The following is a 144,179-nucleotide window of genomic DNA, read 5'->3' as shown; positions in this document are numbered from 1 at the left end:
TGTCACGGTGGGAGGATGATTAGTGGGACCCAGTTCTCTGCTTCCACCGTGTGGCTTCTGGGAATCAAACACAGGTCATAAGGCTTAGCATCAGGCATACTTTCCCTTTGGGCAGTAAATTTTATCTTTTGCATCTTAGTAGTAGATGTCTATAGTCCGAGGGCATCGCTGAGTGTGTTTCTTATAAAGATCTTTTTTTACTTTCCTTTCATTGTATCTTTGTTTACATTTGTGTGTGCACGCACATGCATGCCACAGAACATGTGTGATGTCAGGACAGTGCAGGAGCTGGCTTTCTTCTACCAAGTGGGTTCCAGGGTTCAAACTCAGGCTGTCAGGCTTAGCAGCAGGTACCCCTGCCTACTGAGGCAACCCACCAGCACCTTTTCACTTTCCTTTTAAAGAAATCTATTAGGAATACTGAAAATTATAGCTACCAGGCCAATTTCCTTTTTATCTTTGTGATCTCTACCCCCCAACAACGCTTCTGTCTAGCAAGAGCTAAAGGCAATGGAAAAAGATCTCCAGAAAAAGAAAGTGAGAAAGAAAAAAGCATTAGAACAGGAAAACTCTAAGGAGCAGAGTAGTACATCCTGTTATATAAGCTCTTACTGCATAAAATCTAAATTTGCCATAATAATTAAGATTCTTGCTCAATGAATTATAGTTACCTAGGGAAACAAACCCAATAGGTCACATAGAAACAGAAGAGAGGAGGCTGGAGAGATGGCTCAGGAGTTAAGATTGGCTGCTCTTCCAGAGGTTCTGAGTACAATTCCCAGCAACCACATGATGGCTCAAAACCATATGTAATGGGATCCCATGCCCTCTTCTGGTGTGTCTGAAAACAGCTACAGTGTACTCATATACATGAAATAAATGAGAACTTTCAGACACAAAAAAGAAAGGAAGGGAGGGAGGGAGGGAGGAAGGAAGGAAGGAAGAAAGGAAGGGAAGAAGGAAGAGAAAGATAGAGGAAGTTAGTTTACAAGGGGCTACAGCATGGCTCAGTGGCTGATGGCACATACTTCTCTTGCCAATGACATGAAGTTTGTTCCCAGTACCAGTGTTGGGTAGCCCAAAACTGCCTATAAACAAACAGCTCTAAGGGTCAGATATCTCTGGCTTTCGCATGCACCTGTACTCATGCACACATACATAATTAAAAAATAAAAGGTTAAAATAACAATTTGCCATATGGATTGAGTCACACTATTACAAGGACTGGGAAAACAGCATGCTGTCTTCAACCTGGAGACTCAGGACAGCAGTGCAATCCAATCCAGATTTAAAGGCTTATTAGACAGTGGTGCACACTCAGTTCAAGGCGTTCAGAACCCACACACTAGACAGGGACTCCTGTGTAAGTCCCAGAGTCTGGGAACCATAAACTATGATGTTCCAAGATGAATCAGCTCAAGAAAAGAACAAATCGGTCTTTCCCACATTTTTGATGTGGTCTCTCAATGGATTGTTTATTACTTGCCCTCATTGACAAGGCTAAGTCTTCATTTACTGACTCAGTTTCCAATCTTTTCTAGAAATACCCTCAGACAGCCCCCAAGAAGGTAAAATTAAAAAAGAATAGGTTCTACTAGCTATCTGTTACACCTGTTCACCCTGAAGAAGAAAGAGCAAAGACTGCATACAACCTAGTGTGTTTTTATATCCCTTCCCATTATCATTTACACGCCCAGCATTTTTTTTTTCTTGAGACAGGGTCTCTGCATAACCCTGACAGTACTGGTCTACTGTGTAGACCAGGTTAGCTTTGAACTGATAGAGATCCTCCTGCCTCTGCCTTCTTAATGGTGTGTACCACCATGCTGGCCCAAGAATTTATTTTGATATAAATGGAGAATTGGAAATACAAACAACTGACAACTATGGTCGACTTCAAAAGGAAAATTTTACTGTTATTTCCTATTAGCTTTATACAGAATGGAAATGTAAAAATATTTCAGATGATGTTGTTATAGCCATCTGGCAGCTTGGTGCTCTGTAACTGTGCCTCCTGGTGAACCCCACCTCAAACCACCTTGTCCAACTAGACCCTCTCCACAGTAGTAAGTTCATCTTCATAGGTTTATCTTTTTTGTCCATGAGAAACAGTTATCAGAGTATCACCAGAAAATGTGCTAGAGACTTCTAATAAAATGTGATTCCCCACCATGATTCTCTCCTCCCCCTCAAAAAACATCTCTTTCCCATGCACACCACAAGTGTGGTTATCACAAAACAACTCCAGCACTATTGGGTTATCGATGACTATTGGGCAGTGGGCTAAATGTCTTTAGATGGGAGTGTATGTTAGCATCCATCACTTGCATAAATTATATAAAGGAAACTATTTATTGTTACCTTTATACCATTTTGAAGGTTATGTCCATGATTGGTTGGTCCATGTGCTTTTCTACCTACCTCAGGGCAGTGCATCCAGGCAGGACTAAACTGCTTACTCCATGGTGGACAGCCAGCAGGAAGAAAAGTTGAGGGATGGGGTGCCATTCCTCTCCATGGACACCCCCCTAATGACCACAGTGTGTCCCACTAGGCCCCAACTCACTGTTTCTGCTACCCACCCCCAGCAGTGCCATGCTGTGCAGATACCAGGCCTTTATCACATGCACCTGGGGTGAGCACTGAAGATCCAACATACAGCACAGAATTTTCCCGGGGAAGATCCCCAGACCAGGTCAATAAGCACCATTCAGGAGACCATTTGGATGACAATGTTCTGCCCAACCTCAAAGCTACTGAATCCAAACACTGGCTGATGAACTCAGCAACCTGCATTTCTGCATCTTTCCAGGTGACTCAGATACACACTGGTACTGAGAACCATGCTTTATATACATTCTCTCACTTAATCCGTATAAGCAATAGAATAGACAATACTGTGTTGTCAACTTCATATGAAGGTGAGCTAGCTTTCAGAGACTGAGAAATGTAACCAATGTAGTTTAGCTCCTAATAATGGTAGACAGGATTGCAACCCAGCTTCTAAGAGATAAAATCAGAATCTGGAGTCTCACTAAGCCACAGGGTCCCCTTGCACAATGTGTTCTGGTATACATGACTACTGTATGTCCTGAATACAACCCTGTCAGATATTTTCATGTAAGTATAAATTCATTAAAATTAAATTTAAAAATTTCTTCCTTGTCTCTGTTTTCTCATACACGTGGCTGGTGGGTATGGTGCCGCTAGAGGACTGGCCCACAATGGACCTGCTCACTGGACAGTGCTGCTGTGAGGTATGGGGCTTACTTGTGCTTGGCATAGATCAAGAACACAGCCTAGGACTTCCTGAAGGGGTCCTCATGGAGACAGTATAGTTTCTCCACATAGTTTTCCAAACCACACTTACATAATGAGTTATGATACATTATGTATTGCCATCCACTGGGAGTTAAGTATATTTTGATTCAATATTGCATTTGATGTTTATATCAACTCTATAAGATAGGAGTTCTCAATTGCATTCTTTAAAGTGAAAAACTACTAGCAGTGTGTCCAAAGCCTCATGCTTATCTTAACTTCAAGTTTCTTCCCATTGGGGGCCTGAGGTACACCTTGACCAGCAAGCCTCAGGCAGTGGGGAGACCCTGCCACTCCACCATCTTCTCTTCTGTGCTCCATTTTATTCCCAATCCTTACATTCCCTCTCTGCCCCATTCTGCTCCTCCTGTTCTTCCTACTTATCTCAGCATTCCTATCATCAGTCATTCCCTAGAACTCCATTTGTGCACACACGCAGTCCTTAGCTTTTGTTTCCAGTCAAGTGGCCCATGTCTGTTGTGAGTTAGCGGGAATGATTGCGCCATGTGGCAGTTCTCGGCCTCTTCTCTTTAACATGAGGACTCTGTGTCGTCATTAACTATGTGTTATTCCCCTGTGATCATTCTTTTCTCATTCTGTCAACTAGGTGGCTCTTTTGAAATTTTTTTGCACGGGAAGAGTCAGTTCCTCCCTGAGATGGATCTGAAAACAGATTGCCTATCATTAGCAATTAGGATTTTCCAGCACCCGGGGGGCACAACACCCAGAAGGCTTCACCATTAATCATTTTAAGCGCTTCTATGTTAACTCTCAGCAATTCTGTTCTGTTGGCTATGTGGGCATTGCTTCTTTCTCTAGGAAGTAGACCAGGGAGTCAGTGCATTACGAATGTATCCTCAGATATGCAGCAATTCAACACTGTGATCATGTTTATGATGGCTCTATCTTGTGAGAGCAAATGCACTACACTTATTATTTAGCAAAAGCTATATAGAGATGCAAGCTAGCAAATGCTGGATAAGCGGGGTGAGAAATTAACATGTATATTCAGGGGATAGATACCACAGATCAGCGATAGCAAAAAGGACATTTTAAAAATATATATATTCATTTTATTTTATGTGTGAGTGTTTTGCATCCATATATGTATGTGTACACCATATGCATGGCTAATTATTACAGGGGTGAGAATAGGGCATCAGATGCCTAGAATTGGCATTATAGATGGCCATGAACCACCCTGTAGGTGCTGAGAATCCAGCCCAGATGTCCTACAAGAACAAGTACTCTCAACTGCTAAGCCGTCTTTTCAGCAGGTTTCTATATTCTCAATACCTCGCAACTGGGATTACAGTCCACCAAAAGTTTAAGAACTAAAACATACTCAAACCATGTAAGATGTCACACTCAGTAGTACTCACATAAATGAAAATATTTAATATCTAATATAACTGTGTTGGCTCTGTAGAATACACTCTTTCCTGTAACCTTTCCACCCTGACCCACATATAAATCAGGTCTACAGTAATCATTTTCAAAAGCTTATTTCTGAATGGCAGATGATGTAGTTTATGAATCTATTTTGAACTCCAATTTGACATATTTCCCTGTTTGAGTAATATTTAAAGATAGAGGCTCTTCCTTGGAAGAAAGCCATGTTCTGTTTTGTGTACATGGGCACTGTGATGAAGAAGTGTGTGCTGGCTCTTACTTCTTAGTCTCACCACACTAGCGTGTTCCATAGGGAAAGCCTTGTGTGACCATTCTCAATTCAAATAAATGGATTGTCCTGAGATTTCCTTGGATTTTCAAAAACTGCCCCCAATAAGAAGAGGGAGTTACGTGATGATTTTTTTTTTTTAAGTTAAACATTGTTATGGGACCTAACCATGGGGAAAGACATGTTCCCATTATGGGCAGTCAATGGGCAAGTCCTATGCTCCTCCTAAGAAGAAAATGTCCTAGAAGAGGAGCTAAGCACTCGTGAGCATATAAGACAACTGAGTTGTCTTAGGGTAGTTTCCTCTCAGGGTCCTCACAGAGAAAAAAAAACAGTAATGAATAATGGGTTTCTGAAAGTTGCTGGCTCTTGGGCAGATCCCTTGTTGCTAGGCCTGCCCTGTTTGATTGCTAGTCTTTGTCCCTCTTCAGTCCTCTTCAGCTGCAAGCTCAGTTCCAAGTCAATTTCCTGAGAAGTGTGCCTCAACGTGTGTGCAGAGCGGTCATGAACATCTGCCCTGACTTTCTTCTCTTCCCCACATCTAAGACGATGCCAGACCTGGCTACTGCCCCTGCTTCTCTTACCCACTGCTTTCTTTAATCATTAAACTAAACAAATATAGCCCCAAGGCTGAGCAACCCTTCTGGCTGAGTACTTTCTAACTCACACTAACACAAGTTCTTTCCTTGACACCTAACACCTGAAGTCAAAATGGCCTCTGTGTAGCCATGGTATATCTAAACTCCTGTGTCCACCCACCATTCTAGAGTAATTAGCCCCAGTGTGGCTCACCCACTCTCAGCCCTGAGTATTTCTGTACTAGCTGCAATCATGGCTTCCATGCCATGTCTGACACAGTCTACAGCTGGATATTCATCAAACCATCTGTTGTTCCATATCCATCTATTGAGGAAAGAACTCTCAGACTGACTATGATATGCTGCATGCACTGAGGTCAACAGAAAGGGTCGTATTGTTTGACTTATATCCACACCAAATAAATACCCTCAGTATTGATCAGTACTAAACATGATTTTTGTCTCTTTTTTAAAAAAAATTTATTTTATGTATACATTTATTTTATGTATATGAGTGCACTGTAGCTGTATTCAGACATACCAGAAGAGGTCATCAGATCCCATTACAGATGGTTGTGAGCTACTATGTGGTTGCTAGGAATTGAACTTGGGACCTCTGGAAGAGCAGTCAGTGCTCTCAACCCCTGAGCCATCTCTCCAAGGCTCCCTTGTCTCCTTTTAGAAAGCAATACATACATGTACGCACATACACACACACACACACATTATTGAATTTGCTGCTCTGGTTTTCACTGCTTTATTCATAGATTTCATCATAGATTTTGAATAAATGCTTTCTTCCAGCATTGAATTTTCCTTCCTTGTTAGTAATAGAACCATCACTCTGAATTTCAGCAGAGCTCTTGGCCTCAGGTAGACCCTACATTTCAATAGGGTAAGTAAGTTGGCTATTCTTCGTTCTCAACTTGACTACATCTGGAATTAACTAAAACCCAAATAGAGGGGCACACCTGTGAGGGATTTGCACTTAATTTGAAGTGGGATGATCTATTTCTAACCCGGATCTTTGAGGTGGGAAGACGTGTTTAAATCCAGAGCCTTAGAGGTGGAAAGACCCATCTCTGATCTGGGCCACGCCTTATGCTGGAATCCTGTAAAAGGACATAGAAGAAGAAAGTGTTTGATGCGTAATGGCTTATAGGACCCAGGACCTCCAGCCCAGGGATGGCACCACCCACCACAGGCTAGGCCCTCCCCCATCAATCACTTACGAAAATATCCTACAGATTTACCTACAGCCCAATCTTATAGAAGCATTTAAACAAACAAACAAAAAAATCATCTCTAGTTCAAAACATACTAGCTGCAGTTTCCTCTCTGTCCACTCCTCCCAGTTTCCCTCTCCTTCACTCTCCCCCAGATCCACTCCTTCTCCATTTCCCTTCAGAAAAGAGCAGTTCTCCCTGGGATATCAACTGAACACAGCATAACAGGTTTCAAGAAGACTACACACAAATACTCATATCAGGACTGGACAAGGCAATTTATTAGGAAGAAAATGGTCCTAAGGGCAGGTAAAAGAGTCAGAAGCATCCCAACCCCCACTCTTAGGAGTCCCATAAGAATATCAAGATACACAACTATAACATATATACAAAGAAACTGGCGCAGTCCCATGTAGGGTCTGTGATTGCCTCTTCAGTCTCTGTGAGGCCCTATGAGCCCTGCTTAGTTGATTCTCTGTGCCATGTTCTCCTGCTGTCAGCCCCTCTGACTTTAATAATTCTTTCTCCTTCTCTTCTGCAAGTTACCCCAAGCTCCAAGGGGAAGGACCCAACAAAGATCTACAATTTAGGATCTATCTATCTATCTATCTATCTATCTATCTATCTATCTATCTATCACCTATCTATCTATCTATCATCTATCTATTATCTATCTATCTATCTATCTATCTATCTATCTATCTATCTGCTCCGATCAGCTGCCAGGGAAAACCTCTCTGATGAAGATGGGGTTAGGCACTGATCTGTGAGTAAAGCAGAGGATCTTTAAGAATCACTTTATTGGTTATTTTTCTATCCTAGGACTCTGGGCTGTCCAGGTTCTGGTTCCAGGTCATCCACGCAGTGACAGGCTTGGACTCCCTTTTGTGACGTGGGCCTCAAATTAGAGCAGTCATTGGTTGGCCACTCCCACAAGTTCTGCAGGAGACATTTTCTTAACTGAAGTTCCTGCACGTGACTTTAGCTTGTGTCAAGTTGACACAAAACTATCCAGCACAACGAATTTGTTCTAGCCAGTAGCCAAGAGAATTAAAAGTAGTGCTCAAACTTCACAAGCCTCTTTTAAAGGAAAGTGCACTTTTTCTCCTTCCCTCCTGGAGCAGCACGTTTGACTCACTCAGAAGGCAGAGATGGAAAGAGTCAATCCTGAAGCCTGGGTACCCAGATTCAGTAAGCCCTGCTGCCTGCCTGCTGCCTGCTTGCTGCCTGCCTGCCTGCCTGCTGCCTGCCTGCTGCCTGCCTGCCTGCTGTCTGCCTGCTGCCTGCCTGCCTGCTGCCTGCTTGCTGCCTGCCTGCCTGCCTGCTGTCTGCCTGCTGCCTGCCTGCCTGCTGCCTGTCTGCTGCCTGTCTGCTGCCTGCCTGCTGCCTGCCTGCCTGCTGCCCACCTGCCTGCCTGCCTGCCTGCTGCCTGCTGTCTGCCTGCCTGCCTGCCTGCTGTCTGCCTGCTGCCTGCTGCCTGCCTGCCTGCTGCCTGTCTGCTGCCTGTCTGCTGCCTGCCTGCCTGCTGCCTGCCTGCTGCCCACCTGCCTGCCTGCCTGCCTGCTGCCTGCTGTCTGCCTGCTGCCTGCCTGCCTGCCTGCTGTCTGCCTGCTGCCTGCCTGCCTGCTGCCTGTCTGCTGCCTGTCTGCTGCCTGCCTGCTACCTGCCTGCCTGCCTGCTGCCTGCCTGCCTGGCTTACCCACCACGCTTGCCCTGCTGTATGATTAATAACCTTTGTCCCATTTAAGACACTGCCTCTTGGGCTGGGTTACAGTATGCTAGGCACTAACCATCTAGTTTCTTGCCTAATAGCTCCTCTCCAGCTTGCTTTATTTAACCTTGCATAAGTTACACTCTGAAAATGAAGCATAGTTAAGAGTTTTTAACTTGAGGTGAAATGGATATATAGACATTTAAGAGCCACTGTGCTAGAGATGAAGCCTTTAAAAAATTAATAAAAAACAGTCCCTGTCTTCAACATGCTTGCACTGGTGAGAGTTAATCAGTCATAAAAATACTTGTTATCTTGGATCTCTGTTATTTCCTGTCTCTTCCTTTTTAAATAATCAGATTCACTCAGAAAAATATATATTGAATTGCTTTTGTTTGTAGAAGTGATTACAGAAATCTTAAAACCTAAGGTCATTTGGGAGTATTCAGATCATAAAATTGGAAATAATTAGTTACAGTTGTAGATAACGTGAACAGACTCTCGATCCCCAATGCTGAAATTAATGAAGAGTTCCTGAAGCCAAGAGAGACAAATAAGAAGAGGTAGTTATTTACACAGTGGGTAATAAAATTACAGTACTTATTAGCCTGTAAAGGGTTATATGGTCTAGAAATAAAAACAGTGGAGCATGGATTAAATTTATGAGTGAGAAAGTCATAAAACTGTATTAAGCACAAGTTAGGAATGTGCGCATGATTTCTGAAAGTGACTGGCGTGAACCCCACAGAAGGGATGTTCCACTTCATCCAGTGCTCAGAACTCTAGAGCAGACTAGATCGATGCGGGGCACGTGATGTGCTGGTAAGCCGACGAGGTAAGGTAAAGACTCCTGTGCTTAGTATATTTTATAGAAAAAACCCTTCACATTTTAGATATGATGGAGGATTTAATAGACAGTATATAGTAGATGCAATTCATAAAAGAGTTAAGTTTTTAGAATAAAGTTAATGTGTCATTATTCTTATTAACAAGAGACAACTAGGTAATTGAAATCATTATATAATTCTGCTTTCCTTTGGATATCTCTACCCCCAAAAGCTTAGATTAGTCCCAGCCCATGGTACTTTTGGAATAAATATGTGAAAGGTACAACCTGAATAGAGGTCTTTTAGTCATTGAGTTCGTGTTCTTGAAGGGGACATAGCAAGCCCACTCCCTTCTTCTTTCTCGGCTTTTGTGTCCTAGTCATGAGGTGAGCATGTTTTCTCCGTATGCCTACCATGATGGACTGGCTATAGACCTAACCCTGATGTGTCCAATTGACCATGGCATGAAATTTGCAAAGCTGTGAGCCAAAATAAACCTTCTTTTTTCATTCATTGATGATATCACACATTTTCTTACAGCAACAGAAAAACTGAAAAACTCAACAAGCATTGCTATTACTATACAAAGCAAAATTATTTTCTGTCTTCAGCACAGGAGCTTTATACTGTGAATAGAGTAACATGTAGTAACATGTTCAGTGAAGAGTAGCTGGAGAGATGGCTCAGTGCAGAAGGACCGTTTCCTGCGTCAAAAACTAGCTAAGTGTGGGACATTCTGTGAATCTAGCTGTGGTGATGATGAGGTGGCAGACAACATTGCCCAGTGTCCTACTGAACTATACATATGTTAGATTCTACCACCCATGATTAGGAACTCCAAACTTACTCTGTATGTGTGCCATTTAGTGCTGTGAATCACCTTATCCCATGACTTGTATGCACTGAAAATTCTTCAGTGTCATTAAGCTACTACTATCCATCCTGTAAAATGGTGCTGCTCTCCCTCTTTCTCTACTTCTTTTTCTTTTCAAGAGCCTCCTCTAAGTTGTTTGACAAAACATTGTTAATTACAATCTCTATTCCAAATAATTTGGAATGAAAAGTATTCCACAGTCTGGAGGCAAGTGAGATTTTTTTATTGCATTTTTATGGAGAGTAAATTGAATGTGGTGGGCAGACTGGGGGGGGGCTCCTCTATAAGGCTTCAGCATGCCCTCTCATTCCGCCCCAGCAGGCACTCATGTTACAAGAATTACATCCCTCATCTGCTTCCATTTGCTGGCTAGGACCAACTGGCCCTGGTACTACCAGGCAAATTAACTCCTTCCTGATCCTCAAAAGTCATCCACAAGAGGCCTCATGTGCTCCCAGAGATCTCTGTCTTTCTTCTCATAACTTTCAAATATGTTCCTGTTATTTGGTTTTCTCATTTATACATCAGAAGCACTATCCCCTTATTATAGATAATCACGCCAATGGCAATGTTGCCAACTAGCCTATTTGTTGCAGCTAAAGACTGTACTACATGTTACTATTCTGTTTGCCCCCTTTATACGTACTTGTTTGTAAGTACACTTGTGCAAAAATGTCAGTTTCTTTTTGTTGTTGTTTTTGTTTGTTAGATCATTCTGGTATGAGGCACACTAGTGCACACAGGATAGATGCAAAAGTGAGGCTTATTGATTGGAAATAACCCTGACTAGAGAGAGGTTAGAGGTTGTCAACTCAAATGGTTTCAAGGGGCAGACAAGTATGCAAATGCATTACATCATTTTACAGATGTTTATTCAGTGCCTGCTATATATGCTGGCTACTAGACTAGGCACTGGCTGTACAACAATGAACAAAAAGAGAAGGAAACCTTACTCATTTCTTGAGCCTATCTGGAGGAGAGTAACCCTCTGAAGAGATAATTACATTTAAAATGAGTCTGCTGCGTTGGGGCCGGAGAGATGGGTCAGCGATCAAGAGCACCAGTTGCTCTGTTAGGGGACCTGGATTTGATTCCGAGAACCCACATGGCAGCTAACAACTCCGTTTATAACTCCAGTGTCAGAAAATCCAATACACTCTTCTGGCCTTCAAGGGCACCAGGCACACACCTGGTGTACAGACATAAATAAATGCAAGCAAAATACTCATACACATAAAATTATATATAATTTTTAAAGCCGAAAAACTGAGTCTGTTAGAGTGCACTGCAGCAAATCCAACTGGTATCTTTCTTTATAAGAAGAGTTTTTAAAAAGATGCCCAGAAAGTCACCAGGAATGTGCACATGGAAAACGGAAACATGAGAACACTGGCAGAAGGCATCCTTAGAGAAAGCCAGACCTGCCTGTACCTTAACCTGAAACGTCTAGCCTCCACAACCATAAGACAATGTCAGCCAAATCACCCAGCCTATAGTGTTTTGTTATGGCAGCCCTGGCAAACTGAAAGAGAGTGCTTTCTAAAATAAAATAAAATAAAATAAAATAAAATAAAATAAAATAAAATAAAATAAAATAAAATAAAATAAAATAAAATAAAATAAAATAATAAAATAGAGCTGCAAATAAAGTGACTCAGACTATATTCTGCTACACTCATAGATCAGCGACTTTCTTGGCCATCACCAACTTCCTCCTGCTGTAGATGGAAACAAATACAAAGACCCACACCTGGGCAATGTGCAGAGAATGAGAGACCTTGGAACATTCGGTCTTAAATGGAATGTCTCTAAATCTTTCGCTCAGGCTGTAGGGAACTCTACAGAAGAGGAGGGAGACAATTTTTAAGAGCCAGAGGGGATGGAAGACACCAAGTACATGAGGTCTTCTAGACATAACAAGATTGTCACACATACAACTCACAGAGCCTGCTCCAGTCTAGGCAAGGTGGGGTCCTAGCATTGAGAGTGGACATCAGCACAAGGCCCCATCCCTAACCGTACAGCTGCCTCGGACAGATAGGCACTCACAAAGGAAAAATTAGTTTTTTTCCCCCAGATTCTCACTGGGTATAACAAATCCCACCCAGCAGTAGATGGCCAACACAAAATGAACTCAATAGTCTTTTTACGGTGTTTGTAGGATCATCTGGTTTCTGTTTTTGTTTCATTTGACTCATGATGCTTTTTTTTTAACCTTACAGGTATTTGCTTATCTATCTATCTATCTATCTATCTATCTATCTATCTATCTATATATTATGGCTTGCACTTCTGTGTTTATTGGATTTCTGTGTGTGCAAATCTATGTCTCCTGTGCTTTTTCTTTGGCTTCTTTCTCTCTGTTTTCATTTTTAGATGACTGTTTTCTAGTGGGAAAGGAAGAAGCGATGTGGGTTTGAGTAGGTGGAAAGTTGGGGAAGGATCTGGGAGAAAAAGATAGACTTGCAAATAATGTTTTTAAAGAGAAGATAAACATTTTAAATGCTGGTTTTTTGTTTGCTTGTTTGTTTGTTTTAATGTGGAAGACTAACTGGTGTGAAGAAGACTGCAGTGTGCTATCTGGGAGAAAACCCAGCCAGCCAGAGGAACAGCAAATTCAAAGGCCTTAAAACAGAGACAGGCATAGCGGACTCAGGGCAGGAAGGAATGCCTGTGCCCAGAAGAGTGCAGAAGAGCACGATGAGAGATGTGGTCAGAGGAGAAGCAGCGGCCATTGGAGGGACTCGGAGGTCCCCCTTGCTTCAGCTCACCTACCCTAATGTGGCACGGTGGGAAGGAAAGTGTGATGGCTCTGAAGGGGTAGGAAAAGCTGTAATTAAACTGAAGAAGCCTGAACTGAAACTTCCTTAGCCCTGGACCACTATTACCCATCTCCCAAGAGAATGTCTGCATGGTAAATTTCATTTAATATGCTCCCTCCTTGCCCCCACCCCTGAGACAGGGTTTCCCTGTGTAACCCTGACTATCCAGGAGCTTGCTCTGTAAACCAGGTTGGCGGTGAACTCAGAGATCTGCCTGCCTCTGCCTCCTGAGTGCTGAGATTAAAGGTGTGGGCCACTGCCACCCAACAATATGTCGCATTTTAAGCTGAGTCTTATCTTTATGATTTTCCAGTATGACCAATTGTCCAATAATATGTAAATGTTGTTTATAACGAGAGTGTGACCACTGAGTCTCTGGTCTCTATATTACAGTTTAGTGGGGGAAGAAAAACTTGACTTCATTAAAGGAACTCAGTTTCCCTCTATCCAACATACTCAGTCTTGCTTTTAAGTAGTATAACTTAACACAGTATGCTGGACAGATGCTGTGTGAAGCATCCTAAACAAAAGCGTTTTAAAAATTGTTAACTTTCCTTTCCCCTTCATGAGGCATCTTTTCAATCCTATTATAAAAGTACTGAAGGTGCCCTGGTGGGGGCAGGTACAAATGCCTTGAGCTTGGAGTCTAAAGAAATGAGTGAGACCTCCACTCCGTGGTGACTCTGCTCCTGGAGCAGAGAATTCTCCCAGCTTCAGGCTTCCAGTGAGTGCCTCAGAAGCCCTCAGCTGGTCTTTAGCAGACGTGATGACGTAAAGGAAAATGAATTCGGTTCCTTCATCTTTCTCCTCTTTCTACAGCATGAAGCTAGGGGCCCCGTGGAGGATCTAATATCAAAAGGAAGCGGGCAATGCCACTACTTGGAGAGAGAAAAAAATAATTACCAAATTTCCTGAATAGTAAACAGCTTTAAAAAAAAAAAAAGGCAGAAGAAAAAGCTCAGGCCTTTGATAACTTGGCCCTGGGTCGGCTTGTGAATACCTTGAGGGTTATATCATCAGGCCGACTCCAGCAGCCCGTGCTATTGTAGAAAAGAGGAAACCAGGAAGAAGGTGAAGGAGAGAAAGCAGTTGGGTGGAGAACCCTCATTTCTTGGGGAGGAGTTTGATGTTGAAAGCGCAGTTTAAAAGGCTAACAGTCGTAAGTCCGTAAGGAAAGACAAATTGGACGAATTATCCGAGTCTTCCAGCAGCGAGATTCTTGGAGCCGTTTCTCCTTCCTTGTGGAATTAATGAAAACGTGTGGGTTCAATGATCAGCTAAGAGGCCTTTACAAAGATAAGCCCCAAGTAGGCCGCCTATGTCATTCTGAAAACAATCACTTGGGGGCAGTCTTGTGACTGCTAAATTTCCTGTGTTGCTTCGGTAGATTTTGCTACTTTTTCTTCTCCTTATAATCGGTTTCTTTACCTGAGAATGAGGGGGCTGGGAAGGTGGACGGGGGAGGGCAAAGGAGAAGGAAACTTAGGAAGTAAACTTTACACGCTAGCATGTCAGCCAAGTGGATGTCACGAGAACGCTCACAGCGCTGAACAGTCACTACAGTTTTCCTTGGGGTCTTGGAAACGGAAATTCTCCAGAGCTGAGGAGGCCGGCTCTGTGGGGACAACAGAGTACAGACACCACTGTTATACTTGCATCACGGTGCACTCGTGGGGTGGTCTCCCTGCCCCGAGACACAGAGTCAAGTCTGTGACCCTTGTGAACTAAGAGAACCTGGTTAGTGAAGAGGGGAACAGAGTGTGGACCCTAGGGGGCTGCTTACTAACTCCTCAAAGTTTAGCTGCGGCTACAGAGGTGGTTTCCCAGGCTGAATCTGGGCATCCTGGCCTCTCAGGCATTCCTGACCTGTCACAGGTTGAACAGCAAGCCCAGAGCCAGGCTCGCCTCCTTGCAGGACCAGGAGGCAGCCAGTGTGAGGAATATTGTGGCAAGGCTGAGCCTAGCCTTAGACCAAACACCTCGTATCAGTCCAAATCACACGACAGTATCTGTACCTTTGGTCCTGATTTTGTTTCACATTCAAAGGGGTTAATATCTTGGATCTTTGTGAACCAGGAGGTTGAAAACCATGGAAAAGGAGCAAGATGTGGCCTCTCCAATACCCATGAATTGGGAGCCCTGGCCCAGAACCCCAAGACCAAAGAGAATTTGCTTGTTTGTGGACTTGGACGTTGGGGGTATCTCAGAATAGTTAAGAATGCAAAGTAAAACTTGATTGCCCTAAGAGCAAACAGCTAGATCCTCACTTTCCAAAACGGCTGTGGAGACTGTCTCAGCGCTGGTGTCTGAGGAAGAAGCATCCTGCATCTTCTCCCTCAGACCTTCCAGGCAAAATAAGATACACCCTCAAAAGTCCGGAAAATGAGAAAGGTCGGCGGCCTGAGAACTCAGCCCAGTCGTTGGTCTAGTCTCAGACTTCAGCACTTAGGTGTCACGGAGGCCACCTCCAGCCTGCCATACAGATGAGGCCCACGCAGCGACAACTGAGATCACAGCTCCGAGCTCCTAGGAAATCGCAGGAGCTCAGACTCTTCTCTAAGGGTTAGGGCCTTCTAGAAAGAAAACGGCAATTGTCTTGCAAATTCCGAGGGAAATGTAATAAAAAGAAATAGTTAACGTTCAATGTGACATTTTTTCCCCTACAGAAAACTGAGAAGCCTGCAAGACACTCAGCCCCTCTTCACCTGTAAACAGCTAAACAAGACAATGGCTGGGGCTCTGGGCAGGCTTTCTTGGAGAAGCAGAGAGCAAGTCCACAGGGCGGAACAGTCTCAAGCGCCCTGCCCTCCTTGAACCTTTAGGAATCGCCGGTGGCCGGGTGCCTCGGACTGAAGGAGCGTGAGAACTCAGCCGTCAGCACGGGAAGCTTCACCAGGCTTCAGCAGGGCCGGACTAGAAACTCAGCCCGCAACACTTTTTTTTTTTTTCTTTTTTAATTCCCCTTCACTCCCCACTGGAGCTCCGAGCAGCTGCTGCTCGCCCGGAACAAAGGTAGTTCCTTTCTAAGTCCCAATCTCAAGGACTCTCCAGAGTTGCTGGGCTTTAGGATTTCGTTGTGTGCGAACCGAATGCTATGCTCTCCTGCGAGACCAGCGGTGAGAACAGAGCTGCGGGCTGTGCACAAAGTATCCTGGATTCTGATGCGGAGGCACCAGGGCATTCCTGATTCCCACCTCGAAGCTATAGGAGTCTAGACTCTGCTTCCCACCTGGGTCTAGCGTTCTGGGACAACCCACCTACCGGCGTCTTTCACTGGCCAGTATCTTGGCTCATGTACTCAGGTGAAGAAAGAAAACCCCCAGTTAGATCTCTCCTTAAGTGGTAGATGTCTGGTTAAGTAACTTTAATGACCGGACACCGCAAAGGGTATGAGCCTGTCCCACCTCCGCGGGTAGAAATGGTCCTAAATTAAGTGGGAAAGTAAGAGAAAAGGCGAGCCAGCTTGATTCACCAAAAAGATGAAAGAGATTGCTTTCGGCTTGAGGGTGCAGAATGTTTTTCTCCAAAATGTATTTTCCTAAGCGTATCTTGGTTGAATGAACCATGAGGGGGTTTGTGTATGATTTAGAAGGTCCGCTGAATCTGGCAGCAAAGTCTCTAGTTAGTGTGGCGTAGTCCCCACTGCTTTCGCCACTGGAGAACTGTATCTAGCACTAGGCTGGCACTTGCTGTGTTTGAACCAAACAGGTATTTGGGCAAGATCCAGTGGCATAGCCATCACTTTTGCCTGCCCCACCCTTACCCACATCCCACTCCTTCGGTGGCGATGTTTATATTGTAGCTCCACCTTTTTGCTAGGCCAGGAGAGTAGAATTCAATGCCACAGTCTAGGAATATGCTTGAACCAGCAGACACTTACACCAAAGCCTTTCGGGCTTTCCATGAATCCATAAGACAATGGTCTCATTTGCTTTCCCAGGCTGGTGCCTGAGTATACAGTGATATAATAGATAGATTCATAAAACGTGCAAAAATTAGTTTAGGTCCCCCCCCCCTGCGCCAGCATTCTGGAGGCTGAAGCAGGAGGTTGAAGAGTTCAAGTAAGATCCTGTCTCAAAAATAAATAAGAAGAAAATAAAAAATTAAAAAGCAGGAAGGAAGACCTAAAAGGAAAGAAAACCTAGTGTTTGTCAAGTAATACAAAACTTTTGAGGATGAGAAGTAGAAGGAGTAAGTTCAGAAGATCTATAATACAGTGAGCAACTGTAGTTTCCATCCTGAAAATTGTTAGGAAATTTTCACCACAAAATAAGTATATAAGGCAAAGCTACATAAATTAAGCCATTTTGTGACACATAAGTACTTCAAATTATGCACATAAAACCCACAAAATAACAAAAGTTAGTTTTCCAATAACTTTTTGTAAGCCAAGTGGCATTGTGTGTGTACTTGTGGAGTTTCTGAATTTGGGAAATGCTTGTTTAGCCCCTTTTAAACTATGATTACACCCTGCGAGTAGATTTTCAGAGTTGTGTGTGTGTGTGTGTGTGTGTTCACATTCCTGTCTGCATACATGCTGATGAAATGCTCAATTGTGGGAATAGCCCTAAGTCAATCCTTCCTTCTCTCTGGTATATATTGAAACCCCCATTGATTTCTAGGTTTCTTATTCCCAAGCTCCTTTGTCCACTCCTGGAAGATCGGCCTTTAGGAATGGAAGGCATTCCTTTATTTAAATGGCTTCTCAACATTAAGCTCAATGTTGGGACCTGAATTTGGAACACAAAGCTGCTTCTTTTCTATTTCCATAACACGGGAGGGAGATCGTGAAGTCCTAGGGTATCAACAGTCTTTTTACTATTTTTCACACTGATCTGAGATGTGAATATCCTAAAACTCTGAGTCCTACAATTCTGATAGGTTAGAGCTGTGAGTCTTAAAATCCCACAAGAGGCCCCTTGCAATGTGGTCACTCTGCTCCACACACTAAGAATATGTAAGGGAGAATGTAGCTCAGGGCCCTTTGAGTGATAGGGATTTAATAATTATTGAACAGAAGTTATGTGCACATCTATTCTGGCTAAAACACTTTTATAGACTAAGCTTTTGTGGTGGTGGGTGTGTGTCTGTGTGTCTGTGTGTGTGTGTGTGTGTGTGTGTGTGTGTGTGTGTATGAGTGAGAGAGAGAGAGAGAGAGAGAGAGAGAGAGAGAGAGAGAGAGAGAGAGGGGCGGGGAGAGGTGTGCAGGATTTGTTGTTTTTAAACTATTTTTCTCTTCATTCTTTTATTCTTCTGTGTGCCATGAAGAAGCTACGGTCTCTGCAACCAGTTTGGAGTCACTAAACCCCTAGCAAAGCCTCCAACTGGTGTTGGGGTGGGGTGGAGACCAAAGGACTTACTTAGGTGATATTCCCAGGTCTCCCTCCCTCCCTCACTCATGTTTCTACAAAGGCTCTGCAGCTGACTTAATCCTGTACACACCCACCCAAATTCTAATATACATATAGCTCTGTAGGAGATACACTGTGTGGGCCTCACCAGCCTCCAGATGGGCAGGCTGATTCTCTGTGTCTCTGATCTCCAGACTCCAGGCAGCTTAATGCCAGCATTAAGTTAAAGTTAATGCTAGCATTAAGTTGAAGTTCTCAGAAAAGCCCCAGGAGTCTTATTCCTGCCACCCACCACCACCCTCCAGGAAGGTGAAAGATCATCCTCTGACAGGCCTGCTGCAGACCTGGGGGAAACAGAGAAGGTCTTCCCATCTCTCCTAGATTATTTCTGGAAGGTGCAAGGGAAAGAAGAAACACACCAGTCAAGGTCTGCTCCTTGGAGCAGAATCATCTACTGTAGCCGGGAAGACAGAAAAACAACTATGCCTGCCTCCCTTCTCTCCTCTGTCCTTCCTAGCATTTGGGAAATCCAATGATTCTGGAAGGAAGCCTTCTTTAAGGGGCCAGGGCCCAGAAAAAGTATTCTTGAAGCCAGAAGTGCCAAGGGAAAGGTTGTAGCCAGTGGATCAGTCTAGAGTGCTCCAGACTCCATAACCCTGGAGCTTACAAAGGACTTTTAGTCTTCACCCAATGAGAGAAGGGGCAGTGGTCAGGACCCAGTTGGGTGGAAGGCAGGGAGAAGGGTGAGGAGGCCTCTCCCTTCCCAACCCAAAGGATTACCAGAATGCCAAGCTGTGATAGTCCCTGGCCAAGCCTTGATGTGAACATCAGCTCCCTTCTACCTCATTGCAGTTAACCCTCAGGAAAATGTACTCAAGAAGCCCCCCCTGGAAATGTGCTTGATCCATAGACACTCTCCTAATGAGTCCAGGAGCTGGAAATCTCTGCCTCTGGGCTTCCCCCTGCACCTGCCCCGCCCACATCAGAGGCTAAGGCCCAGAGGAGCATCAGGACCTGTTCCTGTTTTGCTATTTATAATGAAGAGAGCGGTGACAACCCAAAGCTCTAGCACAGGGGCAGGAACCTCCACAGGCTGTAGCCCGCCGCCTCCTTCCTCATGCACTCCCGGGGCTACTTTTCACAACAGCCCTTTAAAAAAAAAAGAAACTAAATCCCAACTCAACACTGTTGAATCAGCTGCTCGCTCTACCTGGCCCGCCCCTATGATCTACAGCTCCCCCCACCCTGGTTGCTAATGGTTACCTGGGGACAAATTAAGAAATTGAAAATGCTGAGCTTGAGAAGTCAAATTCCTTACACTATCTGGGGTCGTTAATCACAGACCAGAACCAGCCAACAGGAAAGGGTCTGTGTCTGCGGGGTGTGCAGGTGGCAGGGCTCAAAGGAAGATATGCACACAGGCCATACAGTCTCGGAATGACACTTAGGCCTATAGTCCTCAGGTTCTGGGAACCAATGGGCTGCCCTACCTCTCCCAATTTATAAGTAAGGAATGTGCGCTCTGTCATCAGGAGACTTGTGTGGGGTTAGCCCTCACTTGGTGGCCCCAGAGAATCCGGGCTGCTCTCAGTCCCTACAGAAGGAAGGTTTCAGATTCAGCGAGTCCCGAAGCACCTCTGAGAGTGGGTTGAGGATAAGGACTTGTAGGAAGTCCTGTCCTGAGAAGAATGAGATGCAGAAGATTTACAGTGTGTGTGTGTGTGTGTATGTGTGTGTGTGCGTGTGTGTGTGCTGCCGACCAAGAAGTGGTGGTAGCCGGCTTAGGGGTATGCATCTGTGACAGTTGAAACCTGGCTGGGAAACGTGAGGCTTGGGATCAGTCGCCTGGCCAAGGAGCTCCCTTGCCAGACATCTTAGCCTAGGGCGCCTACCTGCAGACTACCATCTTTTGCACCTTTTGGTCTCCCAGTCCAGACATCCTCTTCCTTCCTCCTGAGTCTTTGACCTGGGATCCTTGACAGGGACCCACCTTCCTGACCTCGTGTCAGTCGGAACACTGCACGCTTCTGCCGCTTTCTGTGTGCCAGGACATCGGAGGGCCTCCAGTCATAATCCTCACAGTACTGAGCAAAAAAAAAAAAAAAGGCTTGCTTCTGCCACCTCTTCTCAGCAGCCCTCTATCTGTGGGGACAGTTTGTTTAGTGACGCTCCAAAGACAATGGAAAGTTCCTGAATTTTCCTGGACATAGTGTTCAGGAGGCGGGGCCGGGACCCGCTGACGGCGGTTTCTCCGGCCCCGTCCCCCCCTCCCCCCTCAGCCACCGGGCAGCAGAAGAAGGCAGGCACCCAGCCTCCTCCTGCCCCTTGGCCTGCCTGAGGACCTGCGGCTGCCTGGCCCACCACCTCTGCACCTGCCTGGCTGAGGTGAGACGCCCGGCACGGCGAGGGTGGTGTTGACCCGCCAGCACCCTGCTGCTGGGCTGCCGGAGGTCGCTGACCTCCAGTGACGGGCGGGAGAAGGGATCACAGCTGCGGGTGGATACACCACTGGAGTGGGAAGGCAAGAATAGTTAGATGACCCGGATGAAAGACCTAAATTTGCAGATCAGAAACTTAGGACCAGACGACAAAGTTGTAGAGACTTTGCTTTCCTTATTGAGAAAGAAACGAGAATAATAATATTGTTCCCTCCCACCCAAAAGGATGACAAATCTCTCCGGTCTGAGGAAAGATCTAGTGGGCGGTTGAGGGGTTGTGGGATCCTGGGCAGGAAGATACGGAGCACTTTCGATTGTTTTAATCTACCCTATTTTAGTAGGAGGTGGAATAAAACCCAACAAAACAAAACTCTGAAATGCAAAACATCAGAAGCGGCCCAGAGCCATTCAGGTCAAGCCCACTGGGGCTGAGATCGCTCCCCGAGTCTTTCTGGGAACGGATGCAGCGCTCTAGCCGATGCAAGGTCTAGTTGTGCGGTTTGGTTCCAAAAGTTGCTAGAAGCTGGGGACGTAGCATTCCTAGAGCGCACTTTGCTCGGAGGCAGGTCTGAGAGAGAAAGAGCCCTCCTCTGTGTCTTTTGTCCCCCATCCCCAGATAATTTCCCATAGCAAAATCAAGATGTGAGCAACTTCTCCCGGGTCCTCAGCTCAATTTGCGGCTAGCCTATTCGGGCGCCCAAATTTGATTGTCTTGAAAAGCGGCTGAACTCCCCGCACAGCGCGGGTAACCCTGCCACCTTGCCCAGGGAGTGCGGATTGGGGATGGAAGAAAGTGTCCCCGGGGGTCCCAGCAAGTCTGGCCTCGCCTTCACTCCCGCGTCGTCAGTCGCTCCATCTGAGGGCTCACACGAAAACAAAACAAACAGCGAGACTCCAGTTAACCTCAGCCGGGAACTGACCCGGGTGGTCCGAATAGCGGGAATCCAAACCTGTTTCTCCCCAGTCCCTTGGGTGAAGCAACTGGCAGTGCCTCGCGAAGCTAACGGGAATCTCCGACAGCTAAATCTGCCCGGGCGTGACGACTTCGGGGTGGTGGTGGGGGGTCGACTATTTATTAGAGTATTTGGTTAATTCCACAGTCTGAGATCAGCCACCCCTCTTCCTCGCCCTCACCACGCCCCCTGCGCCCTCGGCTTCCTGGGGAAGTGCTGGGGGCCCCCAAGGCTCTTAGCCTAGAGGCGAATGCGCAAGGAGCTGGGGAGACTTTTCTTCCAGTGCCCAGAAGGAGCACGCACGGCGAATAGCTCAGCCCAGGAAGTTGGAAAGAAAGAGAATTTAAATACCATGGCTCAAACTCGCTGTACAGAATACTTCTAAGTTGGGCAATCTTGACCACCTCCCTCCGTCCCCCCACCCCACCTCCCCCTCCAATCTTAGGTACCAGAAACAAACACTTGGTTCCCTCAAAGCCGTAATTTTTATTTCTTTAAAAAAATTTTCTGTTAAAAACATTGATTGGACTAGGGAAAAATAATCCCGTGGCTGCAGGACTGAGGACAGCTTTCAGGCCCAGGCGGGGTAGTGAGGGTTCCAGACACCAGGCTCCTGTGTTCACCGGGGCTGCCTGGCGCTCATTTCTCCTCGCCAGTGGTTTTTGATTCTCTTCTTTAGGAGGACCAGTTGGTGTGATTCACCCCCCAGGCTTTATTCATATTTGTCTATGAAATTCTGAGAAGATGTGGAGGGGTCGGGCGGGGAACTTGAGGAAGGGCTAAAGTTGGGGCTCCAGTTCCCCGAGATCAATTGGGAACTGAGGAGACGCCCAGAAATAAAAGCACTTTTTCTCGGCGAGGAGGGCTAGGGAATATGGAGGGGCCACTGTCAGCCAGTTCTCATCCAGTTCCATCTCCGCCAAAAGTTAGAGCGATGTGAAAGCTTTCTCTACACTTTGCTTAACAACCCCAAATTGGATTAAAGATAGGGAGGGGCGGACGTATCGAACAGCCAACACCACTGGCTTCCCTCCAGCCCTAGCCAGGAGCGGCTCAGGGTCTCTCCTTTTTCTACTAGGCCAAAATGGCAAAACTCACCCGCTCCCAGGGTCGGCTTCCTGCCTCCCATTTCCCAAGGACCCGCAGCCCTTCGGTCTTTCTCTGCTCCCTGGCTCCCCACCTTAGCTGTCTCTTTCTTTCCCCGGATCAGCACATCAGTGTTTGAGGGAGAAGAGCGAGAGGTCCACCCGACTGGTCCTTCGGTTGGCTGACAGGCGCGCAGCCTTCCAGGGCTAGGACCCCTCGGAGGAACACTTCACTCAGGCTTGGGGCAGCTTTGCCCTGGTTGACATTCTGACATACGGTGCTTCTCTCCAAGTCTCCTGAGGATTCCTATTCTCTCTGGACAGATTCACCGCAAATTTGTGTTGTGCGAAGTTTCTTGGGGGAAAAAAAATGGGTGGAGGTTGAAACAATGTACTTTATGTTGAGCTGGGGTTGCGGCCCTAACTCGTTTCTTTTACTTTGTTACCTTTTCTTTCTTCTTCCTTTCCTTTTATTCCCCTATTAAGTTCCCTTTAACTTTCTCTCCAGCTTTTAGTTTTTCTCTAGCCTTCCTCAGTCCTAAAAGCCTGAAGCTTACCTTCTTCAGGGTGCCTTTGAGGAGGCTATTAATGATTCGGCTTACTCACACCCTTATACCCAGACAGATCTCACAGGGGACACTGGGGACAGTTAACAAAGCAAAGTTGGGCATTTTAGTGTCCTCCAGAGCTCAGAGGCATCCTCCCAGGGCACTTTTTTTTTCTTGTACCAGGAGTGTGTAGGAGTTGAGCTTGGCATGATTCAGTGACACATTAAATTGAAGGCAAATTTGATGAAAGGGAGCAAATAGACGTTCCAGGCAGCAAGGTGTAGAGGTGGGGAGCCTGAAACAACACATCTGTAGAGGTGAGGAGACGTCCCATAGAGAACAGATAAGGATGTGACAGGGTCAATGGTCAGCACCAAGCTCAACTCTGGGGCAGCATCACTTTTCCTTGACAAAAGGTGATGTTTTAATCAAGCTGAACAAAACTGGTTCTCCAGTGAAACACGATTTGCAAACCAAGAGGAGGAAAAAAATATATGGTCCAACAAGTAAGGTTGCCAACATTCTACCAAGAAGCCTAAAATGGGAGAAGGGTGCTCTTCTTCCATTCTGCCCTCTTTCCTCTTTTCTGGACCCCTTTGACAGAGCTGGTTGTGACAGAGCCCAGGCTGTCCCAGGGACTAGCTTCATTTTACTCATTGTTCCCCCCCCCCACCCTTACTGGAGGCTAGAGGTGGAGGGAGGAATAGGTTCTGGAACAGATAAAGGCCAAAAGTACTTGCATGCAGGATTGTAGCCAAATAATCAACTATTGAAGTATCGCAGCCCAGAGACCCAGAGCATTCTTGGGGGGTGGGTGCTCCTGCCCAAACGTTTAACCAGGATGAGCTGACCTGACCCCCTTGGGGAATCAAACCTCTGTGCTCCCTCCCACCCCACCCCTCTTCTTCCTCTGTCCTTTGCTTCTCTCCCTCTCATTCTCACTTTCCACCTCCCTCTTCTTGGTCTCTTTCTGTCTGTCTTTCTCTGTCTCTGTCTCTGTCTGTCTCTCTGTCTCTGTCTCTCTCTGTCTCTGTCTCTCTCTGTCTCTGTCTCTCTCTGTCTCTCTCTCTCTCTCTCTCTCTCTCTCTCTCTCTCTCTCTCTCTCTCTCTCTCTCCTCTCTCTTCCCTCTAATACCAAATCTGATTTCTGAGGCTTTGGATACTCAAATATAAGTGATTGATACTTAGAAGAGACAAAAGACTTGTTCTTCATTTTAAGTGGATCTAGTTTGTAAGGATGGTTTTTCATGGCATTGGGACTATGGTTTTCCAATTCAACTCTATATGCATGTATCAGGGCCAGAATCAGGGAACAAGGGGTCACGCTGGTAGCACTGAAGGTCCATCCAAGGTCAGCAGCAGCTCTCTGGTGACCATAAAGTTTCAAATATAGCTTCTCTCCCAAGCTAGATGATCAGATCTGTCTTCAAGAAGTAGCCCCCTCTAACAGCACAGCCCGTCAATTGGGTGTTAGGAGTACATCCCTCCATACTTTTGAGATGGACATATTCTTCAAGCTGAGGTAGACCCTGGGAAGGGTCTACTGTTGCTTTCTAATTACATGTATCAGCAGCAAGTGTATATACAATCCCCCAAAGTTGCTAATTAGTGGGGTGAGGTGGGTAGAAGGCAGGGAATAGATGGATGGCTCTGATGTTGGGTCATAAAGAGTTACTGTTATGGGAATGAAAGTTTGCTCAATCCCAGGTCCTAGTTACTGAGTTGCCTGTATCCCAAGAAGCCAAAAGCAAGCTTTTCAGCATGATCTTACTTGATATGCCCAGTGTGAGAAGAGTGCTTTGGATTACCTTCCTGCAAGCAACCACTGGTACCTGCACAATGATACCCACTCCACCTAGCACCTGGCTGCACCTCCCATTGGGAAAAGATGGGAAGTGAGCCCCTGCCTTTTTGCTTCTTTTTAAAATAGATTCTGTGCTGAAACTGGGACAGGCTCCCGTGTGTATTTATAACTAGGCTGACAATCTTCATCCCATTTAAGACAGTTCCATCAGTGCCTCCCAACTGCCAGCCACTTTGTTTGGGTTTCTTGAAGGCAGGGAGAACCTAGGTATGCAAGCTGTTTCAGTACACATACAGGAAGAGAGGCTAGGGGTATAGGGGTTAAGAATTCTGGCTCTAGAGTAAGATTACCTGCACTAAAAACTGTGAGCTCCTTGCCAAGTTACATAACTCCTTTTTACCTCACAATTTCCCCCGTGTGTAAAATGTGGCTGGTAATACCAGTTCTTGGCTCATAGAAGTCAAAGTGGGTGGACTGAGTTGGTCCATGTTAAGCACTTAGCACAGAATCCAAAAGGCTCAATAAACATTAGTTTTTTATAAGTGGTGCAGATCAAAAGGAAGAGAGAGAGAGAGAGAGAGAGAGAGAGAGAGAGAGAGAGAGAGAGAGAGAGAGAGAGATGAGAGTGGGTGGAAAGAGAAGAAAGCTGTGGAAATATCCACTTCTTATCCTTTGTATCCTGGAAACCCCTGTGGTTTATGCATAACCTTGCCTTTTCTTGTTTACTGGGTTGGGTCTGAACTTTCCAATAGTGAAGATGCTGGGAGTACTAATGACAGACAGCAACATGGTTCTGACCTACAGTGCCACCAACCCTTGCTTCAAAGAGTCATTAATCTTCCTAATCAATTGGTATGGCAGACACCATTGAGAATTAGGAGCATGAATTCATGTTCCATTTGGAGAAGGTCTTGACCTGTCTGAACCAGTCAGTTGTCCATATGAAGACCTTGGGAAGAATGTGAATGGAGTGAAAAGGTACCCAGCTAGGGATAGATAACTTTCCTCACTCCTCAATGCCTTGGTTATTTGGCCCTGGGTTGGAAAGCAAAGTCTCCCAGGGTGCCCTCAGTCATGGGGTGGTTTTAGCTCACCCTTTCCTCAGCAGCAGGCCCATGGTGGCATCCATGCCTCTCCACAGATACCCACATATGTGTGCCTATTCTGAAAGGCTGACCAGGTTATAAAAGCAAATCCCAGACATTTTACAGGTTCATCTTTTTTTTTTTCCTGGATGGACAACCAGATTTATGGCACTAGTATCCGCCCACTGTATGTATTACCAGGGATGTTATGCATAGGACGGTGAATTCCTTCTCAGCTTCTTTGATTTGGTTTGGAGGCCACATAGTGGCTCATGAATTTGAGACAAAATCAGAGCTCCCTGTGACTTAGTTTATACCATCACTAGCTCCTGAAGCTCCACCTGGTTACAAAATGCAATCTGAACTCCAGCCATGCTGGCTTCACTGACCTTGACAGGCAAGATGATCTAATCTCCCAACCCCTCCCCAGCAGCCACACAGTTGTCCACTATGGAGAATTCTTATCCACTCCTGAATATCCATTCTCTGATGGCAGGGGAAGACAGAAAGTTCTCAAGAATGGTGGACCTTAAGAGCCCACCAGCCAGCCAGCTTTTGTGGGTGGAGTAGACTCCCACAATTCCACAGAGAACATTATGCTCCTAGGTGGTTGTTTTATTGCTGACAAATAAAATCTAAGCACTTCTGGCACTGGGTACTGGGTGTGTGCCCACCAATGCATCTACATGTTAATGCCTCAAAGTGTGTGTGCACATTTAGCTGCTGATCTTTGAGCTCCAGCAAGTTTAAATACTAGATGCACTAATTGTGCCCTGGGCTGCTTTCTTTCTGAGAATTTCATTCTCACCCAAGAAACCTGGGGCATTATTATAGTGTCTCAAAATCTCTATAGAGCTAGAGTGCAGAGACTGGAACCACTTCCTCCTCTTCCTCCTCCTCCCCTTCCTTCCTTCCTTCCTTCCTTCCTTCCTTCCTTCCTTCCTTCCTTCCTTTCTTCCTTCCTTTCTTTCTTCTCATTTTTCGATTTGGTTTTCTGAGAAAGGATTTCTCAGTGTGATAGACCTGGCTGTCCTGAACTGGATTTGTTGATCAGGCTGGCCTTGAACTCACAGAGATCTACCTGCTTCTGCCTCCAAAGTGCTGGGATTAAAAGCCTGTGCCACCGCACAAGGCAGAACCTGGCACTTCTTTATCTTTTCATCCAATAAACCTTTAGATGTCTCTCCCTCTTCATATAAGTGACGAAAGAAAGAAAGAAAGAAAGAAAGAAAGAAAGAAAGAAAGAAAGAAAGAAAGAAAGGAAGGAAGGAAGGAAGGAAGGAAGGAAGGAAGGAAGGAAGGAAGAGAAAGGAGGGAGGGAGGGAGGGATTTAGTGAAGGAAGGACCTGAAGGGAACTGTTTAACTAAGCACCTGCAAAACTACGATCAGGAAGGAAGAGATGAAGATATCTTTAGGAAGTGAACTTAGAGTTGCTGGGAGTCCTGGGTCCAGAAAGGACCCCCAAAGAACGTTCTGCCTCAGATGTGTCTGGCTCCTGGATTTGGCTTTTCTGGCCCCAGGCCTGCTGGCTCAAGCAAGAACCCACCCACCCCACGTGATTGAAGGCAAGCCCAGCTTTGCGGCTTTCTTTCGTCGGTCGGGTCCTCCAGTTACTCCGGCTTATGCTTTTCGGTCCTTGCTAGGATTCTCGGGGCTTTGTCCAAAGCTAGAGCCTTCCCTAGGCAGCTGGCGACTCTCAAAAGGAGTGGGCCTGGAAGCAGAATGCCCATTTCTTCCTTGTGTCATTTGAACCTGAAGGTGTCCCACGTAGGAGAAGGAGAAGGGGTCAAAAGACAACGTGGATTAAACTTTAGATCAGGGAGAGCCTTGGCTGAGGTTTGGGTAAAGAGATGCCAAAGGCAGAATGACCTCGGTAAATTCGGGACAGAGGAGTGTGAGGTCAGGGTGTTTCCCAGCACGCCTGTGTGTGATGCTGTGTATCCTAGCAAAGTAGCATCTATGTTTTAAGTCTAGAATGGGTGATTACAGGGATACATATGGTGCAAACATGTGTTTGTGAAGCGAGATAGTCACCAGTTTCACATACAAGCAGACCTGCTGTGCATACATTTGATTTGGGGTGCACACTGCCCCAAATCTGAGGCCTCAATGCTCTCCTCTTCCGTGACTTTGGCCGTGAGAACCGGTAGATTCTAGCCTGCTGGGGGATCCTGAGACAGGTTCCCCCTTTCTCTTTAGGACTTTGCTCAGGATGGAAGTTCCGCTTCCTGCGAAGGAGAGCCCAAATAAGGCGTAAACCCCGCCGCTGGGTAGCTCCCACCAAGGAGGGAAAGAGGAGCTGAGCCTGGGGGAACAGGATTTCCTCGCCTCTTGGGCGCGGCTGCAGCGGGCAGGGCCACACAAGGCCCCCTTTGTAGAGGGGCCGAGCTCCTGAGCCGACCTAAATCGGGGAAACAATAGTTCAATGTTGCGGCCCGCCTGCCCGGCCTGCCGGGCCACACTGCGGCGGCGGCCGAAGGCGAGGAAACCGGGTGGCGCTTTTTTATAGTCACAAATATAAAATCGGGGCTTTCCCCCCTTCGCTCGCCTCTTGCCCCAACGCCGATCGAAAGCAGATAAATTTATGAAGGGCGAGCTAAGAGAATAATTACGGGGTGAAGGCCGTTAAATTTTATTTCAAGTCCCAAAGGCAAAACCTGCGATTTTATTGCAAACATCTGGAAGGACCGAGAGGTGGGCACGCTGCTGGGTTAAAATAAAAATAGACGATTTTTATTTCGTGAAAACAAAAAAACATCATTAAAGACCTTTTGCTCCCACTGACTTTTATTTTTTAAAAACTCTGTGTATTGGGGGCAGGGGCGGGGCAGGGAGGGAGCGCTGGATAGCCAAGGACTCACGGCAGTGTCTCAGCAGTTGGGGACCAAAGCCAGCCCAGGCGACTAGAGGTGCGCACTACAGGGGAAAAGAAAGCCCGAGCTGCTTTGGTCGGACTACTCCTAATTTACCCTTCTTCCTCCCGCTGCAGCCTAGGGCTCCAGGCCACTTACTCTGTCCCATCCCTTGCTACTTTTATTTTGGAATGCCAGTTTGAAAGCAGAAGTGAAAGGGGTAAACACTAGCTCCAGTTTCCCAGACCATTTGATAGCGGCCAGAATAAAACCTTAGGTCTGCTGGTCTTCTACCCACAATCCCAGAAATAGTTTGCTTATTCTTAGCTGCAAATCAATCGCTTAGATCGCTGCGGTATGGAGAAGGGAAACTGAGGTCCTAGCCTGTTAATCGACTTGCCTAAGGTCACACAGTTTGGGGTCCGAAGTAGGCCTGATCACCAGGCATCACTCCACCTTGGAGTCGCCATGATTTTTTCCCACCCCATAGTCGCCTCATAATATTTTACACCTCCCCTGATAGCCAAGTTCATTACAATCCTGTGCCCGCACAGAGTGTCCTTCCCACGTGTTTAGGGGCAGCCTAACTTGTCCTGCTGGCCAGCCAGCCATTCCTAACTTTGTTTTCAATTACTTACTCAAAATTCTCTGAAATCAAAGCCGGCTGGTGGGTCACCTCCGCACCAAGGCATTAGCATAGAGCGATTTAAGGTGGTATTTAGTGTGCTGCAGCAGCAGGGAGAGAAATGTGCTTGGAGAACGCGGGTGGGGGCTCCATTTCTTGGATGCCTGATTTTTCTTTATTCTTGTCCTGATGCTAGGAAAACTATTTTTGACTTTGAAATTTTGCTAACTGGGCAGGGCCAGTTTGAGGAGGGCAGTCTTTGTGTTACCCCTGTACAGGCTATACCTAGACCTCATTTCCACATAAGTCCCTGCTGGTGTTCAGGGACTCCTGGGGAATCCTCTCTGGCTTTAACAAGCCCCTTCCTTCTTGCATTCAAGCAGTTCCTTAGGCTCGGTTCTTGTCAGTTTCAGGCTTGATATAGAGGAGACAGAGCCTGTAGAATCAGCTCAGGTCACAAGGTGGAGCCTGTGGCTGGGAAGCCCCGAGAAGGCCTAGACATCCGTCTCAAGCTGCGAGCCCCTTCTCCCTGCAAGCTAAAAGAGAAAGAAACTACGGGTAACCATAATTCATGAAGCCCTCGGAGTAATCAATAGAAAGACGCAATCACGCACACAGCCAAGTCCACATTTCAGTTAACCCACAATCCCCTCTCTGCTCCCTCGACTGCATCCTGTGTACCCAAGCCAAATATACCAAACCATCTTTTTTAATCCCCCCCACACACACCTCTCCCAACGAGGTAAATTTCTATACTAAGGACTGTATACCCCTAGAGGGGTAGGTTAGATTAACTCCAATGGGGCAGGGCACAGTTATAGACCCTCCCACTTTGGGGAAACTTCAATTTTTTTCATTGGTTCCAAATCTGTTTGTCATCACTTTCACAGGGTGTTTTTGTTATTGTTGTTGTTGTTTTGGTTTGTGTGTGTGTGTGTGTGTGTGTCTGGCTTAATTTGTACTCCTGAATATGGGATAGGGTGGGTGTAACTTGAAGGAGACATGGACTGATTCCAGAGTGGAGGACTCTGCTAGACATAAGCTCTGGAGGAGGGCGTAGATGCTTACCTGGAAGGCACTGTTGCTGCTTCTTTTTCTCTGGTACATTACGTCTGTGGCCAGCCACATGGGTGGGCTCATGCTGTTGGACCCGTGCTTGGGTTAGTTCATGATTAAAAGAGCGCTTTAAACATTTTAATTTATATTTCTGTGTGTTCTGTCCCTCACGTGTGTTGTGTGTGTGTGTGTGTGTGTGTGTGTGTGTAGAAGCACGTGTGCACACTTGCACTAGTACATGCCATGACGTAGCACACATGTGGAGGCCAGAGGAGAGCTTTGTAGAAATTGGTCCTCTTCTTTCATCCTGTGGGTTCCAAGGACCAAACAGAGGTTCTTGGGCTTAAAGGTGGCAAGCACCCTAAAGGCTGAGCCAGCTCATCAGTCCAAGTCCTTTGGGTCCAAGGTAGTGGGAGGGGCAGGACAGGACTAATGTGGGTCCACAGACAGTGTCTTCCCTATGTGGCACATCCATTTCTCAGTCCAAGCCAGGCCTTTCAGAGACTAGAAGAGGTTTTCCGAAAAGACAATGGGATGGAGGAGATAAACAAGTCTAGAAGGCGATCCCTGGATCCCTGGCTCTCTTACCCATCCCTGCATACTGCTGGCTCCTAGCCACAGGGTTCTGACAGCCCCTCTGAGAGCAGAAGTCCCAAGCCAGGCAAGAGCTGCTAGGGAAGGAATTTTCAGGGCTCCAGATTTGTCTTGTCTCCAAGACTTTTGCAGGAACCCAGTATCGATCATTTCTAGCCACAGCTCCTACAAGAAATGCTGGTTGGTAAGGGCATCTTGACACTCAAGTATTCCCAGAATCCGCACGGACAACCACACATGCCCCTGGCTTTCTTATTCTTGCTGCTTTGGGACCTTGACGTCATAGAAGACTCTGGGAAGGCCCTGGGACCCAGGGCTGACAGCAACACGAGGAAGGGTCTCTTCATGTTTGCTCTGCCACCAGCTTGCTCTTTTTCAGGCTAGAGCAGGATTTGAAGGAAATTTAAAAAATGAATGTTAATCCTACCTCTCAAAGGGCCAATGAGCATTCAGCCCGTGGGTGTGGCTTCCAGCGGCAGTGGACTCTCAGCGATAATGGCAGCAACTAAATGTCCGTGGTCCTTGGGTCAGGCAGGGAAATGTGGCCTTTAGAGATGATCTGACCCCCTTCCCTCCTGACCACAGTAACTGGTTCCTTGGAGCGACTCTCAGCCCTGCACTCCTTCCTGTAACTTAATTACTCAGACCTTGCTTAGTGCCTGGCTAGACTTTCTGCTGGGCCTCTGGTTGGTGCTAAGTTTTCCTCCTTTCCCGGCTTCATAGTCTCAGGATAGAATTATTTTGACCAGGGACTTTGGAATGGGGAAATGGGGATCTTAGGCCTCTGCTCTGAAATGTGAGATTCCCCTTTCTTTTTTCTTTCTCATTTTTCTTTCTTTTTCTTTCTTTCTTTCTTTCTTTCTTTCTTTCTTTCTTTCTTTCTTTCTTTCTTTCTTTCTTTCTTTCTTTCTTTCTTTCTTTCTTTCTTTCTTTCTGTCCTCCGAGGCCTTATGTTATTTGTAATCAGGGTAAATAAACTGGTGGGCCTTTGGGTAGCAAAAATGGTGGGGGACGTTGTTTTTTAAATTCCTAGGTTATCTGTGGTGAATGAAAGGTACTGAAAGCTTTAAAAGTGAGGAGGTGGGAGAGCACAGATGTGAGCCAAGTTCTGAAGGTGAGGGATTTGAAAAAAATTTTGAAAAAGTTCCTTCCCAGCTATCTTAGTCTTAGCTGGCTTTTTCTGGGCACCCGCTGTGGGTTCTTTGGAATAAGAGCCCGGGATAGGCAAAGCTCAGCTCAGAGTCTCCTGCGCAGTGAAAGTTACTATTTGCGTGATGCGGGGCCACTCTAGCAGGGTAAGCTTGCAAAACCCGCGGCAAGCAAAGCGGTCTGCACTGGGCTCCCAGCTCTCAGCGGGCCTGGCTCCTCCTTCCATCAGGTAGAACAAGGAGGGTGAAGGCTTGAAATGTTCAGTTATAAGACCAAATGGCAACACGACATTTTTGTTTGTTTCGTTTTGACTTAACCAGACCTGCTTAGAAAACCATTGATCTGAAACACAGTAGAAACCGGTGTAGAGAAATTTGGGCAGATCTCAAACTCCTGGGGGCGTGGATGATTTGATCAGAAATATCTTCTGTATCTTTATTTTTTATTTATTTATTTATTTATTTTGAGGAGGGGCTCAGGTTAGCATTTTGTCACAGCATCAACTTTCCAGATATGCATCTGAATTGAGTACCGGTGGCCAGGTCTATTAGATCCTGAGAGTTTGGAAGGAAAACGTACGGATTCATATTTGGATTCATATTTGGACCTTTAGAGTCTATAAGGGTGAAGATCAGATTTTGACTTTGAGCTGTCCGGACTGCCCTCCTCCTTCAGAGAAACAAGTCGGGCGCCGGGGAGCCAGGGGTTAAAGTTGGCAGAGTAGTATCCTGGGGATGGCCAGCGCACTGCCTTGGCCCGAGCCTCAGTCTCTCCCTTCTCCCCATTGGCTCGAGCTTTCGGGCTTTCTCTTGTTCCTTTCTTGCCATTGGTTGGGAGCTGGCTTTCCTCCCCTCCGACTTTTTCTGCTGCCCCTCCCTTCTCCCTCACCCCTCGGACAGGAGCTCACTGCCTACCCCCTGTTCCTCGCGAAGGGAGGAATTCAGGGGGGAAAAGTTTCCCAGAAGTTTGGATCTGGGAAGGACGGGAAGACCGAAAGGGGAAGGGGGAGAGGGAGGAGAAAAAGGAAGAGGGAGGAGAGAGAGGGAGTGAATTTAAAAAAAAAAGAAAGAAAAGAAAAAAAAGAAAAGATGAAGTTCAGTCGGCAGAGTTTGTGAGCGCCTGCCCGGGTGGGTGGGGAGCTGGACTCAGTGCTCATGCAGCGGGCGGGCGGCGTTCCCCGCGCTCGTTCCTAGAGGCTGGGGCAGCTGGGGGCACCGGTCTGATCCGGCGGTCGAGGGCGGGGGAGGACACGGAGGGAGGGCGCAGATCGGCCGCCGCGCCGCCGCCTCTCCAGGGCCGGGTCGGCGGGCGCTCCGGGCGTGTGGCCGCGGGGCTGCCAGCTCAGTAGCGCGGGCGAGAGGAGACCCGGGTGCGGGAGGCTAAAATGAGTGAAAGGAGAAGATCTGCAGTCGCCCTGAGCTCCCGAGCACATGCCTTCTCCGTTGAAGCCTTGATCGGCTCAAATAAAAAGCGGAAACTGCGAGACTGGGAGGAGAAGGGGCTGGACCTGTCCATGGAGGCGCTGAGTCCCGCAGGCCCACTCGGAGACACAGACGACCCGGCGACTCACGGCCTGGAGCCCCACCCGGGTGAGTGTGTCGGATCGGACGACGGGAGGCGGGTGGAGAAGGACCGCCAACTGGTTTGCCCGCGAGTGGAGGGAGGCCCTGCCTGCTGACTCCCTGCCTCGCTCCGACGTGGGTTCCTTTTTCTTGGCATAAATGCCTTGAGCCTCCCTAAATTCGCCGGAACCAATTTGGGGGCCTGGCCCAAGCCTTACATTTTAATCGCCAATTTCAAGGCCTACTTGTGTCCGTCCCCTAGTCTTGTGGCACAGACCAAGCAGCACTGTGAGGCGCTCACTCTGAAGGGCTACGGGTCCCTGGGTTCCGAAGAGCTCAGTCAAAGACACTGGAGAAAGAGCCTAGTAGATCTGAGAGAGCTCCGGTGAAGCCTATAAGGCAGTCATGGGAAATGTTCCGGTTTTCTTTTTTAGTTTCTTTCCCAACTAAGCTTTAGATGGTGGAGTATAACTATTTCTACCTCCCTGGAGACGCAGTACTTAGACACTGTATCTTTAGACCAAGGTCTTTAATCCGTACCCACATCTCTGTATTTGGGTGGCTGCACGTTTCAAGTAATTTTTTTTTAGCTCTACTCATATTGTACTCAATTAATATTCACAGAACACTTAAAACTCAAGGCAGATGTCAATGTGTATATTTTAACAGAACCCTAACAGGGGGGAAAACAATTTCACATTTTATATTAAGTGCCAAGATTTCAACAGTCGAAAACAGCCCGGAGAGAACAGCTGCTGTCAAAATCCCGTAAGCACGCACAGGAACACAGCGCTCATAACTTGGTTTAGCCGCTTCAGTGTGTTTTCATCAAATTGCATTTTCATCCCAGATTTCTAAAACCCTGCAGGTGTCCCTGCGGACCAGCTAGGGTCCAGGACTAGACCCCGGTCCTATGGCTTGGGGGAGGGGGGAAGAGTCGGGCAGCCGCCCACACAGAAATGGGAGCAGCAGTAGGCTCGGGGGATCCTGGCCTGAAAGCTAGCCAAAGCCCGAAGAGGGACAGCTGTCGCTTACATTTTCTCTTTCAGCAGTGACAGTTCACTTTCCACGCTCCCGAGGCTAATAATAACTCGATTAGCAAGAGACCTGCAGAGACAGAGTTTTGCGAATTCTCTGTGTTCTTGCGGCCCGTTACGGAATTTGGGTTTAGTGCTGGGGAATTATTTTTATTAGTCGATGAAAAGAAAATTAAAAGGAGATTTATTTCATCCATCCATGACTTTCTCTCTTTGGGAGCAAGGGCAGGTCCACTAGGTCTGCTGTGTGGGCAATCCAGGGAGGAACCGACGATGGCTAATGTGCATCCACTTTTCTGCCAGAGTCCACCCTCTCACTCAATTTATCTGTTGTCAGAATTTCCGTAAGGACCGATACAGTTATTGGGATGTCTTACAGGCTCAATGGTAACGTTCCATTTGGGAGTCTCTGTTGTTTTATTTTCCTGACAGTGGAGAAGGGAGAAATTATTTGACTTAGCAGGACTGATGTCTTGTCCAGGATGCTTTTTCTCTGGGAGAGTCTGGGTTGCTGGGAGTGTGTCTGCTGTCTTAAGCTCAAAGGGGCTCAAGGGGTGTAAACCATGGACTTAATCCACAGCTCTCCCCTTCTGTCTTTCTCAGCCATAAGTGAGGGGAGCAAAGAGAGAGGAGCTGGAAAAGAGAATATTCCAGTGACGAATGTGCAGAGCTAGTCTCTGGAATTTTGTTTAGTAGCCCCAGTCTCGGCCTGACAAAAATGTTATGGAATATACAGTCAACCCTAAGACACCCAGTTCAGTCACTCGGTTCCGTTATTCCGATCAATCACCTGTTTTAAAAGGCACACTGGAGCTAGAAAACAACGAAATGAATTAATGAGCAGAGTTTCAGAAGAAGGAATTCAAAACTGAGAGCATTAGGTAACTCAGTGTGGCCTTGGGCAGGTGGGGTCCTCACGCTGGAGCTCTAGCAATGACTTAAAGGCTTTCTTCTGCTCTGGACTTAGAATGAGAAATTATCCTTGGGGGGGGGAAGGGGGGGCTAGGTGTGAAGACAGGCCAAACGCTGGTGTCACAGCTGCCCATTCTGGACTCAACTGAATAATCTGTGAGCAGAAATTGGCGGTCTTGTAGCTTTTCTTCTACCAGTAGTATAATCTCTGATCCCCACCCAAGGCCACATTTAGAGACATGTCTGAAGGGATCCAGAGTCCAGAGAAGTACCTTTCTCCTACTGAGTTTCACTATTTGTCTTCTTCTATTAGGGTTGGAGAAGTGGCTGTGTGGGTCGCTGGTCTTAGGCAAAGGGAGAAAATAAACACAAAATAAACCCAAAACTACCTGGGGCCTGGGGCAAGATGAAATAATCATGGGGCCAAAGTAACTGTATTTGTCGTTCTCATCATCTTCTCTTTGACCGATTCAATTATTTTCGGCCGGCCCTACCTGAGCCTGAAACCAACAACAGACCATCAGACAACCCAGGGCTCAAATTGTAAAGCTGAAAGGCGAAGCGAACTTTTTAATTCAGAGACTCGGCCGGCACTTTGCTTTTTCAAGATCCGATTTTCTTTCCCGGTCTGGACAAAGCTGGCTTTAGTTGGCGCCTGAACACCCGAAAACTGGGGCTCCAACCTATACCAGTGGGTCGGGGAGGTCGGGGTGGGGGGCAGCCAGCCAAGACCTCCACTCTGGAGGCTACTCCGGTCAGAAGACACAGTACTATTTCAAAAACTTACGTCGAAGCCTTGTGGCCTCCCAAATCTCAAGGCCTGCGGGGCTTCGGTACAGACTCCTGCCCTAGTCCCCTAATGGCACTCGCTCTAGCACTCCCTGACTTTAGGGGAAGCCTCTAGGACTTGGAGGCCACCAGCGGGAGAGAGTCTTAAGGCCGCGGCGGTAGCTCAGCCCAACCGAAGAAACTTTTCACCCAGGATTGGTGGAGCCGCTGCTGTGGCCGCGGCCTTGAAAGAGTGTTTTGAGCGCGCGGCGGCGCCCTCTGCGCTCGGACCCATCTGACGCTCCACTGGGCTTCCTTCCCCCATCTCTGGTTTGGACATTTTCAGCCCGAATCTTCAGCGAAGTATAGCCAAGACCCGGTCTCCTGCGGAGCGAAATAATTCAAACCTTCTGGGGAGAGATTTCTCCTTTTCTAGCCTGCAGGCCGAAGGCCTTTTGGCCAGCCCCGCGTTCCACCGGCCTTGGAGAGGTGGCATCAGTCGCGCGTGGGCAGGTACAGGCAGGCACACTCAAGCACACCCAGGCTAAGCAGAATTTCGTTTGCATTCACGCGCGCAAACCTTTGTGAAATGAGACAGGAGAAACTTCTGCCCAAGCAGAAACCTCCGCAGTCCCCAAGTACTTTGTTTCTAGTTACTGCCGAGTTACTGAGACCAATTGGTCACATTAATTAATCTTCCAAGGTATTGTTTGTTGGCTCAGAGCAAAACTGAGATTTTTAATCCTGAGATTAGACCCACCCCATTCCCAATAGGGAAATGGGGGGGGGGAGAGCAAATGACTGGGAGCTGGTGCTGACATTTAAGAAACCGATACAGCGGGATGAGCTGTGCCTCAGTGGAAAAGAATACTAATGTCAAACATTAGGTTCAGATGGCCAGGGTAAGGTGTGCGGAACCCTAAAGAGCTGCCAGGGCAGGGGTGGGGTGTGTGTATGTGAGGTGTCTGCCTGGGTTAGAGGCCCGCGCGCATAGGACTGTTAATCCTCTGTGCTGTGTTCACTACCCCTGACACATAAGCCAGGCGTCCAGGGTGCACCGGGCACCAGAGTAGGGATTATTAAATGGGGCTTGGAAACTTGCCCTCAAAACGGCCTTCCTTAGAGAAGAAGCAGAGAAGGAGGTAAGAATCGAATTTGTCTTTGGATGGAGAGGATGATCCAACCAAAGACATTCAACCTTTTACTGGAAAATAAGGGCCAAGGTGTCCTTTCAAATATCTGAGGCATACACAGTGCTTGGAGAACGGGTCCTGTTGTGGAATTGGTTGTGGAGCCTGTGTAAAATCTCAATGGTGGTAGAAGGCAGTGCCTGAAAAGGGGGAGTAATCCTAAGGCAGTCCACCTCACAGAAATAACTACGGTACTAAGCGGCTGCGAGGCCAGGGAGTGAGGGAAACTTAGGCCTCCAGGGTTTCCTGTGAGGGGCAGCCAAGTGGACCTTGCCGCGGTTTACTGCTTGGTAGTTAACCCATCCTCACACTAGGCTCAGGGCTGACCATTAAGGTCTTCCGTAATAATCGCTGAGGTTCGGGTTCGGAGGAGTCACCCTTTCACCTCTAGCCTACAGTCCACGGGATCTCAGATTCCTCTCTTGAACCCCACCTCCACTCCCAACAGAAACTTACAACCCAGGGGCCTGGAAAGCCTCAACTCGGTTTTTCCCGGGTTTCTCCACCTCCGGAGTTCTTCCCTCAGTCGATGAACAATGCTTTGGAATTCCCATACAGCCACTTTGCATCTTCTGATTTTGTAGGTGAAGTTCCCAGAGTTCCGAAAAGGATGTTTGTGCAGGGGAAAGAATTAAATTTCTTGGAGCAGAATTCAAACAGAAATTAACTGTACCCTCATATCAATAACCCCTGAGCTGTCAAACTTTAATTTTGAAAGACATTAATTAATGCAAAGTATTTTTAGTCTGTATGGTGTGAGTGAAGAATGGTCTAGAGTCCCTAACCTGAGGATCAACCCAACAACAACAACAACAAGAAGAACAACAAAACAGAATAGTAATGGGTGTTCCTTGCTTCTCTGTACAGTTTTTGTTTTTGTTTTTTTTTTTTTGTATGTGGACACAACCGTAATGGAAGTGCACCCTCCATCTTTAATTGCTCGGGGACTAGACAAATGCAGAGAGAAAGTCAAATGCAGCCCAGTTCAGAAGACCAAAATATTGTTTACTTACACCTACCCTATGGCATTCATTGCTTTCATTAAAAAGCAGAATATTCCAGATCCATCACAGCAAGACTGTTAGCAAAAAACCAAACAAATAAAAAAACAAAAACAAAAACAAAACAAAACCAAAAAACACATCACAATATTAATCATGGACCCCAGTAGAACTCTGTTTTTATACCCAGGACAAATATAGTTACTGAAAAAAAATGTGTGTATAAATTCTTTTCAGTATGGTGGTGTGGGCTCAGAGTAGAAAAAGTGTGTGTGGGGTGGGGTGGGGTGGGGGCAAGGGAGGGTTGGCCGGTGCACAGTCCGCAAGGCTAAAGAGCAGATTGGAACACCACTTTACTTTCTCCTGGAAATGCAGAAATCTAGCCGATGGGCTGCATCCTGGAAGTATATAGCTGGTTCTTTCTTACTCACAAAGGCCAGACCAGTTGAATAGACATTACTGAAACCACTCTCTCATCTAAGGTGGGAGTTTTTTACTTTTTGGAATACTTTTTTTTTTTTCCCAAACGAGGGGCAAAACAGGAAACTGTTGACTGTGGAATCTCATTGCCCTCTCCTATGCATGGGACTTATTCTGACTTTGCCCTTTCTGGTTTTTAGTAAGCTTGGAATTTTATATGCATGTGATTGAGATACTCCCTGGGTCTGCACTGGGAACAGCAATTAGCAAATTTATAAATCAGGTCTGTTTACACTTCTTTGGGGGAGGATAATCATTACTTAATTTAAGTGAGGCCCTTGCTACAAGTGTCTGGGTGGAAAAATGAGACTTGGTAGGGAGGACCTGCTGTGAAATGGAAGATGTGGGGAACTTAGGTAACTGGAGAGAATTAATCAGCGTGCATTCAGCGCCTTTAACAGCACAGCTTAGAGGCTGAGTGTTTTGTGTACAAATGGCTAAGGAGCTTTTCATATCAGAAGTGAAAACATGCAATCTCTGCAAGGACTCCGTATTTAAAATGGAGTATTCAGCTCCGTTTTAAACTAGTATCCAGCTTTGCCCATTACAAAGGTGTAAAAAGGACACATTTATGCACGTGAATGCCACATCGATGTGTGAACACTATATCCACAGGAAACCTCACAAGCATCTCTGAAAGAAGTTGCTGCCTCCTCTGCCCGCCCCCAAAACCTCCTAGTGTGTAGGGTGTAGCCAGTTTAAGAGATCAGAACACACAACATTAAGAAAGGCACAGCTTTGTGAGGTGTGTGTGTGTGTGTGTTTCAAGACAGAATTTCTCTATGTAGCCCTAGCTGTCCTGGATCTTGCTTTGTAGACCAGGCTGGCCTCAGTCTCAGAAATCTGCCTGCCTCTGCTTTCTGAGTGATGGAACTAAAGGAGTGGGCCACAATCACCTGGCTTGTGAGTTTTTATATGTACCTTAAATTTTATAGAATTTAAGAATTATATAGAGTGTTTCCACTTTTCTCTTAGACCCACCCAATGATTTTGAACAAATTTTAAGAGAAATATCAGCAAATGAAATTGTACAAATGTGATTCAAAACAACACTAGACACCGACAGCAAGGTTTCTCTCTTAATTAGTTATTTAATTTTGTGAATAATGCCATTTTTAGTTTGTATGGACAGAAGGTTACTTTCAATTCTAGGAAGTAATTTCATGCCTCCCACAGGAAGTAAGTGGAATAGAAGAAATTTGGATAATAATTATATATTATAGGATTGAGATAAGCACTGCAAATTGGAAAAAATTAATTTAGGAACATATAAAATAATGTCGAAATGTATCCCCCAATTGTCTCCTATTTCTTTTCTTTCTTTTTTCTCCTCACATAGTTGTCAAAGGTTAGATGAGATGCGTGCAGAAAATCGCCACAGCGTGCTTTATAGGCTGATACCTAAAGAAAATCAACAAGCAAACAATCTCTTGGAGATACTGGCGGGTGTGGAGGCTGGCGCCCTTAGTCCCAGTAATCAGGAGGCAGAGGCTCTTTAAAGAGTTCCAGCTCACCTATGACCACAAAGTGTCTCAGTAAAACAAACAAACAGAAAAGAAACAAAAACCTAAAGACAAATTTGTTGCATGGCGGGTAAAGTTCCCTTTTATTAGCAATCCTTATACCTCTAGTGGAAGCCTGGAAATTTTTGTACTTCCAACTAGACTAAATCCCTTAGCGGCGGATTGCCCCCTCTGCTGTTCCCTGTCTCTGCTAGCATAAGGATAAGGTCTCCTAAGGATCCGAGACAGTTAAAACTTGCTCTCTGCTTCTTATGCGCCTCATTTCGGCTGCCCTGTTTTCCTGGGGAACGCAGTAGCGTTTTAGGCGTCTCTCAAGAAATTTCAGCTGACGTTTTACCAGGGAAGGAACTAGACTGGACCCTTCCCTGTGAATCCATAACCGGTGAAATTCGGGTGATCTCCATTGGGCCTCCGCAGCGCAGAGGTGGAGATCTTGATCTCCCTTGAACAAGTTTGGGCCTACCTCTGTGGAGCGCGGGATGCGGGATTGCGGGATGCTAGCTGGTGGGGCCGGGGTTGCAAGCACCCGAGGGGCAGAGAGGGGAGCCGCTGAGCCTTTTTTTTTCCCCCCGTGGAGTTTCCGAATGATGACTCCAGTCATGAGTCTTGTCGCTCTAATTACTGGAAGTACTTAGAAGTACTGGAAGAGTGAGTGAGAGAGCCCCTGACTAACCCGGGATGTCCTGGGAGAAGCCATCCCTCAAAACAATCAGACTCCCCCCAAACAATGAAAAACAACGGACCCAAAGATCTTACACCTCGCGCCCTGAGGGGAGTTTGAGTTTTGCTTTCATCAGGCTGAACAAATTTCCGAGGAATCAAACTGACTTCAAACATTAGCAATTAGAAAGCAAGAATCCCTGGGCCTGCAGAACTTTTAATCCTTAACCATTTCCAAATGGGTAATTCTAGGGTCAGTAACTATTGTAGCCAGTCTGTTAAAAAGAAAGAAAATCCTACTGTTGGTTACCTTGCCTCAGGTAGAGTCCTGTCAGAACTCTGCCTTGCTCCCTGAAGCTGGTTTTAGGGCAGGACTGTGAACAGGCAAGTAGTGACTTTCTTAAAAGGGAACCCACTCAGCATTTCAAAGTAGGATGGGGATTGACTAGTAGAAATCACCAAATCCATCAGGAAGGCCTCTTGGTGAGCTCAGCCTTTGAGGATACAGGGAAATCCTGCCTCAGGCCACCCACTGTGCTAGACCAAAATGGCGTGGACCTAAGCCCAGAGTGTTCTTTTAACAACAACAACAACAACAACAACAACCAACACAAACAAAAACTTACAACTGGTCTTCTCAGTGGGACTAGGCAAAGCATTTTGGGTCAATGGCTGTGTCCACAGCAAGTTTTCTCTGGATTCAATATTTTTCAATTAAGAAGCTTAATCAGTCATTTGATTTGTCATTGTCACAGCTGTTACTAGCATAGAGCAGAACGACTATATATATATATATATATATATATATATATATATATATATATATATATATACCATTTAGTAGAGGAAGGAAAAAAAGAAAACTTTAAAGTCTAGACATATAGAGACAATGACGGAGTGACATGGCTCCAATCCAAAATGACGAGAAGGTTCGGAAACTGGAGTAAGGATGTTGTCTGTGATGCTTCTCAAAGGCCTTACAACAAAGACTTCACACCCTCTCTCCATATTCTAGTCTACCGGCCCTGTATTATGTGGTAGGAAGAGAGCGGGACTCACTTAAAGCAGGAAGCTTAAATTCTACTGCTGGCTTTGGTATTAATGTTGAAACAGGGATATAAAAGTAGACATATTAATGTTGAAAGAAAGTTTTAAAATTGTTTCATAGCAGCTAGTGAGGCCTTGATTTCTGGCTTGTGAGGTGAGACAGCCAGTTTCGAATGAAACCTGCAGCCCATTTAGCCACAAGATTCCACTGCCTCTGTGAGCTTTTGTTTTGAACATATTAACACTTTCTCCGAATGCACCTTGGCCAATACTTGACCCACCCTTCTACACCAGTGGAATGAGGGAAATTTTACTGCACTTGTGGAACATTGCAGTAATACCAATCTAAGGTCAAAAAACATTTAGAGCTAAAATTAGGTGCTTTCATGGAGCTCTTGAAATTATATTATATTAATATCACATGTTCAGAAATCAGAGAGCGGTGATTTCAGTCCTATGTGTTTGATGCCTAAATGAAAAGGGCCAGCAAGAGCTCTGGGGCACCAGTGAACTGAAAGGAAATGCAAATGATTTATCCTTTGACCAAGTTCTGTTCAATTCCCTGAAATAATCAGAAAAATCAAGCATCTGAAAAATAAAGATTGAGCAAAGCAATGTATCACTGGTGAGCTGAACTGGGAAAAACCGCTTGCCCTCTCTCACTGTCTGAGCAGCAGCAACTATTTTCCATGTCTAGCCTGCTAAGCTGAGACCTTGATCTGGCAAGGACATGAGAATGCTAAAAGGATGACTTAGTTACAGGCAAAAGGCTTGTCAACAAGATAGATCAGAAGGCAGCTTAGCATTCAAGACCTCTATTCATAGCAGCTGAACTTGAGGGCAGGGTCAGAAGCATAACCCAGGTCCTGCACACACCTAGTGGTGTTTCTCTTGTTCCTATCTTGTGAGGTCCTACTTTCTTACAGACTTTTCTCACCCCAGTGCTGGCTTCCCACCTCTATCTATGACCTCATTTTGCACAGACCCTGGGATGTGCAAATTTTATTACTTTCTCTTCATTCACTATTACTCTGGAGATTGTTGTAAGAGAAGGACTTTGTTCTCATTGCTCTTGGATCTTTTGAGAGCCTAGCATTTAGTAAACAGTAAAAATGCAATGACAATCATAGCGCAATACAAATGATAACAAATAGCAACATTCTTTGGATATGTAACTGTATCAGCCAGTGTGTTGATTATATAAATTATACAGATATGCACACTTACAGACATATTTCTAATATTTACTTGCAGCAAGTACACATATGAAAACAGAGTTACTCATTTCATTACTTTTTTTTTTTTTTTTTGGCATGGTGATGCACACCTTTAATCCTAGATCTTGGGAGGTAAAGGCAGATAGATCTCTGAGTTTAAGAGTAGCCTGGTCTACACAGTGAGTTCTAGAATAGCCAGGGCTCTGCAGAGAAATCCTGTCTAGAAAAGCAAAAACAAAAAAGATGTATTTATTTATATATGTTATGTGTATGAATGCTCCATCTGCATGTACACCTGCATGCTAAAGGGCATAGGATCTCAATATAGATATTTGTGAGCCACCACATGGTTTTGAATTGAATTCAAAATCTCTGGAATAGCACCCAGTGCTCCTAACTATTGAGTCATCTCTCCAATTCTGTGTTATTATTTCTGTTCCGTGCAATGAATGCATCATAGGATCCTGGTTCAAGGTGCACATATTCTTGGAGTCACATTGCTTGCTTTAGAGCTCTGGTCCTAACACTTCCTAATTGTATGACCTCGGGCAACTGAATGTCCTTTAACACAAGCCTTTGCCTGTGTGGAATAGTAACAATAAGTGTGTTCATTTATTACCAGTGGTTGTTGCTAGGATCATCTGAGATAATACACACACAGGAAGAAAAGATTTAGCTCAATGTTTGACATTCCTTCCACACTAGTTGACAATAAGTGGCAACTTAGTGATTAGCATGAGGATGCAATGGCTGAAAACTGTAATCTATGAGCAGCCAGTGTACATTTACCTATTTTTCTCTAGGAGTTGGCTCCTCACCCTGTTTATTATAGTCTATAAGTAGAAGCAGTACAGAGTCCGAGCATGTGTGGTAAATAAATGTAAGAAGAACTGAGAGCTGTTGCTACTCAATATTCCACTGAGACAAAAAGCCAGAACATGATGATCTCAAAGGGAGAAAGCTGGGGTGTCCAAGGATGGAGCCCATGGCTGCCATGCAGCAGGCGCAAGGTAGGGCTGCACCATTTGGGTTAACTAACTTCCCAAGAACTCACCTCTGAGGGGCAGAGTGGGGTGTCGGGAGGCAGGGAAGTAAACTAACATTAGAGTTCTCTGACTCATTTCTACCTGCAACTCAGAGTCCTCAGAAGACTAGCCCTTGTCAAATATGAAACAGGAAGACTGAATCTTTCTTTGAAAGCCATATTCTTATGGAACTCCAGGATTACATTAATTAGTTGAGGGCACAGTCATTTTGGACTACTGTACTATTTGGTTAAGAGATAGAGCTACAACAGGTATATGTGTGTGTGTGTGTGTGTGTGTGTGTGTGTGTGTTTCTGTGCATGTCTGTATTTGTGTATGTGTGTGTGCATGCACATGTATGAGAGAGACAAGAGGGAGACACGAGAAAGAGGAGAGGCAGAGGAGGAGGCAGTCAGGGAAGAATTAAGGGGCAAGTCTAAGGGATAAGTTAAGAGAGTCACTTTTGTTTTTAATGTGTGTGGGTGTTTTGCCTGCATGTATGTCTGTGCATCACATGTGTGCAGTGCCAATTGGAGGCCAGAAGAGACCACTGGATCCCCTGGAACCAGACTCATAGTGTGAGTCACCGTGTGAATGCTGGATTCGAACCCCAGTCCCCTGGGAGGGTAGCTACTGCTTTTGATGCCAGCTACCTCTCCAGCACCAAGAGATTACATAAAGGAACCCCCAAAGTCAGTGCAAAAAGCTGGGACTCCTAGAGAGAAGCAGTCTGGGCCAGACAGGACTAGAACCCACACTTGACTGCCTTGATGCGCCCATTTTTCTTGCTTCTAGATGATAGAAATTGATCATTTTCTCTTTTTGTTGTTTGTTTTTTTTAGTTTTTAAAATCATTCAACAATTTTACCTGTCAATGAGATGCAAATTACAAACACTCTGAGACTCCATTGTACCCCTTAGAATGATTACCATCAAGACATTAGGTCACAAAAAAAATCCTTAAAATGTGTGGGAAAAAGAATCCTCATACTAAAATGGATGGAGGTAAAATACTCACTTCATTATAGAAATTAGTACGAGTGTTCTTTTCAATGCGGCTGTATCCTATACCTTCTTTGGTGTGTTCCCTGGCAGTGGAGGGGAAAAGGTCACTTCTTCAAGAGATGACCAGAGAAAAGTGATGCCTTTCAGAGCTTCTTTTAGGCAGCCCAGGGCCTCTCAGAGTAAATTCTCAGACCCTGACCCTGCAGAGAAGGGAATTCCCCATCCCTGTAGCAAGTCAGGCCTCGGTCTTTGAAAACCTTTTCAAACCAAGTATCTTTGTTCATTTTCTCACCTTTTTAAAATATATTTTTTAAAAGTATGTGTGTGTGTGTGTGCACACACGCATGTGCACGTGTGTACACACATACATACTCTCTGTGGATGGAACTCCTATCCTCTGAAAGAGCAGCAATTATTCCTAACCACTGAGCCCCTTGTCCAGGCCCGTAACTGTTCTCTTATTGCATTTACCAGCTAGTCTTCAGAGAAAAATCATTGTTTCTTCATTGTACAGATCAGGAAATTGAGGTTCAACATACAGCCACACAACTCAAGTTTACTCTAACCGAGCTGGCTAGAGCGTGATCTTTAGCAGTGCCTGTTGCCAGGATCCATAGAACTGCACTCTACTGCTTCCTTTGGAGACTTTGTTTTGTTTTTGCTTTTGCTTTTGTTTTCTGAGACAGGGTTTCTCTGTGTAGCCCTGGCTGTCCAGGAGCTTTCTCTGTAGACCAGGCTGGCCTTGAAGTCACAGAGATCCTCCTGTCTCTGCCTCCCCGAGTGCTGGGATTAAAGGCGTGTACTACCACAGTCTGGCTGAGATGAGTTTTAACTGCTTTAGGGAGAACATTTTGAGCTTGCTGCCTGATACCCCAAACTGATCATTAATCATAGTAAGAGCTTATTTATACTTTTAGGTCTCTGCCACTTTGTTGTTAGTCTCTCCTGTCTTCAGGTGGCTTTAAGGGCACTCACTGGAGAGGGTTCCAGTGATAGCAGTGTCAGTGGAGTTTCTAAGCCATGATCTTTGGACTGGGACATGGTCAGACTCCCCACTGTATTCTGATGTTTTTCTTTTGACTGTAAAGAACACACATCTCAAGTCTGAAGGGTAGTGGCTAGGTATGGAATTCGACCTAAAGCCTTCCCATCCTAAATCCCCTCTCTCAGTGAGATTCAGGACAACTAACTGCTCTGTTTTACCCATTCCCCTTCTCCACTCAAGAAGGGATGGATGGAGTCTCATTGGTAATTGATTCAAAATGGAACAGCTTAGGAAAGTATCAGTTGCAGCGACGGGCAGTTCCCGCGCTCCTAAGTACTGCTGATTTTCTCAAAGTCAGCAATCACAGCTGAAATCCCTTTGCCATGGATTGAATTTACAAAGGAAGAGATTCTGATTTCCACAGTGGCTTCCTTTTAATGCCTGAGGATTAGGAAACTGCCTTGAGGACCCACTGTGAGTACACCCACTCTTCCAGTCAGCTTTAATGTTAACCTCTCAGTGACTGCTCTGATTTGTTTGTTTGTAACAGCTGTTTGGAGCAGCCTTGTTTGCTCTGAGGTCTGTTATGCTCAGAAATCCATCACCCAGTTAAACACCTACATTTACAGTCTGCTTCTCCTCTCCTGCTGTAACTGGACGAAATGACAGTTTGCAGTCTGTCGCAAGCGACTTATCAGAGAGCGTCTTTCCTCTTTTTCCTTTTTTGTCCACCTGTTCACTGTCTCTCCATCTCTTTCCCTCCCACTCTATGTAACCTTCCTCTCTTAGAGAGCCAGATGTCTCCAACAGGGATTTGGGGAAAATCTACACCCATGCACCTCCCTGATTTCCATATACAGAATGCAGTTCTTGGCTGTTTAATTGTACAGTCTGTTCCATTCCTGTCTGCCATGGCCAGGGCTAGCAAACGAGCCTTTACAAGCTGAAGTGAGTAAGATGTAAAAGTCCATCTCTGTTTTACAGCTTTGCTTTCCCTGCCAGCCCTGCTCCACACCGGCCACTCATCTATGAGGTTTGATACATTCTTGAGGCAACGGGAGCTTATGAAGCGCAGGCCAGGTCTACTTCCTTTCCCAAGGAATGCGCAGATTCGTGGCTGTCCAAGTCGAAATAGAGATTGTGTGAGATGTGTCACTTGCCTGACTTTGACCATTCCATCTAGCATTCAGAACTGCACAACTGGTTTAAATCCAGGGAACATTAGATGCCATCTGGTACATCTGTCCATTACCCAGATTAGACTGTGACATCACAGAGAGTTAAGACTTCTTTGTGATATTTGGACTGGGTGGTAGGTACTGCTGAAGGGGCTGCCTGCATATGCAAGGCCAGTCTGAGCAGATAGTAAACTAAGCACGCACGAGTGTGTGTGTGTGTGTGTGTGTGTGTGTGTGTAGAGCTGGAGTGATGAGGGTGGTATGGAGATTCTGGGTGTAATACTCCTCAGCTTGTGTGGGTGAATTGGTTCCGGATGTTAACATTTTTTCCTTGGGGCTTGACTACATTCTTCCTTTTCTTTGCCTGTCTGTTTTCCTGCCCACATTGCCGGGCCTCCACAGCTGTGTAGCTCATTGCTCGTGAGTACTGATATTTCTTTTTCCTGGCATTGGGTGGAGACCAAACTCTTGGCCTTGTGCTTGCTAGGCAGGCACTCTACCATCGAGCCAGATCGCCAATCCTGCTCGTGAATATTGAGAATGGAACTTATATTTTTTTTCACAGAGGTAAGTTTTGGGATATGTACATACTTAACAGACATTAGTATTTTCATCTGGATTCTTTTCTGGATTTTTTTAAATATCATATCAACTCTATAGTACTTTGGAGCCTCATCTGGGTGATGTGCATAGAATATTCTAGAAAGCAGACAAGCACTGGTTAGTGAGGGAAACCAAGACATAACAGGCAGGCTGTTATAGTTTGGACCCAGAGGGTGTGCATTAAAGCCTTGGGAACCAGACTGTGTTGCTGGGGATGTAGAACCTTTGCTAGGCCAGGCCTAACTAGAGGAAGTTAGGTCATTGCAGACCCGTTTAGAGGGCCTAGGCTCCTTCCCTTCTGTCTACTTCCTGCTTGTCATGAGGTAAACAGCTTTTGTATGTCATGCCGTCCCTTGAGTGATGGTCTTTTTCAGCACAGGCTCAGAAATGACACAGCTCTGAGACTCCTGAAACTGTGAGTCAAAATAACTTTTTATCCTTTAACTTGTCACAGTGACAGAAAGCTGACCCACACAGGAGGTAAGCAGACAGCCCTGTACAATGTAGAATGGAGGTTTGGAGTTGAGGATGTTTGTATTTGAACCCAATTCCATTTCTGTGGCTTTGGGCAGGTGACTTAGTTACTCTGTGTCTGTTACAGGCATGTGAAAGGAGACTTGTAGTGTCCTCTGCAAGGCTGTAGCAATAATTAAACACAATAGGTTTTAAGTCATTGGTATAGTGCCTAGTGCATGGGAAGTATTCAAACAAATCATGTCTTGTTCCAAATTTAACTTTTGGTAAAGGAGACAACTTGCAAACTGTTCGGTGTCTTTGTGAGACTGTTGGACACAGGAGGCTCCAAACTCCCCTTCTCACCCCCTCCGTCTACTCTCTGCAGCCCTTCCTCCTGGCCAGCTATGTCTTTCCCTTCCTGCTGACACTCCTGCTATTGTTTCTGTTTAGAATGCATTTCTTCTTTAATGTTCCTTTTGAGGAAAGTTCATCCTACTTCCAAGTCTCATATTAAGCTCCCAAAATGCAGGGGACATTTCAAGTTGGAAAGGCTAATTGATATCATTATGATGTTAGTAGACATGATGCACAACTCAGACCTGTGACCGATCAAAAAATTTACGTATTCCCTGTATAGCTCACACGCATGGGCCCTATCATAGAGGGAGGAGCACTTGGATGCTTCTAATTTGTCTTTACTTGTTGTCTGCTGCAGCAAGCTCTCTTTTAGAGGCATCTGCATGATTTCCTCTCAGCATGATGCCCTTGTGCTTCTGGGACTTAGTGGTGAGAAGGAATCCCAGCTAAATAATCTGTGGCTCTTACCATATGAAGGTGGGTGTCTGCCTTTGCCTAGATGGTAAGAAACGATCTCTGAGCAAGCTCCTACCCTGCATTTTGTCTTTATAGAATACTTTCAGAATGCACACTGCTAACCAACATATATATATATATATATATATATATATATATATATATATACACATACACATATATGTATATATGTTTGTGTGTATGTATATGTATGTGTGTACATATATACAAATGTATAATATATATGTATATATGTATATATGTATATATTCTCCCTATTAAACTCATTGTCTCAGTCTTTTGGGCAATTGCTATATGTACCCAAGGAGATTTTTTTTTTTGGTGGTTTCTCTGCTCTGTGATCATTTTCAGACACATGTAGAGACATATACACAACCATATAGCAATTTTCCTTGATCTTTACCCACAATGTGGAACTGGTCATATAGAACAAGTAAAATAGAACAAGACTGAGGCAGAAAGATTATAAATTCAAAGTCAGTCTGGGTTACATAATGAGACCTTTCTCCATAAAATAAAAATCAATGAATTAATCAAACAAACAAGCAAACACTCCCCCACAATCTCAAAATCAATATTTTTAAAGATTTATTTATTTTATGGATGTGAATACATTGTCACTCTCTTCAGACATCGGATTCCATTACAGATGGTGAGACACCATCTCACATGTGGTTGCTGGAAATTGAGTTTCTTTTTCTTTTTCTTTTTCTTTTTCTTTTCTTTTTCTTTTTCTTTTTCTTTTTCTTTTTCTTTTTCTTTTCTTTCCTTTTCTTTCTTTTCTTTCTTTCATTCTTTCTTTTGATCTTTCTTTGCTGGTGTCATTTTTTTTTGTTTTTTTCTTTATTCACTTTACATCCTGATCCTGCCTCTTCCCACAGTCCCTCACCCATTCCCCTTCCCATTTTCCTCTGAGAGGGTAGAGCCTCCCTAAATATACCCCAACCTTGGCACATCATGCCTTTGCAGGGCTAGGCACATCTTCTCCCACTGAGCCCAGATGAAGCAGTCCAGAAGGGGAAAATGCTCTATAGACAGGCAACAGCTTTAGGGACAGCTCCAGCTTCAATTGTCTGGGACCCACAGGAAGACCAAGTTGTACATCTGCTACATATGTGCAGGTGGATGGGGCTTGGTCCAGCCCATGTATGCTTTTTGGTTGGTGGTTCAGTCTCTGAGAGTCCCAAGGGTCCAGGTTAGTTGACTCTGTTGGTCTTCCTGTGGAGTTCCTATCCCCTTCAGGGCCCTCAATCTTTCCCTCAACTTTTCTATTAAGAATTCCCAAGCTCCATCCACTGTTTGGCTGTGGTTCTCTGCATCTGTCTGAGTCAGCTGCTGGGTGGAACTGAGGGAGTTTCTTTGTCTGATGTTCTTTGTAGGTTTGAGGCTTTGTGTTCACAGCAGTCTATGTTTCTGTCTACCAAAGGAGAAGAAATGAAATTAAAGGAGACTCAAATAAAACAGAGCAAAACCATATCTGCAAATGAAAGACAGATTACACGTGCTTGGGAAAATGGAACTGGGTTGAGATCAGCCAGAATAATAGGAATTTTTCTGACTTGTCCTTTCCTTGAGTTGTGCGGATATGCAGGTGAACTGACAGGAGGTCTCAGCCTCATGATGTCTCCATGAAGGCAGGTTGTTGGGAGAGGAAAGGAATACACTTCTGAAACACCGAACACACCGGAGGGCTAATGAGAAGGCAGCTGTGCTGCAGTGTGGTTCACACAGTAGTCATAAATCCCTTAGTAGTGATCTGGGCTTGACCCAGGTAACAAGGAAGCTAAGAGCATGACTTTGCTATTTCTTTTTGTCCTGTTTATCTTCTGACCTTCTTACCTATTGCTTGTCATTGGGGTTTGCTGTGTGTGTGTGTGGGGGGAAAAGGCTTCCATACTTGTTTGAACTCTGCTTCTATGCCTACATGGGTGGTGCCTTAGGAGGGCTGACCCAGTACTGCTGAAGATTGTGAAGAAATGGTGGCTTTTGACCATGCCATGTATTTTAAACATTATAGACTGGAAACAGCTGGTGGAAGCCCGAGTGTGAACCTTCCAAGGCAGCCTGACTGCCAGAGCTGGGGGGAGCTCCTGTCTTAAGCTCAAGAGTTCAACACACTTTTCCTACAAACAAGAAGGATGGCCAAGTCTTAGATTTTTTTCTCTCTACTTGAGTATTTTTAATCTTTTTGTTTGTTTCTTGTTTTCTTGTTTTTTTGAGACAGGATTTCTCTGTGTATCTCTAGCTGTTCTGGAATGCCCTCTTATACCATTCTGGCCTTGAACTCAGAAATCTGCCTGCCTCTGCCTCCCAAGTGCTGGGAATAAAGGCGTGCACCACCGCTGCCCAGAGAGAATCTTTAATCTTGAATCATGAAGATACTACTTAAAGGTTCATTTGTAGGCCCCTCATGATTAATGCCCTACAGACTCCATGGACTGGAAATGTCTTAGTAATTGGGGAGAGGTATACAATTTCAACACAGTGATTTTCAGTATCTTCTTTACAGGGTGACTATGGCCTTCTTAGGAGGGAAGCACATGGTAACTCCCCAAGATCTAGTTCTAAACCATTATAAATTCCATTTGCAAGTGTCTAGATAGTGGAGTACTGCAGATGCAGAGGTTCATTATCTATAAAAATTTGGAAGTTCCCATTCATTGATTGGCAGCCTGATTCATATTTAAACCATAGGCTTTCCTTTACGTCTGTCAGAGACTAGAAGGTAAGGATAAATATCTACTGTGAACTCTAGAAGCCTGCTGTCTTGAAGTCAGCACACAGACTGTGTTGTCTGTTGGGTAAGGGAGATGGGATAACTTGGAGCCATAGGACTTAGGGAAAAGCTTATTCTTTAAGCTGCCTGAACTATATAGGAAATGAGTAATTTGTCCAAGATGCTAAGGACCTTGGGATAAGTACTCAAGAGAAAGATTCTCTGGCTGCTATGCCAGCTGCCTTTTGTAACTTTCAGGAGGGAGTCTCTTTAACCATGATCTCATTGATAACCTATGCTGGCTGTCATGTAGTGACAATACATTGTAGCCATTCTATCCCAGAAAATCCCCCAAACTGACCTTCTAATCCTAGTGGCATTTATGATTTTCAAAGCTTAATGTGCTTGATGCTCAAAGTAGAGCTCAAGGAGTCTGGATAAACGGGCAAACTGCCCCTGACTGCATCAGGGGCTGTGGTCAACATGGACTATCATCCAGCACCCATACTGTGTGCACTTCTATGAATGAGCACATGACACCAACACTCTTTTTCCAAAACCCAAATCAGAACCTTAAACGAGCTTCCATGCTGACTGCTCTCAATCATCTCCTTTATCCAGCAATTCAGCAAGGCAGCTTTTTAAAAAATTGTAAAATAAAATATATTTACACCAATTCTTCAGATGTTCTGAGCAGTCTCTATGAATATAACTGAATTGTATTTTTAATGATGGAATTTATAGATATTACCAGAGCTCACTGTTTGGAATATATGTTTTCATCAAATGTGTACAAATAATGTTTTGGGTGACAAAATAATTTTCCTTGCAAAAGGAGCATATGTTACCTTTAGGTGGTGTTCTAGAGGCAGGATGACAGACAAACATTTTCTTGTTTTTTTTTTTTTTTTTGGTCTTTTGAGACAGGGTTTCTCTGTGTAGCCCTGGCTGTCCTGGAACTCACTCTGTAGACCAGGCTGGCCTTGAACTCAGAAATCCGTCTGCCTCTGCCTCCCAAGTACTGGGAATAAAGGTGTGCGCCACCACTGTCTGGCAGACAAACATTTTCAATGTTGAAAGGATGACAAATACATACTTAGATTCTCATATCTTAAATGTGTTACAAGTTGCATCTTTCTACAATGAGTTACATCTAACTTTTACTTCCCATTTTGCTTGGCCCTCAGATTCTGTATTTTTCTGCTTGACATTAAAAACACTCCATTTCAGGAGATTTTCTTTCTTTCTTCCTTTCTTTCTTCCTTTTTGTTTCTTTCTTTCTGTTTTCCTTCTTCCTTCCTTTTCTTTCTTTCTCTCTTTCTCTCTCTCTCTCTTTCTTTCTTTCTTTCTTTCTTTCTTTCTTTCTTTCGTTCTTTCTTTCTTTCTTTCTTTCCTTCCTTCCTGTCTGTCTTCCTTCCTTTCTTCTTTCTTTTTTCTTTCTTCCTCCCTTTCTTTCTTTTTTCTTTTTTTCTGTAGTTATTTTTTTGTAGATATATTTTTTATTTTTTATATTCTTTGTTTACATTCCAAATGCTTTCCCCTTTCCCAGTTCCCCCCTCCCCATATGTCCCATAAGTCCTCTTCTCTCCATCCATTCTCCAATCATTACCCCTCCCTTTTCTCTGTCCTGGTACTCCCCTACAATGCTGGATCAAGCATTTCCAGGATCAGGGCCCTCTTCTTCCTTCTTCATGGGAATCATTTGATATGCTAATTGTGTCTTCAGTATTCAGAGCTTCTGGGCTAATTAATATCCACTTATCAAAGATTGCATTCCATGTGTATTCTTTTGTGATTGGGTTACCTCGCTTAGGATGATATTTTCCAGTTCCAACCATTTGCCTAAAAAATTCATGAATTCATTGTTTTTAATTGCTGAGTAGTATTCCATTGTGTAAATATACCACATTTTCTGTATCCATTCCTCCACTGAGGGACATCTGGGTTCTTTCCAGCTTCTGGTTATTATAAATAAGGCTGCTTCTTTCTTTCTTTCTTTCTTTCTTTCTTTCTTTCTTTCTTTCTTTCTTTCTTTCTTTCTTTCTTTCTTTCTTCCTCCCTAGTAGTTTAGTGCCTTCCTTAGTAGTTTAGTGCCTGGGAGCTCTGGGGGTACTGGTTGGTACATATTATTGTTCCTTCAGGAGATTTCTTAAAGAGAAATTAAAATACTTTTTTTGAGGTCATCTCCTATAGCAGCTGATGAGTCATGACTAAGGAAAAACCCCTAGTCCATTTTTCGAGGAGAATATTGGAAGGAGTTCATAAAGAAAAGTGTTAGGTATCTACTAGAAGGAGAAATCTGGCAGCTATGGGAGTCACTTCGCTCATCTGAGTAGAATGTCTCCACTATTGCAAAGAACAATGATGAGCTATCTTTCAGAGCTGTTAAACAAACAAACAAACAAACAAAAAACTAATGGCCTTCCATGGCAGCAAGGTAGCAGTAGGCTCTAGTAGTTATTACCATCTTTCAAATAGTTAAAAAAACTGCCATGAAACTCTAACCATGAAAGTACCACAGGCTCTCTGGACACAACTTGTCGCCCACCTCCAATGCTATGTATATGTGTTGTCTATCTTCTTATGTCTTAGAGCATTGGAAAATAAGCTTGAGGTATCATGCCATTTCGCTACTAAGAACTTGATTCAAGTAGTCTTTAAATTTTTTTCTTTCCAAAACACAATATCATCATCACATATGATACAATTTGTACTAATGTCTTAATATCATCTTCATTGGTCCACAGTCAAATCTGCCTGATTTATTGAGAAAGTGCAACACTCTCATTGACCACAATAGTTTTTCTCTGACCAGCCCACACAGTTTTATAAACCACATCATGACACTCAGCAAGGGTCTTTGTTAAGTTCATTACTTTACGTGGCTGGAGGGTATGTAACTCCCCACCCATGAATATTCTTCCCAGGGTATTTAAATGGAGTATGAAGGCTATAGTCTACATTTCAGGACAGTCCTTAGATGATTTGTTGGGAAGCTCAGTTCGTTTGCTGTTGAATGGCACTAACTGTTTCTGAGGAATGCTGAGAGGATACAGGCTGCAATGTGCACATATTGCTAGAGTACTCTGGAATCCAAAATTCTAACACTGTGGCAGAAGTTCTCCCAGCAACCCAAACAGATATCATAGCTGAGAACATGTGTTCTCATAGCAAGGTCAGAACATTACTTTTTGTTTTATTAGGAATGATTTGTGGCTATTGAACTAACATGGAACAGTGAGCACTTTCCGATTGGCGGAGGAGGCACAGGGTGTTGCTTTCGGTTTGTGGCAAATGCATCTTGTTATTTTACAGAGGCCATGGAAAATGAAGCTCCTTCATGGTCTTAACAGCTACAACAGAATACCATGTTGGAAGTAAAATTACATTAGAGTTAAATTTAATTTTGTTCAGGTTAACTCAGGAAACTTTGCCCAGTATATGCACCTCTCAGGCTATTTAGGTCTGAACGAGGTACTAAGTGGAACACATGTTAAAGCACAGCCCTTGAGTCGTCTTTTGTCTGAGTGATACTTACTGTGTGTCACATGGTTTGTAACTGATGGGTTGGCTTCACTGAGTGGATAGACTAGTTAATTGTTTGATGAACTAGAGTTGCGTTGATTAGGCATTGGGTGGTGATGGGGAACACATTTTAAAAGAATGTCTCTATATTGCCTAATAATGTTGCTACTTACAGGTCACAGCTGTAATTTTTACACAGTGTTCCTACCACTGTGAAATCCGAAGTAACCATCAATTAATTGAGTTAATTTAGTCCTCCAGTTTTGCAATTATTCAATTAGATGCTCTACTAATTCAAAACAATGCCAACAAACAGGTTGATTAGTATCCAGTTATAAAAATTAGTTGTAATAGTGTGCACATTCCTTAACAATTAAGTGTACTGCCTGGTGTGCCCTTCTTAATCTTGAGTATGACTGGATGTGAAGGTCAAAACTGCAAGCATCAGAGCGTCAGCTCTTCCTTCTGGGTGGTACTTTGTGATAGTATTAGAACATGGCCATTTATGTCTAGACCAGACACTAAGTCTTTTCTTTCCTATACATCAGGAGTTTATTTATTTCTTTATTTACTCGATCTATTTTTAGTCTTCATATTACACTTGGCTTATAATAAATGCTCAGCAAATACGTGTGGCAAAAAATGAATTCATCATATTTTGACTTTTGCTTCTGTTGGGTTATCATAGTAACTCCTTTGATTGATCCAACTGCCTGGAAAATTAAGACAAATTGTTGGTTTTCTAGCAAAAAGATCACTTGTGTAATACTGCTAATATTTCATGTTTGTGTTGCAGTTTATTTTCTCAAAGTACTATCTGTTCCAGAATGGAAAATCACATTAAAAGTTGCATTTAAGGCCATAAAAATGAAACCACTGGTCATGTTATCTTAGATATGTGAAGACAAATGAGAACAACTTGCTCAAGGTCACAGTCAGGTGGATGGGCAGACACATTCCTTTCCTGCGAAGACTGTCCATCTCCTTTCCTTACTCTGGGTCCTGGCAGGGAGGGCTGTTAAAGGTTGTGCCCCAGCAGCTAGAATACCGGTTTTTGCTTGAGGCCCTCTGCGTGTTCAGCGAGTTTCCCTTAGTTATATGGGCTCTGATCCAACTCTAGGCCTGCAATGTTGTGGCACTCTTGTGGGGTACTGTTCTCCAGACTTTTCAAGGAGCCAGTGTGTCTGAGCCTGGAGTGTTTGCCTGCATGTTTTTCTTGGTGCTGTTGCCTGTAGTGTGAGGAGTATCTGTTCCGTATCTTTTACCAAAACCCCACGAGATGACTATTAAGCATCTCCTTCTGGGGAGGGGCCTCTGCTGACCTCCACATCTGCTAAACCAACATCTGAGTAGAAAATGCATTCACAGAAATACAAAGCCTTGAATCACATGATTCCTGTTCCTCTGAATGGACTAGTGCTGCCTCTGTATCATAGATTATGATGGCTTCTAAGTTTCTGCTTTCTACCAGGCTATGATATTAGTAATTGTTATGCATCTCTGCTTTAATTACAAACTTAACAATTTAGATCACTTATATGTGTATTAAAAATTATGTCTGAGGAGATAGGTCAGTGGGTAAAGCATTTCATGCACGTGTGAAGAACAAGTTCAGATCCTCAAAGCGCAGAGCAACCTGATGCAGTTGCACATAACTGGAATCCCAGTACTTCTGTGGCAGGATAGGAAGTGGAGACAGGAGGGTACCTGGAAGCTCATAGGCTAGCTACGTGGTATACACATGATGGGCAAGAAGAGACTTGTCTCAAACAAGGTGGGAAGTGAGGGTTGACATCCAAGGCTTCTCTCTCTCTCTCTCTCTCTCTCTCTCTCTCTCTCTCTCTCTCTCTCTCTCTCTCTCTGTCTCTCTCTCCATCCCTCCCTCTCTCTCCAACAGACCCAACTCCTGTCCTAAAACTCCAGCTTATCATCTCAGAATAACTGCTACTAGCTTTTCTTGACTTCAGAAGAAGCGATGACTTTATATAATCTCACAGTAACAACACATGTGAACAACCTTATGCCTACACATATTGTGAGGTATTTACAAACCTCACAGGATAAGATTGTGCCATGAGATAGGTAGTGCTTTAAATGTCACAGCTGTACTTTTGAGCTGTTGCACTAAAGATTGTTAAGAGCAGGTCTCCTCTTTCCTGTAATTTAAAGTCACAGAGGCATTATGTCCCATGGACCTACTGTATCTCATTGCAAGTTTCTTTTAATGAGCCTTTCGGGTGTTTTAAATAAAGCCCCACAGTTACCTTTGGGTACTCTTGCGTTGGCATTCATGCAATAAATTCTAGAAGATGAATTGTGCGGTTGAAGTTATGACATTTAACATTTTGATGGATATTCCAGATCACTCTCCAAGTGGCATGCCAATCGATGCTTCTGCTCATTGTGTATGACAATCTATCTCTCTACTGCTGCCAACACTGCATTAAAAAAATGTCACATTTTTGCTAGCTAATGTTCTTGCCTTTCAAAAGTGCTTTGCAAATTGATTTTCTTTTTTGTCATAGTCTTCAATTCCTCCACCAGCTTCCCATTTTTTCTCCAGTTATGGAGTTTGTTTATAGATGTCCAGGGCAATTCCTTCTTGCCTTTAAACTGTTTAATGTCGCCCAGGCTTCCCTGCTCCTCTATTTATTACCAATCATGACTTTAACATATTCCTTTAGGATCCTGGGGTGCAAGTCTTCATTGCCAGAGGCTGTCAAGGTGTCGAGTAAATAAGAAGTGGCAGCGACCATTTCTTATTAGCAAGGAAGAGAATAAAAGGCATGTCACTCAGAGGGTTTGAGTGAGTGCAACTTTGGCTCAATTATCTTCAGATGTTTAAAATCAAGGCTGTTTCCAGACCATTTCAAAGGACGGCAGGGCAGCCTGCTGAGAGACCTGTGTGAAATGAACACCCCGTTACAACTAATTAGTGTTACTGTTTTCCTTGCAGTTGGGGGTGAGAGGAAATACATGAAGGGTGTTTATCCCTTCCTGTACTAGGAAAGAATTGCAACTGCTGGAGCCTGGAGGGGAACCCAGACAATGACTGCCACCAGCTCTGGCCACCCCACTCCAAAGAATGGCTATGAGGAGTTATGAGCCATGCTGTGTCTGACCCAGTGCTGGTGCTCCCTGTGACCCATGCACACAGGCATCCACTCATTCTGTAGGAGGCCCGAGACAAGCCGTCCATTCAGTCAAAGTCAACAAGTAATTTTCCGGACGTTTATGGCATGTAACCAAGTAAGGAAAAGTATCTGCTTTGAAGATTTTAAAGTTTAGACATCAAGATAATTCAGTTGTTGTTTGGAGCTATTGAGACTTTGATGACAGTAGTAAGAACGTAAGGTAGACTTGAATTGTGACTATGTCTGTCCCTTATGTTCTCAAAATGTTGACACACTTTTTTTCTTTTAACTTCAATGTCCTTATTTGTTCTAAGAATTCCATGAAGTCAATAGGTGTAGTGGTACATACCTTTTAATCCCAGAACCTGGGAAGCAGAGGCAGGAAGAGTCAAGTTGTTGTGAGTTGCAGGCCAGCCTGGTTTACACAGTGAGTTCCTGGGCAGCCAGGGCTATGGAGAGAGACTTTGACTCAAAAAAAAAAATTGTATGAAGTCATCACAGTGTAAAATCACTGGTATCATGTAGTCACAATTCCTTAGAAAACTTCATGGAACAGTAATGAGTCAGATGCCAAAGCATAGATCGAGGTTGAGAATGGATGGAGAGGTCAGAGTTAGGCCTCTTAGTACGGGCAAACATTGAGTTCTTAGTGCTTGTTGATCTAGTTATCAATTCCACACTTACTGAATCAAAACACTCGCTAGCTCAGAACAGTCATTCTGCTTGCCCCCAATTCTGTGGTGAGGCATCCAGGATGCAGCAGGATGGTTTCTCTGTGCTCTGAGATATCACAAGCTTCCTCAGTGGTGCCTCCAAAGGGTGACTGGAACAGTAACAGCAGATGTATGTCTTTCATCTCAGTGTTGGGTGACCCCTCTGTTCTCCATGTAGTTTTTGTATGCTGTTACCTTGGATTTTCCAATTGCATCCCAACTTGGCACATCTTCCTCTTATCTCTTTTCTGGAAAGCTTTAGTCTTAACGGAACAAAAGGACTAATGAGAACCAGTTTTGCTTCTGAGGTCTATCTTCCTAACTGTGTAATAACCATTGCTAAATTTATAAAGATAACATATACATGTTTATGGATCCTTGGAGATCATCCCTGGCCTCAACCACACAAATTTGCTCCGATTTATCAAGTGTACCATCCCTCTATCATGCAGAGCCATAGAGAGAAGGGCCTTACTGCTTGGGATTTCTATATTATGGGACTGTAAAGACTATAGCTTAGCACATGGCACAGTCCTTTCTGAGAGTCCCTTGGGATGATGTACCTGTAGTTGACACCTGACAAAGAACCTCAGACATTCTTCTTTTGCCTGTATAGATGACTTCAGGGGCTTTTGGACAAAGAACCATTTGAGTACCTGAGAATACTGGTACTTGCTTCTGGCCACTTTGATTAGACATTCATCAAGGACAGAGAGGAACCTTCCTCTTCCTCTCCTCTGTGAGAGCTCAGATAAACACTCACTGCCCCACGTGCCATGAGGCAGTTACTAGAATAGCTAAGAATCTGAGTTTTAAATACTGAGTGAAACTATTCTGATACCTCACCTTTCCCCATACACTTGAAACAAAGATCCTTTGCCCTATAGAAGACAGACATCTTATCCCAAATGAGTGCTGTGTAGACAGGGAGACTAATCTGTATCACAGTCATGTTCTTCAGTTCCAACAGAGAAAACAAATCACATGTTAATTCTAGCAGTGCCTCCTTTGCTTATTCAACAAGCAGAATTCCAGGTGTTGGAAGGAATAATGTTGAGTAAGTGTGGACATTGCTCTTTAGAAGATCCACATAATCAGATAAATAAAATATAAGGTGATGAGTATCCTGGCAGGTTGTGGACAGAAGCTAGGAGAATGACCTGATTTAGTCAAGCAGAGCTGAAATGTAATTTTTCATCCCCTGAATCCTAGTTAGTTCCCCACCTTAGGGACAAAGCTGGATTCAAGAGGCCACCATTCTTCTACTGTCCCTTCAGCCCAGAGGAATGGCTGTCCCTACTTTTCCCTCTCTTCTTTTCTGCTACCAGTGCTTGCAGATCCCTGGCTGGGACATCTCCGTGTTGATGACAGCAGAAGTAACAAATTGCTCCTCTCTCACACCAACAGGATGTGACTTCCAGGATGATTAAATTGCACTCCTAGTCATTGCTGTGTAGACGAGACCTCAAATTGTGCCCTCCCTCCTCCCTTCAAGTAGCATTTGAAGCTACTTGATAGATCCAGGGTGACCACTTGTCCCTTGTTCCTCATACCCCCTCAGCTTCAGAATATGCAGTCACAACCCCAAGAGAAACTGCCCACCCACTAGCCTACTTGAGAGGCTGTTTAATCTCCTATAAATTAAAGCCTTGTGCTGCTTGGCATACCTTCCCAGGAGCCCTTCCCTTCTTTCTTCACCATGGCCTCTTGGTCTCTATACCACACCGCACAAACCTTGAAACATCTTGGGATTAGCTTTCTTTTCTAGCATTCTGGGAAGGTGGCAACTGTGAACCAGAAGAAAGTGGGTCACCAAGTCTGCCCACTCAAATCATTTACTTGAAAACATGAAGATGGGGAGCTTAGGTAGATGCCTCAGTGAATAACGTGTTTTCTGTGAAAGCAAAATGTCAACTAACTTTGTTACCTGACTTCATATCCTGAGCACCCATAGAAACTCCTACATGTCTCATGAGCGGCTATAATTCCAGTGCTGAGGTGTGGAGATAGGAGGCTCCCTGAGGCTTTCTGGCTAGCCAGTCTGGCTGTTCAGTATGCTCCAGATCCAGTGAGAAAATGTGTGAAGAGAAATAGAGGAAGACATCCAAAACTGATCTGTGACCTCTTTCTATGTTCATACACAGCACCCATCCACACACACACACACACACACACACACACACAGATGTTGAAACAAGAACTGGTGTCAAGGATGATGTGCTGCAGGTGTTCTTTAGGTCTGTTTTGTATCCAGTTGTTTCCATTCAGCTGCGGAAAAAATGCACAGAGCTCTTGAAACCAGAGCTTCATGGGTGCGAATCAGATGAAACTTGAACTGAGTGGAAGGTGGTAAGTTTCTTAGTGCAAGCCTAGTGGGTGTACTTGGGCAGAAAGTCACGTTGAAGCCATAAACACAGCAACATGGAGAGGCTGCCAAGTGCAGAGGCAGAAATAGCTGGGGGTCCCCCCATCCTGCCCTTTCTCTGATCGCCGGCTCCTGCCAGACATGTTCAGTTGCTCGGGCTTCCCACTTTCTCTTTGTTTCTTTCACTCCAAGCTTCCTCTGACTCCAGGGACTCTCCAGCCACCATTCAGGGCTATAATTGTCTTGCCAGTCTCCAAGCTGCTGGACTGTGTCTTGGAGTACAAGAGAGAATGAGAGAAGCTGGCCTCTACGGAGAATTTCACCTGGGCAATCTACAGAAAACACACCTCTTAATTGCACTCCGAGACAACATTCTGCAGGTGTCTGTGCAAGCAGGCGGAACTGGCTCCTAACTCCAGCTTCAATCCGAGAGATCTTTTTAGATGTGTTGACTTTATTACAGATATGTGTGTTCCTTCTGGCTTCGCATTCAGATTCCATCAATTTCTTATTCAGGCTCTATGCGGCTCTTACTGTGCTGAACTCATTCACTATTTAATAATGATGAATTATGGGGCTGTAGTGGAACTGACATTGCTCTGGAAAACAAAGCCGTGCGCTTTGCTAGCATTCTGAGTGCTGAGGTGATTTTAGGAGACGGATAAAGGCAATTGTAATGAAACAGGTGCTGCCCACGAGTAACACCAGGGAGGGCTCAGCTCAGCTTGCCAAGGTTGGAGTGGATTTTTCCAGCTCCAACAACTGGAGCCCCAGCAGTGCTGACAGAGGGCAGGGACTGGAAACATCAAGGAGCGTCATCTCTCCAGTACCAGCCTGACAGAGCTTATACATCTCACATTTAGATGCAGAAGCTCCGAACACCTGCAGAATACAACTTTCTGCCTTCCGAGGGAGAGCGGATGGTTTCTTGCAGATGTCTATATACAGACCTTATTTGTCTGAAATCTTTCTGGCATATAGCAGAGAATCCTGCATAAGCCAGCAGTTGGCCTGGGATGATACGGTGAGGGGATACAGGATGCAGCCAGCACAGATCCTGGTGCAGAGGAGTCCTTAATTCCTTACCTTCCTTTCCCTTCCAGATCACGTCTCTCCTGCTCCTCCAAGGAAATTGACTAGAACATATATTTGAGTTCTTTACTACCTTTCTACTACCTACCTATCATATATCCAATGGAAGTTGTTAAATCATTTGATAAGTGCTCAAGTATCCATGCTCAATATTTTCTACTAATATTTACAGTATTAGAACAGAAAACATAGCCTTTCACCAATGCTTTGCCAGTCTTTCCTTTTGATTTCTCTCCCAGTTGCTGTTTTCTGATTCCTGGAATGGGAAAGACAGGTAGAACTTTTAGGGAGTTAAAATGATGGGACCTAGGCTTGGTGGAATTAATGTTCCCATACAAAAATACACCAGAGAGCTTGTGCTTTCTCTTTACACTATGTGAGACACAGCAAGCAAGTGGATATCTAAAGTGAGAAAGAAAGCTCTTACCAGACCTACACATTGATCTGGGACTTAGTATCTAAAACTGAGAACATACATTCCTATTGTTTAAACCATTAAAGGTTAATGGTGGAGATTTGCTTTCTTCCTGACATTTAGATACATGTGTCCTCCTATAGTTAAAAAAGAGAGAACACAGAAGTGTAACTTCTTGGATTTCTCTGGGATAATCTGGGAACTAGAGCCCACTCTAAACCTTCATCTTTGCTGGGCAATTTTTTTTTCTGGGCAAATTTTAAATTGTAACTTAAAAAATTGAACCATCAGCACAGTTAAAGAATATAACTGCCTTTGCATTCTCTGACATGGTGATTTTGTTGAAAATGATTACTTTTTTATTTGAAAGTGATTTCAAATTTACAGAACCTTGAAACCTGTCTCTTAACTCCCACAACCTTTCCTTTGGTTCATCAGTTGTAGCTTATAACTTTTTGTCTGTTTGTTTTCTCTGTTTCTGTGACTTTAATTTACATTTTCCTTTCCATGGTGATTATATTAGAATAATGAAAAGCATATACCTACTGTTGGAAGAACAACAGTACATATGAGACAATCATCCCAAACTCCTAGCATAGCATTTGTTCTTTGCTAAGTGATGAATACACACTGGCTATCATCTGTATTCATCATTACATTTTATATTTATTTATTTACATCCCAAATACTGCCCTGATCCCTGTCAGATCCAGCTTTTTGTTATACTCTTTGTAAGTATATGTGCATGCAATCACACTTAAACGGTTTCCAAATTCTTAGTAAAACACAGGTCTCATGTATCCACAACTCATCTTGCCACACTCTGTAGAGTTTACTCTCGGTCTAAACGTTCCTTACTCATACTCTTTTTTTACTCATCCAGAAAGCTAATCCAGGATCAATGTCTTATTAATTTTCTTCTCTTACTAAAATGGCATGAAGAGAATGGCATACTGAAAGAGAGGCCCTGCTCACTGTTCTAAGGTGCCCTGTTCTCCCATGGGTTCTACCTGAATCCTGTGGTGGAAGGTTCCTTTAATCCTCTTTAATCTGTCACTCTTCCTCAGCCTTCTCTTTTGATCTTGTTAACTTAAGAAGTACATGGATGAGCTGCTTTGTGGACTGCTCACTGGCTAGGGCTGTGTGATGTTCCCTTGTGTTTACATTGAGGGTAAGAAAGAAGCATCATAAGGGTGAAGTATCAGGTATCAAAAGCTGCTGAGGTTGGTTAATCCCATTGGGGATGTTAACTCCAATCACTTGATTAACTGGTACCAGCTATGTTTTTCTCCTACCATTGTGTAAAAATATTTTGCAAGTAAATCTGCGGAGACATTTTAATACCTCACAAACATCTTGCTCTTAATTACAGTTTCATTTACCCCTTTTAGTATTCTCTAGACATTTTGTCTCTATTTCAAATTTAAGTTACATTGTAAGGAAATGTTTATTCATCTATCTATCTATCATCTATCTATCTGCTGTGAAATGAATGATACTATTTCATTTCATTCCTGTCTGTCTGTCTGTCTGTCTATCTCTCATTGTCCTTGATTTGGTCTGGGGAATGCTGCTGTGTGCTCATTTGCAACCGAATCCATTCTTTGAGCAATTTTGGACCTTTTGGTGCACTAGACTGTTCCAAGAGCAATAGGATTTTATGCTGGTTTATTAGCTGCTCTCTTTAGATTCTAATTGAGGATGGTGCTTGGATTCCATGTGGAAAAGTGATAGTTTTATTTTTATAAAATAGTCTATCTTTGTGTTTTTATATCTGTACTGTAGATCTCTAAATGACATACTTACAGAAGTATGGGTCTGCTATGAATAAGCCCTGGGCCCTCTAAACTGCTACTACATTTCCTTAGAGGCTAGGGTAGGATCATATATGCAATTAAGTCAGAAAAGACTAAGATTATACGTTCTTCACACTGTCTGCATTATATTGTAATTACCTTGGGAGTGAAGACCTGAATTATACTTATTAGCATTCCCAAATTGATATGTTTGGTAATTATTAATTGATTGCTTCTCTGGAGCAGATATATATGAGATTTGTTGATTCCTGAAAATATACTTGTTTCTGTGTTAACCTATACTCATGGCTTTGGGATGGTCTGTACTTTGCTTGTAAAGTCAAAAATCACTATAGAAATTCAGAGTTCAGTTTTCATTAGCATATCACACACACACACACACACACACTGTTCTATTTAAGAGGAAGATAGCTCTTTAAAAGGAAGAAGCTTAAGTATATTAAGAAGTTCAAGTTGGAAGGTGGCACATGCTTTTAGTCCTAGAACTCTGGGGGCAGAAACAGGCCAATCCCTCGGATCCAGGGAGCCTAGTTTACTGAATTCCAGGACAGCCAGGGCTGCATAGAGAAGCCATGTCTCAAAATTAAAATATAAAAAAATTAAATGGAAGTAAAGCGGTTGTCCAAATGATCTCCATTGGTGGACTGCTGGGTAATCTTAGTGCAAGGAAGTCCTTCCTTATAATCCCAAAATGACAATGCATAAGTGACGTCAGTATTGTTTATGTCTTGTGAAGATGGGCTCTGGAAATATGACTTACACTCTATTTCTTTTCTTGGGTCCCACTCCTGGGTTGGCTGAAGTTTAAAACATAAACTCTTGAGATGCTGGGACTTCCCCTCTTTGTGGTAAGGGCAGGCTCTGAAACAGCTTGGGAACTATACTATGCAAAGAGCTTTCAAGTGATGCAGAACGCCCAGCCGAGGTTCCTGAGGTAACGTTGATCCTACTCAACAGTAGACACCAACAGTTAGCGGACGGCATACCACCAAGGTGAAATGAATATCAGCTTGACTTATTAATCAGAGAAATGTTTCCTGTCTTTGAGATTTGCTAGTAGGCATGCTTGCCTTAAGTGAAATGGTTAGACTTTTCTTTAAGCACATGAACTCTCTTGCTATTTTGGGTAATCAGTCTCTCCACACACACATGCTTACTCAGGAACTAGGGCAGAGTGAATTCCACCAACTTTCATTAGAGTGAAATGCCCTTCATTAGAGTGTCTTGCTTGGTCAAGGGAAGGCTCTTAAAGAGTTTGTTCTCTTCTGAGACCATACTCTTGGGATCTTTGATTAGACATTGCAGTATGTAATGTACCCCTATGTTAATAGGCATTCCTCCAAAGGAGGATACAATCAGGCTCATGGTGGATGGTAGCTTTGCCCCTGAGATCTCCCAGGGACAAGCTGGTGCTTTTAGAACCGCCTTATGCCTTGATCTTAATTTATCTGTTGTATTCAATATCACTGGAAGCTAGGAAAAGGCCAAATGGCCAACCTCTGTTCCAGGACTGTGATATTGCACCGACTTCAAGCTCCCTTTGATCCTTGCTTTGGCTAGTGAAGTAGGGGAACTCCTTCAGTGTTCCCTGGTCCCCAGAGTTGATCTGTCTTTGTTACTTTGTGACATTTAGTGTTCTTGTTACTGTTCAACCTGATGGTAGGTTGGAGCTTGGAAAACTCACTGCCATGTATCTGATCAGACTGAAGTCCAGGCGTCCACATGCAGAATAGTGACCTCAGCTACTGCCTGCACAGTGGCAGTTTTTGAGAGTTAGGAGCTGGACCTTGTTTGGTCTTTCAGGTTATGAGAACTTTGAAGGGTAGGCAAAGGTTGTTGTAGACAGCTTACAGTGCTCATGTTAGATCTATCCCACTTTTGAAAGGGACAACCCGTTAGTTCTGTTTAGAATACCTATTTAGAACCAATTTAGATATTTTGAAATGATGTATACATTTTTAGGGGACAAAAACTAGTCATCTCTTCATTTAAACGTTTGACTCTCTTGAGATTTAAAACAATCTTGGAACAAACCCTATGTATAAAATGTTAGCTCTGGGTTAAGAAGACATAGGTTTTACATAACTCCTATATGTGTGATATCATACATATTTTAAACACATGACCTTAGTTTTTTTTTTTTTTTTGAATTTTTTGAGACAGGGTTTCTCTGTGTATCCCTGGCTGTCCTGGAACTCACTCTGTAGATCAGGCTGGCCTCGAACTCAGAAATCTGCCTGCCTCTGCCTCCCAAGTGCTGGGACTAAAGGCATGCGCCACCACCGCACAACCAAGACATTAATTTTCAAAAGGGATTTATTTGCTTTAGGGAGGGTGTAGAGAGAAGACTCAGTAATTAAGTGCAATGACTGTTCTTCCAGCGAACCCAGGTTCAATACCCAGCACCCAGATAGTTGCTCACAATCATCTGTAATTCCCTCCCAGGGGATCTGATACCCTCTACTGGCCTCCTTGGGCACTGCATGCAGGAGGTGTATACACACACACACACACACACACACACACACACACACATACATATACATATATGTTGGTGAAATATCCTAGACACATGAAAATAAGTGAGTAAGTAAATAAACTATTGACTGATTTTATGTGTGTTGAGTGTTTTGCTTGCAAATCTGCAGGTGCACATTTGCATGCCCAGTGCTCCAGGAGCTATGAAGAGGGTAGTGAATCACCTGGAATTGGAGTTACAGAGAGTTTTGAGCTACCATGAGGGTGCTGGGAATGGAACCCCAGGTCCTCTGTAAGAGTAACAAGAGCTCATAGCCATTGAGAGATCTCTCCTGCTGCAGTACATAGTCTTCTCCTGACCACAACCACCTACCAGTACCATTTGAAATCTTGCTGTGTTAGCTATATTAATTAAAACAAAGTTATATTTAGAAGTTTTAGTCTCTCATTTTTTTTTTTTGTTGGAGTGAGATGCTGATAGACTCATGTCTCTGAGACAGGGAGTCAAGAAGAAAGGAGAAGAGGAAAGACTGTGTTTCAGTCAGGGCTCTGAGGGAGTTAGTTAACTCCTGCTCTGTTTTGTGTCTCTTTTCTATTTTGTTGGTTTATCTGTGGTCCTGTGGATAGAACAGGGCCTCTCATATGCTAAACAAGTGGTCTATGAGAAAAGGTACATCCCAGTCCTTTATCTCCTCATTTTTGTATTCTGTTCCAAAATTTGTCCCATCTTTCGTTTTCTATTTGGCTAGGTAATTGAATCAAGGAGTTAAAACAAAGGGGAACGTTTAGAATGAGTTAAACTTCAGCAATTAATTTATGAGAGTAAGGTCATATGCCAATCTGGAAAATATATCAGTGTCTGCAGTGACTTTAGTGGCAGAATCAAATCTCAGTGAAAAACTTATGGCTACAGCCATAGGCTTTCCCTAGAAACCAGACCCTGGAAACATGGAAAAATGTTAGTACCGAATTATTTATTTAAAAACAAAACCTGAAATGGCTCCCTTTCTTCCAGCTCATTTCCTGGCTGCTTTTTTTATTTATGCACTTTGGTAAAAGTCCTGAGATGAGGGAGGCTCTAAATATGGAAAACCAGGTTTTTCAGTCTCTGGAAGTCATTGGTTCCCAGCAGTTTTTCCTAGTGGTTTTATGTACCTCATTTCTTAGAAAACAGACTTTCAAGCAAAATGTCAGCAACAACAACCGCCCACTTGATCTCTATGGTTCATGGGCCCTGCTGCAAAGAGACAGTTCTTCTTATGTTTCTGAGCAAAAGAGAGATGCTGTTGAGCTCCTATGTTCTGAAACTCCAGTGGCTAAGCTCCCCTGCACCCAACCCCAAGGTCAGTCATCCTGCATGTGAGTTTGGTGTCTGTGTGCTCAGGAGAAAGAGGGTGGAGGCACCTGCAGCTAAGAATTGGCCCTAGAAATCTAAAAAATCTTGTAAAAGAGTAGGTGGAGACTGTTGTTCTTTGTAAAATGAAAACTTGTACCTGAAAGATTTGAGAATTGAGTCTTGATTTCAGCTTTGAAGACATGGTTTGTTTTACGTACATAAAATTAGTATTTTTAACTATATCCTACCATAAAAAAAAACCAAAACTATAGTCTAGTAGTATAGTTGTATTATTTCCCACTGAAACCATACACGCCTGTGAACTGAAAGTCCTGAGTTACACTCAGCTTTCTAACACTGCGGGATTCTAGGCCTTTTCATGCTTGCAGCATAGAAAGAAGGTCAAGGCAATAGGTCAAAGCTATGGAGGATGAGTCAGGCTCTAATAGGGACTGGGGGCGCTGACCTGTATAGTAAGGAGTCTTACGTACATTGTAAGGGCAGGAGCATAATTCAGCCTAGGGTCATGCTAACCTTTGTGTGTTTTCCTACCTGTGCTTAGGGATCATAGCCCAACTCAACTCAGGCCGAGGCCATGAGGCAGAAAATAGCACCTGCAGCTCCAGCAGGTGAACTTTAATGCCTGCCAAGGAGAGTGCGGAGGCCTTACCAGCAGGAGGGGGAGGGCCAAGGCCTCTGATTCCACAGATCTGCCTGGGCCGGGAGCCAACAGCTGTTCTTATTGCTACCTAAACCTCTCCAGTGGCTTTTCTCCAGCTGGGAGAAGCTTGTGCACACAAGTCACTTTTACTCCTCAGCAGAAGGTTGTCCCTGCTTCCTGTTGAGGGGACACACATGTAGCAGTTGCTTGCACAGAACTCTACAGAAACTAATGTAGGATTGTTCTAAGAATTTAGCCAACTGGGGGAGGAATCTTATTGTTGGGGAAAATAAAGGTCTTTCATATATATATACATATATATATATATGCATATATATATATGTATATATATATATATATATATATATATATATATATATATATATATATATATGTAGTCATCGGGACAGTTGGAGTTTGAATTTTAAATCACTAGGTCACGTAACTATTTATTTATTTTCCCTGGTGAGAAAATTTATTTCAAGCCAGGTGTCTTGCGACACTACAGATGTAATCAGATCGTCATTTCTAGTTTTTTGTTTTATGGAGTGTACTGTTGTCCTTGCTCACGACTGCTTGGCTCCTGACTTGGTTCGAGCTTCTGTCTGTTTTAACAAGTTTAAATTTATTACAATATGAAAATTGCCACATGTTGGGCTTGGGAGTGGGTAGCTGATGCCAGTGCCTTTCAGGGTGCCATTTATGATCTAGTGGGCCCTTCCCTACTCACTGTTTCATTGGCAAAGAACCAAGATCACACACTGACTGACCCAGCTGTTCCTCCTGTGAGAAATAGGGAACACATTGAAGTATTGGGCTGGGGTACCAACAAGTTTGGAGAAAATAAAGCACTCTTACCCTCTCTATCCCCCTTCTTTTATTTCTTCAATCTTGAACTGCTGTGCTTCAAACCTAGGTGTCTTGCACATGCTAGGCGAATGCTGTGCTATCCAGCCACACCCCAACCTTGCATGTACTTTCTTTCTAGAGACAGTCTTGTGTATCCCAGGTTGCCCTCTGACTCTTTCTGCAGCTGAGGATGATTTTGAACTTCCTACCCTCCTGCATGTACTTCTGCAGTGCTATAGGAGGATTATAGGGTACATTGACTGACACTGCCAGTTTATGTGGGAACTGAACCCAGGGCTTTGTACATGCTACGCTCTTGTGTCACATGATAAGTTGCCTCGTTTTATAACAACTGAAATACATACCTAGCCTCATGATATTGTTTTTTGAGAGTCTCAAAAACTGTCTAGTTCAGGCCGGCCTGGACCTTCCTCAGTCTTCCTGTGCGGGCATCCTGACCTGGGGTTCTAGGCACTCTCCTGCCTGGCTCTTGTACTTCTTCAGAACTTTTTGAGTTGTATCTGGTGTTCTGAGGAACTTTAGATTCTTCTCTGGCATGAGAATGAAGACAGGCCCATTCTTACCAAGAAATGGATGTTAGATGCTCATTTAAAAGAACAATGGCAACAAGAACAAAAGGACTTGGGTCGCAGATCTCAGGCCAGCACTTCACACAGGCTTGCTTCTCTGGGAAAGCTGCCTCGCAGGTCTTCATCTGTGGCTCCTTCTGTAACAAGGTCCTTTTACATTGTTTTTTGAAGTGTTCTTGGTAAATACCTCAGTGCTGCAATATATGTCTTGTTCTCAATTCACTTTCTTAAAGACCTCAGATGAGATCATATTGTTAGAGCTTCTGCCTCAAGGATGCCTAAAAAATGGGTCATCTTCATGCCTATGAGACTTGGATGTGCGTAAGCTGGTGTCATCTTGAGTCCCTCCTTCTTCTTTATCCTGTCCCCTCACAGTGAAGTACTTTTAGCGATTAGATCATAGGTCTTGAGTCACAGAAAGAATCTCTCCTTCACAAACCAGTGTATATAGACCACAATGACATGGGGATGTGACTGTGAAGGGAAGCTCTTGTCCCTGAAGAGGAGCCTGGTGCTGTGTTGGACCTGTAGCATTTTTATTCATTTCTCTCAACCCCTTTCTCTAAATTATGATGTGTAACTAGCACTTTATTAAGTAAAATGCAGAGCATTTATTATGTAGCCATGCTATGGGCCACTATTTTAAGCTAGGTGTTAGCAGATACTTTGAGTGCAGATGTATCCTGAGCACAGATAAATAGATGTCAAAACTTTAGGAAATCTGGGCTCAGTGGTAAATGAAAGAAATTTAAGAGAGACTTGGAGAAACTCTTGGAGAGATCTGGAGGCAGTCTGATTTGTGGATCCCAAGTTCAGAGCATCTGTTTTCTCCCCATCTCCTCCCACATCTCAGCCCAGGCAGTTTGGACCACTTTAGGCCAACAAGCCAGCACTGACAGAGGGACAGAAAGCATAGCAGTTGCTTCTGTTAGCCTCACACTTGAAGGCCTGGGCTAAGGGACTCCCAGCCAGTTGGCTGCCAAGGCCTTTGGCTTTCTTGAATGACTTGAACACACACTGATGTTTCAAGGCTGGGTGCTCCCCAGCTGGAGCCCTGAGAATGCTTGCGTGGCAATCCCCAGAGAAGGAAACTCACTTGAAGGAAACTCCCACAAAGTAAATCATCAGGACCGATGGTTTCCATCCAAGAGCTGAGGAGGAAATGAAGTGTGAAATAGCATAGATTCTGACGAAGACATTAGTTCTCCATTAAAACCACAACTGTGGCAGAGCAGACATTTGTTAACGCGATGACCTTATCACCAGAGGAGAAAGATTAGTGGCCTCTCAGAGGTCCCTGAAAAACCTGGACCACTTGGAAAGAGCAACACATGGTATGGACAATGACATCACGGACTTTACTCTCTGAAAGCAGATAAAAGGGACATTGTGTGAATTCAGGTAGGTCTTCAGTAGAGACCATAGGAAGATTGTCATAGTGAATACCTGGCACAAATGCTGCCTTCTGTCCTTCTCTGTTCCTGACAGACATCACGAATCAATCTGTTACTCTTCCATTTGATCTTACATTAGGCTTCATGGGTCTCAATTCTGAGTCTCCAACTGCCACCATCAATGATTAAATGACTTGTACCATGGAAAGCGTTTGCCTTCCCACTGAAAGGAGATACTAGGTTGTCCCCATTGAGAAATGGGGTGCTTTCCTTGTTAACAAATGGCTGCTTTGCATGCAGATGGATAGAACACCAGATTAAAGCAAAATGCAGTTAGTGTAGTATGGAACATTCTTGCATCATGGTTTCTCCAATACGTCACCATTGGAGAGATGGTTCAGAGGCCAATGAAACAAGTTGAGTAAATTGATTGCTAGCAGCCCTGGCCTGTAGTCTCCAGTCTACCACAAGATACCTTGTGACTGGGTCACACCTTACAGAATCACAGGCTTTGGAACAAGACACTGAGAGAACTTTGTCTAGATCTTTGCGTCACAGAAGCAAGTGCTTATTGTCTCCATCGTAAAAACCAGGCAATAGAAAGGCACTTCACATCAGGGAGGTGTGATGGGAAGGGAGAATGAGCTGCAGGAGCAAGAGAGAGCAGACAGAATCCAGAGAACTGGCTTCCCACTGAGCCACACTGCTCCAGAAGTCTCAGTTTCTTCATCTCTAATGGCTATGGTGCTTGGCTTTACCAGTCTTTGAAGTGCATCAAGAAATTGCTGTGCAGGAAAAGATTAGCTGTGATATTGATAATGTGCATTTGCAAGTAATTTACAGTTTACAAAGTGCTTTCTTGTGCATTATTGTACTCTTCTGGTGTCTCATCACATTGGGCACGTGGCAATGTGGGTACTCCTCACAGCTGGGTGACAGAGCACTGGCAAGGGAAGGTAACTTCTTTCAGGTGACATGTTTCTGAAGGGAAAGAACTGGGGCTCACACTTCTGCTTTCAGATTTAAAATCCAAGGTCTCTTTCCACAGGAAAATGATGAATAATTCAGAGTTGACTTGATTTATCATTCACTTTGATGACAGCAACCTCAGTATCACCAGGTGGTAAAAATAGACCTTGAGCCGCCAGGGTAAGGAGGCTCTCGGCAGCAAACAATCTGAGCTTACCACAGTGTCCTTTCCTCTGGCAGACTCAGGACCACAGCCTTTAGGAAAGCCTTGGCATGGGCAGCCCCACCACCTGCTGTGCCTAGCTTTTTCCCCCCCCTCAGGAGTTGCTGCTTCTCAATGCCATCAACACACACACACACACACACACACACACACACACACACACCCTCAGAGAATGTGGGATAGGGGCTTCTGAGATTGTGGGGTCACCCACAAAGAGTCCAGAGAGCATGCTCCTGGCCAAGGAACTGTACATATCTCTTCACAACAGTAAAGTTGGTGTGGTTTTGGCCAATGAGAGTAAGAAACCTAGTGAGCATAGGGTTTCTGTGCCACAGAGGCTTTACTGAGACATTGGGAAGAAGAACGAGAAAGTATAACTACAGAGTCTAAAAGGAAAAGACTCCTGATTATATAGAGGACAGCTCCCTGACTTCCCTGAAGGATTTGGCTTATATATCAGATGTATATATGGTCACCATGAAGATGAAGGGGGTTGGGGAGAAAGACACAGGTAGAGAAACTACCTGTGTTACTTTGGGAGACTGAGGAACTCAAGGCCAGTCTGGGTTACATGAGATACTGTCTCGAAAATATAGTTGGATATCTAATCTCTATGAAATCACCTTACCTATGACATTTGAATTTTAAATAAATATTCATTGTACATTTATTTATACTCTTATCTTACTCTTTTATTGCTTTTATTATAAGTATGCTCTACATTGAGTGCTGTATTTGTACTTGATAACACTCGTGTAATACTTCATATAGTAAGGAAAACCTACCTTCATTGTTAAGTCAACTTAGATTATACAAAGAATATAGTTCATACAATAAAAGTTTAACATATACAACAGCTCATATGCCATCAATAAGATCTCATCCTCCAGACTTGTGAATTCTTGGGGAAAATGATTTCCACGTGTTTCTAAAATGACTTAAAATTTTTGAGTGGTTGGTGGTCTACTAGTTCTAAATATCCGACCTGTCAAAATGCCATCTTTAAACTTCAGTGATGCATAGAGGCTTGGAATTAGCTAGGGTTGGATTTATTATAGAACAAAGGAAGGCGATGAGTAACACGGCCATCTGAGCAGGACTTGGGGCGGGTAATCCTTGAATGGATTAGATGCCATGATCCTAAAACCACATTCTCTGAATGTTGGTTCCTTGCCCAGAAATGGGGAAAGGCCAAACACTATTGCCTTTTAAATGACAGGGTATCTATGAGGGACGCTGGTTAGAGACAGTTGGTGGAGAGTTGGGGGTCAGTCTTCTTTTCTCTTGTGGTTTATCAGCACTGAGAGCCTAGAGACCCTCTGCATGCAGCAAGCCCCCAAATCGACAAGCTTGCTGACAATTAGTGGTATAAGTGATCAGACTGCCTTTATTGGGTGGAAGACATTATATTAAAGTATAAGTGTGTAAGATTGTCTCTTACCACTAAAAGAATTATCTTGTCACTATTATGGGACTCTACTAGAATACTTTTAGAAGGGACATAGAAGCTGTGAAAAAGATGAATCAAGTCATTATCACTGTCCCATAAAGTCCTTATATATATATGTATCCTGAGCACTCTCAGAATGTATTTTCAGGAGAATTTATCCTTGTATCAGTAGTCTATGTGAAGAGCACTAGCTTAGTTCTGAGTGATTTTCCCATTCTCTCTCTCTTTGGTCATCTTTCACAAACATTACTTTAAAAAGTATGAATATTCAAAGTCGTATTATATAATAACATTCATAGAAAACTGAAGTTCTATTCCTGAGATCTGCAGAAATTCATCTTGAAGTCCTCACTCCCTTGGAGAAGGGGACCTTGAATCACAAGCCCAGGAGCTCAGGAAATCTCTTGTTACTCTGAGATAGGTTGGAATGTGGTGCCGTGCTCGAAGCTTCTAAATACAGTTCGGGCTGGGTCATCGTGACAGTTGCTGAACTGGCACCATTACGGGAATTGAAGTAGGAGCTCTGACAGTGCTTAAATGCCATGGCTTCTGGGCTCCAAGTCTTCCCAGGCCAGGAGGCAAGAGGCAGTGTGGAGCCTTATGGGGAGAAGGGAAGGCGTGACTTTGGCATGGAAATCCTGCAGTGGCCAATGGCACTGCCACTCCTTCAGAGAGCAATAGACACAAACACACCGGCTATTTTAGAAGCTGTCAGCTTCTGAATTGCTGACATACTTGGAGGACACTGTCTCTTCAAAGGTCATTCTGACCCTTCAAGGTAGGTAGTTCTGGGGAAAGATGGAGGATGCTGTAGCCAAGTTCTTGGGCAAGGAGCTGGTGGGATCAAGTGACCTTGTACAGATTACCCCAGGAGTTAGGGGTTGGGGTTAGTAATAACATGTTGACTCTGCGATTCCCAAGTCAGTCTTCTACACAGTGGGCAGATAGGCAGTTCCTAACTCACTCTACCTGCTGCTCCTTGGCCATCACCTAATGTCCATCGTGGGGTTAGAGGCCTTAGATGCATTCCTTTTTGGGAAGGGTAGGGGGAAGATAGGAATGACTCAAGAAGCAGAGCTTTCCTTGGAGGCCCAGAAACATGAGAGGTATGAGGGTAGACTTCAAATTTTACAAGTATCTTAAGCTCAGCCAGCAAGTTATAAAGAAAGAAAAACCACGCATGAATCCAGGATGTTTCTCTTGCCTCCAGCATTTGCACTGTGTCCACAAAGGGAACTTATTTTCCTGCTATCAAAACATCTGATCTCTTTTCTCTCTCCCCTCCTCTTTCCCCTTCTCTCTCTTCCTCCCTCTGTCTCCTTTAATCCTCATTTCCTTACTCCCCTCTTCCTTTTCTCCTTCTTCCTTCTCTTCCTTATTCTCTCCCTCCCTCTTTTTCCCCTCATTCCCCCTCTTCCTTCCTTCTTTTCTGTCCATCTCTCTTTGTCTTGCTATGTAATCCATCTCAGATTTGCCTAGAACTTGTGATCACCTGTCTCAATCGTCCCAGTGTTGGGATTACAGGTGCAAACTACTATTACATCTGGCTGGCTTCCCCAGGTGTGCATGTAGGATGGTAGATGACCTAATATTTTTATTAAGAACTCCATAGTGTCTTTTCATTTCAATACTTCTGGGTGGGGGCCACTAGGCCTGTTATTTCACCCATCTTTCAAAGGTCTAGAATATCCAGTTTTGTCTTACCCTCTCTCCTATAGGCACTTACACACTAATCTTCCTTTTCCCCCACAGTGTGTATTTCCTCATCTTGCACCAGAGGGTGAGCACACTTGGCTTGGTTGTTGATCTGGAGTCAGGGCTGCCTTCAGTCTCCTATGTTTTCTCTCCATTTCTCTCCATTTCTTGGGGCGAGGCCTTATTGGCAATAGTTACTTTCTCAGCTGGTCAAGGCGAGTGTTGTTTTCCTGGGCCCTGCTTTATGGACAGCCTATGGGAATTCAGAAGTCTTCCTTCTTGTCTTTTGTTTTTCCAGATTGAGCTGTGGCTGGGAGGGTAGCACTTAAGTAGATCATACAGAAATGAGTATTCTTAATCAATGGCTGCATTGCATCTTTGCTTTTGCTCTGTCCTTTTTACCATTTATCCTAACATTATCCAGTTGTGATAGTCAGTTTCTCTCTTGCTCCTGAAGTGTTTTCAACTGTGATCATTTTCTCTTCTGTATTTTACACACTCTTCGTTGGGGTATGATTTTCTTCATTTGTCCTCTGAGGACACAGAGAAGATAGGAAAGTGACACAAAAACTCACAGACCTTTCCAAATGATAACGGACTAGATGTAGTCCTACTCTGCGCCAGAGGCTGTCCTGAGAGTCACCAGTATCTCTAAATTATTTCCACTTAAAGAAGTGATGTGTTCAGAAAGGGCGTGCCTCTTGCACAGTCATATATTTGAATCTATATGACGCTATTGAAGCATAGCACTTCTGCAAGCATGTCTTTCTCCAGGCAGCAGGCAAAGTACTGTACAGCAGAAATGGGGACTCAGCAGCTGTCTTTGTAGAAACCATTCTTGTGTAGAAATCCACTTCTTGAAAGAAGGGCTTTGTATTTCACCTTCAGCCCCACTGTGTGTAATGATGTAGGACTTGATTCTTCATCCATTTTATCTGCATGATTACAGGTATCTTTTCTTCTCAGGTTCTTACAGAAGAGAGTCAGCATCTGAGTGCTTTCTAGGTGCTTGCCTATTGTTGGTACTTTATAGAAGCTGCTGGACTCCCTGGCTTCATTCAAAGCCCCTGGAATGTGTCGAGTCAGACCTCACCAGTATGTTTAACACAACTCACAGGCCCTGTTCAGGCTGTGAAGTCAGGAGGCAGAAACCTTAGGATTTAATGGAGATTTTGCTGGGAGAAGTAAGACACCTCAGTACTAGGGATATATTTGTCTTCTGGAAGAAGATCAGAAGAACAACACTAAGATGTTTAATTTGATACCAGACCACCTTTTACCTCTTTTTGACCCAGGTGTCTTATCTTGCTCTGCTAAAACATAGCATTTTATCTGTCTATCAATTCATCTATCCATCCATCCATCCATCCATCTATCCAGCAACAAGTAATATTTCATTGAGTATATAGCAGGTGCATGTTATATATAGCGGGAGAATGCTCCAGGGACTAAAGGTACAAGAGGCACAGCACAACTGTGATATGGGGGACACTGATTGCTGTCAAGTTTCAAATTTTCCATTCATTTCTTGTGGATTTTACTGCTATTGCTATAAAATCTCTTACTCTGGAAGAACTTCCTTCTCTTTTACTTCTAAAAGATGTCTTGGGTGAAGAGGTTCCTCTCACCTCTAAATTCCCATTTTGATGCTTTTTTTTTCAGTTGAGAACAAATGAAAATTAGTATTGTATCCATATCCTTTTTTTATTGATAAAGTAATTCTGGAACTACACATATATACACATATTGTCCACAGTTCGTAAAAGTTTTATAAGGTGGTTACTAATGATAGAGCATTCTGTAGATTATAAAAATAATTGTGAAGCGATGAGGTCCTTGCTTAAGGTAGACAGTTGGAAGGAGAAGAAAGAACTCTAGAATGTCATCGTTTGGATCTGACAACATAATTGACATGCTGGGTTTGGTGTACTCTACATTTTTGGAATTATCCATTGATTTACTGTGCCCCTCTGAACAATTTTCTAAAAATCTAGAAGTGTAGTTCATGTATCATCACGAACTCTTTGCCTATCACTAGACACATTACTATTTGGCAGACAAATATGTGATTGACTGAATGGATGGACTCAGAGTAGTAAAGAGGTTATTGTGTCTACATGGTGAAATTGTTGGGTTTTAAATATGTAGCTGGGGGTCTCCTGAGTATCACTTGAAGGGCTCTGTGTATTCCTGTGTGCTCAAATGTCTCTTCTATTCATGTGTTGAGAATTAGCACTGCCAAGGACACTGTCCCCAGAAGTCACAGTTAAGTTCCACTTACTGCTTAGGAATCGGGGATTTAGCTCTTTCCTTTTAGCACATAAGTATGGCTTGTGTTAACTAGTGCCTAGTGAGCACATTCTATGAAGCTGTGAGGCAGGTTTTGAGGAAAGCCTGTTTTCCAGTGTGCAGGAAGTAAAGCAGTGATGGCGGAAACATGTGGTACAATAGTAGTGGCTGGCACTGGGGTGATGGTCACAGGATGGAAGTTCTGGATGCAAAGAGAAAAGATGCATGCTTGCTTGGAAATGATCCGACATGTTACGTTAGCCAGGACAAGTGCCAACATCCCCAGGAAGGGACCCGTGTGGACAGCAGTTAGCCTAAAATTCACCAGTAAATTCTGAAGACTATCCAGCTTGTCAGAATCAACTTGTAAAGGACTTTGATGCAAGGTATTTATCTAGCTTGGATATTTTCCTGTGGCTTGTGGCCCATTTTTGATTATTTTACTTGTGTATTATTCATCATGAATATTTTCTGAACTAAATAGCCTGTCTCTAAAGACTTAATTTTGTAGGGAGAGAAAAACGAATCTGAAATTAAGGCTGTTTTAGAAAATCCAAGACCCATGAGTGTGTCTTATTTTCTCTTGGTCTTCCTGGTACCGGTGAATCTTTTCTTTTCTTTTTTTCTTTTTTTTCTTTTTTCGAGACAGGGTTTCTTTGTGTAGCCTTGGCTGTCCTGGAACTCACTCTGTAGATCAGGCTGGCCTCGAACTCAGAGATCGGCCTGCCTCTGCCTCCCAAGTGCTGGGATTAAAGGCGTGTGCCACCACTGCCTGGCTGGTACCGGTGAATCTTTTGACACTTGTCTTTTTATAACATGCTTTAGGAGTTGTTATCACCAGCTAAATTCTCTTTAATCAGGGTTATCCATTTAGGACAGTCAGAAACTTTTAGGTACTGAAATGTGACCAGAATTAAATCTATCTAAACTGGAATCTGAACAAATAGGAACCAATTCCATTCACTTGCCATGTCCTTCAGTGCTTTCAATTATTTTTCAAAATGCATACATCTTGCAGCCGCCATACAGTTTTGTTAGTTTGCTTATCATTCTAGCTTAAAGCAAAGGGGTGATCTGATGTTGACAGTTGGCCTCAGTGTCTACCTTCTTTGGATCTTTTACTGGGTAAGACTGTGGCTAGTAAGTGAAATCCAGCAAGAGGTCATTTACACTTATGCCTCCCTATATAATAATGTCTAAATTGATGAGGAGATGTTAAATATTGCTGATTATGACTATCTTGGTGCTGGAGGAGGAAAATTTCCATGTGACTTGTTTGGCTCTTTTCTTCTCCCAGAAGAGTTGGCAACATTTTTGTTTCTGGAGAACTGTCTTGTGACTGAACAGCTTAGAAGGTTCCAAATATTTGCATGGGCAACAGGATAGGGCGGAAAGGATACCAACCCAAATGTCAGACTAACTCATGTCCCATTCTGACATCGGTTATGTAATCCAGAAGTCTTTACTCACAAACAAGACCCAGTCTCTACTTGTAAAAGTCATAGCAAATACAAAACAAAACGAAACACCCAAAACAACAACAGCAAAAGCCCACAAACCCCAAACAAACAAAACCCCAAAACAACAAGAAAAAATGAAATCAAACAACAACAAAAGCAAACAACAACAACAACAACAACTCCCCTGTTTTTACAGCATTTCTGTGAAAATTAACGAAACAACAACAGATTTAAGCATCTGACATTTCCCTCTTCTTTGAAGCACATAGAGGCTCAGAAGATCAGACTATCATGGCATTGAGTCTTTGCTTGCTCAACTAGAAATAGATTAGAAAATACTGACTACTGCTGTTTCACAAGACTTGCACCCAAGGGGTAACTGCGATGTACCATGGCTCGATATATCACAGGGAGAGCTGCAGCTTAGGTGGAGAGTGCTTTGAGCAGCTAAAAAGATAAGAGCTCTTAGTCTCCTTAATTGGCTTATTGGCACAGGAACTGTGGGCTTCAGGTTACCTTCCCCTTTCTCCCAAATAGAACTTGGAGGGCACGGAGAGCTCAGGGACACCATTCCATTACCAAAGCCATCTAACAGGCTCATTTGAGTGTTTGCTATCATCATGATTTTAGTTTAATCCAACCTGGGTTACAGGTCAGTCTCTTGAAGCCCAGAGTGGAGTATCAAATTTGGGCTCAGTTCGTACTCAGGTTAATGCCAAATACTGTGCTTTTTCCATATTTAGAATTACTCTATGAAAAATTTCATCACTAGCTTTCTCTCTAAGCTACCTTGAAATCTGGCAACCCAGAACCAATCTCCATTCCAGAGGGACTCTGGGATCCTTTCCTTGTGCCTGGCACAGATAGCATTACCTGGGTTATAAGATTCTGATGGCTGCCCTGATTGGAGGGACACTTCTGAGATAGCAAAGGGCTTTTGATTTTAGAAGGCTTGGAACTTAGGGGGAAAAAAGGAGTGTCTGTCTTCCCAATACTAGGTGGAAAATACCAGTCACTGTCATGCATTAGTACTTGGTAGGAAAAAAACTCAGTGAGTGTTTATTAATATCTGGGTGCATTTTTCTCCTGTAGTCATTTCAAACTTGTTTCCTTTAGCAGGAATATGACAACTCATCTGTAATCTTGTGGATGTGGTATTTTGTATTTAATCTCAGAAAGTTCTACTTCTGTGGTTGTCTTTTGTATCCAGTTTTCCATCCGAAAACTAGACTGTCATACATCCTTCATTTACACAGGAGACAGGACAAAGAATTCCACTTGACTTGCAGGATCCATAGGCAGGAAGTGAAAGAGAACTGTCACGTGCATCTAAAATCAAGGTAGAGAATGAAGGTAGAAATCTACATTCTGACACCCATGCTAATCACAAGCTCTAAGCTCCATTCCACATGGCCGCATAAGTTTGTGCATCTCATGTTGAGACCTTAGAAGTATGAGGAGCACATAGTACATGTTCAGTAAACAGTGGTTAGCTCAGGTGAGCCTGAGTCTTCACCTCCATCCCTCATGCTATTCACCATCCACCCTTACACACTCTAAAGTCTGGCCATACCACTTTACTTCTTGTTTTCAAAAAACCACCCAAATCCTTATTCTTGCTATTTCTTCTACCTAAAAAATCTGTCTCACCTTTTGTTTCATGCCATTGAACCCATATTTTAAGTGTGTACCATTCAAATGTCATTTTATGAAGTCTTTTGATATTGATTTGTTTTGCCTTTGGTTCACAATTCCCTAACCCTTTCTCTCTGTGTTTGTCAGAACATCTAGCACAGTCAGACTTTAACACTTTGTATGTCCTTCCTAACAGATTCTCAGTGGCTTGAGATCAGAAGCATGATTTATCTATCTTTGCCCATTAACATATAATCTTGTCTATATGAAGCAGAGTATCAAGGGCTGAGTTACTATCAAAAGAATTGATAGATTGTTTTATCATCAGGACATAAATATGATTTTAAAAACAGCACCATGCTTTAAACCCTCAGCTCCTAATCATAAAGTTAAGGTAACTGAAGGCCAGTGAAGCAAAAGAAACTTCAGAAGGAAGATATCATGGCTGGGGAATAGGGGAGACACAGGTGTAAATAAGCTTTATTCACTATTCAATGAATGATTCTGGAAAATTACTTGTCAAGGCTGGGTGTAGTAGCTCATGTCTGTAATCCCAGTACTTGGGAGGGTAAGGCAGGAGGATTGCTGTGAGTTTGAGGCTAAACGAAGCTATTTACTGGGTCCCAGGCTGGATCATGTCTGAACACACACACACACACACACACACACACACACACACACACACGCACACACACACACACACATGCACACACACACACTTGCATTATACACACATGTATATCCAATAATCATATATGCAAGAAGAAAATCAATTCACTGACTATAAAGTATTTCAAAAATGCCCAATACTGATATTAAGTGCCATTAAAACTTAGGTGCATGCAGTCGAAACATTTTGTGTCTGTGGTAACCAAGTCAACTTATTGTGACATTTTTCTGTCCTTAGCCTTGAAGCTCTTTTAACTGCAGTCCCAATTCATCCATCAGTGTTAGAAAGGACTTCAGAGCCCCTCTAAGGAGTGTGTGTGTGCTGTGCCTTGGATTAAGGAAAGCTAGCACCAGAGTGGTTATGTGTCTTAGCCAAGATTAACTTGTTAAAGCCATTTCAGTTGTGAGGTAGTTAAGAGATATTACACATCTGTTTTGGTGAGGGACAAAACTAGCATGATCTTGGAAGAGCAGGTCGCTGCATCAGGAGGCAGAAACCTATACCCTGTTTTCCTGGCTTTCAGTTTCCTCTTGATTTTAATGTGCTCCTCCACAAAATGGAGAGACTGTATATGTGTTCCACCTCACCAATTAGAATATAGTAGAAGCTTAAAAAATAAACTACATGCTTATTGCTGTGATTCATAAACTAAACTCAGTTTCTTGTGGGACGCCAGTGTCATGGTATTTGTGTTAATAAAGCAAATTTGGTTAGATGGAGAAAGTGAGTAACAAGCTGTGACCAGGAGCCCTTTTTGAAGAAGTCTCTTTAGTTAGGGACATTTAATTTATGTATGTTGGCTTTGCCCTGTGAGCCTTTCAATGGAACCCGCACAGTGAGGATTTCCCAGGTTTTCCTCCTTATCTTCCCTGAGTGTGACTTTATCATGTGTGATCCAAATATACTGAAATATCTGTTGTTGAAATATTATTTATTAGGAGCAGTTTCTGAATCAAATTGATTTTGAAATGTTATTTGTGTATAGAAGAAATAAAGCAAAAATATGCCCAAAATAAAATACAAACCAGAGGTGTTTTAAATCTTTAAGGGATTAATCATCAAATTTCCTTTTATTTTGTTTTACCTGTTTGAGTGTTTTGCCTTTACATTTGTTTGTGTACCATGTGCATGCCTGGTGCCTCAAGAGGCCAGAAGAGAGCATTGAATTCCAGGGGAACTACAGAGGGTTGTCGTGGTTTTGAATGGATGATTTGATGTGATTAGAATAACTTGCTTTGTGCTTAAGGTTTTTACTTAGGTAACTTGATTATATATTCTGACTAATAGAGGCATGTGTTTCAAATAGTTTAAGTGTTCTTTAGAATATATTTGTTTATCAGATAGAGGCCAGGCTTCATGCCATGGAGAGGTCAGAGAACAATGTGAAGTTGCTTCTTTCTTTCACCTTTACATGGCTTCCCGGCATTGAACCCAGACAGCTGGGCTTGGAAGCTTGCACACTTACCTTCAGCCATTTTGCTGGACCCCTAAATATTTTTTATGTACTTATGCTTTAGAAAATTTTCTTTTTTTCTTTCCTTTTTTCTTTTTTCTTTTCTTTTCTTTCCTTTTCTTTTGTTCTCTCTTTTCTTTTCTTGTCTTGTCTTGTCTTTTCTTTTATTCTTTCCCCCTCTCTCCCTCTCTTTCTTCCTCCCCCCTTCCATTTTGTTTTAGATTGCCCTAGCTGTTCTGGAACTAGCTGTGTAGACCAGGCTGGCCTCAGACTCATGGAAATCCACTTGCCTCTGCCTCCTGATTTCTTGGATTTAAGGCATGCATCAGCACTGCCCCGCTTTTTATTTTTTAAACTATATCTAATCTATATCTATATCTATATCTATATCTATATCTATATCTATATCTATATCTATATCTATATCTATATCTATATCTATATCTATATCTATATCTATATCTATATCTATATCTATCTATCTATGCCTATGCCTAGCCTATGCCTATGCCTATGCCTATGCCTTTGCCTATGCCTATGTCTATGCCTATACCTATACTTATACCTATACCTATATCTATATCTATACATTTCACAAAGGGTTAAGCTTTACTTTGCTGCAGACTATTGCTTTTGACTTTGAGATGAGTATTTTAAGGTTCTTGCATGGTAGCCGATCTCACAGTTGACTTTTACTCCTTTATAATTTCTTTTACATACAGGGCCAATTTTATTTTCAAATTATGATAGCTACAAAACAATGGAGAGATGAATATTAAAGGGCACATTAAAATAATTTCACTCATAGGCTGGAGTCTGCATTTTGTAATAAAAGCCCATGTTTCTGTTTCATGGAAGCACAGCACCCTGGAAGTTTAGACTATTTCCAGTGATATAGATAGCTGTTTCTGAAATTTCTCTTCATAGATAAACATTGCTTATGCTACCCTAAACTTGGCCTTTTGTTTGTTAAATAGTGACAGGGTCTCCTAAGTTCTCTCCTAAGCCCCTCAAAACTCTTTATCTTCTAGATTATCATATGAGACTATGTAACAGGATGGAAAACAGTATGGTAGTTATCCATGTGAGTCTCTGAATATTCATTCAATATCTTAACTGCCTTGTAATACATCAGAGAGTGTCTTACTTGCTCCTTGTCACTTTTCAAAATTTAGCACAGTGTAAGGCACACAGTAACTGCTTATGAACACACAGTTAATCAATATTAAGTGGAAAACTCTTACTGTCTGTATTCTGTTTCTAATTATCTATGTGGTTTGTAATCTGGGGCCACATCCTCATAGCTGCAAATTTGACAGCCTATTTGGAACCTTAACTGCTCACTGAATCTCTGCTCAGTCTTTTAATTTCTGTAATGTAAAGCTGGGCCCTTATTTATTTATTTATTTATTTATGCACTTGCACTAATTGAGGCTTCCTGGTTATCACTTCTGTTGGAGAGGATTCTTATGTTCTCCATATCATTAGAGATGAGAAAGATTCTAAAAGTTTACAGTTTGGCCCTTTCCAGGGTATGCCAGGAAAATATATCCTTTGCAGTCAAGTGACTTGGCCAAGGCTGTGTGTTAATCCATTTGGTATCACATTTTGAATCCTTGTCTTGTTCCTGACAGTGTATTAAGTGGGGCAGTCTCTTATTTCCTAGTTCCCAGCCATGGACCTCATTTCAATTCTTTAACTTGACTGTCGTAGCTTAGCGTGGTGATGCTTTCCCCTCCGATTCCTCTTCCCCAGCAGTGATGAAATGCCATGTCTAAACTTCTGTTGGGCCCTGCTTTCAGTGTCTACTCCCAATTTTATTTGTAATTATAGCATTTAGTTGTGAACACTTTGCTCTTAGGTAAGTTAAATATGTTTGAAAAATCTTGGTTTGAGAAGTTTTTAAATATGCTACACTGTAACCGTCCATCAGCCATGGGCAAACTGGGTTTTCCTGAAAGGGAGGCTGGAATTAAGGTAGGAGGCAAGAGAAGAAAGGGGCCAAGACAAGAGTTCTGATCAAGACTCAAAGTTTAATTTTCAGTTCTGCATTTCTATAGGTAAAGACCCATCCTTAGTTTCAGCTGTGTTCTTGTTTCAAAACCAGCTTCAGCAGGCAGTCTTGTTTTTGCAGGAATACTGTGGATGTGGGAAACAGGAGACCCCACCCTAGAAGGACTAGGCAACTGTGGCAAAACAAGGTCTGATTAGCCCACTCCAGAATGGGGGAAGGGTACATTAAACTCACTACCTATGAAGAACTTTTGGTACTACACAGACAAATGGGATTTCAAAACCCATCTCTATGGCTGAGTGTGTGACATTACAATCTCTCTGTTGCTGAAGGACATCTCAATCAAGCTAGGATGGGCATTTGTCTCTCAGCAGCAGCTCTTATCTTAGACTTGTGCTGAAAGGAGATAAAAGAAAGTTCTGGTTAGCCCAAGTCATAAAACTATACTTAAATATGTAGAGCCTAGAAGTACAACCTTCCAATGATTTTTAATGAAGAGAGTTTCTGGATTAAGATTATTGGTAAACTAACATTTTTGGTGAGAATCAACTTTTATGTAGAAAATAGGTAGTTCCTGCAGGAACATGATTCTATTCAGAAGTGATAGATGACAACTTGGGAAGACTGGATAGAAATAACCTTTGCTTCTTCCATATGGATGGTGGCAAAACTGTGGATGTTGCCAAAGATGATGCCTGGATTTGGGAAAGGAAAAATCTGGGGCTGGAGAAAGTGAGATGTGTTGTTCACAAGCCTAGAAATCAGTCATAGGCAAATGTAGAGGGCGGAAAGATGATCTGGCTTTCTGTCTCATCCTTTTCCCATTTTACTAGTGTCAAGATATGACCCTTGACAACACTGAAATGTCATTTGTCAATAGATGTAAGCAGACATCCTCAAAAGGAGATACAAATTCCCAAAGAGGGTATAAAAAATGGGGCCAATGTTGCAAATAATCAGAGACCAAAACTATAGTGACATATTATCTATATCAGTGAGAATGATCATTCTAAAACAAATAATAGATAACAAGTGCTAGCCAAGACACAGAGAAAAGAGACCCTCTGTATACTTGTTAGTGAAAATGAAGCATTGTGCAGTCGTTGTGAAAAACACCATGGAAGGTCTTAAAATTTTTAAAGTGGAATTACCATTTCATCTAGTTATCTCACTATTAGGTATAGATCCAAAGAAATTAAGTCAGCATGTCAAAAAAACCTTCTGCACTAAGTCACAATACTCAAGAAATAAAAATAGCATATGTACCCATCAACATTTATACAATGAAATACTATATCATCATAAAAAAGGATGAAATTCTGGCATTTGCAGCAACACAAATAGATCTGGAGATCATTAGTTTTGCTAAAAGAATCCAGATACAAGAGAAAAGCACTGAAAAATCTCACTTATATGTGGTATCCAAAAAACTTGATGTCTTTGAAACTGAATATAAAATGGTGGTTTGCTGAGGCTCATAAGAGCAGGAGTAAAGTAACTCCATCAATGGCTACTAGGTTACACTCAGTAAGAACAATAAGTTCTGGTGTTCTAGATCTTAAAAACATTTGTGTGTGTGTGTGTAGCCTATATATACAATATGATTTAATTAGCCATAATGAAGAGTGAAATCATTTTGTCTGCTGGAAAATTGGAGATAGTCATCATATTATAAAATCAAAATAACATAAAATTAATTAAGATAAGCCAGGCTTAGAAAACCAAGTGTATATTTCTCTTGTTTGTTGGTCCTATCTATAGCTTTATATGGTGGTAAGGGGTGGGTTAAATAAACAGGTCCTTTCAGCTTGGCATCATTTGTCTTGAGATGAGTATGGAAGATGATCTGAATGTGGAAAATCTTAGGATTTAGAAATTTTATTATTAGGCTTCTAAAAGTAAAGCTTTGGTACTTTAGAATGTTTGATTCCAGCTTTCTCCTTCTCCCTCTTAGCACTGCCTGGTCCCTTTGCTCACCTCCTCTTCTTGAGAACAGAAAGCACAAGAAAAACCTACAGAGGCAAGAACATTAGATTCAGCTTTTATTTGGTTGCTCTGACTCCCACCTTCCTTTCCAGATCACTTCTGCTTTACCTCACCCACACAACAGAAACCATTTGAGGTGTCTCTTGACACCACTTATCCCCGTCATTTCCATTGATTTCTCTAGAAACTTTTCCCATATGGTTATGTCTTTGCCTCATAAAAGAGGTGTTTTTTTCCCTTCAATTAAAAATGGTCTGATTGGGGTTTTAGGAAAAAAACATTTACTCAAATGTGTGACAGATGAATCTAAAGATGGCAAGCCATGCTTCACTATGTTGGTGATCAGGGAATAGATGGGTGGAGAAATTATAACGGAGGATTGGCAGTGGTGTGCTGTGTCAGGGAGCTAGAGGACAAGATGATGGGAGCAATAAATGGAACTATGCAATCAAGATCTGGAGATGGAGTCTGGGCTGATGATTCTCATTTCATGAGCCCTGTATCTTGTCACTTTAGCCCGACCTCCCTTCAACATGGAGTATTCTTTATTTTACCTGTTTCAGGCCAATTTTCTTCAGCTGTTGCTAAAACTTACTAAAATGCCAGATGTCATGTTGGAAGCATAAAATCTGAAAGAAAGTCATAAATCACCAAAACAATCCATAAAGTAAAGAATAAAGCTCCCAAGTATGTACTCTGGAGTGTCTCAGCCTCAAGTCTCCATTTGTTCACCCCTCTCCCGAGTTCTGTGTGTCTCCCCATCCAGTTCTTTCTGGCCAGGCATGGGGGCAACTGGGTAGTTTCTCACTTCCACTTTGATTGCTCACTTTGCAGATTCTGAGCAGAGCACTGGGTCGGACTCTGAAGTGCTCACTGAGCGAACCTCCTGCTCCTTCAGCACTCACGCTGACCTGGCATCTGGTGCTGCAGGCCCTGTGCCTGCCGCCATGTCTTCCATGGAAGAGATTCAGGTGGAGTTACAATGTGCTGACCTCTGGAAGAGGTTCCATGATATCGGAACAGAGATGATCATCACTAAAGCAGGCAGGTAAGGATGTCCTGTTGAGTGACCACACTCAAAAGACACTACAAAAGTGTCTTTTGTACTACAAAAGTGGACCCTGTTTCTCCTATTGCCTTTTACCTGTGGTAAAAATCAGTGAAGCTCAAGCATCGCACTTTTTTCCATGTTTGCTGATGGCAGTCTTTCTGTGTGTGCTACTCTTTTTCTAATTTCTTCTAAGTGCTTAAATCCAGCATCATGTCTACTGTCACAAGCATCTTCTGTCTTCAGGCATACTTAGTCATCTAGTTCTTGACACACAATAGATAAAAGTTAGGTCCAAAGCAAGTGCTTAATCCTCAGAGCAAAAATTTAAATGAAACCTTTCTAATGAAAACAGCTTGCATCTTCCAAGACTAAAATAATCATATACCTGTATAAAAATGTGGCTTGGTGCAAACCTGTGGAGCCAGGTTTATCAATTTATAGTGTTTTATTGTTGAAATTATCATATAAAATTCATGATGATTAAGAGAGTCTCTTTAAAGACAATAAAAGTTTGCAAACTACCATCTCTCTTAAAAAAGGCACCTTTGGTAAAACTAACTCAACTAGCATCCTTCAGTTTTCCATAGCTAGGTGTGTATTTTGTGCTGGACACTGAACACATACATGGTACTTAAACTTCAAAAACAGCCTATGGAGTTGAGATATGACATTCTATATGAATTTGAGGAAAGAGACTATGCCACTTGACTGAGGAAGTCAAGGACTATTGAGTGATTTAGCTCCAAATTTCATGCATATGGGTGACTCTAAGATAATGATCATGATTATTTATTGATTTTCCCCCTTAATATTTGGAGTTTTTGCCTCTGACTCAAAATGAAACCGATTTTGATAAAACTGAATTTGGATTAAGCCTTCAAGTATATAGGTATAGTTAATGAAATTAAGCATGACTATACTAGTTCTACAGTCTTAAACCATATCTATTCTTATCTCCATCTCCATAATCTATATCTATGCCTTGAGATCTCTCTCTCTCTCTCTCTCTCTCTCTCTCTCTCTCTCTCTCTCTCTCTCTCACATCTATATCTTTGTTTATGTCATGGGGATGGGAAGGCTCCATTTCACTATTTTCACACTATTTTCATGAAAATACTCATTAGGATTATCATCTCCATGGATATAGAGAAACCAACAAATTCAATAAAATGTCTGCAAATCATGGATTAAGAGAACGTGAATTCATGCTTGTTTTGTTTCCCTGATGGTACCCTCCTTGCCTTTTCACTCTTAGTAGTGATGGAAATGCTATCTCTTATTACTTCAATTTTATTCTTCTCATCTTTTACATTTTATGGTGTTGAAAGTTGGAGGAAAAAAAGGCAATTAAATGAATTGCCTTTTGGTAGAGAGGATGAACAGAGAGGGAAAATATTACAACTAACTTTTGTCTAGAATGTTTTTCCATTTGGGTTTTATATGGCCATTGGGTCTATGCTTGCCACACAGTCTTGTTCCTGATACCATCACCCATATTGTCCCACTTTGGAGATTGGTACACTGGCATACCCCCAACCTTTCAGTGTTTAATTTTGGGATTTCACAAGAGCTTCTTGTTTATTGACAATCATACTCCCTTGCAGTTTCTTCTTTAGTTATAATAAAGATCTATTTTTCTAAGTTATGATAGATAAGTAGGATTATTTGTCTTATTACAATTAGGGAAATCTTATTTTCCACTTATATCTTCCTATACACCAAACCATCCTCCTGCTGATTTGGATTGATTGCAGTGTACAGAGCCCTCAATTTGGGGAACACCAAGTAACCATTGCAATCAGCACCATGGACAGAGATGCATGTTGGGATTAATAGATTTAGAAGACAGAAAAGTTTATCTAAATTTAACCATAAAATTAATACCAAACACAACTCACTTTATGATACATGGAAGATCATTTATTTTCATCAAGTTATCAATTATCTTTGTGTAATGTACTAACATAGTAACACAAAGAACAGGCGGTATCTGGAGAGTTCAGAAAATTCACACAATTTTAAAACAGGTGGTCAGTTCAGGGATAATCTAGTGCCTTTGCTTTGTGTTATGGATGATAAGAATGGAATGATTTTTCCTAAAATAAGTTTAGACTTTGACTACTTATACAAGTGTTTCAGAGAAAATAATCAAATTAAAAATATTAAGTGCCCTTTCTTTGAAGTTATTAAGGCAAAACCAAATCTATTTCTTTGGATGTAGCACAGCCTCTGTAGGTGGCCAAGAGGAGGCACATCTCTCCTCCATTTGTAAGTGAGAGAGCGTTTTCTCTCTGTGTCTCTCACCAGATGCTTCCTAGCAATTAAAACATAGAGGAAGAGTGTAATTCATTGCTGTTAAGAAGGTAATTACTGATCTCTGTTTAAAAGCATAGACTAAGTGTCTCAGATGTTTGAAAGAATTAATGTAGATCAAAGTGTGTAGCTCATACTGAATGTTATTAAGTGTAGCCAAACATCACATTTTATTGGGAAGACTAAAATTCAGGGCCTCCCAATTAAAGTTATGAGGATGGGATGAGAAAATATAAAACAACTGGAGAAAAATAAAGTGTGAAAGGAGGAACAGCTATGCATTTGATGCAAGTATTTCAGAATTCACCACCATTTCTATCCAAGTTCTCTTGTCTCACCAATGTGATTCTCATGGAACAGTTTTGCTGCCAGAAAAGTATTTGCTTTGTGTCTTACCTTTCCTGGATAAGGAGTGAATGTGAGGCTTGTACAGAAAGTCTTGCACACATTTGCAAGATGGCTGTCTAAGGTCAGGGCATGGTCTATGGCCGTGAAATGGAGCAAAGCCAATTAGGCCATATGTGGATCAAGTTTGTGACCTTGACCTCATTAGCACCGTGGTCGGCTTGGCTCTATTAACTAGCCCCAGATGGTTAAGCTTAATGTAGCATTTTGTGTACAAGCACCCTAGAGCACACTCAGAGCAACCCACATTTCTGAACTGAGCACTTTTTAAATGTCTGGTTTGATGCAAACAAGCTTGGTGTCTTTCCTTTCTTCTTGGAGTGTGTGAGGAGAATGGCAAACTTTATTCTATGTTAGTTGAAATTCAATACCTCTTTTGGGCTGTGCCCTCTCCTCCCTTCAGTTATGAGAGAAGCTGTAAAGTGCCACATCCTGACCTCACTTGTTTTGTCAAGTTTAACAAGCCATTGTGGTGGAAGCGAGGCATTGCCCAGAGGCCAGTAGACTTCATTTGGTATTTGCTCCTTATTCCACAGGGTCCTTCCTCTGACACACACGTTGACAGCCTGAGAAATTGCAGAAATTTTTGCTCAGTTTTATGCACTGAAAAAAAATAGAAAGAAAGAAAACTTTGGTGGGTCTTTGTTTGGAAACTAGTGGCACATTCATTTTGTTTCATTATTTTTCTTGAGAAATTAATTTTCAGTGATAATTTTCAAATAAACTCAGTATTTTATGCATAATACTAAAAGGTTAATTAAAATATAAAGCAGAGTCAGGTATGAACTGTTTGAGTGTATGAGGTAGGTTAAATTTAAGCTAAGAAGAGATTCTATTTCAGCAATGCGAGGAGTCTCCATCACAGTTTGCAGAGATCATTTACAGCAAAATGATAATCAACCCAGAGGATTAGTGATATTGGGTTTTGATGTGCTTAAAATACCCAATGAGAAGACACTCTCAGCTCCTCCTCCAGTTTACCTTCCTCTTCTTCGTGCTCATGACCTTATTCATCTTCACAGGAGAATGTTTCCTGCCATGAGAGTGAAAATCACTGGCCTGGATCCACATCAGCAGTACTATATAGCAATGGACATTGTGCCTGTGGACAACAAAAGATACAGGTAAGAACTCTGGGAGTCTGGAACTGTGGACATCACCAATAGCCCAAGGGAATTCTTTAGACTTGTTAGGTTAATAAGGGCAGAGGATACACCAATGGTCTGTGTGGCAGAGTCCCAGGCAACAAACAGTAAAAATAGAAAACCAGGGATTAGTAAGTGTGTTCTCAGCAACTCCCCTCATCTCTGGACAGAAGGGGATTTTACAGCGTCCCTTACAGGAGCAAGCAGTATGTGGCTCTTTCTTGAATATGAAATAAACTGAGGTCATGTTAAGGTGATGAACACATTGGATGCTCTGACTTGTGAAATGGTGAGTTGGAATTTAGTTTAGTTTAGTTTTTGCTTTTTGAGAAAGAAGTAGACTCATGTGATATTTATTTTTCAGTTGCACATCTGATATACAACTCTTGAAAAGATGGGTAGGAAAAAAATAGGAGAATTGGAAAGATTGTAAGAAGAGAGTCTTATCAGGGGAACAACTGTCCTTAATATGGATGTGGATGAGTCTGATACAAAACGTTATCTCAGATTTATCTCAGTGTATCCTCCAAGTTTCTTTGATGGCACATCTATTGTTTATTATAAAACAATGATGATTTGCTCAGTGTCTTGAGACCCCAGTCAAATCAGTGGTGCACTTTTAAGATGTCTAACTGATGAGAATTTTGCTCCAGCCTGTGAGCTTGGATGGGGAAAAAATGGATGGGGAAGTACTATAATACTATGAAAAGAGAACTAGCTAAGAGAGGCATGGTCTATCTGATAGGGGTTAGGAGAGAAAATGCTTCTAGTAAGTTGAAGAGAACCTTGGAAGCTATATAATTCAGGCTGTTTTCCAGAGTTCAGGGTCCTACATGTAGTCCTTTAGAATGGAAACATAAGGAGGTGGCAGATGTATGGTATGGGTCTAGAGGACCACTGAAAAATTGGTGAGCTCTGTAAAGGGGAATTTGCTACCATCAACATATTATGTACAGGGGCATTGTGGAAAAATGATGTGAACGATGAAAACTTTCCAAAGCAAGTTTGTTAACATGAACATCAGAAATATTTGATCTGAGAGTGGTTACAATGATGCAGGAAGCCTTCCATTTGCCTTGTAGAATTGCCTTGTAGAATTTGGATGACTAGCAAGGAAATGGTTAATGAGTGAGAGGCTTGGAGGGTCCCTGCACATGGCTCTTTTCCATAGGACAATAGGAAAGATGTTTTTAATAAGGAACAAAATGCTGAACAAGTGGCTGAAGATGATATGGTTTGCATTTGAAAGGTGAAAGGTTGCAGTAAAATACCTTTTCTTTAGCTAGATACGGACTCAGGATGCCTGTGTGCACACTAGGGTGCATGGCACAGAGAGTGACTCTGAGGATGTTTTCCTCACAAGAGTGGTGGCTTTGATCATTTCACCATGACAGTTCTGCCATTCCCATCCCATCCTATTGTCCACTGCCATCTCAATTTCATTTCCCTCCCCCCTCCCCTCCCCGATAGTCCACCTTTCTGCTTTTCTCATTTATTTTCTCCATGTCATTCCTGTAATTTTGTTTCCCTGTCATCTTTTCCTTGTCGCTTTCTTTATTTGTTCCTTGGGCCTTGATTCTTCAGAGCATCTGCCTCTAAATTCTCTCCCTTCCGTCTGTGTTTCAGATATGTGTATCATAGCTCTAAGTGGATGGTGGCTGGCAATGCTGACTCCCCTGTGCCTCCAAGGGTCTATATACATCCAGATTCCCTAGCTTCTGGAGACACCTGGATGAGACAGGTGGTTAGTTTTGACAAACTCAAGCTGACCAACAATGAACTGGATGATCAAGGACATGTGAGTTAAAGAACCCCACTCGTCCCCTGCATTCTTTACCTAGTATCGCACCCCTCACTTCTACATCCCTCACCCCTGCAACCCTCACCCCCTGCACTCCTCTTTCCCCTTTTGCTTTAGAGCTTATTAGTCCCAGGGTCTTTCAAGCAGGTAAAATAAGAGACTGTCTGCCATGTCAGATAACTAAGCTTAAATGATTTTTTCACTTAAATTTCATTTATTACAAATCTAATGTTTAAGAAACATCTGCTGTGCATCAGCTTGTACTTATCAGACAAAGTCCTTTTTTTGCTCCAGACATTTACAGTCCAGACAAGGAGGTAAGACAGAAACAAAGGGCAGATTAAACACTGGCCAACCCTCCCCTCCCCCAATTTTCAATAGAATAACTCCTCACAATGCAACCCTGAAGAGGTCAAAAACAAACAAAAAAAATAATGAAAGCTTTGGCTGATTGGTTAAGAAAGCTGTGATTTTACAAAAGAAGTCTTAAGCTGTTCTGGTATAACTGAAACAAGTGAGATTATTAATTTACCTCTAGCAACAAAACATGTACTGAGTTTTCAATCAATGCCAGCATCATTCTTGGTTACTGCTGCTATTTTCTTCAAGGAAATATGTTCTGAGTTGCTAAGATCACAGATATGTCACCTGCACTTCTGTGACATAAAAGAATGTCTACAAATTCAGTGAGCATGAATAACTGGTGACTTTAAAGGCAGCGTGACCACCTGCTGAAAACTTGAAGGCAGAGGGAAAGACAACACAGGGCAAAGGTTGAGAACTTTCAGTGGAGTGTTGTCCTAACACAGGAATGGGGGGGGGTCGGCATTTTTCCAGTTAAATAAATGAACCACATATAACATCTGTGATGAGTGTGGCCTATCATATGTTTCCAGGTAAAGCTAGCCAACAGCCTAGTTCTAGCCATATGTACATATGTACTCATTTCTACACCCTTGTGCTCCCTACCCTTAATCCATCCTAGTCCTATACTGCTTCTGTTTTATGATTTATTTTGCATGACAGTTTGAAAAGACACAGGAACCTTACAGTCATGCCCAGCATAACCTTTCCTCCTTGCATTTCAGATCATTCTGCACTCCATGCATAAATATCAGCCACGAGTCCATGTGATCCGTAAAGATTTCAGCAGTGATCTTTCGCCCACCAAACCTGTACCTGTGGGAGATGGGGTGAAAACATTCAACTTTCCTGAGACCGTGTTTACCACAGTTACAGCTTATCAGAACCAGCAGGTAAGAGGCCTCTGTGGTGAGCCTGCTGCCCCACAACTTTCAGAGAAGCTTTATCTTGTTTTTGGTGAGGAATGCTTAGTTTTCAATGACACAGAAAAGTCAGAATTAGAGATATCAGTTTGTTTGTTTTTTAAACTTTTTCTTATACATTGTACCTTAACTGCAACCAATCTCCATATCCCATCTCCCTTTCCTCTTCTCTAGATCCACCCCTCCTTTGTTTCCCTTCAGAAAAAGAGCAGGCCTCCCAGGGGTATCAGCAGAACTTGTCTTAACAAGTTACAATAAAATGGTACAAACCCTTATATAAGGCTAGATGAAGCAACCCAATAGGAGGAAAGGCTTCCAAGAGCAGCAAAAGAAAGCTACCCCTCACTCCCACTGCTGGGAGTCCCACAAGAACACCAAGGTACACAGTCATAACTTTCCTGCAGAGGACCTAGCTCAGATTCATACAGGGTCCATGACTGTTGCTTCAGCCTCTGTGAGCTCCTATGAGGTCTTAGTTGATTCTGTTGGCCATGTTCTCATGGGAGAGATACCAGTCTTGCAGCACACATGAAGTATCGGTGATGACAGTGTGGTGATGTCCAGTGACAGCTGGCATGGTCTACATTTAGCTCAGGAACAAGCTCCTTCATAAAGAGCACCTAGCTCCTGTGTGGTCTTTATGTCTTCTTACGTTCGTGACATTTTCCACATTCTGGCACATCTTATCGTGGAAGTTTGATTCTTTTTTCTATATCTGAAGATTTCTGTGCGTATCTCTCTTCCATTGTGATCTCAAAGCCACAGGCCTCTCAACTATCAGACACATGTCTTCATTTCCAGACTCTGTGTACTTCCATGCAACCAATAACCACACAGGGATCTTTGACATTTTGTTTCTGGCAAATACACATTTATTCACTAAGTAGGTACTGGGAAGCTTGTAGGTTCTAGTCTTTGTAGAGAAATAGAGCTGGCTAAAGGAATAGTTAACATGACTGCTTTTCTTGCCAAGAGCTTTAGTTAGGAGAAAACATAAATACACAATGGCAACAAAGTGCAATAATCCAGCAGCAAACATGGGGACAGAGAACTCCTGGATTTGTAGAATGAGAAAGCTTTCCTGGAAGTGTTGATGCATTTTCTGAGATAGTGACACACACAGGAACCAGTCAGACTCCCATAGAAGATAGGGGGATAGGAGACAGCAGAGGCAGCAATAAGGGATTACTGCCTTCTTCTAAACATTGCTCAGTTTGACTTTTTGAAGTAGGTGGCTGAGTGAATCTATAAATGATCTTTATGAAGTTCTCTAAAATGTACATCAAACCATTTTTATATACTATTTTATATTGTCAAATTGTCTGATTAGTAAAATACTTGCAGTGAATGGATCCTTTACTGAAATATTTCAGTTTATTAAACCTATATATTAGCATCCTTTCATTTGAGATTGACTGGAAGCAAAATGAACTTACTTCACTGTTTGATGCCCTTTGAACTAGATGCTCTATTTTGTGCTTAGAGCAATTGAAAAAAAACCATTTGATAATTATTAAGTGCTTTCTTTGTACTAGCTAGCTGATGGTGATGGATTTTTATAATCTATGTCTCATATGGGAAGGCTATTGCTAGCTTTTTTGGTCTACTGGATAACACTCCTTAGAGGTTCTTTACTCTCTGAGGAGATTAAACACTGACTGTTGGAGTTTCTTTTCCAACCTGTGTACAGTGTTCCTAAGTTCATATTTTCTTTGCAGATGCTGTGTTTTACCTAAAGTAGGGGAAGAATCAGAATTTGCTTTGTACACTGTTTAAATTACTGAATACTTTCAAGCTTCTTGCATAGGAAGGTTGCAGAGGCCAGAGAGGGCTGCACAGAAATCTTTAGTAAAGTTTTCAAATTTTGATACAAAATATAGCAACATATGCACATGGCCTTTAGAACAACTGGCATCTGAGGTTCATTATGTTCCAAAAGAGAGGTACTATGAGTCCAATTACGGTTTTAATTAGTAGATTTTTTTCTTCTTCTGAAGATAATGCTGTGGTAATGAGTATTTGAGTTTTAGGACATACATGGTAGAAAAATACAGAATACTGACCAATGAACATAGAACTATTTCATCCAGGTTGAGTTTAGAGGCCACTGGAGTGGTTATTATAATCTACCCGGAGGCCAGAAACTTCCATTCACTTTGACAATGAAGGGTGATTCAACACAACACAGGTACCTGGTATCTCTCTTATTACTCCATTTTTCTCCAGTAGAAGTGTCCCCTGTCTGAGTATATTTCACTCATATATATCTATATCTATATCTATATCTATATCTATATCTATATCTATATCTATATCTATATCTATATCTATATCTATATCTATATCTATATCTATATCTATCTATCTCTATCTATCTATCTATCTATATATCTATCTATCTATCTATCTATCTATCTATATATATATATATATATATATATGTATATATATATATATATATATATATATAGTTTGTAGATGGGCTGGGCTGGGACAAGTAGCATGGTTAAGAGCTTGAGATTCTATAGCAAAATACCTGTTTAACTATGACTGAAACACTGGTGAACTGTGTGACCTTGAACAGGTTTCTTAACTTCTTTCAATTTGTGCCTACTGCATCCACAAATATGCCTGCCTCATCGAGGTGTGTGGGGTAGGTAGAGAGCATATATGAATCAGCCAGCACTGCCATATGGTTGTGTGTAGAAAGATATGGAGGAAAGTGGGGGGACAGAGGCAAATTTAAAGAATGAATTACTCATTAGGGAAAAGTAGATTGTTGGGAACTGGACAAGGTACACTCGCTCGTGAAGGGATTGTGATGAATAGGTTACTACTTTGATTTCTGTCTTCAAGCAAAGTTGATGAATTCATGATGTGATGATATTCCTAATGGATGGGTTGCACTTGGTTCTGCTTGTTTTGAGATTGAGGTAACAGCTTTTGCCTATTTAACAAGTCCCCAGTTGCTGCATAAATCAACCAGCACGATTGTTTAATACTCCCTTTGGCTGTGTAGATGCGATTTAATATAATACAGCACCTTCTAATAAAACAAAACAACCACAGGTTTTTCCACTGGGTGTCATGAAGTTTGCAACCTGTAGAATAGGACCAGTTGGTTACGTAGCAGTAATTTTCAGGCATTTCCTGAAGATTCTAGGGAAGAGGAATTGTTCTTTTTGTAAGATGTATATTTTCACCGAATGAGAATAATTAATATCTTCTGATGAAGGTATTTATCATGAGTCTTTTGAAGGAAATGGTTAGGAGGCCTGTGTAGAGGAAAAGCCAGTGGTAGGTCTTCAGTGTGCCCAGGGACATGTCTGGAGCAACACAGTGAAGAAAGCCCAGTGGAAGAAATGGAGCTTGGCAGAAGTATTAGCAGGTCTTTCGAAGAAGAGCTATGTCCTGTTGCATAGAGAGCAACAGACCAGACATTTGGAAGGCTGGATCAGAGTCCTAAATTTCTGTGAGCATCTAACTCACTTTGAGAAAGTAACTTTCTCTGTCTGGACATCAATTTCTCCTAGAAAATGGGCCATCTTATGCTTTCTAGGGATAGATCTGAAATTATTATTTATTCTTTCATTTCCCCTCAAAAAGTATTGAAAGCAATATCCTCTCATTAACCTGAGGCAGCATAGCATGATTGTTTGGAACATTTTAAAAGGTTCCTGTAATAGTCTAGATCATATTTTTAGCATATCCACTCTTGAGAGGTGTGAACTTTGTATTTTGCTTGTAACAAACAAAACATCCTAAATTCTATCTATCTTCAATTCATAAGGCAATATCCTTGGTGACTTGCTTTCAGTCTTTCAACTAGACATCAGAATCTCCTCATAAATATTCCTTTTGACTCCATTGCTTCTAATAACATATTTTCCCCTTTCTGATCTCATTGCTTCTACCCTGTTCTGCCCTGGCCTCCCTGCTCCCTGGCTCTGAAGTCAGCTTCATTTTGGGTTTCTTAGACCCAAATCTGAATGTCTCTCCTGCTGTTTCACAGCATCACTAGAGGAATCTTGCTGACGTACAATGCTGACTCCATCATTTATCTGTCACTAATTCTCAATGATTGCTCAGGGCCTTTGGTGGCCAATCACTGGCTTCATTTCTTGGCCTATTTTCTGCTATTTCCACCACATACTTGCAAGAGTGGAGGGATCTCGCTGAAGTTTTATTGTTGAACTCTTACTGCCTTGCTATTAGAGGTAGGTTCTCAGGAATGGTCCCCTCCTTCCACCTTCTCTGTCTGTGTTCCTTTCATGTTCTGTGAAAATATTAATCTCCACCTTATAGCCTTCTTTCCTGGTTGCAAATGAGCTCAGTCTTCATGGTCCTCATGGGGTACTCTACTGCTTTCATGACCTTTCACCATATTAGGGCCTTAGTATGACTATCTAATATTCTTCATATTTAATGGTACTTTTTGAGAACAATTAAACCGTGCATGTGATGTGGTAGAAATTGCCAATTGGAAGTTTAGAGGCATGAGTGAGTTCTGTACTCTGCAGCTGGTGGACTGCTCTACCGCTATGCTTTGGTAAATCACTGTTCTGTAGTGCTCTTATTTGGAAATTGATGTCTGGGTCTGAATCAGCATCAGCATTCTGTAGGTCATTGAAAAAACAACTACAAACATTTGCATAGGCTGTTCCATTTTGTTCTGTCCATTTTTTGATGCAAAATGTTATTTATTTTATGAAATATTGATACCAGTAGAGTATAAGTATCAATGTTTACAGTTGATAGAATACAAAATTGGGACATAAGTGTCGATCTCTCAAATGTTGGAGGAGGGACTAGACCAGCTTATGAAATTCTAAATCCTAGAAACGATGAGTTAGGATGAAGCATGCTTCCATAATTTTAAAACATTTAAAATCTGATTGGTGGCATGGATTTGGACATGTGTTTTACCAGTGACGATATCCCTAAGAGCATTAGTTATCATGACTTTGCTATTGGTTTCTTTATACACCCATGACCTTGTTTCTTTCACGATGAAGTGTGAATTAAACACTCTTATGTTCACACAGTATTTATGTATTCTTTCACCTTTCCCATCCTTCCTCATACTTATCTTCCCAATCTACAGACTCTCAAGAGTTTCTAACACACTGAAGTAATTATTGCTAATATTTGCTCTCAGACTGCCAACTTGGCAGGTCTGTGTGAGAGAAAATATACCATGCTCAGAATCTCATCACAGAGAATATGTTGGTAGACTGGGAATGATGGTGACTGGATACTCTATCCATTTTCCTGGAAGATGCTGATACTAGCACATGACTGTGGAATTATCAGGAAGTTTCCATTGTGGTCTTTGCTTTCTCTGAGGGCAAAGGCTTCTGAACCTTGATTTCCTGTCCAAAGCAGAGAACTAGATTCCAAAAAGACACAGCCATACTCTCTCCACACCACAGCTTTATTCTTGGTGAGATTTGGCTACACAGAGCAGAAAGGATGCTTGAAAGCACTGCCAGGTTGGTGGAAGAAAATCCAGCAAAATTCTGAGACACTTCTTATATCTCACACTGCCCAGCCAGTTTTCTCTAATTTGCATTTAGAACAATGCAGATTTTTTTAACACATCAGTTCAAGTAGTATTTTTGTTGTTTTTTCCATTTTTTAAAAAGACAATTTATTTTTATTTTATGTACGTTGGTCATTTGGTTGCATGTATGTCTGTGTGAGGCTGTCAGAACCCCCGAAACAGGAGTTACAGACAGTTGTGAGCTGCCATGTGAGTGCTGGGAACTAAACCCAGGTCTTCTGGACAAGTAGCCAGTTCTCTTAAACATGGAACTATCTCTCTAATCCTTTTTTTTTTTCTATTCTTGACTGAAATTTTTCTATTCTATATGATTAAAATATAAGTAAGAACAGCCAAGCACTGTAATAAAGGGAGTCACTGAGCCCAGGTTCTCTCTGATTATACTCATCTTCAGGACTCATCTCCTCCAGAGTTTGACTAATCATGTCCATACCATGGATGGTGAGGTAGACTGAAATTAACCACCTTTGGTTATTTTCAGGCAAACAAAATAAACAAAACAAAAATGCAGACACAATGATCAACATTTAACACTCCAGTTTGTTTCTGTTTTCAATACCTTAGACTGAACAATATGAAGGTGAGGAATACTGCTTTGATGGCCTTCACATTTTCCATGTGTTCTCCTTATCATGGGGCAGTGTTTAAATATGGTTGTTCTTGAACAACTTCAAGGACACAAGAAGTTGCAAATTGACCTTATCTTAGCTAGGAAGACACTCAAAATCTTTGTGATGCAGCAGTAAATGCACGCAGATCTGAGGGTTGGGGGAGGCCTGGGTGAAGAATTGCTTGACTTTGTCTTTGCTTTGGGTTGGTGATCTTGGTTCCTACAGAATTATATATTCATTCATTCTGCATTTAACAAAAACCTATGTGTGCCAAATGCATGACACTCTAAGCTCTACTTAATGAAACAGTACTTAAAATTGGTGTGAACCCTACCTGTTACACAGAGGAAGAGATGGAAATAGGAAACAGTTGGATTAAGAGGAAAGATGGGTTAAGGGCATTGTCTCCTGCGCACAGACCATTATACTGAGATTTAGTGTGAAGTCAGCTCTGTGAGGGCCTCTCAAGAGAAGGGCTTGAAGCACAGCACCATGGATTGCAGTTCAGTTTGGCTGGAGCCTGTGAAATGTGCTAGCATTGGAGCATGGGCTAGGGCCAGAGCCTGTTGGCCCTGCATGGCTGATCAAAGAAGGTGGATTGAATTTTGTATAGGAGTAGTCATTGAAAAACCAGCACACTGTAGCAATGTATAATTAGAAAACATTGGAGTAGCTTAGACCAGATAAGAGGTAGAAGGAAGGAGGTCAGTACTAGAACCATTCAGAGTAGTTTAGTCAAGAACCTGGCCTGTAGCTGGGAGGTGAGAAGACATATTCGAGTCTCACTGATAAAACAATATGATCTAGGGTTGGAATTCACCCAAATGCTCTCTTATTTCCCTCTCCACATTTTATACATACATATATATATATATATAATTATATATACCTGTACATATATGTACACACACATACACAAACACACACACACAAACACACACACATACACACACACAAATTTTGTGTAGCTGGTTTCCTTAAAAGGCCTTGACCTGTAATGGAGTAGGGAAGGGGAATACATTTACATTTCTATTTTGACTTTATATCTCTTAGCATAATTTGATTTGATTTGGGTGCACAGATTGGTTTTCTCTTGCCCCACTGAACTTTGGGCTTCTGGTTGTATGATGCACACACAGGGGTAAAATGGAAAGTTATGTGATCTTATGGCTGCTTGTGGGTTCTTACATGTTCTCTGGACCTATTGTGGTGCAACGAAGCATCTGTTAAGTTTGTTGTTGGGCCCCTGGTGTGATATACAGTGAGGAAGATGCTGAAGTGAGCCTTTGTTTTCTTGCCTCTTGGGTTTCCTTGCTGGCACAGCATTCTTCCAGGTCTGATCCCACTCCTCTATTTAGCTCCTGATGAGTCTGTAGCATGTCTGTGTAATTGTTAGTCACCCCACACACATACAACAAATATACATTCATGCATACATGCATGTATACATACACACATGCAGAGTCTCCTGACCATGCCCTAGGTTTCAATTTGAATGGGAAGACCTAGGCATGGGAAATCCAACTTTTTGCTTACTTTTTGTCTCCACTGGGAAAAGAAAAAGATGATTCTTAACTTTTACTCAATGAAAACTCACCTTCTACTCACCTTTGTCCTCCAGAGGACAGCAAGCCTTATGGCCCACATTAAAAATGAAATTGTACACGTTCTTCTTATCTCTAAGGGTAAGAGTCTTTCAACTTGCTGATTCTTCTGAGCTTTTTAGGCTAAGTTGCTTTTGTTGTGGATCCAATTATGATTTGTTTTATGTTGTTACCACTATGCATGCCTTCCTTTTTTTCCCTTTTTTAAATATTTTTTTATTCGATATATTTTTTATTTACATTTCAAGTGATTTCCCCTTTTCTGGCCCCCCCACTCCCCCAAAGTCCCATAAGCCCTCTTCCTTCCCCCTGTTCTCCCATCCACTCCTTCCCACTTCCCTGTTCTGGTTTTGCCCTATACTGCTACACTGAGTCTTTCCAGAACCAGGCCACTCCTCCGTTCTTCTTGTACATCATTTGATGTGTGGATTATGTTTTGGGTATTCCAATTTTCTCCATGCCTTCCTTTTGTTCTTCTAGATTATAAACTGCTTGAGAACAAAGAGGTGACACAGCCACATGCTGAGTGCCCACCAAGCCTGTCACCTGTGTCACCTGTCACCTTTAGCACACAAAAAATACTTAGTAAATAATGATCACCATAACCACACTCTTCATAAATCTCTCTAAGCCTTCCATTAAAACTGTCGGAACATGTACAGGGGTGCTATTTTACCAACATCTTTGGCCTCTTTCTGTTAAATTTCCATACAAATCCTGTGGCCTGGGCTATGGGAATCACATTCTCAGCTATTTTTCCCAGACCATGAACTAGAATGTTATATTTACAGGGATCTGTAGAGGTACCCCAAACACAGCAGTGCAACTATGTATCAGAAACCACTATCATAAATGAGTTGGACAGGATAAGCTAACTTGAAAGAGAAAATAAAATATTATAACCCCAACTTGAAAAGAAAATATGGCATGTGGTTTATTGCGGTGGGTTATGGGGGGAAGAAAGAACCGATTTTAAGTCAAACACAGAAAAGCAGTGACACTCTTTAAATTCAATACAGTGTTCACATGGTAGACACTGGGCCTCAGAAAACTGAACCTTTAGGCTCCTGCTCTGGTCTATAAAATAGATGTAAAATTGCCTTTGCTACATTATTAGTGCACCATTCTAGAGGCAAGGAATGTTTAGGGAGCAAAATAACCTTGAAGCCAGCATGGGGTTTTCAAAGTCAGAGTCTGTTTGTGGGATTCTCACATTGCATTTTAAAGACATTTTAAAGGCCCTGGCTTTGGAAAATTTCACTCTGGCTAGGTGAGAAGGAAGGACTAGGAAATGTCTGCAGCAGAGGCATCGACTTTCATTGTCTTAGTGAGAATAGGTTTTGCTGTTAGCAGGAATCTGAGTCTTCCCTTAAACAATGAGGTTTCCATATTTCTAGACTTGCTTCACACAGAGTGCCTTTCCCTTGTTTGAGCCCCCAGCACCTAAGTCGTGTAATAACAAATTTGGAAGATGTGCCTTTTGCTGGAGGGGACTTAGGGATTCTTGAATAAATCACTTATTTCTCTTTCTTTGAATCAATGCTATTGAGAGTATGCAAGCATTTTCTGGGAACCAGGAGTCAAGGCCACCAATAAGCAATGGGAAAATTAATTTCATAGAACATTTTCATCTTAAAATGAAATTTCAAAATTTCAAATGAGCTTGAAAACTCTGGGGGATCAGCAGGTTTGAAAGGCTCCTTAGAGGTTGTAGGAGAGCCAGATCTTGAAGGATGTGTATAATTAAAATTTTAAAATGTCATCTGGAAGCCTGAGGGTCTATGGCTTCAGTGGAGCAAGTCATTTACATCTGGTTCAGACACAAAGGTATCAAAATGCCTCTCCGTGACCAAGGCTGGAAGCAGAAACACTAGGGCGCATATGGAACATGTTGTTTAGGCATTTTCTAGTCTAGAAGTGTGAGGATGATGTCTTCAATGGTGCTAGGATTTACTGGGACTAACACAGGATGCAATGGAGGGGCCCAAGGTACTACGAGGAGGTTAAAAATGAACAGTCTCAGGACCTAGCCAAGAGGTATATGGCTGCCTTTCCCCACCCTGCTAAGCTGACTCTTTGCTCCTTCTGATTTGCTGATGAGTCTTGGAGACAAAATGAGATACATTTCATGTGGTCCTGTTCAGTTTTATACTTGAACCTCACCACTTCAGGTCAAAATTAAGCAGCTTTTTTGTGACGTTTCTACAAACATTTCAAGTCATTAAATGAGCAATTTCTGATGCAAGAAAAGACACACATTATGTGAATGGGAAATGCAGCCAATTATTTGGCTCCCATAGCCTGAAGCTGATTGTCTGTTGGTAGTTTCCTGGACTAAACTTATGAATGTAACCATCTCTCCATCACTCATTCACTTACACAGTGTGCATTCAATAAGTATTCCTGAAGCACCTCTGTGAGTCAACAACAATGGACCATAACACCATTCAATTTTTTTCTATGTTTGTCTACACACAAAGTTTGTCAATAGTAGAAGTGAGATCACCGTCACACACAGGGCAAACCTTGGCTGTCAGAAAGAAGCAAGTTTCACATCTGGGTGCCAGGCCTGAGCCTTATGTCAAGCTGAAATTTAAATCTCTAACTAAAAGGAAATGGAATAAAAACAACAGCTGTTATTAATAGAGTGAGTTTTTGTTAATTTTCTAGGAGTAACACGAAAGAAAATCAGCTAATGTGAAAACAATTGATATTTATTTGTTTATTTCCAGATTACCAGATTAAAAATTGACCGAAACCCTTTTGCTAAAGGATTCAGAGATTCTGGCAGAAACAGGTAAGAATATCAGGATAAGAAACTTAATGACTTCTTGATGAAATTCCTTTCCCCAGAGTTTATTGGTGGCCCTTGGGCTCTGGATTCCCAGAGATGGCTTGTAACTCTGCAACTGCATGGACTCAGAGATGGATGGCTTACCCAAGAATCCCCAAGTCCACTCCCACAAAAGGTTATCTTCCAAATATTTGTATCACACAATTTAAAACACCATAACAAATCTTACAGGGTGTTTTGCTCTGTACATTATGTTCTGTGATTCAGTCCATGTAAAACCAAGCAACATGGTCATTTATTGTTATTGGTGGATTGGGGTATTTTTCTGGTATCTGAAGGTAAGGGTTACAGTGGTGACTTATGTGCTTTACATTTCTCAAAAACAGGAGATTTCAGAAAATTACAACCTTTATGAGTGAATTTGTGAAAAAAATGTAATAATTTTACTCCTGGGAAATAGTCCTCCAAGACATGTGACTTTATAAAGGGGGTTGTTTCTAGAATACCACCTTTCTCTTTTCATTTTATAAAAAGAAATTTTCTAGTTTTTGACATTATAATTATAACATTCTTCCATTGTTTTCCACCCTCCAAATCATCATATGTATTCTTTCCTTGCTCTCCTTAAAATCCATGCCCCCTTTCTTTAATCGTTGTTCCTATTGTTGCTGTTGTTGTTGTTGTGTGTGTGTTTATATTCCTAAATATACAAATACAACCTGCTCAGTTTGTACAATGGTACTTGTACGATATTTTGATGGCTGACCATTTGGTATTAGATCACCAACTGATGTGCTCTTCTCTTGGGGTAGAGACTGCTTCTCAGTATTCTTTGGTAGTTCGTGGTTGAGGGTTGTGAGGTTTTCTTTTTCCACAGTAGGTTGCTTATTTGTGTTGTCCTTATTTAGGTCTTGTTTAGGTAGCCATGTTGGTGAGATTTCATGTGTGTGTAGCTTCTCTGATATCTTAGGAGACACACTCTTCCAGCAACCTTCCTGTTCTTGCTCTTAGGATCTTTCCCTCCCCATTTTCCAAACTGATCTCTGAGCATTGGGTGTGGGAGTTGGGTTGTTAGATGCACCAGTTGGGACTTTGCTTCACAACTCTATCTTTTGCCTGGTTGTGGTTTTCTGCAATAGTCTCCATTTGCTAGAGCAAAGAGAAGTTTCAGTGATGATTTGGAAGAGCAACTTCCTTCATTACCTGCACCATTGGTTCCAGGAGTTGCCAGATGGTCAAAGGAATATTGTCGTCATCAAATGTCTTCAAGGCTATACTGATTTTCTGGCTGATAATGTTTTCTTCTAAATGATTTCCTACTTAAATTTAAATCTATGGCAAGTTAGGAAGCCAGACATGCCCATGATTTGCAATTAGGCAGTCTCATCAGATACAGGCAATAGAGACTGAGCAAGTGTGATGGGTATGTCTGGTCTGGCATAGGCATTGCAACGCGATTGACTTTCAGCAGACATTAGACTTGTTTCATAATCTGCAAGGACTGTTTTTACATCTGGACAACAGATTGTCAGGAATTATCTTTGGTATTCTCTCTACAGCAGTTTTTGGATAAATCAACAATTTATATTTAGAACTACTCCATGAAATATGTGATACATTATCCAATCAAGTACCACAGACCGATGTTTCAGCATGAACAGACCCCATGTGTGATGGCATCTACCTTGCAGTCAAGGTGTGCAATGGGCATATGTCTAGATTTGAGGAGTGACATTATATGATGTCTACACAATGACTAAACTGACTAATAACATTCCCCAGGTAGGCTTCATACGGCAAGAGTATTCAAAGCCTGTAGCTTGGAGTTCATGGATGGCTTTCAGAATCTGTGGGCTCCTAGTATACCACAGTATACCTTCACTATACCATAAATGTAAGTTACAAGCCATGCATGGTAGTCATTTCTTTCACAAAATGTTTTATGAAAGCACTTCTTTACTGAACTCTTGTATGTTCAACATACATTTAGGTATCTATAAATTTTGTTTGACTCAAAATCAATAAGGTCACCTCCATTAATATAAAATTCACTCAATTTTCCAGTTTTTAGATAACATGGTCTAGGTACCAGTTAATGATAGAGCATTTGAGAACTCAGTGAGTGAGTTACTCCTGATCAAATAATTTTCTGTTCCACAAAGGCCTTCATCTTCAAAGCCTAGTCAATAAAGGACAAACATATATTTATTCTATCTTGGATGTCCTCCAACTTTAACTCACAGTCCAGGTCACCAAAAAGCATTTCCCTTTTCTTCATTTCTAAGATACTGCTCTTTGAGCTTCTTGAAGACCTACTTAGTGATAAGGTGTTAAAAAATTGCAGGGTATTCATGGCAGGCAGAGATATTCAAAGCCTCTAGCTTGGAGTTCATGGTTGGCCTTCAGGCTCTGTGGGCCTATATGTAAGTATAACTGTATACATGATCAGCTGTACATTATTTATTTTTTGATAAGCCTGTAGTGTTCTGTATATATTTGAAAGGTCTGCCTCCAAAGATAAGAATTTCTGCTCTATACCTAAATATCTTTTCCAGGGCCAAATGTTGTCATACTATTTATTCTATTCCTTTCTTTTTGGAGAGGTGAGACCCTGTGGTAGGATTTAGTGTTTATTTTCTTATGGATGCTTAATGTGTCTGTCACTTTCCTCCCCCTGCTACCCTCTCGCCTTTGTCTTCTATTGGTGCCATTGCAATATATAATATTTGTTCAAATACCTATTCTAAAGTTGATTTTAATTCCTCAGCTAGATTGATTACAGAGCAATTGTGATCAAAAGTGTTTGGTACTGGTATGGATACAGGCAGGAAGATCAATGGAATAGAATTGAAGACCCAGAAAAGAACCCACACACCTACAGTAACTTGATATTTGACAAAGGAGCTAAAAACATCCAATGGAACAAAGACAGCATTTTTTACAAATGGTGCTGGATCAACTGGAGGTCAGCATGCAGAAAAATGCAAATCGATCCATTCTTATCTCCTTGTACAAAGCTCAAGTCCAAGTGGATCAAGGACCTACACATAAAACCAGACACACTGAAGCTTATAGAGGAGAAAGAAGGGAAGAATCTTGAACACATGGGCACAGTGGAAAAGTTCCTGAATAGAACAACAATGGCTTAGCCTCTAAGAACAAGAATCAACAAATGGGACCTCGTAATTTTTGCAAAGCTTCTATAAGGCAAATTACATGGGCAATAGGACAAAATGGCAACTAACAAATTGGGAAAAGATCTTTACCAATTCTATATTTGATAGAGGGCTAATATCTAATGTATACAAAGAACTCAAGAAGTTAGACTCCAGAGTATCAAATAACCCTATTAAAAATGGGGTACAGAGCTAAACAGGGAATTCTCAACTGAGGAAACTAGAATGGCTCTAAAGCACCTAAAGAAATGTTCATCATCTTTAGTTATCAGGGAAAAGCAAATCAAAACAGCACTGAGATTCTACCTAACACTGGTCAGAATGGCTAAGATGAAAAACTCAGGAGACAGCAGATGCTGGAGAGGATGTGGGGAAAGAGGAAACTTCTCCATTGTTGGTGGGACTGCAAGCTGGTAAAACCACGCTGGAAATCAGTTTGGTGGTTCCTCAGAAAATTAGACATTGTACTACCTGAGGACCTAGTTATACCCAGAAGGTATACCCAGAAGATGCTCCTACATGTAATAAGGACACATGCTCCACTATGTTAATAGCAGCTTATTTATAATAGCCAGAAGCTGGAAAGAACCCAGATAGCCTTCAACAGATGACTGGATACAGAAACTGTGGTATATATACACAATGGAGTACTGGTCAGCTATTAAAACCAATGAATTTATAAAACTTTTAGGCAAATGGATGGAACTAGAAAGTGTCATCCTGAGCAAAGTAACCCAATCACAAAAAAACACACATGGTATGCACTCACTGATAAGTGGATGGTAGCCCAAAAGCTCAAAATAAACAAGTTACAATTCAACGACCATAGGAAGCTCAAGAAGAAGGAGGACTGAAGTGGGGGTGCTTTTGGTTCCTCTGAGAAAGGGAACAAAATACTCATAGGAGCAATAGAAGAGACAAAGTGTGGAGCAGAGACTGAAGTAAAGGACACCCAGATACTGCCCTACCTGGGGATTCATCCTATAAACAGTCGCCAAACCCTGACACTATTATGGATGACAAGAAGTGCATACCAAAAGGATCATGTCATGCTTGTCTCTGGAGGGGCCTTGCTAGAGCCTTATACATACAGAGGCAGATGTTAGCAGCCAACCATTGGTCTGGGTGTGGGTTTCCCAATGGAGAAGCTGGAGAGTGGTCTGGAGGAGCTGAAGGGGGTTTACAGCTCCATGGGAAGAACAATGACTTTGGCCACCCAGACGCCCCAAGACTCTCAGGGACTGAACCATCAACCAAGGGGTACACATGGTTCCAGCCAAAAATGTGGTAGAGGAAGGCCTTGTTGGGCATCAGTGGGAGGAGTGGTCCTTGGTCAGGTGAAGGCTCAATAGATGGTCCAACAAATGGAAATTGAGTGGGGGCAGGTGGGAGTGGGTTGGGTGGAGGGGCAAATACTTGGATGCAGTGGGTGGGAGGAAGGGTTGGGGGTTTTTGGAGAGAGGGGGAAACTGGGAAAGGTTTTGGCATTTGAAATGTAAATGAAGATTTTATTTAATAAAATAAAAAAGAAAGCACATAAAAAACAAAACAAAACAAAACAAAATTCCTCAGCTAGAGCTTCCTGTTGATAGGCACCTATTCTTGGAGGTTACAGTAGAGGCTATTCATTCTTGGAAATTTCCATCTAGAATGATCTTGTCCATGTTGTATAGATAGCAAGGAAAAATACATAGATTTTTTCATTAAACTCAACCAGGAGGTCAAATGGGAATGGAAGCTGTTTCTATAGGATGACTGAAGTTAGCTGATCAGTGCTAAGAGTCAGGTGGAAGGGAAGGGTTCCCAGAAAGCAGGTGTAAGGACAGACATGTGTCTGCTGTGTTTTCATATTGGGGAGCCTCTGGTGCTTGCTGTAGTAAGGCCCTTTTTATAACTGTGTCTCAGTAGCATGGAGGGTCACTCTGTGACTGTCATCATGCCGCAAAATGAATATATTGAATTGCAACACAAATGATATGGATATCATTTGCACTTCCATGAGAAGAAGAGAAAGAAAGAAGCTCTGGAGGCCCATAAATGTTTAAAGAAGGCATAAATAAATAAATAAATAAATATATAAACAAATAAATAAATATTGGCCTAAAGGCTAAGTTCTACCATGAACAGCACCATGCCAAGAAATTACAAATGGAAAAGATTATTAAGATGCTTGAAAAGAGAAACACCAAGCAGAGGCAATGTAAATGAAGAAGATACTCAATAAAAATAAATTAAAAAAAGAAAGTAAAGACTCCAGTCCCCACCCACCTATCTGCTGGACAGAGAGGGCCAGTAGAGAGCAAAAGTGCTTTCCAACATGATTAAGCAGAAATGAAAAGAAAAGGCAGAAGAATGGGAAGTCCCTCTACCCAAAGTCTGTGCCTAAGGAGAAACAGAAGTATGGAAGGTTATTTGAACAGGAAAAAGAAAAAAAGGCATGGAAGAGAATGGTTACAAGACTGCTTTGTTGGCGATGGCTTTACAAGAAAACCACCTAAATATGAGAGGTTCATTAGGCCAATGGGTCTACGTTTCAAAAAAGCCCATGTCACGCACCCTGAGCTGAAAGCTGCCTTTGTCTGCCTATACTCAGTGTGAAAAAGAATATATCATCCCCACTATATACAACCCTGGGTGTGATCACCAAAGGTACAGTGATTGAAGTGAATGTGAGCGAGTTGGGCCTTGTGACACAAGGAGGCAAGATTATTTAGGGAAAGTATGCCCAAGTTACCAACAATTCTGAAAATGATGTGTGTATAAATGTGGTCTTACTGGTTTGACAGTGACATCATACAAGTAATTCCACTCATTACCAAAGACTAGACAGTCAGGAAAACACCATCGCTGGGATCTTTCTGAACTACCAAGCAGCCCTACCCCATGTGCAGTCATCAAGAAGTATTTATTAAATTGTAATGAAAAATAAAACACTGCCCAATTTTACAGTTAAAAAAAAAACATGTAGCATATTCTGTATCCAGAAGTTAAAACAGTTGGTTTCTGTAGATGCTGTAGATAAGAGAAACAGAGCAGTTATTCCTGGAAGTTAGAGGAAGAGAGTAAGGAAGAAAGAATGGTAAATACCAGAATAGAGTGACACAGGAAGATAAGTTCTGATATGTGGCAGCATTTGAGGATGACTGAAGTTCACAATTTATCACTCATTTTATAAAGATCTAGAAGAGCACAAAACTTCCTGATTTAACGAAATGAGGTGTTTAAGGAGAAGAAAATACTGCCTCAATTTGACTATTCCATATTGTGCACACATGCTGAGTTATCATCCTGCAACATGTAGACAGCTGTATAAGCTACATACTATGTGTCAATTAAAATAAAACCCCTGAGAAGGTTAATTTAAGGATTATTAGTGAGTCTCTCAGCTATCTGCAAATGAGTACTTATCATTTGGGGAGCTCATCCTTCATTTTTCAAACCTGCATCTAACAAAGGTTTTGAGGCATGACAAAGTTAAGAGCATTTGCCACCATCCCAGAGCTAAGATGGAATGCTGGTGAATACCCACGTCTGGCCAGCTTCAAAGATGTACATCCTGTGCATTGTGCTAGCATCCTGTCTTTGACTGGTTTATCATCAACAGACCCTGAGAGTAGAATTCTTCCTCAACATACATTGTCTGAATGCTGATTCTGTCTCAAATAATGCACCACAGGTGCAGTGAGTTTGCACCTGTGTTTGTAAACTACTGCCCATAAGAGTCTTCTCATTCACTTCTTTTTTTTTTATTCGATATAATTTATTTACATTTCAAATGATTTCCCCTTTTCTAGCCCCCCCCCACTCCCCGAAAGTCCCGTAAGCCCCCTTCTCTTCCCCTGTCCTCCCTCCCACCCCTTCCCAGTTCCCCGTTCTGGTTTTGCCAAATACTGTTTCACTGAGTCTTTCCAGAACCAGGGACCACTCCTGCTTTCTTCTTGTATCTCATTTGATGTGTGGATTATGTTTTGGGTATTCCAGTTTTCTAGGTTAATAACCACTTATTAGTGAGTGCATACCATGATTCACCTTTTGAGTCTGGGTTACCTCACTTAGTATGATGTTCTCTAGCTCCATCCATTTGCCTAAGAATTTCATGAATTCATTGTTTCTAATGGCTGAATAGTACTCCATTGTGTAGATATACCACATTTTTTGTATCCACTCTTCTGTTGAGGGATACCTGGGTTCTTTCCAGCATCTGGCAATTATAAATAGGGCTGCTATGAACATAGTAGAGCATGTATCCTTATTACATGGTGGGGAATCCTCTGGGTATATGCCCAGGAGTGGTATAGCAGGATCTTCTGGAAGTGAGGTGCCCAGTTTTCGGAGGAACCGCCAGACTGCTTTCCAGAGTGGTTGTACCAATTTGCAACCCCACCAGCAGTGGAGGAGTGTTCCTCTTTCTCTGCACCCTCTCCAACACCTGCTGTCTCCTGAATTTTTAATCTTAGCCATTCTGACTGGTGTAAGATGAAATCTTAGGGCTGTTTTGATTTGCATTTCCCTAATGACTAATGAAGTTGAGCATTTTTTAAGATGCTTCTCCGCCATCCGAAGTTCTTCAGGTGAGAATTCTTTGTTTAACTCTGTACCCCATTTTTTAATAGGGTTGTTCGGTTTTCTGGAGTCTAACTTCTTGAGTTCTTTATATATATTGGATATTAGCCCTCTATCTGATGTAGGATTGGTGAAGATCTTTTCCCAATTTGTTGGTTGCCGATCTGTCCTCTTGATGGTGTCCTTTGCCTTACAGAAACTCTGTAACCTTATGAGGTCCCATTTGTCAATTCTTGCTCTTAGAGCATACGCTATTGGTGTTCTGTTCAGAAACTTTCTCCCTGTACCGATGTCCTCAAGGGTCTTCCCCAGTTTCTTTTCTATTAGCTTCAGAGTGTCTGGCTTTATGTGGAGGTCCTTGATCCATTTGGATTTGAGCTTAGTACAAGGAGACAAGGATGGATCAATTCGCATTCTTCTGCATGCTGACCTCCAGTTGAACCAGCACCATTTGTTGAAAAGGCTATCTTTTTTCCATTGGATGTTTTCAGCCTCTTTGTCGAGGATCAAGTGGCCATAGGTGTGTGGGTTCATTTCTGGATCTTCAATCCTGTTCCATTGATCCTCCTGCCTGTCACTGTACCAATACCATGCAGTTTTTAACACTATTGCTCTGTAGTATTGCTTGAGGTCAGGGATACTGATTCCCCCAGATTTTCTTTTGTTGCTGAGAATAGTTTTAGCTATCCTGGGTTTTTTGTTGTTCCAGATGAATTTGATAATTGCTCTTTCTAACTCTGTGAAGAATTGAGTTGGGATTTTGATGGGTATTGCATTGAATCTGTATAGTGCTTTAGGCAAAATGGCCATTTTAACTATATTGATTCTACCGATCCATGAGCATGGGAGGTTTTCCCATTTTTTGAGGTCTTCTTCCATTTCCTTCTTCAGAGTCATTCACTTCTTATGCCCTATAAAAAAGTATGCCTCAGCTGAGGACAAATAAACCAAGCTGCACCTTTCTGGCAGCTGAAGCGGGGATGCACTCTCAGTGTCTTAAAATGAGGGCAAGAGTATAAGGCTTCTTTCTACATAAAAATGGACTTGTTAAGGCAAGTATAAAGGTTTTGAATATTTTCCCTCTCCCAAAAGTTCAAAAAAAATCACCTGATTATCATTAACTGCTTGGTGATTTAATTCTCACTAAATAACTATTAGGATCTGATGTGGGCAAGGACTTTTGGTGTTATGTGTATGGGGAAAGATTTGGGTGAGTGTATGGAGAGCAATTTGTGCATCTTGGACCTGGTGGTTCTGAGCTAGCATCAGAACCAGTGAGTGTGTCATCTTCTGTCCAGCCTCTCCTCTGTGGCTCTCCTCATGCGAACACAGCTCTTTCCAAGCCCTGTCCTTTTATATGCATTTTAGACATCAAATGACTCATGTGGAGGAGCACAGCTTGATGAATTGCATATAAATGTTACTGAAACATACGGATTACATTTCCTTTAAAAACACATGGGCTTAAAAATTAGAGGGGAAAGTGCTTGGCCAATGTTTTTTGGTTTCGCAGAACACAAAACATTTGTGGAATACTTTGGAGTTACAGAGGTTGCCAAACCTCAAACCAAAACACGTTCAGGTTTGTCGATCTCAATCCATCCCAGCACAGTCCAGAGGCTGAAGAAGGGAGGATAGGAAAGATGGGAAGGATACAACCACCCATGGTATGCTCTACTCATAGACTCGGGCAGTGTTCCTGGGTCTGTGAGGCTTACACACTGAGTTCCATTAGAGTGTGATCGAGATGATAGGTTTCCTCTGAAATAAACAGTGTAGTATAGAGCAAAGCAGAACTCTAGCTGCCATTTTACACACACACACACACACACACACACACACACACACACATATGGGCTCCTGGCTCATAGAATTGCCATTTTGTTCTTTTCTTGTGCTTCTTATGAGATCCAGTGGCTGATCCAATGGCTGGGTCAGGAAGGTTGATCCACCAGGATCTGCTTGCATCCAGAGTGTAAATCTCAAGTTTCCTGTTGGGTGGTAAGCCTAGCAGAGGAGGCCTGTAGGGTTGGGAGTCAGCTTCTGTCAGGGAAGTTCTGACCCTCTCACTCAGTCCTACACTTGTGCCACAATCTCCAGATAATCTTACCAGCTACAGCATTGGTATTTTGGTCTCCATCGTGTTAGGTTCCTGTGTCATTCTCTTGATTGAGTGAGAAATCTAGAACTGTACTTCTCCAAGTTTATCCTCATGGATATCCCTTCTCTCTCAGTGCCAGGAGTAAAGTGTCAATTGAAAACCAGTTCACTCAAAACTACATTAATGAGCCAGAGATGAATTAAAAAGAAATAATAAAAAATTAATTAAATAAAAGTATAAGAAAGGCTCATTCCAACCTGTGGTAAACGAAGGAGACAAGAAACCAAGGGCTAGGTTTGGATGCACAAGGAGAGGGAAGAAAGATTGAGTTTGTGATTAGTTACAAAAGCTAAGGGCAATTCTGATGCAAATCTGAGCCTGCTTACTTCTGTTAGATTTTAATTTGACAGAATTGCTGCTTAGATCCATACATCTAAGAGGCCATGTGAGCTGCTACAGAGATCAGGCATGCCCATGTTTCTTAGATTCCTGGAGAAGGATACCAACAAGTTTTCAGTAAAAGACAAGGAGAAGTTCTCAGAGGCAGAGCTAAGGCACAATGAGGCTTGGTTGAACCTAAGGCAGAATGAGGTTTGGTTGAACAAGGTCACCTAGTAATGAACTGAGAAGTGAAATTATGCCTTTGAGAGTGACTACCCTACGAAAGCGTGAAGCGAAGGCAGGAAATGGGCCATGACACGGAAGAGAAGGGGTGCTTTGGTAGAGTTCAGAAGTAGCCTTGGGAGACACATTTTCCCTCAAGGGCCCATGTTGTTCATCTACAGGGAAAGACAACTGTACAGATGCTGCCTGTAGACAGAGGAGCCATGGGAATGGAGAAGAGAGTGCTGGGGGTCTTCCCAGCCGCATCTAATGTGAAACCCTTGTTTCTTAGAGATGGCTGCCAAGAGTACACAAAAAGCATAAGTCTCACTTGGGAAATTTTGTGGAATTCCCAAATACTTCCTCAGAAACAAACACATCCATAAATAAGAGGAGATTAAAATTAGGATCTGTCTGAGACTGAAGGATTTGTCTCAAAGTTTTCTTGAAAATACTTCACAGTGACAGCCTGCCTTCTTTCCTATGGTACCCTTTCTTCTGTCTTTGGCCTTGGCTTTGGTCTTTACTCCGAGGCCACTGTATTTATGGGCAGCTAAAAGTCCCCACAATTTCCTCTACCTATGCCTTGCCAACACAGCATTCTAAAAGCTACAGCTGATGGTCCTGTGTCAGATCCCAGGTAGAGTGTCCCCTTTATAGCCAGTGAAGTTGTGCAGTATTTTAGGAGCATGTGTTCTCTATGGAGTCCATCTTCAGAGGCTTGAGTCTGGCCACATTAATCCCAAACTCAGGAGTAGTCAGAGTGGCCATGTGTCACGGAGGTTGATTTATACATGAAAGTAGTTTTTATCTTTTTTAGAAGATTATTTTTTTCTCATAGAACCTGCAGAAAGATATCAAGTACAAGAGCAATTCTGGGTCCGATCAATGTGCCGAGCTAGCAGTGTGTATGCTGTCGGTGTGGCTGGTGGAAGTCTTCCATCTAGTCTGTTCCTGTGTACATACTATGTCAGGCAGTTACAGGCATTGCATCATGAGAGGGGAAAAATTCACATTTTGAAAAAGGATGTTCAGTGAAGTCACTATTTAATTAAAGAGAAAAAAATTTTCTTGAGTGTTGGTAGAGAAAGTACTTGATAGTAAAAATGTTCCTAAAACCCACTCTCAGCAGCTGCTCTCCCAAGGCCATTCTTCTAGAATGAAGAACCGCTCTCCTGAGTTTCAGACAGGAGTTCTTCCCTGGTACAGGTCCACAATGCTCAATAGAAGGAGTATAAGGTGAGGAGTTTTCCAGTTAACTGGATGGAGAGATAAAGAGAAGTCAGTTATAAATCAACCCCAGGCCAATGTATCTTTTCTTACATCTAAAGTGACTTTCCTTGGAGAGTTAGGTGGAAGGTCCAGTAGATATACTTCTTCTGACATCTGGTAATAGAGTGCTCTGTTGTAATGATTCACATCCTGCCTGCATTCTTATCTATCTATTAAGCTAACAAAAGAAATGGCCATTTATAGGTTAGAAGGATAAAGCACCAGTGGCTTTGTACAATTCAATCTAATAGTTATTTCTAGCTATTCAAATTATAAATCTAAAATAATAGTAATTATTATTTCATATATAAACTGAGGTCCAAGTTGTCTATTTTTATCTCAGAGTCAAGGCACCCTCACAGAGCTTCCCTTTATGTTGGCAAATTTGAAATTTGAGCTACTGGCTTCAGAATTTGCAGATCCAGCCTATCACAGCATCCAGAGAATGACTTCCCTGTCCTCGGCAGGCACAGCTGGCCAGGCAGCAGAAACCATGCTTCCAACTTCTTCTGGCTCCCCATTGTTCATGAGTCTCAAGTAGCAAGCTTAGAGCCAATGAGTTGACCACTTGCCTTTTCTCAACCATCAATACTTCCCAAGTGTCCTCAAGCTCAAGTGCTATGTTTTCATTTGCCCCCTCTAGAACTACAGTTTCCCAGCTAACCTAATCCTGCTCTTTCTGGCAGTCTTGCAAGTCTCTGTAGATTTTTGCATACTTTCCTGTTATCCCTGGCATGGGCTACTTCTGCCATTCAGCAGGTCTATGGAAGCAATCAGTGTTGGACTTCTCAGGGACTGTTGCATTTGTCGTTCAAGGTAGCTGGCCCTGTACTAGATTTTGGCATCCTCCTCCTCCTATTGGCAGTTGTAGTCCTCCTATTCATCCAAGCCATGGCTGTTTGTTTAGCCAGGACTTAATGCTTTTCTTCGACTTATTATTTGTTCGCCCTCCCTTGTCATGAACTGCTTCCACCATTGTCCTCTTGGTCATATGGATTTGCCAGGGAAAGTTGGCAATTGTTTTATTATCTATGGCTCATGCCCAAGGATGGTGTCATTGAACCCAGTGACGTCTTTTTAATGGCTAGTATTAGTATTGGAGTCTGAAATATCTGCAAGATAATGAGGCCTATAGGGGCTTGAGGGACACGCTTTTGGTTCTGTGATGAGAAAATGAGAAATGGAATTAGGTAACATGGACATTTACTTCTACATTTTGTCTAGAGCCAAAGGCCTAATAGAGCTATGAATTCTAGGGAAGTAAGGCTCTATCTGCTAGACCAAGCTGCAACTTGAGCAGACTTTCTTTTGCTTGAATGGGAACAATGATGACCAACTTCTCATTTTACTCTCTCACATGCCTTGATAAACTTTGTTTTCAATCAAGCTGTGTTTATTAAGCCACAATTATTATAACATAAATCCAGATTTCTCTATCTTATAATTATGGAGACTTCAGCTGCATGAAGAAGTTCCTTACCTTGGCCAATTTCGCCTTAATTAGAAGACAGACTATCTTTAGAATATAAGCTCTTAACTAGAGTATTCATCTGTCCCTTGTGTGACTTTCATTGTATCAAAGCCAGAGTATTCAGTCAATTGTACAGGAACTTAATGCTTTAGTTAGCCTGTTTAGTATGGTTACACATTTTATTATTCATGAGACATTGAAAATGCCCAGGAACTGACATCACAGCTTATCCAAACTCTAAGAAGGATAGTTGAAAAGCAACACCTAAGGACCACTAGGCAATGAGCAAATTTTCTTCAATTCTAAACACATTTCCATCATTTCCTTATTCTTCCACACTAGTGAAGAAGGCTTGTTGAGTTCAGCTTCTTCATTGTGTTGGTATAGTTGTTGTATCCCATGAAGCCAAATTTTACCTGATGGGCTTTTGTTTAAATTTGTAGGCTTCTGATCTGTGGTACTTTAGAGCACCTCAGCAGAAAATGTCTTAAGTAACTGGAGGTTGGAGCTGATTCCACAAACTAATGAAAGAGAGTGTGAAGGTGGTTTGACCTTGCCTCCAGGGAGCAGGGAGAGATTAAGAACTTTGAGATATGGTCATTAGATCTGGACTGGATATCCATACACATCTTCACCATACACAGAACTTCTGTGTTAAGTGCCCAGGAAATACCTTTGCTTCTATGTGCTAAATGTTTGCACATACTGTTGATTCTGCCATAAAAGCTACCACTTGTCTGTAGTAGAAGATTGCTTAGAGTGTCATTTAATATTGAGGTTTTATAGATAACCTTTTATGGAATCTTTCTTTAGTTTCTTTTGTATATTAAATACTTCTTGCTCAATGCCTCATAGCACATATCTCCAATGTATTATATATATCATAAGTTGTTTTTCTATTGTTTTCATTTTTTAATTGAACAAGACACTACTTAGGGGTAATAATAGCTCTGTGTCTCTTTTGCTTTAATATCGCCTAAGTTTTTACTTTGTTTGAATACTCCTTTATGTTTTCACAATTCCTGCTACCTTAGAATAGATTTAGCTGTGGACTTCCTTCTGTTGAGAGAGGACCAGTGGCCACATTAGCCTTTTGCATTTGCTCTCTTCATTGTAGTCTCAATACACAGCATAGGGAGAAGTTAAATGGGTAAAGACGTTGGAGATAAAGAGAAAATAAATGGATGATAATGATGAAGACAGGCATGATGTGAAAATTGCACAAAGTGATACATATAAATCACATCACAGATATTTTAATATTTGTTATTACAATTTATTTGCTGGACTTTAAAGAAGATTTTGTTTTGTTTTGTTTGTTTATTTGTTTGTAAAAATGCAGTTGGAAGGGTATTTCTTTACAATCTGGTTGCGATTCCAGATCAGTTGATCTTGAGGCATCATTAGTTTGTGAAGGAACTCTTTGGCTGGCTCTGCCTCTTCCCTCTTCTCCTCCTTCAGCACATTTTTTGGCTTGGCCAAGACAAAAGAGAAGCAGCTTGGAAACCAGAGAGGAAGTTACAGCCAAAAGAACAAACAAAGGAGGTTTAGATGTGGCCTCTGTTGTCACTGGACTAACAAGGAAAAGTCAGCAAGAGGGAACAATTGCCAACTTGACTGTTTCTGATTGGAAGCTCCAGAGATGACGCCAGGTCTCTTCTGTGCCGTAGCCCACAGAGGCCTACCATGTGGAACATGTTAACCAGACATTGCAGCATTTTGCATCTGTGAAACAATGAGTCTATTTTGTAAATCTTGGAGATAAAATTTTACAAAATGAAGGAAAGATAACAGCAAGCAAACAAACAGTGGTTAGCACTATACACCTTGTGTAGACATCTAGTAGCTGAAGACCTTGATAGGTAGTTGACAAACATCCTTATAGAAGTCAAATGGTAGAAATGCTTATATTCTGCTAGAACACTAGTAAAAAAAAAATCTAGAAATCGCAAATTTAGGACAAAAGAGGTAGGAGGGAAACTGAAACTACCCTGAGATCTAGGTCAATAAAGGCACAATCCCAATCAGACAGAGAATAAAAAGCCTCAATCTCTGGTACTAGAGGATTATTTTTATTTTTTAGATAATTTTTATAGCAAGTTGGTTTTAAAAATTTAAGCTTAGGAAAAAGAATTGATACTAGCTGAAATTTATGGATTAGTTCCACTACTTAGTTAACTCAACATGTATCAGTTGAGACAATGGATATTGTTAAAGTAATGAAATAGTGACACCTCTTTGTTAATGCAATGACATAAACTGAGACATACTGTGCAGCAAGCATTTTTCTAGGTACTTGGTCAAAGGAAAACATTAGATCCAAATCCCTACTATACAAGCTACTATAGAAAGTAGGGGATTATTAAATCATGCCATGACCCTAGACTACATTCTGAGATAGAGTGCAAGTGATTCCTAGCACTAAGATCTAATCAGTGAAACTTGACAGAGTTTGAGACAAAATATAAGTCATATAGCAATAAATAGGATCCATTTTTTTTCTAAAAAGAGAAACATTGAGAATCCATTAAAAGACTGAATAATAAAAATGCACGAGAGATTTCTATAATTCTACACAGAAGAATACATATTAAAGGCTAATTTATATTTTTCCTTTATAGTAAAAATATAAGTGTGACTATATTTTTCCTATATAGTAAAAATGTAAGTATGAACTATATTTTTCCTATATAGCAAAAATATAATTATTGAGCTGTGAAAGATGTAGTCCAATAATAAGGTGTGACTAGTAATGTTATTTTCTTTGCCACTGCTATCGCTACACCTTTGCCTTAAGAAACCCCCTGGTTACATGAACTCCTGGATGGTGGGATATGTCAATGTATGGCATGCTGTATTTTTTAGGTTAGGGAAGGTCTCCTTGAGGAGGATGTGGAAGAAGGATGTTTAGTGGGCAATGTATGAGAGTTTCATCATTTCATTGGGGGATGAAAATCATTACATCTGAGCTTTCAGCCAAAAGTTAGAAGTAGCTTAATAACAGATACAACACAAACTCAGAATATCTTCTCAAGGAAATGTATCAGCAGAGACTAGATAATCATTCAAGAGAATACCAGAAGAGACAGAATATACAACATCTATAAATCTTAAATTTTAAATATATGATTCCATTACTGTTTTTGAAGTTATATTTGATAGTTGATACATTTATTTTAGAATAGACTAAATTTTATTTTAGAATAGACTACTTATTAAGTAATTCATACCATACCCTAATATTTTGAAATAGTATTATGGAAAAGAATACAGACCCATTTCTACTTAATAAATAGAAAAATGGGCAATACATAGAATTAATAGGAAAATCGGCATATGCTATGGTACTATTGAAACTTCACAGTTTTCTAGCACTTTCTTATGGATTGAGAAAGGATTGTTATTTGTCCTTGTGCTAGCTTTTGTCCTTATGACATACACTTGTCCCTGAGAAATGTGGACTGGAAGGTGGACGGTAAACGCTTGCCATCTGCAGTGATCTCCCGTGCCATTAAAGGGAATCCTCAGTTTTTCTGGTGGACTGCCAACATTCCAGGACAAATCAGTCAGATCTAAGCTGGGTCTATCTGTTTCTTCTATCCACCCGGGCTCAGCAAGGCTTTATCTGCCTATCCCCTTATTATTTTGAACTCCCTTAATTGCCTTAGCTCTTTCTACGCACAAATAGTCCCACTAACTATATTCAGGACCAATGTAGAGTGATGGTAGAGATACTCTATTCCTGCTTCTCACAGATTAACAGCTAATAAACACCATGCACTGCTTTCTCCTGTGAACCTCCTCTTAAAATACAGAGTTTGGTTTGCCAGCATTAGTGTATTTTAAGCCTCTAAGATCCAGGGAAGACTTTAGAAAGTGAAGTGTGCCGCTAAAGCTGCTTCAGAAAGCAAATTTTTCAACACAAGGAGGTGATCAGTGTGTGTGGCTCAGCGGAGAAGAGTACGGGGGTGGTCATCACAGTTTAAGGGAGAAGGTATTTGTTCTCCCTTAAAATAAAGCCTCTCATTTTGTTCTTGGAATGTAACAGAACTGAGCAAGTGAATTACTCAGGTAGAAGGTCAGAAAGCATACTTTTTTCTCAGTAGGAAAGACCTGTCTTCTCCTAAGAGGCATATCATGCCCTTTGTGGTGACTTCACAGTAGAGAAACATATGCCATTGTGGTTCCCCATTCTTCTACCCCCAAACCCAGTTCGTGAGTCTCTCTGTCTTGACATAGGAGTAACAGTTTTGAAGTAAATACTCAAAAGCTATACTCAAACCTTTCAGCAGACCTCCAACTGATGTTCTCTTTTGAGTATATTGTGTATCACCAACACTATTCTGATAGTTATTTGGCAATTACTTCATACAAGGAAGTAGTTGAATGGTAAAGAAACAATATGCAATACAGTACAATTTACATATTATATAACATGAGTAAAATAGAAGCTGTGATAAATGTATTTTAAAATTCTAGATATTTTCTAAAATCTGACACTTTACGGTTCTTAATGTCCACTTACTAGGTTACAAATGAAGATAAATCATTTGGAGATATGGACTGTCCTTTTTACCCATTGTGTAGTTTCTCCTTTTCTTTGCATAAATATTTCTTGCTACACCAAAAACTTGAGTTCATTGTTTACTCCCCTTTATTTCTGCTGCCCTACTCTTCGCTGTTGACTTAAGAGAACTTTGAAGTCATATCAGCTTGACAGCTTCATTGAGCCTTCACGCTCTCTGTGGGGTTGGCTCTGGGATAAGATGTGTCAGCCATGGTGTGGTAACAGTGGTGGCATGAGAAGAAGTCAGTGCTGCTTTTTGCTCAACTGTACCCCTGATACCCTTGACCTGAAGTACACTTTGTTGTCATGCCCATGGAACCTCTTAGAAAAGAAAATCAGCTTCAACTTCATCATGGTGAAGGACTTTCTTGTGAATGATCTGAATTAGTTTTCTCTGTCCCTCCTCCAGCAATGTAGCAGCATCCAGAGCATGCAGTTTCCTGGGCTGACTTCCCTTAGTGCCTGTTGTATGCCTTTCAACAGACAACTCACTTTTTTCTCTTTAAATGTCAGTGACGTTTTTTGGGATTAGTTACCTGCTGATTTTCTGGCTGTTTTGATTGCAGAACTGGACTTGAAGCCATCATGGAGACTTATGCATTCTGGAGACCTCCTGTGCGCACACTGACCTTTGAGGACTTCACGACCATGCAAAAGCAGCAAGGTAAAGCTTTGGCCAAGGCCTCTGCTCTGCAGATAGCAGTGGATGGGGAAGCTGAACCTTGCATGGCATAGGGGTCCCTAAGCCAGCACAGGGGTCACACCAATTCTCTGGGAACAAAGCAACTTACAGCTCTGTGAATGATAAAAGCACCGCCAGTTCTGCAAATGAGCTGGACCTAGAGTCAGCATGCCATTTACATTCAGAATTCTTTCCTAATGCCACAGATTTCTGTGACATTTCCTTTCCTTTGGGACTGATAACCTACCGCGATCAAAAGAAACGTAAGGAACAAAATAGTTCATTTTGGCTTATGGTTCTAGGGAACTGGAGTCCATAATAGCAGAGAAAGCCTGGCATGTGGGCGAGATCAGGAAGTGAGAGATCATAACTCAACTGAGATATAGTGCAGGCAAGGCTATAAACCCTCAAAGCCAGATTCCAGTGATATATGTCTTCCACCAAGGCCTTATCTCTTGAAGGCTTCACAACATCTCCAAACAATACCACCAACTGGGGACCATTTGTCAACATATGAGCCTATGGGAAATATTTCTCATTTAAAATACCACACATGGGACTGGAGAGATGGCTTAGAGTTTAAGAGCATTGACTGCTCTTCCAGAGGTCTTGAGTTCAATTCCCAGCAACCACATGGTGCTTCATAACCACCTGTAATGAAATCTGATACCCTCTTCTGGTGTGTCTGAAGACAGCTAAAGTGTACTTATATACATAAAATATGAATTAATCTTTAAAAAATATGACACATGGTTGGTTGGTTAGTTGATTGGTTGGTTGGTTGGATCATTCTTTAGTTTGGTCCTTCCTTCCTTCCTTCCTTCCTTCCTTCCTTCCTTCCTTCCTTCCTTCCTTCCTTCCTTCCCTCATTTCCTGTGGTATCAGGAATTTAACTAGGGTCTTGAGCATGCTAGGCAAGTACTCTGCAAACTACATCTGCAGTCCAGTAGTTATTTATCCATGATAAGGATTGCAATGAAATCATCCTGATTACTCTAAGCACTCACACAGGCCTTATTGTTTGAAGAGAACATCATAATGTGTTCATGTACTCCTCATGGAATCCTCATCGTTTTTCTTTTTTTCTAGTGTTTTGTGACAAAAGCTCCAGTTTTTAATGGAAGGAAATGAGGTCTCACATTGAGAAGGGGCTGCTTCAAGCCCACCAGAGCTCCACTACATGTCACCTAACCTTTTTTTTTTTTTTTTGCCTGTTTGAAACAACAGCCTTGTCACATTGGTGGGTTAAGTGGAATTTGCCTACTTTTTTTTAGAGTAAGATTCCTAATCTCCCTTATCTTGTAGCTCAGGTTGAAAAGCTTCAGCGACATGGACAGAAGGATCACAGAATTCAATCCTACTGTCAGTCCAGTCATATTCTGAGACCCAGCCACCTGGTTTCTCTTGTGAAAATTTCCCAGTGTGTAGAACGGTTCATATTTTCTTCTCCAGTGTTCTCCTTCCCAAAGTGACACTGGGCATAATGTTCAGATTTGAGTTTCTTCTGTTCCAGTTAATACTCATCATAGACAGAAGCCCAACTTTTAAAATTCTGTTTATTTAGGAGGCCATTCTAGGCCTCTATAATATCTGATACCATGTGCCCATCTCAGGAGAGTAGCTAATGCTTTGCACACTGGTTTTGATTTATGACCAACATTGCTGAAATATTTTGAGTTTTAAAGATGGATATAATTAAAGCATAGACTCATATGGGGCCTCCTGGTACAGCGGATTGCAAAGTTGGGGCACTAGGATCACAAATATAAAAACTGTTTGTGTTACAGAGCAAGTTCAAGGCCAGCTTTTACTCTGTTTATCCCATTTGGCTTTTGTTGCTATGATAAAACACCAACTAAAAGGAACTTGGGGAGGAAAGGGCTTGCTTACTGGCAGGTTGGAAGCCTACCATATAGGAAAGCCAAGGCAGGTAGAGACCATCAACATTGCTAACTGGCTCATACAGAGAGGCTCATGCTCAGTTTTCCTTCTTATATAATTCAGGACCATCTTCCCAGGTGTGGCAGTTCCCATGCCAATAATTAATTTAAAAAAATGCCCCACTGCATGTCCACAGGCCAATCTAATAGAGGCAGCTGAGGTTCTCTCTTCACAGGTGACTTGAATTTGTGTCAAGTTGTCAAAAATTATCACATCTGTTTCTGTCTCTCTGTCTCTGTCTCTCTGTCTCTGTCTCTGTCTGTCTGTCTGTCTGTCTGTCTGTCTCTCTCTCTCTCTCTCTCTCTCTCTCTCTCTCTCTCTCTCTCACACACACACACACACATACACACAAGGAAAAATGGAGCTACAAATTTAATTCAGTTGTGGAGCATTTGTAAAAGGTGCTTGAGGACTTAGCTTCAATTCTTAGTCCTGCCAAAGGAACAAACACAGACTCCAATTACACAATTTGAAACCGGTTCTTCTCATTACGTCTTACAGTTGGGACCCACATGAGTTTCCCAGTTTTTATTTCTGTGTGTTATGGAGGAACATATTCTATTCTTGTAAATATTAAAGGAGACAGGTATTTAAAATCCTAACAAGCTCTCAGTACATAATTGTCACGCCTTCACGATCACTGTCACTGACCTCCCACTCCCTTTGTACAAAGATGTCTGACATGATTGTGAATGGGAGCCATTGTTTTTCTGATGACTAAGTATTTGAAACATGGTTAGGCAATGACTCCTGACAAGGACTCTTGTCAGAGCAAGTGAACCAGCTTCTCCTTTTCACTCTTCCACGGTTCTTTTAGATCGTGATGGTCAGTTCAGATTTTGAATCCATATACAAATTAAATAACTGACTTGGTCAAAATAGGAAACCTACCTATTGGACCAGGAAACAACCTCACAGAGACCTGAAAATGTGTTCTACTAATCTAGAGCATTTCGGTCTAATCAACTTGACAGCTAAGTTTGGCCATCACACTTGGGGAAGGTGACTAAGGCCATATAAACATAAAATTAAGTATCTGGGTCTGTTATAGCCAAATATAATGCCATCCTGTCATTCTCTGGTGAAAGTTTTAAATAAAATTTGTGCCTTGGTTTCCCCAAATATGCAGTGTATTTTTATAATAAAACTGAACTTTTATGAGTGGTGATCTGAGTGATTGGAGACCTGCTGTGCTGAAAGGAATAATTCCCGTCACACCACAGTTCTGTCTTCTGTGGAAACATGGGCTTAACATTTGAGAAGCCTCCCTTCTGCTCAAGGGCCAGCAGACATCGCTGTAGATTTCAACACCACTGGATGTTTCAGTGTTAGTCAGGCAATTAAAGTGTAAGAATTATGAACAGTTCCTATTGTTGAGTGGCTTTTCAGTCATTTGATTGCAGTTAGAAGCTGGCCAGTGAGAGAGACATGATATACTTGACACATCATGTGAATAACACATTGAGAGGCTGGAGAGAAGGCTCATGAGTTAACAACATATACTGCTCTTGCAGAAGCCCTGAGCTTGGCTCCCAGCACCATGCCATGCAGTCCATAACTGTCTCTAACTCCAGCTCTGGGAGATCTGACTCTGATTTCAAAGAGCACTTGCACTCAAGCAAGCACATTCCCTACTCCGCATATTTACATAATTAAGAACAAAATATTAAAAAATACTGTGAAACTAGAGAAATGTTCAGCGAACATTGAAGTTTGAATTGTGAAGTCATTGCAGTAATTCAAAGATGGCGAATTTATACAGCTCCCTCTGAGTAGGGGAATGATGCAAGTCCTCTTACACGAAATTATCAAAAAATGTTGCATATAACTAGATTTAGGTTATGTGTATAGGTATTTGTGAAACAAAACACATTTTCATGTGTTCAGGTTAGGGTTCTATTCCTGGAATGCCTCAGAGGTATATATAAATATTCTAAATATATAAATAAACTGCAAATTCAGAATATGTCTAGTTCTAAGAATTGCAGATAAAAAATACTCAACTTGTAATGGAAAACATGTTGCACTTTTATTCCCTAAAGCATTGGTTCTCAACCTTCCTAATGTGCCTTTAATACAGTTCCTCATGTTGTGGTGACCCCCAATAATATTATTTTGTTGCTATTTCATAGGTGTAATTTTGCTAGTTATAAATTATAATGTAAATATCTGATATGCAGGATATCTGATATGTGACCCCCGTGAAAAAGTCATTTGACCTCCAAAGGTTGACCCCACAGGTTGATAAACACTACCCTAAAGTCCCTTAGGATTAATGTGCTCAAGGGACCCAAGACCCTCTCCTGAGGGAATGATCCCACATCACTTGCCATCAAGAGTGTTTTTCCTGGCCCCATCCTCACAGCTATCACTAATGTCTTGAATCTGTTCACATCTCTAATCTCCTGTGCTACCACCTGGCTCTGAAGCATCGTCCTTTCTCACTTGGTTATTATGATGTCCTCCAAAGCCTCTCTATCTGCTCCAAGATGTTCTGTACACGGTTCTGACCAGTGTTTGAAAATGCACATCTACTCATACCAACTTTATACCCTAACTTGCTTAAAATTCTTCAGTGGCCATGGCTTGTTTTTGTTCCCTTAACATACAGTCCTCTAAAGTAGAGATAATAACCATGAGAATTAGACAAGTTGGTACCTTAAGATAAGCTATTTACAAAAGCACCTAGAATTTACTAAGTACTCAAGGTTGTTCCCTATAGTTCCCTATAGTGGGATAGGATGTTCCCTGTAGTTCCCTACAGAGGGATGGATACCTCCCTTCTACCCCTGCACCAGAGTCACCTATATCATTTTTCAGACATCCTGCACTCTTTCCTGTCACATGCTATTTCCCTGTCTAGAAGGCTCCTGTTTACTCATTTGCTTACTTAGAACTGCCCCCTTCTGAAATCTCAGTACAATCAGTACTTCCTTGGGGAATTTTCTCTGCCATTCCTAGCAGGCTAAAGTCTTCTAGGGTATCCCCTCTGTTGGCTTAATTCTTTGTTTAATATCGTTCACTGCTGTTTTTCTCAGAACTTTCCCTCTTATGATTAAATTCTTGGATCCTGGCATGGTATCCAATTCACAACTGAAGCTCAAATAGGGGTTGAATTAGCACATCTAATATAACAGTGAGCGCTATAGTAGGGGAATATTGTTAATGTGCTTGGCAAGGACTCACTAACTTGTTTAAATTTGAAGGGAAAGGAGATTAGTGCCAACATATATATATATATATATGTGTGTGTGTGTGTGTGTGTGTGTGTGTGTGTCTGTGTGTGTGTCTGTGTGTGTCTGTGTGTGTCTCTTTGTGTGTGTGTGAACAGTAGCTGTTTTTCTAATTTCCACATTGCATTCCTTATTTGGCATAAATGTGCCCGTATGAAAAGTTTTCCCTTTGAAAACTGCCTGCCTTTGTATCCAATTGTTTAATTTGTATTTGTATCCAGTTGTTCAATTTATATTCAATTGTTCAATTTGATCTCATCAGCCAGGCAGTGGTGGGGCACACCTTTAATCCCAGCACTTGGGAGGCAGAGAGGCAGATTTCTGAGTTCAAGGCCAGCCTGGTCTACAGAGTGAGATCCAGGACAGCCAGGGCGATACAGAGAAACCCTATCTCGAAAAGCCAAAAAAATAAAAATAAAGATTTATAATTTGATCTCATCAAGGAGAATGAGGAAAGATCAGAAGCTCCACTGATTTGCTTCCCCACTTAAGAGATTGTATATTTTGGACTTAAGGCAGATAGCTCACCAGATATTCTTTTAGCAGAGCCAGGTATCTGTCAGGAACCCAAACAATTGAAATCCTTTGTTACCTATAGTCAAGGGCTTCAGCCACAGTTTCCACCTGACAAAGGGTCCATAGACCATGCCCCACTCTATGTTTTTCTTCTTCACATTTATTCCAATATTCTCAGACATTGAGATTCATGTTCAAAAAGCTCATAGAATGAGAGACATAAATCAATTAGAATATTTATACAAGTAGAAAAGAATCAAAATGACACAGCAAACTAAAAGAGCAACTCATTGCCTTGTAAAACAGGATTAGCTAGCTTCCTTAGGCAAACCTAAGTCAGAGGCCTAAGCAAAATCACCTTGGCTAGAACCTGTCCCATTTCTTTACACTCAGGTTTTCCTCCATGGTGATTTAATTCTTAATTGTCCCCTGTGGTAGCTTTGAAAGTATTCTTGGCCCTCTTTTTTGCTTCATCTCTAAGGGGAAAGGACATGTGCCTCTACTCAAGGGCTTTTTAGCGAATCTCACTAACTCTCATTGATTCTAATTGGGTCCCCTCAGAACCAATTACTGTAATGCTGCGGGGAATATAATGCCTTGCTTTTCCAGGCTAGGTACTTGTGCCTTTCCTGGAGGTGAAGCGTGAAAGCGGAAGGAAGGGGGTTTCCAGTGGGAACATTATTGTCCTAGGGGAAGCAGATTAAATGCCAGTGGCAACAGGGAAGGCTGAAATGAGCAGGGAGAGCAAGAGAGGCAAGCAAAGAAGTGTGTAGGGGTGACCCCTAGGGGGCAGGGCAAAATAGAACCAGGCACAGAGCAGTGTGATTGATTGGATGAGGCTGTTTGAAGAAGAACACATTTGGAGATATACAGGGCTTCACATTTTATGGAAAAGGATGAATGAGGTTTCCATCCTTCTAAAATGTGAACTGTACAGTTCCCACTGGGACTATGTTGCTCACATTTGCATCATGAGAAAGGTTCTCATCGCAACTGAGGACAATATCTCAGTTGTCATGCTCATTAAACGTTATGGCCCATGAGCTTCTTCACTGGGACCAGTTCATGGGCTGCTGATATTTTACCTCCTGCATGTTGGAATACACTGGGAATCTCCTCTCTTCAGGGCCAGAAACTCTCAAGTTACAAGGCAAGGAGAATCAAGCCACTAGAACAAATAATTAATGGAAACTTATTCTTTACTCATCCAGATGAGGTTTTATCTTACTGGTTTTTAGTGTGTGTGTGTGTGTGTGTGTGCACTCGCACACGTGTGCGCGTGCGCATGGGTATGTAGTACAACAAAATAAACTCAATAGGAAGCTGTATGTGAAAATATTACAGTCTGGAAGTGATCAATTTAAAGATGCAAAAGTCAGCAGGTTTGGTATTCAGAATTTTCACGGACACATTTAACTTGTCTTCATGGTACACAAGTGTATTCTAGGTTATTGTCCTCATATGGGATCACTGCTAAATATGCATTCTTGGTTGTTTTGGCTCTTAGCCTTGAATATTGGCACAAGTTAATGTTGAATATGCATTTTAATGTGTGCCTCCTCACTCTGGTTCCTGAGTAAATTAGGGGTAAAATAGGGACCTGGAGTGGTGGAGGTTAATTCTGAATTACCTAAGAGTATGAAGTTCTTAATGACATTGTGTTTTAATACCCTTGTAGAAGTAGGCTAGGATCTCTAATGATGATGGGGAAGGCACCAGATTGCATATATCCTAGCAGTTCTGCTTTGCTTTAGAAGAAAGCAAGCCATCGAATAGCTCATTTCCTTTGTGAGCTCATTGGGTAGGGAGGAAGGATAGAACATTATAGTCCCAGGGACTATAGCTCCTCTGGGAACATAGCTCAGGTGGGCCCAGTGCTGTCAATTAGTCCTTTCTTCCATCATCCACACCATGGAGGTTCTTCTAGCAGGAAACAATGTGGCACATACATCTTGAAACATCACGCTTATTAGTGTCTGTGGAGGCCAAGATGCCCTGTTAGCCTGGGACAGGAGCCAACACATGTGAGCCATCTTCATTGAACTGGACATTCTTCAAGATCTTTTTTCCCCCCATTCTGTACTCCTTCTCTCAGAAAAGAGCATGTTTCCTGCCTATATGCTAAAATATGATCACTTTGTAATTTCTCAAAACAACCTGAGAAAGGTAGACATTAGAAATCCCACTTGTATAACTATGGAACCCAAAACTCAGAGAGGCTAATTTCCTAAAGTCCCATTGTAAGATAGCAAGGGATTAGAACCAGGTTTGTTCAGGTCTAAAGTCCACATTTGTCCACTAAGCAAATCAATCTGAAGATGCTCAGAGAACCCATTACCTTGCATGATTAAAGGAGACGCAGTGAACAAGAGGGCCAAGCTTTACTTTGAGTGGCAGTCCAGCCTGGCTTCCCACGCTGTCCTGGCTTGTTTTGTGATGAGAGGTCTCTGCTATGTCAAGTGTTGAAATGAATGAAGGCTGTCTCCTTAAGCTTGTTTAGCCATTGGCTGGCAATCCCAATCTTGTTTAACATTTGACAAGCTATTAGATCATAAAGGAACGAAGACTTCCCAGTATCTAAGGTAGCACTTTTAAAACATGAAAACCACAGTCCCCTCTCTCTGTATGTAGACTTTGAGAACTAATTATTATCTGTATTGAGTACTTTAAGAGTACAACAATGTTTCTTCAAAGTGGATTGAAGCGATATGAGCCTCTTTTCGATGGGCTTTCTCTCTTCTTCAAATACTAGCTCACGTGGAGTCTGCCACCTTCTTGAAGCTCAGCAGGCCACCAAGTTTCATTTCCAGTGAATGTCATTTAAAAGCCAAAGCAAGCTGACTACAAACTTTTTAACATGTGCCCCTCATCTGCTCAGCAGAAACCCCTGTAACTTGTTAATAATTCCCTGTTTCTTCATTTTTTCTTTTTCATTTCTTTTCTTTTCGGTTTTTTTTGTAGTGAAACCAATTGAGGCCTCAAATCAGTACCATTTGTTCCATCTTGGGCCATCTGAGCAAACCATTTAGAGTTGTAGCAAGTCATCTGCTCCATCATGCACTTCCGGCTGTAGGGCTGAGGCCAGGGCCTGATGGAGCTTACTTATAACAGGACAGGACAGTGTGCTGAACAGGTGGTCTCCTCTGGGGCCATATAAGTGCCAGACCAGGGAAAGCAGGACTAGCTTTCAAAGACAGGAGACTATATTCATATCTCATAAAACACAAATCTCTTTACAGCTGGAGTCAAGTTTCTCCATTTTTTTTTATTTATTTTTTATTTTGCTGTCACAGCACTTGCTGTAGTAAAGTTCATGGTATTTAGGGTGGGAAAGCAAGAAAAGATATAGGATGCTCCAAAGAGAAGAGAATAAATCTCCGAGCTTTCTGTAGGAAAGAGAGGAAGAGAAGGCTGTGCAGCAATAAAATGGTCCACTTCTGTTTCTGGAATCTTCCTTCCCTAAACTCTCTCATTATATTAAAATGATTTCTTGGAAAGTACTTGGAGTTGGATATTCATACTTCCTTTAAGTGTTAGACACAGCTACAGTATGAACATAAGAAAAACAGAGGAGGTATGTGGGTTCAAACCCTTCCTTCTGCAGCTGCAGAGAATTTGGAGGCAGACTTCACAGTGGGTGGCTGTAAACTGCAGAGAAGCTCCGCCTACCGTGGCCAGTTGCTGATGGCTTTTGACAATGTCCGCCATACCACAGACTGTCAAACAAAAAATATTTTAGTTCTTTTATAGGAATTTATTGTGAACAGAAGTGATTTTTCTGATATTAGCAGCTAATTGGGTTTTCTTAAACTCCAATTGAATCTGAAAGTTCACTGGTGAAAGTTCCTTTGATCATAGAAGAGTTATTAGTTGAGCTATAAAAGTTTAACGCTGAACAAAATACTAAGAAAGCCAAATGTTTACTTCTACCACAAACACTATTTGCCTGTGGATCTACACTGAGGGTGTTTTTCTTCTGTTGTTTGTTTGTTTCCTCTACCATATCTTTCCGTTCATACAATACTATAAATGTTTTTCCAACATCTCTGGAATGTTCCTGGTTTTCTTCATGGATTAAAACAAAACAAAACAAAACAAAATAAAACAAAACTGGTTCCTGTTCTTTTTCACCTGAAAAATACTTACCTCTTAATGATGCTTAGTTTCTTGGAGGCTCAACAAGAATTATCAGTAACCTAAGACATGTTGCTCCTTGAAAGAACATGATCGCCATCAACAATTATGAAAAATTCCATACTGATACATGGAAGGGAATTCTCTCAAGAAGAATCCTAGAGAGAGTAAAAAGCTGAATGATCTAGAACTCAGTGAAGGGCACCTTCAAAGTCCATTGCGAGAGGTCCATCTACTTCTCTCAAAGTCCATTGAGAGAAGTAGATGCTTACTGTCCCTGAGAAAAATGGGCATCACAAAGGTCACGTTTGATTTTATTATTTGGAACATCTTTGATGACGGTTGACTTGAACTGGTTCTCAGTCATGGGAGCCTCAACCATTCACCCAGTCTGCCATCTACACAGCCAATAATCAACACTTTGCAAGATGGATTCAGGGTCATTTGGAAATAGGATTTTGGAGGTATTCTAGAGCAAAGGACAGTCAGTCTGTGTACCTAAAATGTACGTCCTCAAGCTCTGTCCCATGTACACAGATTCAGAAACCAAATACGGTCAGCAGTTTGTTTTTATGGGCCCACCAGTAGACTCACATGTGCACTGAAGTTTCAGAATCACTGGTCTGGGTACCGTGAAGTTGGAGCTCATATTATATCATTAGTTTTCAGCCCCAGGTGTACATTAGAGGTGCTTTTGACAGCTGCCATGGAATTAACATGCCAAGAACCTCTCCATTAGTTGGTTTGAAGCCAAATCATGAAAAAGTTACCTTTTCTTACTGGATTCTTCATCTCTGATGAAAAAACTGAATGGTGTAGAATAAAATGAAAGGAAGAGGGTTGTTGGGTTAGAGAACAGAGCACAGAGAAGAAGCCATTCTACTTTCATTCAGGTTAGTTTATGACTATTTTGGTTTCATTCATATCCACATTCAAGTATTCCAAGTTCAACTCTTAATCCAATGTCTTAGACATGTCAGGGTCCTGTAAAAAAAAAAATCAGCAAACCTTCAGGATAGTGATTTTGTTTCAAGTTAGTCCTGATTCACTTCAGCCTACGTCTTTAATTATATCATATATCTTTGATATAAAAGCCCTCCAATTTAATGTCCCAGGTTCTACCACCCTTTGCTAGGTCTTCTCAGGCCCCAGGTCTGGCTTGGTACCCTGCTCCATCTCCATGAGGTTAGTTTCTTACTTTGATATTACATTAAAAATTGCAAGACAGGAAAAAGTCACTGGATAAAACAAGCACTTTACACATTTCTCCGGAGCATGGGAAGATCTGAGCTAGTGGCTCCTACCGCTAATAACTAAATGCCGTATTGGAGAGTGACTTTGATGGTGAGAATATAAGCAATGAACACCAGAGGCTTGTTCTAATTTTTAAAGGTATGACTAAGACTACTTATGCAAAGACTCCTGGTCTCATGTCATCCTTGTCCTCTCCTTTGCAGTGTGTGCTCAAACCTGTGACATCATCTGATGTAAACAGAAGGAATTGATCTTTAAGAATTTAGAATATTTGGCATAGACATACTCATCTTAATCAATGGAATTTATGTTTTATTTTTCAGGGGGCAGTACAGGTACTTCTCCAACCACCTCCAGCACTGGGACACCATCCCCTTCGGCTTCTTCTCATCTCTTATCTCCATCTTGTTCTCCTCCAACTTTTCATTTGGCCCCAAATACTTTCAATGTGGGCTGTCGAGAAAGCCAGCTGTGTAATCTAAACCTCTCAGATTATCCACCATGTGCCCGAAGCAACATGGCTGCCTTACAGAGCTATCCAGGGCTGAGTGACAGTGGCTACAACAGGCTCCAGAGTGGCGCAGCTTCAGCCACTCAGCCCTCTGAAACCTTCATGCCTCAGAGGACTCCATCTCTGATCTCAGGAATACCAACACCTCCCTCGTTGCCCAGCAACAGCAAGATGGAAGCCTATGGTGGCCAGTTGGGGTCCTTCCCAACTTCCCAGTTTCAGTATGTCATGCAGGCAGGCAATGCAGCCTCCAGTTCCTCATCGCCACATATGTTTGGTGGCAGCCACATGCAGCAGAGCTCCTATAATGCCTTCTCCCTCCATAATCCCTACAATCTGTATGGATACAATTTTCCCACTTCCCCCAGGCTAGCTGCAAGCCCAGAGAAACTGAGCGCATCTCAAAGCACTTTACTCTGTTCTTCTCCTTCCAATGGGGCCTTTGGAGAGAGGCAGTACCTGCCCACAGGGATGGAGCACAGCATGCACATGATCAGCCCTTCAACTAATAATCAGCAGGCTCCCAACGCCTGTGATGGCCGACAGTATGGGGCAGTCCCAGGCTCTTCCTCTCAGATGTCCGTACACATGGTTTAAAGAGCAGTGCAAACACTATGGAGGTGATGGCGGTCAAGACTCCAGAATCTCTGTGGGTGGATCTTCCTCTTTGGGAAGCCCATGCCTTGGGAAAGTAGGAATTGTGCATTTGTTTTTGTTTTTGTTTTGGTTTTTTTTTCTGGATAAGGAAAACAGAGAACAACAATAGATACCGCTGAAGGATCCTTGGAGTCCATCATCCATATCTCAGTGGTCATTCTTCTGCCTTCCAAAATCTTAGTTTTATAAAAGCATTGTGTATGACAGAGTGGCCTTGAAGAGACTGAATAATCATTTTATAATAATATTGAAGGAAATGCTAGCATGTAGCAGCCAAGACAAGTTACACACACACACACACACACACACACACACAAACACACATGAATATAGTCATGTGCACACATACATACACAAAGTAATACAAACACAAACATCATACACACTGACTCTGAACTGGGTGAACTCTGTGAAGGGAGGCCCAGAATGGGTGCTTTCACCAAAAAATTTGCCCATGTACAATCCTAGATGGATTGGGCCACCATTAGCCAATAGCCTTTCTCCCTTGCAGCTTACCATGTTTCTGGAAGGAACCGTGTACCTAGAATCTCTCTTCATCACAGAGGTGGAAAGGCATCAGTGCTACACCTGGACTTGGCTTCCTGAGAAAGATTGCGTTAGCTTTCTTCATTCAGTGTGCCGCCTTTGATCTTACAGTGGTGCCCATGGAAGGACAGGGTGAGAAAAGTTTGGAGAGAGAAAGAGAATCGAGGGCAGGAGAGAGTGGACAGCGAGACTGAGAAGATGTGAACAAATGAGATTTAATCCACCAAGGAGAATTGGTTGGGTTTGCTTAGCCACTAAAGTTACAGAAAGAATGATGGTGGTGGTGGAGAGTAGGCATCTTTTGGACCCTGCTTAGAGTCGAGGGTACCAATGAGAAGGGCTAGGAGGAGGAATGCTTCTTGATTCCATAGCTCTGACCATAATGACCCAGGAGAGAGGTGTCCCTCATGGGAGTGCTATTCGGTGGCATGCAGCTGAGTAGGGTAAGGGAAGCAGGTGTTAAGAATGAAGAATGGTTTTATCTCCCAGGTGATACCAAAAAGCAGTCATGGAATACAGGCCTGGCTTAATATGCCAGATCCAAAATGTTGACCTGGACAACCTGTCCCTGGTCCCCATGCAGGAGAAAACCTGACATATGGGAGAGAATTGCAGGGTCTTCTGCCCCTTTTCTAACTGCCTGTAGCTCTCCATTTTAATTAAATAGTTCATTGCATTCTGAAGTTTGGGGATGTTTTTTCTTTTCTTTTCAAATCCTTTAATAATAGGAAAACAAGTGAAGCTTGGTGCAAGCTAAAATTTTTAAGTGGTGTGGAGACTCGAATGATACCAAGATAATACAGATATTATTAAGAAGTTTTTTGTTTTGAGGTGATGTAGATAAATGTATTTATATGCCTAGTTGGATATTCAATATTATGAATATTAAAAAGGGGGCAATAAAAGGGTATGTAAAATATGTATGAAGAAAAGGTGTATAAAAATTTGCCCTTATGCACGGAACTGTTTCTGAGTGCCAAGCACAGAAAGCCGCTAAATAAAATCTTTGCAATTGTTTTCTGCGTGTTTGTTCATATAGAAAAATTATGTATTGTTTTGTCTTACAGTAAGTCAAGCACTTTCACATGTATTATCCTAGGTGAATTTTATGCAGATAACATAAAGTCACTATTATCCTTGTTTTATGATGGTAGCTGAGCTACTCAAAAGGTGGATGAATTATCCAGGTCCACACACGCCATCAAAGAGGGAACTAAGACCTGGAGCTAGAATTCATGTTTAACAGGATGTTCACTTGCATATTAGCTGCACAAATACTGGCTAATAGCAACCTTTAAGGTTGTTGTGTGCCAGTACCCTACTATTTCTAATAACTTATATATATTCTATAACTTATAATAACTACAATTGTGAGAAATGTGTGTGATTTTCATAAAAATATTTGTAGAGCTGCAAGAAGGTTTTTAGAATGTCAAATACTTGGCCAATGTCTTCAGGTAGCTAGTGATAGAACTGGTAAACCAATTTAATGTCTGTGCAATTAGCACTGTGCCCTTATTCCAGAGCACTGTACCATTTGGAGGATCAGAAACAGAGGTATATTCTGAAAGATTGAGGTACAAATGACTGAGGCTAGATTTTGCCTTACATATTTGATAAATTTATACTCCCCTTTGAAGCATGGGAAGGGTAGTTTTGATCTGTTATACAAATGTTAACTGTATAAAAACTAGTGGAGTGAGGGCTATACTATTTCTAAGCACTTCTACATATTTCAGGCAAGCTCATCAATGCCCTTAAATGGTGGATAAGGGAGAAAATTTTGATTTTACATGGAGAGAAGTAGGACCATGAGTTGTGCTCATAGCACTGCTTATGTGGTTGGGAAAAAGCAGAGCAGAAACAGAAAACCCTCTCTTACACCTATACTGCATTGTGTCCTGTTGGATAGTCAGAGTGGTCACCTACAGACTCACTTTACTGGCATTGTGTGTGGGCAGCTCAGAATGGTGGACACTGAGCACACCTACTGGAATGGTAGCTAGGTTTGGGGACAATTGTTTTTTTGCAGGATGTGCATTGCATTTGAGCATGATTTATTTAGTGAAAGTGCATTGAATCTGAACACAAATTTAGTTATTAAATTTCTATAGAATGTGATAGGGTGTCTGTTGAATAATTTTGTCACAATGTTTTCCTGACAAGACAGGTCAGATGCACTTATGGATTCACAGAGGCTGTAGCAGCATTCAAAGGACCTGCTCAAGTTCAAGTTAGACAGGATCCCAGTGCTGAGAGTGAGAAATAGGAGCTGATATACTTAACCAAGCAGCTACCTCCAGCTGACAAACAACTCCTAAAGGAAAAATAAGTTTTCTGCAGTTGGTTCTCCATGGGTATATAACTCACACTTAAGGGTACACTGCATGTCCAGCAGTACATGGCAATGGCAGAACAAACTAAAGAGGACTTCCTTTTTATAATTTTCATCTAACATTGCTTTTGTTAGGTAGTCTCTCTCTCTCTCTCTCTCTCTCTCTCTCTCTCTCTCTCTCTCTCTATTTTTTTTATTTTTCAAGACAGAGTTTCTCTGTATGGCCATGGCTGTCCTGGAACTCACTCTGTAGACCAGGCTGGCCTTGAACTCAGAAATCCACCTGCATCTGCCTCCCAAGTGCTGGGATTAAAGGCATGTGCCCATGTGCCACCTCTCATGGCTCTATCTATCTCTAAATCTACCATCTCTCTCTCTCTCTCTCTCTCTCTCTCTCTCTCTCTCTCTCTCTCTCTCTCTCTCATCTATCTCTATATCTATTTCTATAATTATCTCTATCATTCATCTATCTCCTGTCTGTCTGTCTGTCTGTCTGTCTATATCTATCTATCTATCTATCTATCTATCTATCTATCTATCTATCTATCTTTAAATCATGGCCACAGTTTCCCCTTCTCTCTTCTGCCAATTCCTCTCCCCCTTCTCTTCCACACACCCTTTTCATTTCTCTTCAGAAAAGGGCAGTCTTCCTATAAATATCGACCAGTCATGGTATATGAAGGTGTTGTAAGACTAAACATCTCCTCTCTTATTAAGGCTTGAAGAGGCAACCCACTAGGAGAAAAGGGTGGGGTACAAAAATCTTAATCATTGCTTTGATTCTGTAAATAACTCAGAAAGTGACATGTCAGTTAATCCTATTTGTCTTAGTCAGGGTTTCTATTCCTGCACAAACATCATGACCAAGAAGCAAGTTGGGCAGGAAAGGGTTTATTGAGCTTACACTTCCACGTTGCTGTTCATCACCAAAGAAAGTCAGGACTGCAATTCAAGCAGGCCAGGAAACAGGAGCTGATGCAGAGGCCATGGAGAGATGCTCCTTACTGGCTTGCTTCCTCTCACTTGCTTGTCTTACTTTCTTATAGAACCCAAGACCACCACCTCAGAGATGGTACCACTCATAAGCAGCCCTCCCTCCTTGACCACTAATTGGGAAAATACAGCTGCATCTCATGGAGGTATTTTCTCAACTGAAGCTACTTTCTCTATGATAACTCCAGCTTATATCAAATTGACACACAAAACCAGCCAGTATAATTTACCTCTTGTCAACTCGACACACAAAACATCACCATTAAGTCTCAATCCTTACTTTCTTATTCATCCCCAAGATCTAAATAAGTTTAAAGGTCCCACAGTCTTGAATATTAAAATTTCAACCTTTTTAAAATATCCAATATTTTTAAAATCCAAAGACTTTTTATAATTGAAAGTCTCTTAACTGTGGGCTCCACTAAAATGTTTTCTTCCTTCAGGAGGGAAAAATATCGACACAGTCACAATCAAAAGCAAACATCAAACTCCAGCTGTCCAATATCTGGGATCCAACTCACGATCTTCTGGGCTCCTACAAAGACTTGGCTCACTTCTCCAGCTCTGCCCTCTGACTTCTGTGAACACCATGCATGAATGAATGTGGTGCACATAGTTAAACATAGTCAAAACATACAGAAAGTGAATACAAATGTAATTAAAAAGAATTTGTCACAGATATGTTCTTATGCCCAACCAGATGGAGAAAAGCTCATGAGGTGTCATCCCTACACAAAAAATTACAGGCAAATGAAGAGAACCGGGAGTGGCAGAGGTGGTACTCTATGGAAGAGCACGGGCATTGGTTGTCCAGTGGCAAACTGCCATCCCTAAAAACACACGTACAAATGATATTGGACAGGCTGGACAGATTATACTTAGGAATATGTATATACATGTATATATAAATCCATGTAATAACTGAATAAAGAGGCAATGAGTTTGAAGTTTCAAGGAGAGAAAGGAGAGGTGTATGAAAAGGAAGGGACAAATGATCCAACCAAGTCATCTCAAAGTAAAAAGTATTCTTACAATTTTTAATAAGATCATAAAACATCATTATATTTTATACTCTATGTACAAAACAGTGTCTTATAAAAGGATCATTCTTAAAAGGATATCATTTCTTAAAAGGATATAGGTTGAGATTGTTCATTTGGTTATTTTTTTCCCAAAGGAAACATTGCTCTATTTATTTGTAAATTCTCACTCCCAAAGACAGATCCTAGGATCACAGATGCTCAATATATAAACATTTTCACTGCTGAATTTGTTGAAAAAGTTTATTTTTTCCAGGATAGTACAAAATGATGGCATGGCTGAATTCATTCCACAATAAAGGGAGTTAAATTAGTTAAGGGATGTATTTCTTTCATAGAATATTATGTTAGAAGTAAACATAAAGTTAATTTATATAATAGCTAGCACCAATGTATATAATAATTGCACAAAATACAAATATATGCCATTACTTATCTATTTAGTATGTATGTGTTTGTAGGTGTGCACACAATATGTGTCCATGGAGATAACATGTGTCCAGAAGATAGCATGAAATGTTTTCCTCTATTATAGAAGTTCTCAACCTGTAGGTCATGACCTCTTTCGGGGGTGGGGGTGGGCAGTCACATATCAGATAACCTGCATATCAGATATTTACATTACAATTTATAACAGTAGCAAAATTGAATTTATGAAGTATCAATGAAAATAATTTTATGGTTGGCATCACCACAGCATGAAGAACTGTATTAAAGAGTCATAGCATTAGGAAGGTCTAGAATCACTGCTTACTACTATTTGTCTTATTCCTTTGAGTCAGAGTGTCCCCCTGAACTTAGACCTCTTGGTTTGCGACTGGGATGGCAGCCAGCAGAGACCACACCTGACTTGCTACATGGGTGCTAGAATCTGGTTTAGCTATAGCTCTTATCCACTGAGCCATATCTTTAGCCCCAATGATTTCTTTCTGGAAAGGGCTCATCTTTTGTTAACCATTCATATGTGGCAAATACTGCTGAAAGCTCTGAAAATTCAGAGAATATGCCCTTTCAGGGT

General features: G+C 42.1%; 1 protein-coding gene and 1 pseudogene across 1 annotated transcript; both read left to right on the top strand.

Annotated features, from left to right (window-relative positions):
* Nucleotides 1-33,965: 33,965 nt before the first annotated feature.
* Nucleotides 33,966-138,187, top strand: Tbx15 (T-box transcription factor 15). The gene is made up of 8 exons (XM_052178558.1): nt 33,966-34,170; nt 89,828-90,041; nt 93,785-93,886; nt 95,534-95,705; nt 96,797-96,964; nt 107,505-107,569; nt 125,886-125,983; nt 137,403-138,187. The coding sequence occupies exons 1-8, from the start codon at nt 33,966-33,968 to the stop codon at nt 138,185-138,187; spliced, it is 1,809 nt and encodes a 602-aa protein (XP_052034518.1).
* On the top strand, nt 112,679-113,525 carry LOC127682167 (ribosome biogenesis protein NSA2 homolog; annotated as a pseudogene).
* Nucleotides 138,188-144,179: the final 5,992 nt, after the last annotated feature.

The sequence above is a fragment of the Apodemus sylvaticus genome, chromosome 4 (assembly GCF_947179515.1).
Source record: "Apodemus sylvaticus chromosome 4, mApoSyl1.1, whole genome shotgun sequence".
NCBI classification, from domain to species: domain Eukaryota; kingdom Metazoa; phylum Chordata; class Mammalia; order Rodentia; family Muridae; genus Apodemus; species Apodemus sylvaticus.
The sequence above is the reverse complement of the archived record's forward strand: the minus strand, read 5'-3'. Positions and strand labels throughout refer to the sequence as shown.

What these genes read in the sequence shown, in the direction of transcription:
- Tbx15 (XM_052178558.1), top strand. Translation starts at nt 33,966, where the DNA reads ATGAGTGAAAGGAGAAGATCTGCAGTCGCCCTGAGCTCCCGAGCACAT. An exon ending in ATCATCACTAAAGCAGGCAG is followed by an intron (nt 90,042 to 93,784) that starts GTAAGGATGTCC and finishes TCATCTTCACAG; the next exon opens with GAGAATGTTTCCTGCCATGA. An exon ending in GTGGACAACAAAAGATACAG is followed by an intron (nt 93,887 to 95,533) that starts GTAAGAACTCTG and finishes TCTGTGTTTCAG; the next exon opens with ATATGTGTATCATAGCTCTA.